This window comes from Lycorma delicatula, chromosome 1, assembly GCF_047948215.1.
Source record: "Lycorma delicatula isolate Av1 chromosome 1, ASM4794821v1, whole genome shotgun sequence".
Taxonomy (NCBI): Eukaryota; Metazoa; Arthropoda; class Insecta; order Hemiptera; family Fulgoridae; genus Lycorma; species Lycorma delicatula.
Genome location: NC_134455.1, coordinates 114,435,492 through 114,579,670, shown reverse-complemented (window position 1 = coordinate 114,579,670; position 144,179 = coordinate 114,435,492). Strand labels below are relative to the sequence as shown.

General features: G+C 31.9%; 1 protein-coding gene across 1 annotated transcript; it reads left to right on the top strand.

Moving 5' to 3' along the window:
* Positions 1-43,578: 43,578 nt before the first annotated feature.
* LOC142317603 (uncharacterized) lies at positions 43,579-137,470 on the top strand. Its single transcript, XM_075354159.1, has 15 exons — positions 43,579-43,706; positions 54,357-54,495; positions 63,483-63,868; positions 71,254-71,461; positions 72,511-72,701; positions 75,292-75,545; positions 76,540-76,798; positions 111,554-111,638; positions 113,537-113,670; positions 125,811-125,949; positions 129,333-129,718; positions 132,418-132,619; positions 134,725-134,918; positions 135,441-135,694; positions 137,068-137,470. The coding sequence occupies exons 1-15, from the start codon at positions 43,593-43,595 to the stop codon at positions 137,303-137,305; spliced, it is 3,183 nt and encodes a 1,060-aa protein (XP_075210274.1). The 5' UTR covers positions 43,579-43,592; the 3' UTR covers positions 137,306-137,470.
* Positions 137,471-144,179: the final 6,709 nt, after the last annotated feature.

Genomic DNA, 144,179 nt, shown 5'->3' with positions numbered 1-144,179 from the left:
GTTATAGTTGTTTTGTTCAATTTATGTTGTAGTTTTTAGTAGCTTCATAAAAGACATCAAAAAGACATTGTTCAGTTGCATGACAGTTATTGATTTGCAAAACAACATATTTTCTTTGATTGTTCTGTCCCTATCGTATTCGTAACTCACTTAACATAAGAACTGAGACATGTTTGCCACATCTGTTTATTCATCAAATGAAATACTAAAAAATTCTCTTGAATTCAATTACTGAATTATCAGATCTAAGGCGAAAATCGGCAGCCATGTCATCCATTCGCTTTGATACTGTGTAACTAAAAAGTGGAATATTTTCAATTTTTTTGCTTCTACCACGCCTATTAAAACATTGATCATAACAAATTGCAACAGGCAATATGAGGTTTTTTGCGATTATGCTGGGCACTTTTATCAGTATGTCTTGATTTACAAAAAGAAGGTTATTGATTCCTTAAAGCATGTAATTTCCTTTCGAAAAATTCCAAGTGTTTGCTTTTATGATCCGGATATTTAGTTTCCAAGTGTCGAATTAATTTTGATAGCTTCATGCTTTCACCGGAAAGGATTTGAAAGTAAAGAACGCACTGTGACTTTCCATCCAACTGAGGTAAAACCGTAATTTTAAATAACTGTCATTGTACAGTTTTGTCTTTTTATCAATTGATTCACTGGATGTAGATGACTCACTTCGTTTTTTTACAAATTTATCCACTTTGCATAAGAATTTAATTGAAAAAAAAACAGTTACACCGTTTGACCGTACACCTAAAAACCGAATCCTTAATTATTTTTAATGAAACTACGCTTAAAAACTACACGCTTCGCATTCCACATTCTGCAGTTTCTTTACACCTCTTTTATACTGCTGAGAGCATGATACAAACGTATCATCCGAACATGACGTTTTCACAGCGAATATTATGCAAGCAGACCAAATTACAAGGAGTACGTACAGATTAAGTTGAAACCTGTAAACTGCTCATATTTGTACAGTTCATACCCGTCGCTATCAACTTTTGGGGGTAGTGGAGCTAAAATGGTTGAGAATCGCTGCTGAAGAGCTACGCTTCAAGAAAAAATTACGGTATGTTCAGAGAGTAGATAGATTTTTGGGGTCAATTTTCTTCTCAAAATCTTGCAAAACCCCAGTTTATATTAAACTCATTACATGCTTACCATTTTTAAAAAAAAGTTTGCCCCAAAATTCACCCTTTTTATTATTTACATATTATTTAACAAAATTTTTTTATGACTTCCTAGGCATAATATAATGCAACTAATCCAATTACTTTGGGGGGCGCAATGTTAACATTTTATTAATTATAATGTGGAGGAAAGAAAAAGTTGTAAAACGTTCTTTCTCAGTACACTATATACTTCTTACCAGTCAGTAAAAACAGCATTTTTTAAATAAGATGCGTTACTTGAGACGGCTATCGGCTGTGACGGCTATGACAATATTTAGGCTCACAAACATAAAAATGTGAAAATGAAAATTTGTAACTTGTGCAAAATTTTCACGGTTCGGACGTTAGACTCGATACAAATTTAACCTAATTTCTTCAAACATAAAAAAATATTGGTATGACAGGTGAGAAACAAAAATATTAATGAAGAGAGAATTGAAGTGAAAGATTCATCGAAGACCGATTTTGTTATTAAACAAAAATTTGACAGTAAATCTGTTATACTTTCCTGGTATTGGTTATTTATTCTTATACAATAAAAAAATTATGAATACATGAAAAAAGTATAAAAAATTCTAAAAATCTATATTTTTAACTTGGATCAGCTCTTTCACACCCAATATTGCCCTTTATTTAATATTGCCCTGTATTTTTCTTTTAGGTCACTTGCACTATTACTATGCTTAATATAAAGTAAGCTTAATGTTGTTTGCAAAATTTTGAGAAAATTGATCCCAAAAAACTATCTGCCCACATCCTGGAAATAATGATCCCAATAAATTTTCCCCATACATACGAATCTCTGAGCCAAATTTCATAAAGTTGGTTTATCCAGTCAAATGTATTAAACTTCAAACACACCAAGACATAAAAACTGGCAAGAGAAGCAAAACATTTCGAAGAAGAGATGCGGTAATGTTAAGTCATATTTCGTTGCAGTTTATGACATACAGAAAGTTCTTTAATACCTAATTTAGAAGTTTCTCAGCTGTATTATAGGCGGAAGTATTCAGTTTATAATCTTAATATTTATTGTCTTCGTAAGATAAAGGATTATTATTTTATGTAGGATAACAGGAAGATCAAAGTAGCTCAAATGAAGTAGCTTCTTATGTAATGAAACCGGTACAAACTAAGGCTCTAGAAATAAAGCATGAAATATCTAATTTCGAAGAGTAATATCTTAATAGAAATGTAATTATAATGCGTATTGATCGATCTACTATTCTAAAATTAAAATTATGCACTATTTTTTTTTGAGAATAGTCTACCCTTAAAACTAAGGTGACAGCATATACAGTAATAATGAAAGGACTTTGAAAATTGTGCCTATTTGTATTCTAATTCAAAACTAGATAGATGAAAATTATTAACCGGTAAATTAATTATGTCAAACCGAGTCAACCAAACACGGTATTTATAAAGTATGATAGGAGTTTTGTGAAAATTAATACTAAAGCAAGAACAAAAGATAAATTATATTAGTAAAAACTAAGCTTGACATTTTATATAGAAACTGGTTACCTATAACTAAACCTAAATTTCATGACTTAACAATATTTATGTAATTCGAAATAATACCAACAGTGTACTGTAACTTCAGTAAGAATTTAAAGGCTGAGAAATAGGTTGTTATTGTAATTTTACATTATTTAAAAGTAATTAGATTTTTTGAGAGCTATGTTTCCTTATTTATCAAATTATTTTATTTAATTTTGTTCTCTATACAGAGTTTATAATAATAAACTTTAATAATACTTTAAACTAATAATAATACTTTTTAATGAAACAGTAATGCAGCAATATATTTATTTTTATTTGCTTTTAATATTTTATTTTTTTTTGTTTTCCTTAGAGAAGGAAAAAGCTCTGGCATACTGACGGAAGTGCTAAAAAATCTCCTCCCTCTTATGCAGGGGCCGGATCTAAACCATATGTTATTTACACAGCCCCTGCCATGTCACCTGGGCACTCCACTATTCGAATCCAGATGACCGAGGACGAATCGACGACTCCGAGGACGAAGGATTTATAGTTGAAATGATTGAAGAATTATTGAAACCATGTTCATAAATTCGGTAACTAGAATGAATTTACTAACCCGAAAAAGTTACTGTAATTGTGTAATCGGATAGTTTTAATTTGTGTAGTCCTTACTCCTAAGTAATTCACGCAATAAAGGATTAATTTAATATTTAGAATTTCACGGAGTTCGTTAGAACTTCGTCGGTAAGAGGCGACTGAGTCAACGAACTACGTTTACAGTTCTAAGAATGATCTAACCTAACAATGAGATGAAAATGGGGGAAAAAATAAATAAGCGTGAAAACATTATATTTCAGTTCAATTAGATTAATAATAAAGAATGCTTTCAGAAAATACCTCGAATTTTATTAGACAACTTTTTTCCATTTGATGAACCGCGGGACTTTAATGTGTAATTTTATTCATTTTTTAATGTACCTTTACGAATCGCACCGCTAGGTAACAGTACTTGATAAAACTAGGTAGCGTACAAAAACTTGAAATAATAAAATTTAAAAGAAAATATACTACAGCTTGTTTTAATAGTAAATGCTCTTATGTAAATGAAAGTACTGAAGATGGAACAATTTTTTAATTCCCATCATTTCTTTAAAAAAAATAATATAAGTTAGTAAGAGATTATACTAGTTTTATTAAAAAAGGAATAAATAAAACAGAAATAAATTCGATTGGTAAAAATCGTGGGTTACACTTACAAAGTGTAGATACATATCACACTTACATGAATAATACAATTCTTATGATTTTTTAACGAAAAGAGTTTTGTAACAAATTTATATTTTTATTTTATTTTTCATATAATAATATATGAAACGCTTAAACATTGTTTATTATCTATTATTGTATATCTATTAAATATATTTAACATATATTTAGTGCCTTACCATTTTTGATATCTGTGTAAGTTCTTAAAAACAGTTTTATTTATATTACAGAAATTTTTGTTTTTTGAGAGGAAGGAATGATATTTGCGAGACTTACCGTACGGTTTACCATTTCATTTTAATTTTTTTGGATATTATTTATGCAAAATATAATTATAATAATTACAAATTTATTATGACATATTTGAATTCACATTACTGCAAACTTTATTTCAATGAAGGTATATGTAGGGTGTGTATGTATTATATATATATAAACCATACTAATATTGGGAAAGTACAATTTTCCAACATTGTAAAGCATTTGAGGTATTCGCAAGTTAGAACTTTAATAATAGTACATTATGACATAGTGTCCCGTTACATTTGTAATCATATGCATTGATTCAACAGCATTACACAAGTTAGATAGTTAAGCATTACGTGTGGCACTGTCTAAATCTCTATCTACATCTCAGAACGACGGATGGAAGAAGCCGGCCAAGTAACCTTGAAAACAAAATAACCTCAGGTTAAAAAATAATAAATTTATAAAAGGAATCTCGTATAAAATTCACTTGCCCATTCTTGTTGGATAAACGTAGTTTAGTAGACTTTATGTAAAACGATAATATTTAGCTTGTTTCTTGACTGCAATTCAACCAATTCGGCATAACATTTAAATACGGCTAGTGTAATAAAGTTTACAAACAATAAAGAAAAAATTTACCTTGTTGCGTACATTATGTTTGACGTCATCTTTTTAGCTAAATTGTCTTTTGTCTATGTAAAAGAGTTTTTTTTATTATTTCCTTTCTAAAATTATCTTAAATACAGTAATTTATATTTATCATAAATATAACGATTGAAATTTAAAAAAAGATATGGTTTTATTAAAATGAACTTAGCATAAAATTTGTTCAAATGAAGATAAAACATATTATACCAATATTTAAAAACATTTATTCTGCAATTTTACATGTCCATCTACTAACTATGCTCTTTTTTTTTAATTTTCACACAAAGCATCTAAAATAATTGATCTAATTTTTATTTCGTCATGAAACGTTCCGTGTAAGAACAACCAATAAAAGAAACAGTACAAACACCGTACAAACTCAATTGGAAACACACAAGCACAAGTACGTGAAACACCGAGTCAAGCAATATTGTGAAGATACAAAATTGTTAACAACATGATAAAACGAAGATGGTTGCCCTGTGCTTTTTCTAACCGGTGATACGAAATGCCACGCCACCATAAAAGGTGTGACAGATTATATGTACTTTTGTTTGTGCCTAGATATATCTTTGAAGACGCCAAACGTAATTCTGAAGGACATAGTAATATGTTTTTTTGAGAACACGCCGGTAAATTTTACTGTGCGTTTGCTTAAAAAGAATATATACTCTTTGTATATTATTAGAACTTCACATGTTTCATATCGTAGGACGCTCGGCGACATGAGCGCCGTGCATAAAACAAATCGAATTTACCCGATGTCTTCCGGTTTGTGGAACAGTAGACGGTAAGGCTGATGTTCCTGTAAGCACTCCACGAATTTGCATATGCTATTATGTGTTTATTAATCTCACCAATAAAAAATGTATTTTATACTCATCGACCAACAAAAACTGATGTATTTAAAAACATCTTTATTACAAAATAGAATAGTTATTCTATAATGATGTAATTTTTAATTAAACACTTATGATTTAGTTATTTTCAACATACATTTTCAACATATTTTCTAAAAATGTTCTATATTTAAGACTACATCCGATTATTTACACTTCATAACATCAGTAATCTTTACGTATAATATTGATAGATAACAGAAGGTTTTTGTTTTTTTGTTTTTTTTTCTACTGGAATAGGAAATAGGAAATGCTAAATTTGTATGAAGTAAAACAGAGGAATCCACAGTAACGAAGCACAAAACTGGCATGCGCCAAAACTCTTCCTCAATGCGCTAAATTTACTTTAGGTCTACTAAATCGTTAAACTCAAAATTATCAGCAAAATAAGCTGTTACATAACGTTTTCAGAAAATACACAATAACTTAAGAGCGGATAACAATTAACATAGAGTACTGAAAAAAAAAAGTATTCATATAAGTTAATTTTATAATAATGTCGATTTCAATAGAAAAATTAATATTATTTATTACCATTTTTCGATTCTTTCCTCTTTTGACTTATTTTCTTAGCAAATCTATACGAAGTAGATGCATATTTCTAGTTAGTACTCTTTAATCTTTCTTTTTACCTCCTGGAGCACCGTTAGGTATTACTTCAAAGGATGAAATGAATGATTTGTAGCGTGTGTGAAAATGCCTTACATACACTTACACTGAAAATAATTACATACACTGAAAATGGCCTACCTAAAAGTTGTATATACAAAAATAACTTAATGTACCGAGAGCGTTTTGAATGAAACGTAGTTTGCCGATCGGGGTTAGAATGTGCTTTCAAGCGAAGATGCGCATTATATTAGATCTTTCTGATACGTGGCTACAAGAGCCTAATGTAAGGGCAGATTGACCTCGACCCAACTAATGGTGTTTTTAATCCCTTTCACTATTTTTTTATCTGGTGTGTTCTTTATCGTACTTACGTGTTAGTAGGTGGTGAGAACATATTCTGTTCTGATCCACTCACAGGAAGCAAGAGTAGCTCTTGGAAGCAAGAGTAGCGACGATTAGATGAAGAGATCTTTAGTTTGACAACCACTAAATGAGGTTGTTAAAACAGCTGGATAGTTTTAAGAATATTGTTTATAACTATTATTAATGCTCTCGTCAGTAATTACTGTTCTCGTCATTAAATTACGAACCCTGTTGTAATATATATTATTACTTGACTACAGTGACAATTTACTACAGTGACTTTGACATTTTATGAAAATCAGTGGCGGCTGCTTATAGGCACTGTGAAACTGCAGCACCCCCTGTTTTCACCTGATATTATCGATAACATTTAATATAATGAGCCCCTTTTTTCTTTATTTCTTTCTTTATACTTGGCAATGTATAATCCTTAAGCTTAATGCCAGTAGCCATCCCCAATTTATGAAAAATATACAAAACTCTGTATGGAACTGTGTGATTCACAGTTCCAGGGGCGTGGTTTTTGGCTGTTGTGTGCATGCGTACATAGAATGCTGCATGCGAGGCTGCGAAGGAAATAGAGCACTGTCATGCCCGCAGTGCCGATCCTGAACTAATTACCCCTTTTTTTCTGTGTACATAGAAATTTAAATTAACCACCGTTGGACTATAGCAGTAATTCCCAAACTGTGATACCCAAACCTCTTCACACGGACGCCGCGAAATATTGAAAAAGCTTCATAATTAATTGAACCAAGACATTTATAATTATTAATTTAATGCTAAGAAAGTAAAAAAAAAAAAAATGTAGATACACGAGTTTTATTTATTTTTATCTCTTACTTACATGTAATCATACTTTTATTCCAGCTACCCTATTTGATTTTTTTTCGGTTTTTTTTTACGGAAAACTTTAACAATGGCTTTGAAAAGGTCCAGAAAAAACTTTTCTGTAGCAGCATCCCCACTAATTTAACTACAAGTCGCCATTGATGAAAATATATTATTCTCGGATTCCATTATTTGCTTAATTGAAGTTTCTGTTGTGGAAATTTTAGGGTTGTTGAAAGAAAGATTCGATTTTCCCAATAACAATGTAAAGATCTTGACTTAATTTTTAACTATCGGCCAGTCATTTGTGAAGGTAGTTTTCATGTTCTGAAATGATTATTCATAAAAATTTTTGTTTCTCATTTGAAAGTTACAGCAACGTGGTTTTGTACTATAAGATAAACTTTATGCCATTTTTTTTCAAGTTCTAATGTTGATGGAAGAAAATAGGTTAATGAAGTTTAGAATTTAAAAGTTTTGATATGGTTTGGTTTGGTTTGGTTTATCAGTTCGATTCTTACCTCTGAAAATATAAATTGAGTTCTCCAATAAGATATCATCTGTGAATACTGCTGCATCTTCTGTTTCTCAGACATAAATTTAAGTTCCTGTTTTCACTCCATTCTTCCAGGATTCCTTTATACTATGGGGATACCAACATTTTGGCAGCGGATTTCTTTTAATGAATTTTACAATTCTTTCCAAGGAATATTTTTTGAATGTACAAATCGTCCCTAAAAACAAGGTCTCCCTTAATTTCAATAATACAACTGTCACTAAATTCTCCAGGAAGACCTAAATATTAAATATTTTATAGCATTTCACGTCGTATCAGTGCTTACGGCAGTTATCGGGTCTTAAATTCTTGTAATTATCGGAATGATTAGTGTACTTACTTTCTTTTTGTTTTCAGTCATTTGACTGGTTTTATGCAGCTTTCCAAGATTCCCTATCTAGTGTCAATCCTTCCATTCTTTTCTCAATTCTTCTCTACAGAATTCTAGTTAAAAGTTTTGATGTACGAGTAGTTAAGCTAATCGTTCTGTAATTGTTCTGCACTGCGCAGTAATTCTGCAGGTATCCCGTTTATCCTGGAAGCCTTTCAGACATTCAAATTTTTGAATGCTCTCTTAACTCAGTATTGTATCTCCCTTTTCGACCTCCTCTTCTTCCTCTATAACACCAGTTCCTAATTCATTTCCTCCGTATTCCATTCCTCCCAACCACCTATTCCACTCACCTATCGACCTTTTCTTTCGTATTATAAATCGGTGTACCATCTTTGTTTAACATATTAGATTTTAATTTATGTACCACAAAATTCTTAAGTTTCCCGAATGCTCCGTATATATTTTACCAATGGAAACGTCTAAAAGGAACTATCGAAAATTAAGAAATACTATAAACAGGAAGAGCAAATTAGCGAAAGAAGAGTGGATTAAAGAAAAGTATTCAGAAGTGGAAAGAGAAATGATCATAGGTAAAATAGACGGACCATTCAGGAAACTTAAGGAGAATTTTGTGGTACATAAATTAAAATCTAAACTTCCTGTTTATAGTATTGCTTAATTTTCGATAGTTCGTTTTACGCTCTTCATCACTAGCATTCTTATACTTTCTACGTTCATCCATCAGCTGCAATATATCCTTTGAAATCATTTTCTACAGTTCTCTTTATTCTGCCTAAGTTCGCTTCTACTGATTTAAGAATTTCCTTTTTACCATTTTCCCATTCTTCTTCTATAGTCTCTACCTTATCTTTTTTACTCAGACCTCTTGAGATGTCCTCCTCGAAATCTTTACTTCCTCAAGCTTCTCTTAATTCCACAGATTCATCTGAAACCTTTTCTTCAGGTTTTTAAACCCCAATCTACATTTCATTATCACTAAATTATGGTCGCTATTAATGTCTGCTCCAGGATAAGCTTCGCAGTCGACGAGTAGATTTCTGAATCTTTGTTTAACAATAATATAATCTATCTGATCCCTTGCAATATCACCTGGCTTTTTCCATGTATATTCTCTATTATGATTTTTAAACTGGATGTTGGCAATTAGTAAATTATACTTCGTGCTCAATAAGTCGGTCCCCTCTTTCATTCCTTTTGCCCAGCTCGTATTCAACCACAATATTTCCTTCCTTGCCTTTTCCAATGCTTGCATTCCAACTATTATTAAATTTTCATCCCCTTTTATGTGTTTAATTGTTTCGTCAATTTCTTCGTATACACACTACCTCATCATCATCATGGATACTCGTAGGCGTATAGACATTAACTTGGCTTAGGTTTTGATTTTGTCCTTATTATAATGAATCTATCGCTATGCATTTTGAAATACTCTACTCTCTTCCCTATCTTATTGTTCATTACGAAACCTACTCCTACCTGCCCTTTGAGTAGTACTTTATTTTAATGAATCTATCGCTATACATTTTGAAATACTCTACTCTATTCCCTATCTTATTGTTCATTACGAAACCTACTCCTGCCTGCCCTTGGAGTAGTACTTTATTTAAGTACTTAACCCTCGTTAAATAATGGTTATCGTGGATGGTCTTATTTCCCGACATCCAGAAGTTAATTAAGGATTCGAGTGCGAACTACTGCAAAGTTCAGATTGTTTTCTTAAACTGCCCTAATAGTTAGGAGGGGAAGAGTGACCAGTACAGGTGACCAGCCTACTTGGGGCACCGATAACAGGGCTCTGTGTTCCAAGACGACAGCGGCATCGCCAGCCAACTAATCAGGGTAATGGTCGTATTCCAGCGACTGGTCCGGTAAACTACCTTGATCTTGATGTTTGATGTTCTCTGTCAGCCTTCTCCCTCGTTTTAGAGAGAGTGAGAGAGAGGGTGTTTGAGAGAGACAGTGACTAACTAGTATAGCAGACTAACTGCTGTACCTGTGAATGCAACGACGCTACTTTCCCCCTCGCCGTAGTAATAGAATGGGAAAATAATTCGTTATATAAACTATTAAAAAAAAAACCTGTTAAAATATCCTTGAGCTGGATCGGAAGATTCCATTTCAGAGGCCTCAGACACCCTGGAATCGGAAGTGGAGGCCGTCAGGAGGATGGAAGTTTTTTTGTTTTTTCAGAACGAAAAACTCTTTCGTGTTATCATCGCCCCGACACGATGTATTTATTTTAAAAAATTATATTAAAAATTCACAATTAAAAATTGATGAACAACAAAAAAACAAAATCCATCTTAAAATGAAAAACCTTAGTGTATGCTAAAGATAATAAGATAATGAAATTACCATCTGCTTTACGGTAAATGGCTTAATAGCTGAAATACAGTAATTCATATATTTGGAAATAAATGGACGGCCCTCTGGAATAGTAGGATAACTTTGTTTAATTACCCCCAAAAAATAGTTCATATACGAACTAGTTTAAATGTTTGACGCGATGTCGCATAACAGATACAAGCCACAATAATTGGAACATTGTTAGTTGGCAGAGAATAAAAGTTGAAAAGGATGGTCTAAGGATAAACCTAGGCGATAGATGATTTTCCCCCAACGGCCAGTCTTAAGAATCTTTCTAACTAATTTCATGTAAGGAATGAGTTTTTAATAATTGAAGAACTTTAAAACCGTTTAATAGATTTGACAACATTTCTTTAAACATGGAATGTATGTTTTTAAGTAGAAATACACCCTTGTCATCTTGTATTCTGCGGTTTTAACGTCCTGTGACAAGTCTATTTCTGGATTCTGACAAGATTAGACTTCTAAGTCGCTGTTTATTTTACCAGGGAGGGAAATAGTTGGCAAATTATCCCTGTTAAATTTATAATATGTGTATATCAAACTTTTTTTTTTAACAAAACATATCTTAAATATAATTTAAAACATCTGAAGAAAAATCTGTAAACTAAAATAAAGAGAATTAAAAAAAAAATAAAATTAATTTCTTTTGTTATAAATATTCTGTATATTTATAAAGATAAAACTAGATTTTTTAAACTTACCTTATTTTACATCCAGAATTCGAAATATTAACTGATGAAAAATATAAATTAATTATACTCATCTATTCACTGGTATAAGTGAAAAGTCAATAACAGTGGATGTTGAAAATAAACTCAAGACAAATATTTTTCCAAATAACGTACTCCTGTCTTCTACTTTCGAAATTTTATAATGCATGTGGATGTTTATTTTTTAATCATAATTGTTAAATGATTGCTACGAAAAGGAATTTATTGTTACATTAATTTTTAACATTCTATACTTCAATTTTTTTTATTACATTTACTTTCAGTGTATATTTTTTTATTTGTGATCAGATGAAGTACTTAAGTATTTGTCCTTGATAATTACAGCCCTGGTTAATGATGTAGTCCAAAGTACTTTGGACTATGTCAGTAACCAATGAAGTTTTAATGTAAACACTTCAAAATGGTTAATTTTATAGAAAAAAAAAGTTTAAAATGTTGATTTGCATTATTTTATGGTTACCGTAGACTTTTTTAAATTTTACCCAGTTATCTAAACGATCTATTTTAAACATATTCACTTGTATATCTACGGCTCTAAAATTAATGAATAGCTTATTTTTTTTGTCTAAACCAGATTAAACACTGCTATATTAATTTTTACTAAAAATTTATTGAATTATGTTTAGTGTTATGCAGACTGGATTTATTTTCCCAAAAGAAGAAATAAATAAACTCCAGAAAAGTGATTAACTCATTTTAAAAGTCTTACCTTTACAGGGAGAGTATGAACTCATAAAAAAAAATAAAATGTGTTGAACGATCAGTGTAGCGGTTAATTAGCATGCTGGCTTCTAAATCATCCGGACTTAGGTTTAATTCCTGGCAAGGATCTGACCTTTTTTCACCTATCACTTCATCCACCTTATCTTTCTTGTTAAAATATATGCATTGCTTGTCTTAAACCACAATACTAAAGTAATTTAAAAAATTAAAGTGCGTTACGCTTTGCAGATTATTATTTAAATAGCCAAGGATTTTAACGTCTTTGCAGCTTTTTTCCTTTTAAATTAAAAAAAAAAGAAAAAGAAATATTATGTATTCTATAAAATACATATGATTGTCGGATAACTTTTCAGCTAGTTTTAGTTTTGTTTCTTTTAAATTCATTAAGTGTTTCTATACAATTAAAATAAACAATGCTGTTTTTGGGTTTAATAGCCATCATACCTGACTGAGCAATACGGCTTAAATTTTACAAGTGTGGGGAAGGCCTAATCTAACACAAACGTTATGGTTTATTCCATTGATTTGAATGAACAGATTTTCAGGAAACATGCATCCAAAATTTTGCAGAGCACATATTTGAGAAAATGTTTCATCAAAAGTTAAATTTTGAATTTAGATTCTCACATCATGCAATTCTAAAATTGGCATTCTATGTTAGGGTTATTGCTGTTATTTTAATAATAAAGAAATAACCCATTACACGTTTGAAATTTCTCTTCAGTGACACAATTTGGGTAAACCACTGCTTTAACATTATTACTAACAGACAAAACCAACTTTTGTAAAAAACTTGAACAGTTAAAACACGAATCCATTTAAAGTAGAAGGGTTTGGTAATTAGGTACTTAAACTTTTTAAATATTGTACAGTTTGAAGAGTAAAAATATTAGATGAGTGCATATACGGGGAGAAAACGAATTTCTCACCCCAAACAAATAGGCGAATTCAATATTGCAACCATTTACATATATCACTAAATAAAACAAGGACAGCCATCTTATAATCGCGTAACTTCTAATTCACTGTGTGTTTATTAAATAAAACTACTAAAACATACTGTTAGTAAGTAGTTAATTCAACACACAAAAAAGAAAAAATTTTAACAGAACTTATTTTGTTAAATCGCCAGTAAAATGTTCACAAAAAAATGATAACTTGAAAGAGATTTTGAATATTTTACTAGAAAATTTAAATATCTTTTTACAAAATGTAGAAAAATGAAATAAACCTTTCCAATTAATTTCTCTTTATTTTAAAAGAAAAGAAGTAAATAAAACCAAAGGTAAGTAAATTAATTTAAAATAATAGACTAGTTCAGATAAAGTGACAAATGAAGAGGTATTGCGGCAAATAGAGGAAGAAAGAAGCATTTGGAAAAATATAGTTAAAATAAGAGACAGACTTATAGGCCACATACTAAGGCATCCTGGAATAGTCGCTTTAATATTGGAAGGACAGGTAGAAGGAAAAAATTGTGTAGGCAGGCCACGTTTGGAATATGTAAAACAAATTGTTAGGGATGTAGGATGTAGGGGGTATACTGAAATGAAACGACTAGCACTAGATAGGGAATCTTGGAGAGCTGCATCAAACCGTCAAATTACTGAAGACAAAAAAAAAAGACTAGTTCAAACATGTCTTTACATGTAACTCCAAAATTATAAAAAATGAACTCAAAAAACTTGTCTAATTTATCCCCAGTAATTTTCCTTTTTCCTTAGACTCACCAAAAAAGAACTTTCTTGTAAAGTTTCAATGAAATTAGGCGGTGCTATCTGATTTAGACATCGCTTATAATACGGATTATTGTTGATCGTTCACACATTCATCCAAAATATATCGAAAGCAGTTTTATTGCATAGTTTCAGTAAGTCTTCATACAAGCAGTTCGTGCTAGGGAATGAAGGAAACGTATGAAAGTGTGCCATTAATTTTAACTGTGCAGTTACGATAACCTGTGCTGACCTTAAATTTAAAGCCTGACTTATTATAGTCTTACAGTATAGCCTCGTCCTCGTTACGAACCGACGACACGTAGTTAAATAATCACCAAAAAGTAAAAATTTTATAATAGAAATATTTTGAAAACACTATATTTCCCCGCATGACTTCTTTCATTATTATTTTACTACTTTTTTTGTTTTCCTTAGAGGGAAAATTCTATCAGGCCTGCTCTGACGGCAAGTGCGGGCTCTCACCCGTTAAAGAACCTCCCTCTCTAGTCACGCAGGGGCCGGACGTAAACCACATGGTATGCCCGCAGCCCTTCGCAATCACCCAGGTACTTATGTCACCGAATTAGAATAACCAGGGCGACGTACCCAGGGGATCATAGGCAAACGACGATTCCGAGGAGCCCCCGCCCCCATCCCCTAAGACTGGCCGCCCACAGCCATCCGGCATCGGTCGCTCCGCCTCAGGTCAATTACAGACTTCCAGCCTGCCTGCTACTCATCATAACATCGGCAGACAGCCGAGAGGGTACCTCACCCCAGTCATCCATCGCCCTTCTGCTCCTGTCCACGTTGAGTTGCAGAGAAAATCTCAATAGGCAGATATTCCCAGAAAATGTCACAATAGACGTCGTCATCCCCTTCAACATGTGATGTCTCATTACCTGCAACGTTCCCTACACTCGCTCCTGCACTACCCGTTGGTGACACTATCATTCCCTGCACTACCCGTTGGTCGCATTCGCTCCTCTTCTTGTCCATTACGTATTCCTCACGCTGCGGACATTCATTCCTCCTGCGACCTTCACCATTTATGTATTTCATTGAAAAAAGAACTAAAATCGCAAATAAATTTAGGTGCAAACTGAAACGTAAAACCTTTCAGTTAAATATATATACTGGGAGTTAGCAGTACGGAAATCATTTAAAGAATTTTAAATGATATCTTCATATTTTTAAGAATAAGATAAACGTCTTGTAGCAACGAAAAACTATTACAATTTACGATGAAAAAGAATATCCTTATGATGTGTACAATTACTGATTATTTTTATTGATTACTCCAATTTGTATCGAGATTTTATCTGTTTTACAATCTCAGTACTCTTCTCCAGTTTTACTCTCTCCCAAGACAACAATATGCTATTTTTTTATATTCAGTCCATCTATTTGACTTCATCTTTACAATGATCAACAGATTTTTGACATTACACTATTTTCTAGCATTTACACATTACATTTTATTCGTATAATATTATTCTAAATTTAGTTTCAGATTGTACAAAATTTAATATATTAAATTTCCTTAAGATTGCCAGATACGTTCCTTTCTTAAATTTTACAATTTTAAATCAACGTATGATCAATTTTTGTTGAAATTGTTATTAGAAAAGTATTAGAATGAATAGTATAAAACTGATAAACCATTAATCCGCTTTAAGGGATGGTGTCTGTTAATAATCTAATAAGTAATTTAAGAGTAACAAATCCGTTTCCAGGGAATCAAATTTTGGAATTTGGAATCTAAGAGATTTGCCTTTCTTGACAGGTTAGTATATTGATAAAAAGAAGAAAGAAATAATGCTACATGTTATGCTACATAGTTATTAAATGGTGAACGAAAATAAATTCTGGTTATGAGTAAAGAGTCAGTGTCGGTTACTTTTTATAAACAACAATTTTACACTTTTTAATAACATTTCAGTTATCAAAAACGATTTGCCGAAGGATTTTGAAATTTTTGATTTAGGACTTTTGTAATATTCAGTTGTGCATCTCCCCTTTTGACTACAATCGACTGAACCAAAAGTGTCCAAAAAAGCCAAATTCCAAAAAAAATTTGGATTTTGAACTTTTTCGTAACTGCAGTAATAAGTCCTCATTGAGAGCTTTTCAACGATATATCATAAATGGTATTTATTTTCATTGGTTCTAGAGTTAGCAAAATAAAATTTGAATTAATGAAATATTTTTATCTTACAAGGGGAAAGCACATCGGTTCGAATCAGACTTCATCTTTTTTTTTAAACTTTTTTTTAATTTAAATATATTGATTTATTAATAAATTTATTAACCGCTGATAGTAAAAAATAATTTACGATAAATAATAATCCAATAATAACAATAAAAAAAAATATGAAAAAATATCAGAAGTTATTAATGAAATACAATTTTATATACTTTTCATTTTAAAAAAATGTGTGTATATATATAATTTAATAGGCGTACAAGGAAGTCATGTGGTGTCCATATCAGATTTTTTTTAATTGGTAAGAGCAAAAATGAATACTAATACCTAGCCTTCAGTTTTATTTTAAATTTTACTGAATAGAAACTATAAATACGTTTAAATAAATATAAAAAATATTACTATTTATTTTTTCTTTTCAATAGATGCATATAACAGGAAATTGTATTCAGGAAAGAAGGCAACGAGAAACCACTCGACTCCTTGCTTTTCCACCAGCTTAATGCAATGAGTTATGCTATTTTTGTGGTGTCTAATACTAAATCTAATACAAATCTTTATTTATGGCACGTAGTATACATATCTGCTTTTTCCAGTTCTGACTCATGAATTTATAACGATTCCCAAAATGGATTGTTTTTTTATTAATAAATTTTAATGATGACAACTTACGTTTACCTGAATAAAAATCATTCTTTTATTACAAACGAAAGTGTTATGGAAACAAAAATTCAAGTCTGTAATATATATATATATATATATATTTAGGCTGAAAAGTAACTTACACTCTCCTCTAACTTTTTTTTTATAATTGAGATAATTGGATGCGGTTTCCGGAATTCTCCCTTTTACCGAGGAGCTACTTCAATGAACGTATATTTCACTCTTTTTTATTTTTGGGGTGAAAAATTTTAATTTTACCACTTTGAAAAATTTTATTAATTAATTTTTTAAATTTTTAGTTAACGTAATGACATTTGCGGTCGCCATTTTGGTTTAAATAGTCACAATTTAATATTGTTTGATACCGTTTTGCTTGTCTCGCAAAGATGTTTAAAAACGAGCATCAGATGACCATATTTCCCACTTTAAACTTTTAGCCGACCCTGCCACCGACCACCTGAAGGCCGAATACTCTAACATGTAGCACACTAAGTTAGTTTCTTTCATTGGAAAAGATCTCCAAAGAGGGATTAGGGATACTTCAAATAACAAAAAAATTAAAGGAATCATACAACCGTAGTTCTAATTATTTGAATCAAAACACTGTTGGCCGCCAACAATTAGGCGATAATTTTTGGCGGCCCTTTGGGATTAGGTGATAAAAATTTAGTTTTAATTGTATCATTTTCCTCTTCTAATCGAGTTCTTTAAAAAGATACATCAAATCATCGTTGGTTCCATTTGAGGTTTTAGAGTCGCCCCCTACCCGCTGCCAACCAAAAATCAAAAAGTGAAATATATACTTTCATTGAAGTAGCCTCTTGGTACAAGGGAGAAATCCGTAAAACACTTCCAGTTATTTCAATTATAAAAAATTTATTGGATGTTGTAAGTTACTTTTCAGCCACTTTGTGTAAGTATAACTGAATAATTTGCTAAGTAACCATTTAAATTAGCACTACATTTTAATATTAAGACAAACGATAAATAAATATTAACATAAATATATATATATATACTATCCGGTCACTTCCTGTCTAGACCGGGGGCTTCGCCCCCAAGACCACGGTTGTGTTCGTTAACCACATGGTTGTGAGAATAATACTGATAACAATTAAAGCATGAAAACCTCTCTTTCCTCCAACTTTTACCTCGTTCTTGACATAGAAGCTCCTGCTCTAGACAAATTATTCCTTCATCTCGGGAAGGAGCTCAAGGGTCTATCTTCACCCCCTTGGTCGAGCTAAAAATCGGATACATTATAAAATGCATAGTCTATTATTTTTACCTTGACAAGGGGAAATCAAAAACAGTATTAGGTCGTCGTCCAAGAGGAAAAATTCACAACTTCAGCACCAAAGGGGCTAGGGCCTCGATCATAGCTTCAAATATTCCCTGCGATAACACAATTGTACACTGAACATTTGAAAGCAAAAATGTGAAAAATCTGAAAAATTTGAAATTAATTCAAATTTTCAGGGTTAGTTCTCAATTCAAGTTTCAGGGTTGTAGGTTGGTTCTCGATGATGCTGTTGCAAACTGACAGAACTGCCACAAACTTCGTATATATATATATATATATATATATATATATATATATATATATATACGATATATATGCTCATTTAATTACAGGTCCATTCCTACAAGAAATAAATAGGAATACGTAGGCAACACTAAATGTAAGTAAAAAGAATAGTTAAATTTCTGGAATCATCGAAGGTTATTTAAAATCAAATTAAGACAGGTTATACTTCAAAATTTTGGTATGAATACGGTTTTTTCAACTCTAATTTGATACAGACGAGGATTCAATGTCGCCAGTCTCAATGTCGTGAGTAGTTATTTAATATGAAGTACATCATTTTGAAAATTGTCACTGTCACCATCACCAGCTGTTGCATTTTCTTTTTCTGTTTAGCCTCCGGAACCACCGTAAGGTATTACTTAGGAGGATATATGTATGAATGTAAATGAAGTATAGTCTTGTACAGTCTCAGGTCGACCATTCCTGGGATGTGTGGTTAATTGAAACCCAACCACCAGAGAACACCGGTATCCACAATTTAGTACTCAAATCCGTATAAAACCTTTACTAGGAGCTGCTGCACTGCTAGATTAAAAAGTGAAATCATTTTCAGATAATATACGTGGAGCGATAAGCGCTATTAGTGGAAATGTCGTGTACTTTAAAACGGATTTTTTTCTATAAATCTACTGTTCTTTCGAAACATTTTTTGCAGTTTAATAAATGAAGATAATGGTTGATAGAAACAAAAATGCTGGTTGTTTTATATTAAAAACAGGTATATCGTTACAAACAGATATATTGTACAATAAATTCTAAGATCTATAATAATTAACTATACATTTTTCTTTCCTTTTTCTGAATTATGGTTTATAAACAATTAAATTTAACTACAAATCACCTTTCAATTGTATTGTCTGAAATCTGCACTAAATGTTTTTTACTGCTAAGCTTTCTTCATTGAATCATGAGTATGTTATCTCTCTGATAATCTATTACTATTATTATTATTATTACTGTACTTATTCCATTTTTAAAAGCCATATTGTTTTCCTAAAGTTTTTTCACATGAACCCACACCACGGAAACGTCTCTATGAGATTAATTAACAGTAGTACCTTAAATCAGAAGGACCATGTCTTTACGCTCCTTTGCTTTTTCATCTACAACATACTTAAGAACTCTATTTTTGCTCTCATACCAAGTGTAAAATCTTTGTCTTTAATGGGTCATCTTCGATCTGCGTATTCTTCGTTGAGAGATATTCCTTGTTTTCGTTTTATCTCTATAGTGTTGGCATCAACTTGCAACATGATTCTTTCTTGAACACAAAAAAAGTCAAGGTTATTTCATTCTAGTCGTTTATTTTTTTATCATGTGAAGTAAAAGTATATTTCATCTTTCATTGTTTGAAAACATCTTTTAAAACTGTTTATTTTTATTTTAGATCTCTGTCTTTCTTGTTGTTTCCAATTCCTTTCTATTATTTCGATTACAGCTGTTTTAAACAAAGACTGAAATTTTTCCTTGTAACGAAAATTTAAATAAGAAAACACCTAGTAAAATTACGGCAGCAATAAATGTATACAAGAATTATTAATAGATAATATCAAGTAACATAAATACTAAAATTCAACAATAAAATAATACTATAACACTAACACTCAAAGAAAACAGAAAAAATTACACCCTTCATCTAAAGGGTATTAAAAAAATTATTGTATATCGGTGTGGAATATCTAAACTGGAAATTATTGGTCGTAATGTTGGTGTATTCGCAATAATCGAGAAATTATTTGATAAAAAAAAGAAATCGATAGTAAATAAATAAATTTCCAAAATTGTTCTCCTTTTCACTTGTTCGTTTTACGAGTGGCAAAACCCTAACGGCATATATCCGTTTAATTTGTATCGTTAACTAGAAAGGGAAGTTGGTCGATACACGAGCTCAATGACGGAAGAATGTAACAGTTGCAGATTTTACACAATGAAAAGACGGAGAATTTTATGTTAACTGGAACCCATATAGTTGAGATATAGAACCCATAGTTGAGATGGTACAAGAATGATTACATTTCTTCGAACATACATATTGGAGTATAATTTTCCTTTTTGGGTACAACTGAATAAAACCAGAAGTTTATATTAATTTTCTAAGAACACGTACTTATGATGTGCATCCTTATATATGTAATACTTATGTATGACGTGCATTCAATTCTCCCCACTCTCTTTCTTAACCAGGGACTAATTCCCTCGCACCCTCTCTTTCACTCTTTCTTTAGCTCTCCCCCTTATTCTCTGAAACTTACATATCGGGTTTTATATCGCATTTGCGCTTGCAAGCTCACAATTACATACGCTCAAACTAATAGCATTACAGGCATAATTAATTTCTGAAGACCTTAGCTTTTGTTTCGCAAAAACTGAACTGTATGAGTTTTTTACTTCCTTGTACGAAGTAAATGACGTATTGTGATCGCGAAAAATGTCGGTTTTCCGATTTCAACGGAAATATCCATTTTGACCATCCCTGAATCCATTTTGACTAGTTTCGGTGTGACGTCTTTGTGTACGTAGGTATAGCATAACTCAAAAACGATTATCCGTAGGATGTTGAAATTTTGGATTTCGGACTGTCGTAACATCTAGTCGTGCACATTCTCTTTTGATTGCAGTTGACTGAACCAAAATTATCAAAAAAGCCCAAAATCCAAACAATTTTTTATTTTGGACTTTTTCTTAACTGCTGTAATGACTCATTGAGAGCTTTTCAATGATATATCATAAATGGTATTTATTTTCATTGCTTCTAGAGTTATAACAAAATAAAATTTTAATTAATGAAATATTTGGATCTTACAAGTGGAAGGTACATCGGTTCGAATCAGACTTCATTTCTTTTTTTTTCTTTTTTTTACTTTAAATATATTGATTTATTAATAATTATGAACGTGTGATAGTAAAAAGATTTTTAATTTTCTATTTTTTTTATTATATGTAATATAATTATTATTAATATATTATTACTCGTGATAGTAATATAATTATTATTATATGTTATATGTAATTTAATAGGCGTACAAGGAAGCCATGTGGTTTTTATTTTTTATTTTTTTATCAAGAAAAACTTACAAAATGTATGTTTCGATAAATAAGAGGAAAATTATAAATATCTTTAGTGATTTTCAAAAAAAATTAAAATAATATCGAATCTGGAAGATTATATATTTACACTTGAAACGGAGATTTATAATAGGGCAACTATAAATACTAATCTTTAAAATATATACTCGTATTAATTCCTTTGGAAGTAAATGGACATATAATGAAATTGGAAATTATGTAACACCGTCAGAAATTTATACTTGTTTATAAATTTCCTTTTAGTTTTTACTAAAGAATCATGAGAGATACGAATTATAACGTGGAAATTTTACGTTCCGACCCCAAAAAAAGCTCGACTGAGTGGTCACTAGACTCAATACGTTCCTAAAGCGGGACAGACAGGATTAAGATTATAATAATAATAATTATAATAAATAGTATTAATTTTTTTTTCTGAATTTTTATGGGCATCGACTGCTAAGGTCATTAGCCCTCGTCACATTCTTTAAAAGAAATTATTATCTCCATCAGGATCGTCATATGTAAGGGTGTAAAGGGCCCTTACATTTTATTTAAAAACACAAACTTCACAATAACCATTAAGACATAAAAGACAAGGACAATCACAAACACTTACCGGGTGTAAAGGGCCCCAATATTAAAATTTGCGATAAGGTTCTCAAAAGACCATGAAATTAAAATTTCAACTTATCAATACCATTTCTTTCTTTATATATATATATGTAAGACTACCGCTTAGAGATTCTTTTATAACAGCTTTAAACTTTCATTTTATAGACTTTTAAGAAGTCCACTGGCGTGTAAAAATGCAACTATATTTTCTTCATTTCCATTATCCAGATCAGCACTAATATTATTTCTAAGACGGAACCTCTTTCTGAGGTCCTCATGTATGGTACACTCTTCTATTAGATGCTTGATTGTCAGTGTTTTATTACAAACACCGCACATTGGTCTCACTTCGCCGGTTAACATATATCAATTTGTTAATCGCGTGTGACCGATTCTAAGTCTGGTCATCGCTACTTGTTCACAGCGAGTCAACTTAAAGTCGCTTTTCCATTTATAAGGAGAAGTTTTTACTGAATTTAATTTTGTATTTAAACTTCTCCATTCAGCATTCCACTTGTTTTTTACTATGTTTGTTAGACGGTTTTTAACATCTGCCACTCTTACAGGAAAAGCATCCAAATCATCGCAGGCTGTTGCCTTTCTGGTAGCTTCGTCTGCAATTTCATTACCTGTAATACCAGCATGCCCCGGAGTCCATACAAATACGCATCGCTGTCCTCGTTGTTTTAGAACGTATAAAATGGACAGGATGTTTGCAATTAGGGCATCCTTAATGTTCTTGTTCCGAATTGCGACAAGTGCACTTAAAGAATCGGAACATATTAACACTCTCTCTTCGCAATAGTGTTCAGTGTAGCGAAGAGCTTACTGAATTGCAGTGAGTTCTGCCTTGTAGACACTGGGGCCACATCTGGCAGTTTCCAAAAGTGGGCTTCTCCATTTACATATATTGAGCAACCAACACCATGTTCGGTTTTAGAACCGTCAGTATAAATTCTGATATGTTCTTCGTAACTACTGACGGTTGCCAAAAATTCCTGTTGGATGATCACTGCTGGTTTCTTTTTTATTTCTCCTTGAGAGAGCTCCAAACTTGTATTTACCGCTGGCAAGAGCCATGGCGGTATTTCTCTAGTAGAAATTGCTGGTGTCTCTGGTATAGCAATTTCGTATTTTCTTCTTAATTCGTGGTACCTAATTCCGGCTGGTCTGGAATAGGTAGCACGATGTTCATATACTGCAGCCATAGGATGATTCGTAAACAATTTATTATTTATATGAGCAGGGAAAGCCCATACATTTGCTGCATATCTTAACAAAAGGATCTCTCTTCTATAATGTAGTGGCATTATTCCGGCTTCAGACATCAGACTAGCCGCCGGACTTGTGCGGAAAGCGCCTGTTGCATATATTATTCCGCTATTATGAACTACGTCTAACTTTCTTAAGTGCGACTTTCTAGCGGATGAATATACGATACATCCGTAGTCTAGTTTAGATTGAACCAATGCTTTATACAATCTCAATAATGTCTCTTTGTCTGAGCCCCAATTTAAGTTCGATAAACATTTTATAATGTTTAGGGCTCTTTTGCATCTATCACTCAAGTCCTGTATATGTAATCCCCATGTAAGGGATTTATCCAATACTAGTCCTAAATATCTTACGCTGTCTTTATATTGTATTGGATTATCATCAATTGTCAACGCAGGACTTTGATGAGGAATTCTCTTCCTACAAAAGTGTACACAGCACGTTTTTTCTGGTGAGAATTGGAATCCGTTATTCCTTGCAACTTCATTTAGAGCATTGATCGCTCGTTGCAATTTGTACCTCACCATAGCAGTCTTGTTGCTGGCATACATAATTGCCAGATCATCAACATAGACGCTTTTGCTGATTTCTACTGGAATGGATAATATCAATTTATTAATGGCAATGGTAAACAAGGTACCGCTCAACGGCGAACCCTGCGGTATGCCATTTTCCAAGATTCTTTCACATGAATATTCATTGTTGACGCGTACTTGGAAGATAAGGTGATTCATATAGTTGCTGAGCACTATGGGCAGATTGCCACGAATGCCCCATTCATGTATCTGGAGCATTATACCATGACGCCAGGTCATATCGAAAGCCTTCTGAAGATCAAAGAAGACTCCGACACAATGTTTCCTTTTAATGAAGCTGTTATATATAACGTCCTCTAAGCTGATCATTTGATCAGTGGTAGAATAGTATTTAGTATTGGTATTTACTGTAGTTCTTATTGTTGTTCATTTCATTCTTCTTCATTCACTACTACCAAACCATTACAACTATCTTTTATTAAAGTCTGCTAACATTAGAACTGGGAGAATATTGCAGTGCAATCACTTCAGAACAGGTTCTTAGACATGTTTTACGGTTATAGGCCACCAGGGGGCGCTGCAGTAAATCTGTTTCTCTATAACGAGTGGGCTGATTTTGATGTGGATTTTTACATTACATATGTATCACTTCAGAGCATGTTCATAGATTAGTTTTACGGTTACAAGCCGCCAGGAAGCGCTGCAGTAGATGTGTTCCTTCAAAACGGTTTCGAGAGTGTTTTAAAATTTTTAATTTTATCACTTATCACAAAAAAAATTATAAAAAATTGCAAAAAAAATTGCTTTATTAGAAATGGAAGTATAAGAAAGTTGGAATAATCAAGTTAAAAAATTAATCATAAACAATGTGTAAGACGGTCTAACATCCTGTAGTGTATCATTATTTGTTGTTTGAACATTTCTTATTTATATACCTGTGTATGTCAGGCAAGTTATTTTCTCACACCAACACTGAACAACAAAGTCCTCACTGGAGTACCATCATAACTCTTTCCGCAGGCCAAAACTGAAAATTGTATTAAATGTGTGTGTTCCCAATCCCAAATAATCAGTACTGTACATAAAATTCATATATCAATCATTTTTTTAAACCATTTTTATGTGTGTCAGATATATTGCTGCTCAGTGTGTAACCATGAAAAATTTATTTATTATTATTACAGACCATCTGGCACATAAATCTGTCAGATATTAATCAGCTGTATTCTACATACGAAATTCTAGATACTCGTATTTAGGAAGAGATTCCATTAAAAGTACACATTATTAAATCCAATCATGTTTTATTCAAACCCTAAAATAAATAAAAGTGATTGAAACTCTAAAATAAAAGTATTGAAATTCTAAAAATAAATGTTATTTAAACTGTAAAATAAAGTGATTGTTAACTTTGATTTTCAATTTTTAACAGTAAATTTATTCAATTTATCTATTACCAGTTTGATCAGAATTAAATTTTCTACAAGTTTTATTTAAAAGATTTAGTGTTTATTGTCTATTTAACAGTTATTGTATGTCAAACAAAACACAGGGTTTTTTACCCTATTTATTGGTTTTCATCCCAGATTTATCAAAAAATTACTTAAGATACAGTTCTGGGCCTTATTTTCTTCAATTTTTCAGTTCAAAAAACCATAAGAAATCACTAATTATGCTCCTTAACGTCATAAAAATTTCAGTACGACCTCATTTCATTGGGGTACCTGAAATTCGAATAAAATTTTCACTGTAAATTTCTAGCCATAATTCGCAAACAAAGCATTTTAGAGTATATATTTATATAAACTTTCTCCACTATTTTCACAAGTAGAATAGGTTATGAAAGTCCCACATACATATACACAAATGTCACATACACACATACATATATTCTGGTAGCAAGCAGGGAAGCTACTTTTTTATTGGAGCTCAGTAGGATGAGTACATACTGTGGCCTTGGAACTACCAAAATATTTCTTTTCTTATCTGGGGTTGAACAAAAAAACACACTAGCATCTAAGGTACCTATTAAGTATAGAATGATTCCTATTCCTCATGAAATCTAATTAACTGCATAGTTAATAGTTTACTACTCAAACTGATGTAAACTGATTTCAGTAAACTGATGTGTAAATGACCCGAAGGTTTCGGTAATACTTTCAATATTGAAAAACAAAGATGTTTATTAGCCTAATTTTTTGTTCTTGTATATTAGATTTCTGCTTAAGATTATAAGATATTAAATAAAATATATTCCATTGCCAAATCAATTTCTACTGTTATAGATTACCAGGATACAACTACCACCACGACTGCCATTACGCAATAGGGGTGCATAAAAATCTGCAGGAGGAAAAATGCTGCGCAGCTATGGCATCCTCACAATCAATAATGGTAAGCAAACGTTTAAATGCTGTATTATTGTGAGAAAAAATAGTTATATAATGAACAATTATAGGATTTTAATAAATGCAGTTGTTTGTTTCTCTGAGAAGCTGTCCACACTTGATGCTTCTCACATGAGCAATAGATTTCATTTCTTTTATTCATTTGCCACACCTTAAGATTTTTCCTTTTAACATGACCAATCTGAATTATTAGATAAAATACAAAGGAAAAAGTGTATTATTTTTTAATTGATACAGTATATTTATTTTACAATATAGTAGAGCTATAAATTTAATATTTTTAATCTTTAGTTGTAATATACTGTACATAAATATTATGTTTTGAGAGTAAAGTCAATGAATAAAAGAATGGAATTACAACATTTAAATTACATTCTTTATTGTAAAAGTTTTCACCATTTGGCAGGTAAATTACTTAGATTCTAGAAACATTTGAATCGTACTTTTGCTCATTTCTCTCAAAATAAGTGAGTGATTATTTTTTATAATTACACTTTTACCATCCATTTATCAATCACAATTTTAGCAATATTTTTTTCAGAAATTTAGCAATAATACTTTTCATCAGTTTTTGTGGTTGACGAGACAGTCAACGTCTTAATCAGTTATTCTCAAAGTGCTAAGTTGAGGTATGAAGTTTGATACCCGACAAGGGTCTAACTTTTTATGGTAAGATACCTTTCCAGACCACTTTGATAACAGTCAAACATTAAAAAATGAATGTACATCCTTTACATACATTCAACTGAATTACTTTATTTTCGTACATATGCCCAAGAATTCTTATTTACTTTAAATTTTTCATATTTAATTATATAAATTATTTATTTTATACCCTGTCCACCTCTTCTTCTTCCACTATACCATAAATTATATATATTTGTGTAGATGTGGGTTTTTAATCTACACTGAGTAAAATAATCTCTGAACGTGTTGTTTGTAACACGACACTCTTTGTACATTGTTCTAATTATTATTATTGCATTTTTTTATTTTGTTAATTATCCCACAACACTGTGAGAAAAGTTTATTTTTTCACATTTTATTAGTAATTCCTGAAGTATGTTTATCTTTAATTTACCCATTTCAACTTTTAACTAACTCAAAGGCTGCAACAGTTCATGTATTATCTTATCTGATGGCCTGCTGTTACACAGTCGTGTCACACTGACTCTCTTTATACCATGGGTTTTTATTCGCATTTTTCCTCCATTAATTCATCCTACAAAACTGAGCTCTTGATTTAAAATTTTATGTCTGGCATGAAATATTATATACATCTTAAGAAATAAAAAAAATATTAAAACACAAAGTTGAGACTACAATAATGCTGACAAGTTTTTAAAAAATGATTGCTAAAAATCATTTTCAGCTGTACTTTCACTTTTAAAGTAGAAAACACTTTGTAATAATCACATAATGAATAAGTAATATATCAAATGATGACATATCTTCAGTGACTACAAGGAAGTCATCAGAGGATATACAAGGAAGTCATTTTGTTTTTTGACTACCCTATCAAATATTTTATTAGATTAATGCATCAAATTAAAAAAAGAATTATAGACTTTACTTTTACTCTGTAATACTGTTAAATTAAACTACAAATATTTAGATTAATTTTTTGAATTTTTAGTTTTAATAATCTTTGTTTAATTTTTTTATTGTTTATTTTGCAGCCCTGAAATTACTGTGAAATGTACAAAAAATTGTAGATGAAAAATTAACTATAAGTTGTTTTGTAAAAATGTCAAAATAAATGGTGGAAAGTGAACATACTTATTAGAAGAATTGATGATTGATTAAAATCCTAAATGGTTTTACTTTTAAGAAATAAACCTGAAAAAAATAAAAAAATAAGAGATGATATCGAAGTCATGAAAAAAAGGAAATCAAACAATCTCATAACTATTTTCCAAATCATTGACGTTATTAAAAATTAAAATGAGTAATTTTTGCTAGTTTTTGTAACTGTTAACAAGTTAGTGATAACATGTTCAAAAAAAATTATAGTCTACTTTAAGAGTATGCTGAGATGCATTCAAGTTTTTTTTTTTAGTTGTCCTTTTAGATTCGACCACTTCTGGTACCTCCTAACAATGACTCAATCCATTTAAATAAATATAGTTATATCTTCATTTATTAACTAAAGTATATTGTTTTACTATTATTGTATTGTTTTTCATTCTTTTCATTAAACCTGTTTATTTTTAATGGGTTGATCTCAGATTCTGTTCAACGAGAAATATTTTACACCGTAGTCTTCTAAAAACCGAGTTATTAATAGACTGGTCAACCAAAAACTACCTTTTACCCGTTATGAGATCAAACACCTAGCACATTAAAATAAACTTTACTTCAAAATTTCAAATAAAAATACTAAGTTGGGAAAGGTATTTAGTAGGACACATTTTATTTGACAAGATGGAATTCTATAAAATTTCTAAATAAGTGTATTTATAAAAATACACGAGGCTAATGTAATAATATAATAAAAAATTGAAAATAATATAAAACTAAAAGTAACTGTTAAAAAATGATGGCTATATTTTAGAATCTATTAAATAAAAGGTTAAACTGAGCTAGCGAACAACGAATTGTTTACTTAATGAAACCCGAGCTTACCTAAAATAATTATGAGGAGGCATGTCATAAATCTGACGCGTTTTTGCTATTTTACTGAGGTTAAAAAAAATATTTTTTAATACAGAATAAGTGTTTGTAGCGATTACCGATTACCTACAAAGATGGCTAGCCCTAATTCTCATACAAACAAAGCATTATTACGGGTCTAGTTAACAGAAAATGAGTTCACTGAAAACTTTTCCGCGAAATCAAGAAGTAAATCTATCCATACACATGTGTAATGATAATACAATAATTTAGTGTCTAAAATAAATTATTTTCTTCCATTATCACTCATTTCATCTCTGACTCTCATTCTTAGTTAATCCATGAAAGCAAAAATTACACAACGTATGAAAGTTATACCAAAATATAAAGTTCCATTTTGTCAGCCAGTGCTTCATACATAATTATTTTCATTTTGTTTATCTCTGGTTGGAAAGGAAAGAGAAAACCAAGGAGGTTGGGGATGAGAGTTTTTTTAAACTGAATAAGTTTTTAGCCGATTGTTTAAAATATATAACAGCAGCCAGGGGACACTAGTTTTTATTTTAAAAATATTTAGGAAGCCAATTTTATAATTTATACTCACCGTTTTAAATTTTTGATTTTAAAAAATTGCTATCCATCTCATCATACCAGTAACTTTATGAGAATTTTTTGTGTAACCATATGAGTGTATGGAATTGTGGTATTCTGAGTAGATATTGCGCGTTACAAATTTAAACTTGATGTAATTTTATTAAAACGTAAAAATTAATAAATGGTACAAAAATAAGAAGAAAAATATACTTTTATAATTTACTGAAACGTTTGCGTAGATTAATAAATAATTAAGATAATGTTAAAAATTCAGATGATAACAACGTGACTTGTGAATGTTACTACTATTTTGGAATAACCAACGTAAAGAAAGGAAATCTGAGCAGTAACACGGTAACTTTCGATTCGCACGGTATTCCTGGTCATATGGTTGAATCACTGAAATCCGCAGTAATTAATTTGGATCAAGTTATTTATTTAAATAATCATTTACAACACCTATGCAAATCTGATGTAGAATGTAAAAAAATGTAATTATCAATAGCAATTATATAATAACAGTACGAAAAATTCAGCAATCTTTATAGTTACTTTATTTTAGGTTCGATATTCCCATATAATTAAAATATATATCTTTTAAGTTTTAGTTTGTTTTGGATTTATCATATTCTTATAATACTAATATTAAGTAAAGTTTATGATTGCTGTATCTGGATCAAATACGTCTAGAGATTGATATTCAGGTGTGTTTAAATGCTGTAGGTAGATTTTACTTCTAAATAAAAAATATATTTAATTATTTATATGGTGAAAAAAAAACTACTTACATTATTACATCAATCTTTTATTGATTTCTTTTTCTTTTTTCATTCCGATGAAGAAGAAGCAAGTTTACTGATTAAGTACTAATGCAGTATATATCGTATACAATTAGTGTTAGTTTAGAATCCTTTAATTTATGTTTACATGAGTTTTGGTACCTATCTATTTTAATAATATTACATTAAGTTATCCTCCACACAGCAAATAACTGAAATGTTTTTTTTTTTACTTGATAATGTCGGTATATAAGCTTGAAGCTTGTGCGTGGTATTGAAAATGGAGTTGTGTAGCATATGAAAAATGTCATGCCTGGCCGGGATTTGAACTCGGGACTTCTAGATGAAAGGCTAAGACGCTACCACTCTGTCATGGAGATCGGCGAAATGGTAACATCTTTGAGACAATTTATAGATTTGTGTGTTAATTTTATTTTGATTTTTTTTAACAATTTTTGTGTATGTGTTTGATCTAGCAGTAATACCTGTGTTTTTGATAAATTTCAAATGTTTGTAAACTATAATTGTTGAAGTGTGTTGAGATCTTGAATATTTTGTGCAGTAGGTAAACTTTGTATATCGTGATTAATAATTTTGTATATTTGCCCTTTTCCTATTTGCAAAGTTGGTGCTGTTCTTGGGTTTAGCGATCGTTATTATTATTTGTATCTGGGGTTCGACTTGCGCTCAATCAGATAGATAAAGTTTAAGCATTGTATTTAATTTATGTACTTTTGGTTATTCCGTTTGTAAATATGTGTGTGTTTTTTTTTAATATAATAGTGTTCCAAAATAAAATTTCATTAATTACATTAAATACTAAATTGAACACACTAGATCAGTATTTCTTAACCTGTGAGGCACGCCTCCCCCCCCCCTCTATGGGGGCGTGATAACAGAAAATGGGGTTCGCGAGCATATCAAAAAGAAAAGATTATTAAAAAATGTATTAATCTACTAAAAGGAAAGCAAAACGAAATACACTCTGACAAAATAAATAATAAAATACACATTTACACTAATATAATACTTATAAATAGAATCGTATCAGTACTGCACAATGTATTTAATAATTAACTTATCAATACTAAATTAAGAATAAGTTTAATAATTATTAGTGACTTCCTTGAGCCTGTATTGCAGAGTAAAGTTTTTCGAAGGAAGGTTTAATATTAGAAATAGACATTGAATTTTTTTCCTGTATTTAACTGAAATCTATATTTTGTCTTCAAAGTTGCCATCGCAGAAAATCCGATTTTGCAAAAGTAGGATGTTTAAAATGGTAATAGTATACGAAATGCTCTTGTTTTCACTGCAGAAAACTCATCATCCACCCCTGCCCAAAATTCAAAGAGATTTTCATAGACTTCACTTGCCGTGATGTCTATGAAGATTTCTTCTTCGGCAGTTGAGAGTCCTTCGGGAGTATTTTGAAATGGATCCCTAACCCAATCGTAAGTTGCTACCAAATTGTTGTCAGCAAGAAAATACTTTTGAGAATTCTTTAATAGCACGCCTAAATGATTTTCAATGTTTACAAAAACAACTTTCATATGTAGATCTTCAGCCTTGTAAGTTTTAACACATTCATCCGCATTTGCAAACATTTCTAGTTTTTTTTGCTTTAAATTTCTGCTCTACAAGGTTTCTGCTTTTTTGAGTTTAAGATTCAAGGTATAGGATGGCGCATGAAACGATCCAACATTTGTTTTGGAAATAATTGTTTAGGTTGACAAAACCTAAATCTAACCTTTTTTTTTTTTTTGTTTGTTTTACCTCCGGGTCCGCACTCAAGCAATTCATTCCGCAGAGGATGAGATGAATGTTTTGTAGCGTGTGTGAAAAATGCCATGTCTGACCGGGATTCGAACCCAGGACCTCCGGGTGAAAGGCCGAGACGCTACCACTCGCGCCACGGAGGCCGGCAACCTTAACCTAAATATAATAATAATTAACCCTAAACCTAATAATTGTTTAGGTTGGCATAATGTGTTTTAGATTGACATAACGTGTTTTATGTTGGCAAAAGTGAGAACAGTTCAGGAATATTAGTTTCTTCTCTTTCCGAGTGCGCTGTTTGTGTACTGTTTCAAGATGGTGACAAAGGAAGACTGATTGTTCTACAGCGTCTAAAGACTGTGTTGTTTTTTAATCAAACGTGTGGTGTTTACACAAAGACTGTTACGTGTACATTTGCAAACTCGGTGGTCGTCCTCATTTAAAACAATACGTAGACTTTCCGAAAAATGTAATACTGATGGTTCAGTATTTGAGAGTTAGCGCGAACGGCCTGCTAATGTTTGTACTCCACAGAATGTCGAAGCTGTCAGAGCAGCGTTGCTGAGGAGCCCGGGAAAATCAACAATCAGCAGCACAACTTGGGATTTATATGCAATCTGTCCAGCGAATTTTAAAAACTGATTTTCATTTGTATCCGTTCAAAGTAACAGTGTTGCCTAAATTAAGGTTGACAACAAACATTAAAGAATGGCCATTCGCTGAATGGACTGTGAACCAAGACGTACTGTTGAACAATGCTTGGTTTTAAATGAGGCTCATTTTCACCTAGACGGGATTTTTTATAAATAAAATGTGCTTTTTGGGCTTCCGAAAATCCACCGTACTTCATGAAAAGGTTCACCACGCTACAACAATTATGGTATGATCCGCTATCTCAAGTGATGGGGTAATAAGGCCACTCATTTTTTAACAGATAATTAACAGTAACGTTATCTAAACATGTTGCGTAATAATTTTGTTCTTCAGCTTTTTATAAAAGGTTTTCAGTTAGAAAATGGTGATTCATGCAGGGTGGAGTCAGACCAAACACAGCTAATGTTGTTTTAGACTTTTTGTAAGCAAATTTTAACGTAAATATCACTTCAAACCGATTTCCTAATCGCATGTGGACAGAACTAAACCCCGAAGAGTCCTGATTTGAATCCGTGTTATTATTTTCCTTGCGGATTTCTAAAAGAAAAGATTTTCCCTAAACATCCTCGTACAGTGCTGGAACTGCGAGTGCAGATCATTGAGGCGTGCGACGAGTTAACCGAGGATATTTGTAGTGTCGTGTTATTAACAACATAGGAGTTTGTGTTGAAAAGGTTGCTAGACGTAATGATGGTTATATTGAACATGTGATAAGCGGAACATAATCAACAGGCATATAGTAAACACATTGTATTTTACTTTTTTGTATTGCTATTCAAATAAAATATTTTTTAACAAAACCAAATGTATCACTTCGTGCACTACTCTGCATTTAATTTCTCGAATATGTCGGCCAAGTAACTCAATTCCATTACAAATAAACTATCTCGAAACATCTCCCCTTTTGATCGGTTTTCCCTTCTAGAAAAACTGCGATTTCATCTCTTAATTCATAAACATGTTGCAAAAATTCCACACGTGATAACCATTTTGCCTCACAATTTCTGTACCAATGTCTTTACAAAGTCCAGAAAAGAGTTTTGATTTTAGGAGTCTCATTTTTATATAATTTACTACGGTTACAACTGCCGTTAGCACAATATTCAGACCAGGACTAATTTCTTTGGAAGCTTCTCTCTGGATCATGCAATGTGTCCAGACACACTGTGGAGATTTTTGTTTCACAAGTGCTTTGGAATCTTCCAGATATTGAACGAGCACCATCGGTGCATTTCCGACGGAATTTTTCCACTCTATGTTTGCCTCATTTATAAAATCATTTAACATAGCATATAATGCGAGTTCTGTTGCTTTGAGTTCTATTGGTTTGCAGAAAAGTACTTTTTCTACTGCTGACATATCATCACAAAATCGAACATAGGCAATGAAATGAGCATGTTTATTGCTATCTGTTGCCTTATCAAGTTGAATTGAAAACAATTTGTCACGCAGCTTTCCAAAAACTGATGCTGTACATCTTCAGCTATATCACTTACACGGCAACAGTAACATTTGATAGACGTATGGACTGCAATTGTTTGCTAAAATTATCTCCAAACATAATTTCTACAACCTCAATTGCAGCTAAAAAAATAAGCTCTTCACCAATGGTGTAAGCCTTTTTACATCTGGTTATTTTATATGAAACTTTGTAAGAGGGAAGTAAAGCTTTATCATTCTCAAAGTTTTTCTTAAAAATGATATTTGCTCTTCATATGATTTTAATTTTAATTCGAAGGATTCTTGGGGTTTGTTAGCGTACTCATTATGAAGCGTTTCCAAATGTCGTTTAAATTTATTAGGTTTCATGCTGTCTGCTGCCAAAAGTTTTGATCAAATGACACACTGGGATCTTTCTCCTTAATTTACATCAGTACTGGTAAACCCAAAATTTAAGTATTCTTAAGAATATTTTCTTGATTTTATTTTTGGAACCGCGATCTTCTATGCACTTGTTGATGCTTCAGTATCGCCTAATGCTCGGTTACGTCTACTTAAAAATTTATCAAGGATTCTGTATAAATCTACTACCGTGAATATTTAATACCGTGGATTGCAATTAACATACACATTCACGATTTGATAGCGATAGAAGGGATCGAATCGGCTGAGACTGGCTGGAATTGAACGAGCTGCAGCATTTATACACGTTTCCGCTTCGGAACTTCTCGCGAAGCCGCAAGAATGTCCGATATGGTGGACGTAAGATAGAAAGCAATAGAGAGGCATCGATTATGGTTTTGTCAATGCAGTGGTTCGGTGTTGCCAAATATCAATAAACTCACTTTTTCTTAGTAATTTGAAAGGTTTTTAATTAAGATCGTAGTGTAGCTTTAGCGTTATTATTATTGTTTGAGAGAGTGGCGCGATGAAAATTATGATTGAAAATTGCGTCGCAAATACTGAAAGGTTGAGAAACCCTGCACTAAATGCAAACATAGACACAAATAAGGTTGTAAAAGGAATACGCGACAGCTACAAAATCGGTCTTTACAGGATACTACAAACAGGATAAAAAACTAAGAATAAAAAAAGAATGTACTTAGTTCCGAATAGTTGTATCGATAATACAATTAACTTTGTTTCACATTCCTTGCACGCATTGTAATCATTTTTTATTACTGTTTAAATAAAAAGAAAATGTATTACGAAAAAATGAAGAAATATTGATCTTCTAAAATCAGAACAAGTTTCCCTCAGGTAGTGGATATCGGGTAAAGAAGGCATTTGGCACTGAAAATCAACAAAACTTTTTTCGTCTAAATCTAGGTAAAAGAAGCTAAAATTTAAAACAATTAATAATTAACAAAACTAACATAACTTTATAAAGAAAAAAAATTATTCAAATATTATTCACACGAAACTTAAATTTCAAGATAATTGTTAAAGAAAGTAAATTAAAAAACACGAAAAAAGAATAAAATATTTTTTTTACGTCATATAACCAATTCTTAAAAGTGATCATTTTTTTATTTTATACTTTTCTTCACTTTCTCAACTTTCAGTATAATGTTAGTTAAGGAAGAATCTTTCTACAAGGGTGGCGGAAATACAATCATAAGGTTTAAATATTTTGAGACGTGAAATCATTTTAATTTTAATTTTTAGAATTCCGTTAAATAAATTTCAAGAAACCATTTTTTAATTATTTATTCTTTTCATACATTCTTTTTACATTTTTCATATAGTTACTGAAATAATTCAAATCTTTTATAAATGTTTCTAAATAGTGGTTTTTTGTAACAATATTTTTTCTGTTTTTGTTTCATAGAAGTTTCTTTATAATCTCCAGCTGTTTCCTACTCATAACATTCTGTGTAACTCGTGAATACTAGAATTCATTAGATACTATTATTAAAACCGGTTCTGATGTTTACATCGGACTTGAAGGAAACAAGGTACTTATATACTTACTAGGTCCTCATTTTGTTGCGCAGTCGAATAAAAATAACTTGATATCAATTTCTTTTTTTAATTTTAAGTAAACCTGAAAAAATTTATTTAGAGATGTTTTTAAATCGTTTTATTTATTACTTCTTTATTTAATTATTAAACGAACTTAATATAACTATGAACAGCATAATGAGTCAATAATTTATTTCTTGATTTGGGATTTAAATATAACTTTTATTTCTTTTAACAAATGTTAAAAATAATTAACGTAGTGCAAATTTCAGAATGTATTTCTTTTTCAAATAGTAACTTGTAGTTAAACCCAAAATAAAAGATGAATACTGCGGTACAATTTGTACGCAAATCTTTTATTGTAGATCGTGATGTCTTCGTAACGATTTTACGAAATTAATCTTGAAAGAATTACATTTCTTTTTCTTAAAAAAAATCTATGTGCACACCACTTCACTTCTTTGTACGCCTACATTTGTACATATACACAATTATTAAAATGAAAAGTACATAACATTTTATTTCATTAATAACTTCTGATATTTTTTCATAATGTTTTTTTATTGTTTTATTAAATTATTATTTATCGTAAAAATGTTTTACAATCAGAAGTTAATTATTAATAAATCAATATATTTAAATTAAAAAAAAAGAAGATGAAGTCTGATTTGAACCGATGTGCCTTCCCCATTAAGATCCAAGTATTTCATTAATTCAAATTTTATTTGGCTATAACTCCGGAACGAATGAAAATAAGTACCACTTATGATATATCGTTGATAAGCTCTCAATGAGGGCTTTTTACTGTAGTTAAGAAAAAGTCCAAAATCCAATTTTTTTTTTATTTTGGGCTTTTTTGAACACTTTTGGTCTAGTTGATTGCACTCAAAAAGAGAAGTGCACAATTAGATATTACAACAGTTCTAAATCCAAAATTTCAACATTCTATGGCTAATCGTTTTTGAATTAAGCGAGATACATACGTACATACGTACAGACGTCACGCCGAAATTAGTCAAAACTTTTACGTTTTATTGGGTAAAAAAGATGAAATGAAATTTTTTAATTTTGGATTGTGAAAATTACTTTAATGGTAGATATTCATTGTAATTGTACATTAGTTACTTCCTTGTACGAAGCAAAGGAAGTATTGCGATTGTGAAGAATTTCGATTTTCAGTTTTCAACGGAAATATCCATTTTGACCACCCCTGAATTCATTTTGACTAGTTTCGGAGTGACGTCTATACGTATGTATCTCGCATAACTCAAAAACGATTAAATGTTGAATGAAACGATAGAATGTTGAAATCCTGGATTTAGGACTGTTGTAGCATCTAGTTGTGCCATTATTCGTTATATAATGAATAAATATTAGTATTATTAATAAACTATCAGACTCGGCAATGCTTCGCTATTGCTAGATTTGAGTATATGTATATATATATATATATATATATATATATATGTATAGATTAAATGAACACAATTGAAAGTTTGATAAAACATTAACAAAATGAACATTACGGAACTTCACAAAATTTAACCTTTCCCATTTTCCCGTTTACTCTTTCTCCCTTTTCCTTTCCCCCATTTTCATTTTCCCCTTTTTATTTTCTCCTAATTCAATTTTTCCTTTCCCAATTTTTTCCCATTTTTCCCATACTTCCTTCCCCGTTTACCCCTCCCCCTTTTCTCATTTCAAAAGAGAGAATACTTTAAATCCTTTTATAAAAGAGGCAGGAAAAGCAGTATTCTGTATTTTAGTGAAACAATGAATTTATTATATGTTAAATATTTATTATTTATATAATGAATAAATGTTAATCTATATAAGTAAAATGTAAATGTTCGTTTGTTCAAAATCTTAAATATCTGAAAGTTCTTCACCGACTGTGTTTTATAAAATATCATATTTATAATTATGCAAAAACAAGTAATTCTTACTGTGACGCAGTTACCAAGGTCAGTATTCATGTATATTTAAGATACAACATAAGCTCAGCTTTAGAAAAATGATAAAAAAATTAGGTTTTAAAGACATTTATTTCTATTACAAAGTTACATAACATTTCCATGTATTATTGAATGAGTAATGACTTAAGGTCAGCTTTACAGTTTTTTCGATAAAAAAAGGTAATTATAACGTTCAGGTTGAAAATTAATTTTATTCTCTAAAGAAATTTGAATTTTTTTTTACTTTTGTTATATATCTTAATTATTTATTTATTTAAAGAAAAATATCAACTTTTTCATATATATATATATATATATATATATATATATATATATAAAACTTTTCACATATAACGGAAAAAGATCAACTAGAAATCTCTAGAAAAGTTTTTTTTTTATTGTAATAGCTGCTTTCAAATATTCCGAACAACTAGGAGACTGGAGATTTAATAGAACGAAACTTAATACAACGCATAATCAAATATACGCATAACTGGCTTTAAGGATTAACACATTTGAAATTTTAATCGATTAGAACCCATTATCGATACTGAGTGGTTTCTTTGTTCATTGAAGTTTATTTACCGAGATGATACGATGATGGCGTGAAATGATACTATCGGTTCAGAAATTATACGTTAATCAGTTTAAAAAATTTTACTGAAAAAGGTGGGTAAGCCGATTGAATCATACAAAACCTAAATCATATCATAGTGATATGATCCAAATATCGTTCATTTAGAGCAGACGTTCCCAAACTTATTTTTCTCATAGACCACTTTTTACTGGTTCCGTTGGACCCCCTGCAGCTACATTTCTACCATATTTCCAGTCGACGGAAAATGTGAAGATTAAATCTAACTATGAAAATTTGCGTTACGGCTGAGTTCCACGAACTAACAGCTTCCGAAAAAAAGTTAGAATTGATTGGTTAATTTTTGATTGATTGTGCTGTGAGTGGATGTCAAAAAAGTAAAGTTGGCCAATCAAAAAAAAAAAGCTTCCATCCAACTTTACATTTTTTGCATCTACTCACAGCACAAGAAAGCAATCAATTCTCTCTTATTTTATTTAGAAAACTTCCCATTCAGAATGGTAAAAAGCAAAAGAAAAATAGTATATTTTTTGTGTTGCATTTATTCAAATAAGTAATCATTACACTATTAATTATTATTGTTATCATATTGCAATGTAATATAATAAAATTGTCGTAATATAATTAAAATTAAACATTAATAACGTAATGAAACTTCTACAATGACAATCACAAAATAGTTACAATTTTAATGGGAGGGATGTACTTGATGGATTGACAGCAAATTATCAATATTTGGCTTCAGTTTTGTTAGGAATAAGCGCAAATCTCCCCGTTCTGTGATATTGAATCTGCTCATTTTTTTGATAAAAGGTTTGTAACGACACTAAAGCTTTTTTCGACAAGATATGACGAGGGAAACGCTATCAAAAGCTTTCTCGCAATTCCCCACAGTCCAGGATATTTTTCTGGTATTTCTGCCTGCCACCAAAATGTTTGATACCCTCTTTTAAATTTTACCTTCAGCTCCTCATTAGTGCTAAGCTCGAGTAGCTCCTCTTCTAATATCACATTCTCCACTTCCGTTTCATCAAATGGATTTATGATCCATGGTGGTATTTCCATCGTCAGAATATCTTCAAATCTGATTTTGAAGTCATCATGCAGGGCCATTAAATGTTGAACGTATGTCTGAATATCTCATCAAGGCATTCTACCTGTGAAAAGTTTGAAAACTGGAAAAATACGCGCCGACTAAAATTTTGCTTCATAAATTTCAATTTTCCAAGAAAAGCTGAAATTACACCCTTTGTTTTTATTAAATTGAGACTGTCCCCTTGTAATTGTAAGTTAATGTCATTAAATTTTTTGAACAAATCTGTCAAATACGCGATGTCAGCTTTCAAAGTGATCAGGTTTTCTTTTAAATCTGAATCTTTACCTTCCAGAAACTCTAAAACTGATTAAAAAAGTGAGTAAAATCTTGTTAAACATGCACCTTTCGACAACCAGCATTCTTCAGTATGTAAGAGCAATCGTTGGAAGTCTTCATCATTTTCATCGCACAATTGGGCAAATAAATGCGTATTCAATGCATTACTTCTTATCTTGTTAACAGCATTAATTACAAGTTGAAGCGATTGGTGCAATCTATCACTCAAATTTTTCGCTACTAGGTGCTGTCGGTGGATGACACAGTGAATTGCAGTTACCTCTGGTATAATTCTTTTAAGATGGCTTATAAACCCACGATATCGCCCCACCATGGCAGGAGCTACATCTGTTGCCACCGAAATGACGTTTGTGAATGGAATTAATTTTTCGTTAAAAAAATCACTCAGGACATTAAATATTGAGCTTCGATGGTTTCATAGAGTCATTGCTCAAAATTTTTCTGCACAAAAGGCATATAGGCAATCGCTTGTCTGCCTTTGATGGAAGAAATCCAAATTTTAAATAATCAACACTGTACAGTCGACATTTCTTCTTATATTCAGTCATGTTTCGTATCAGTTACCTACCGGTAAATAAAACTTTGTTTTAGTAATCTCAAGGCGGTCTTACTTAACAAGATATGACTATTTTAACAGAATAGGATTAATTAATTATTGCAATGAAATAAAGTACCCGCGGCAGACTGATTCTAATTATTAAAAGCAATAAATCGGTAAGATTCATAATAAAGTTTTATGAAAATGGCTGAACCGATTTTAATGTGATGTAAAACATTTTTCATTAATTATATTTTGATATATTTCTGTAAATTCTATAGAAAATACTTTTAAATAATCAATATTTTGATATCACAACTCTGCGATTTTAATCATTTATTTATTACTTTGGTGCACGTTACGAGTATGTAAAGACAGGTACAATTTATGAAAATATACAACGTGTTACAGAATAAGAGTTACAACCGGGAAATGGTATGTTCAGGATCAGTTTTTAAGTCGATTCCAATAGTTTTTTTTTTTTATATATCTGAAAAAAAAATTAGACCAAAAATTAATAAATCCTTAAACGGAAGAGATTTCTTTTAGGAATAAGCCTCGCCTTTTGTACCTACGTATTTTTTGTAATTTGTGCATTTTTTGTTTACTGACGTGTACAATAAATTGTCAAATAAATAAATAAACAATAAATAAAATATAAGTAACTATAACAAAAAAAGCAGGTAAGTACTTACTACTTTTTCCGACACTGGCAAACATTAACATCTATTCACTTTACTTTTCTTTTCGAAATACCGGAAACAAATGAGTAACGTTTATCCTTGGCAATCGTATTTATATTAGAGAAATCAAACAAGTTCATGCAAGATTGCTAGCACACAAGTCGTATTTCGTCCCTTTGCACGTCTGAACAAGCGTTGCGGACGGCGGCAGCGGCGGCGGCGCTTTGCAAGTCTCGACACGTTCGTTGTACTGAATATGGAATATGCAAGTTTTTACAAATAACAGTCGCTGAGCTTCTCAAAACATTATCTGCCTAGATTGATACGCAAAGTCAAGCCAACATTTTAGTTCTTCACTATCGAAACCAGATGAATTTTCGTGGACCCCATTACGAATTGTGAACCCCCATTTTTTTGTCACGCCAACGTAGACCCCCGTCGAGTCTCCCGTGAACCCCTGGAGGTCCACCTGGACCACTTTTGGAATCAATGATTTAGAATATTTATTTTTCAGTTTTATCGTAGCAAATTTTTATTTTTTTTTTAGCCTTCGGAAGTAAGTTTTTGGAGATTTATCGCACTAGTTTGAAATTTAAATAAAAAATCTGTTTTACAGTATTAGTATTTCCCTGTCCTTTTTAAAGAAATTCATTATTCGGTGAGATTAAAAATATTTGGTTGAATCATCAAAGGTGATAGAAAAAAGTTCAATAAGGGAATTATGTTCTTTTGATCGGAGACTGAATTATAGCAAGTTCGTCAAGTTAATTTATTATTATTTTTTTATTTTTAGCCTAAAAGCAATCTTTATATTGGTAATTTTAATTTTTCTGTCCTTACTATTCAATTTAGAGTCTTTTATTTAATCTGGTTTAGTAATTAAACTTAACATATTTGTCTTAGAAGACAGCAGGTACTGAATCTAGTTTTCACCTTGAAGCCAAAATTTACCGCAAAGCTAATGTTAAAACCATTATTTTTTTTATTTAAAACTTCCACCTGATTTTATCATTCATGAACCAAAAATATTACAATAAATGCTTTCTAACTGTGAATGCCAGCGTTTATACCAGTAAAAATGTTGTGAGCAGTGTTCCCCTCCATTGCAAAAATTAAAACCATCTTAAATAGTAATAAAAAACTAAAAGTAACTTATTTTAAAAGCCTACTGTTATTTTAAGGATATAAACGTATTATTTTATTTAAAAATTCGATTTCTTGGTGTGGAAATTTTTTTTCATTAATCCATTATTCTGAAGGGGAAGATTTTGATGTTCATTTACTGATCATATATATTGTTAAATATAAACTGAATGAAATAAAACTATATAGGCTATCGTTTTCTTTACACACACACATATATATATATATATTTTTAAAGACTTTATTCGTTGTTTTCTGTGGAATTTGGAACAGTTTTTTTGGTTGATCTAGTTGGTTCAGAAAATATTTTATTTATGTTATGTTAAATTGTGTATCGTGCTATTTTGATTTTCATAAAAAAAATTAATTTGACAAGTCTCCTGTTCACCATCCAAATGGCTGATGCGGAAATTTTGTGTTATGTGAAATACGCGCGCGCGCACACACACACATTAGATTTATACAAAAAAAATCATTTTCTAAAGTGTCGTCTTGGGTTTTGTCTTAACATTTAAACTTTATAGTTAAAATAGTAACTATAATGATGAAAATTAAGAGTTTATTAATAATTATTTAAGTATTTGGCACATTTCGAATATTTAAATTTATTATTAAATATTCAGTAAATAATTTTGAAAAGTACCTTATTTATATGAACCAGACGACACTTTAGAAAATGAGTTCCCGCGTGGCGGGAAAGCCCTACAACTGTGTTGTCAACTTTTTAACGTAAACAGAAGAGCAAGATATTCATAATATATATACAATTATAATGTACAATTGGTAAGTTAAAATTTTAAACTGATAATCACCATTTCATCAGAGTTTCAAGTGGCAAAGAACGAAAAAATAAGAATCTACGCTAGCAAATATATTTTGTAGTTGTCAAACGCCTATCTTCTTTTTAAAACAAAATCTTTCCAAGTTAACAAGCAGAAACATTATATCTGATCCTATTTTACATCTCAGTTTTTTTAGCGGGAGAAAAATTTTCCTTTTTTAAAAACTTATTTTGTTGTAATAGATTACAGTGAAACTAACATGAAAATGGATTCTAAAATACGGTAATTTTATTATTTATTGTTTTAGATTTTCAATTTGGTTAATAAATATGGATACACAACAAAATAATAGTACAACTGATCAACTCAAAACAAATGACTGTTCTGCTTCTGGTAATAAAAAACTTAAACAAGGCAGCAACGTTCGTTCAGCTATTTCTCAGGTAATTTATATACCTTATATTATATAAATTGAATAATTTTAAGATTTAATTTCAGAGAATACTTACATTAATATACAATTAAATTTTGAACCACAATGATTCTCTTTTCAAAAGTTTTATAATGTTATAAATAGAGGAGAATGTTTAATACCTATTTAATATAATACCAGTTTAATTCAGCGTATCAAAATTGAGCTTTCTGCAAAAGGAGCAAAAAATAAAATAAAATAAAAAAAAGGCTAAAATAGATAAATATTAAAAAAATTGTTATTATAAAGCATTTCAACTTTTCCTACTAGATGTGAGGGAAAGTATCCTCATGGATTTCTGCTAAACATCACGAACGTTCGGGCATTGTTTGCACGGTTTACGGACAATATGACTGTAAGGTACGCTTACCTATCTTTGGTTAGATTTAATAGGTTATGTCCCATTTCGAAGCCCTGACTGGATCATTAATCATCTGCCCACAATTATGTCACTGAGTGCAATCACCATCATCAAATCTCCGGCAATAGCAAATCAGATTAATGTACGTTATCGGCCAGCTTGGTAGATCATAAACTAATATCCTACTACCCACACGTTATCGCGGGCTGAGGATAAGATTAGGCGCTGCTCATCCACCATTCTAGTTATAAAACAAACTTCAATATGCCATCAGCACGCCCATTCGGAGGAAGCTTTGATCAACCTTCCTCGATTTCTGTTTGTACGACGAGATAAACATACTTATTTAACTATATTTTTGTATGAGATGAAATCAATCCGGAGAAATGAGATTCGGAAACCACCCGTTCATGGGTGTACTGTCTATTTACAGGTGAAAATATTTATCGAACTATAGCAGTTTTGCTTAAACCAACCGACCACTGGAGTCTATTGTCTACGACTTTGAGTAAGATTAAAATACAATAAAACACAAACAGTCCAGAGAATTCGTCCTATTTTTTGTCCTAAAAAATTGAAAAAAACGAGATTCAATTCCGACAAGTTTACAGTAAATATCATGGTGTAACTCTGTCCTTATATTTACATGGTGGTATGTTACAATCTGATAAGCATATTTCTAAATACGTATTATGAAGAATTGTACGATTAATCCTTCGCAGTTGTACAGTAACGATCGTTCAGTCCATCACCCATTACCTAATAAAATATTTTCTTGCTCTACAGTTATGTTGACTGTCTTAGTATCTTCCTTTTTTTTTGTAAGTAATAATTTTGTGCATTGGGGACATATGTGGAAGTTAAAGTACCTGCTCATTCCCTGAAATGTATTTAATAATTTAGATGGATAAAGTACTTTCCATAAAAAAATTGACACTATGATATGTTCGGTTTCACATCTATAGATCTAAAATAGTGTAACAAGATCGGTATAACGGATTCCTGCCAATTAAGAAGAAAGTAGTAGAAAATATAATAATAATGGGAGAATTCCAGAAAGGGGCTAAAAGGAACCCTTTTAATAAAGCTAATAGGTCCGTTTAACAATCGTTCTTTGTAATAATGTCCAACGATACACCTAAAGAGAAGTTGTTCCGTGAGAAGAATTAACGGACCAGAATAGGAATGCAAGGGAAAATGTAAGGCTCGGGCGATGTTTCTTAAGCTTCAACTTGAGTTGGGTTCTGCAGGTCAGGAGGATAGGAGTATAAATACTCCAGGAATAACGAGTTGAAATCTGTTCTATGAGAGGAGTTATGTGAGTTTGAAGCGAGAGTATCCTGCGAGGAAGTCGGCGAGTCAGTGAAGGAGCGAATCTCTAGTGCGTATAAACGTAGTGTTTGACGTAACGTCACAAGCGTTTCCAGCGTGGTCAATAGGTGATTACAAAGTTGTTTGGTGAGTTACTGACTGACAGAGAAAAGGATAAAGTGTTAGTCATTCATAAGCTATAAGGTAGTTTTATTTGTTAAAAAGGAAAGTTATTTGCAATAAAAGAACTTTAGACTAATCTTATCTTCGTAATAATACAATACCAATTTGTTATATAGTTGTAAATATTACCGGTCATTATAATGTCTTTTATCAGTGGGATTGAATTCTGGTTTTTATGTTTAACTATCTGTAAATAAATTTGGTCCTTACTTAAAATTCTATTTTGTATGTAATCATTGTTAATTATTATTATTATTATTGTTGTCATTCTTATTACGACTGATTTGTTTTATTTTATTTATGTCCTATATTATTGCAATAATAAACTGTAATTATATAAACATTTCAAATTGTTAATCTCTCAATATCCTGATCGAGCCGAGAACGCGCGACAATAGTTTACATTTCCATAGAAGTCCATCCTGCACTTTCGTAGAAAAGTTAGATGTTTTTTTTTTTGTAAACGTATTTTATTTTAAAATAAATTCTAAATGATATATATCTATTTACAAAAAACTAAATCTAGCCGCCGCTTTAAAAGATTCTAGCCGGTAGAGGGCATTAAAATTTACACAGCTTATCACCTTATTAAAAAGCTAATATTTTTCATTCATTCATTCTCTTCTTTTATTCAAGCTCACGGTAGTTAAAAATATCCATCTGGTAACTCTTTATCTTTCTTCACATTTTTTATTAATTTGATTTATCTTTATTACTATAAAATGTTTTTACCGTTCTTTTCAAAAATTTACTACGAAAAAATTTGAAGAAGAAAAGTGTCTTCCTGTTATATTATAAATATTATGATATTATTATAACATAATACATTTTTATAATAGTATGTTTATCAAATTTTGGATCATAACCTAAAATGTATAGATTTGGGATAAAAATATTTTGTAGATTTGTGGCTATGACTTTTTCTGTAAAGTGAAGAGCCACAAATTTCATGAGTTCTTTTTTAACTTCCTGGCACAGATCTTAGTTACAACATTAACCAATTGAGTAATTTTTAATGAGCTGCCATTTTCCAATACCTGCAACCGCAATATAGCTTGTTTTTCTTTTTGTTAACCTCCGGGACCACCAAAATAGTTTAAAATGAATTTTGTTAGGAATTGGTCGGTATGAGAATCGTCAAGAAAAACTGATGAACAGTTAAAAGGAAGTAAGGTAAAATTTCAAAGTATATAAATAAACACATAAGCCAATTTTAAGAGATTTTAATATGATCAGTACGTACGCTACAACAAATTTGTTACATGCTAATGGTTATTTTTGGGTTTGATCAATTTTTGATGTATTTTTTTATTCCTGATAACCTAGATATCTGAAAAACTTCAAATTAGATCAGAATAAGTAAGAAGATATTTCAGATTAGAGTTAATAGCTCTTGTCTGCTAAGATTAGAGAAATTTTCAATATATTTGAAATAATTAGCGATTCGAAATTAGGAATATCATACCGCCTAAAAAATTTTCTTAAGTCCCAATATGTCGATTCTTCTTTGATCATATTTAAAAGATGCAAGAGAAAATCACATTATTCTTCACGATTAAATCGGTATTAACAAACTAAATATCTTTAGCAAAAATTCGAGAAAGCAAAATATTTTGGGTACAAATATTACCACTATTTTTTTCTTAACATGATTTTATTACAATATACTCGTATATGTCATTTGATAAAAACTAAAAAACAGGACGCTTGCTTCTTCGTTTTGACAGGAAATTTTAGAAGGTTATTGTCAAGATTAAAGTGAGACTGAATTACTAAAGACGATGAGTTAGTATTACTCGCTACTGTTGCTTTAAAAATTAAGAAAGTCTCATATTACACTCCATTGAATTTTCTACCGGCACATTTTAATTTCATTTTTAAAAATAACTGGACAAGTTATTCTTATACTGAAAAAATGCAAACTACAGAGTTTCGCATGAAATATTTAATAAGAACTTATAAGTATTTTTGGATTACTTTTTGATCTGGACTTTATTACATTTAAGCTTAAACATAAATAGTCATCTTATTTAAAAAGGTACATAACTATGTTTTTGCAAAGATATAATAAATTAAACCACAATAATGTAATCTTCCTACTAATTAGATGTTAAAAGAATTCGACACTTTGTAATCTCTGGAACTTTTGACGTTTACCTTTTTGTTCCTTATTCATTATTTTTTAATTAACTTTATTTTACAAAAACGGTTATTTTGCAGGAGGATGTTTTGTTTTTTGTGACGACAAAACTGGCCTTTCAAACGTTTACTGTTTACATTTTCCAAACTAATTTAGAATAAACAAACTCAATATTATTATAGTTAAAGCCGATTAGAAAGTTACTTTAAAATTCCTCAGTATTAGACATTCTAAAATTTAACCCTCGGGAAATGGCAATTTCAATTAATGACGTTCATAATTAAGTTTCCTATACTCACGAATTTTTGACGTATATTTCGGTTAAAGCATTCTTACTTCCTTGTACGAAGTAAAGGAAGTATTGTGATCGCGGATAATTTCGGTTTCCAGATTTCAACGGCATAACAATTTTGACCATCCCTGAATCCATTTTGACTTAATTCGGCGTGACGTCTTTTTTTTTATATATCCTTAAATCCCCGGGCCGGACATCCAATTAAGTATACTCGGTCCAGGGGAGTGTCCATTAACTCAAAGGAGGCCTCCCCACCCACCGGCTAAAATCCGACACGGCAGGTTGGTCCCCCGGTTGGATCTTCTGTTGCCTGCCTCAAATCCCCAGCGGACGGTAACCAGGCCGACCCGCCAGAGAGCGGGTCTCGGTCATAAGCATTGCCCGCCACTAACCACGGGAAGGGGAAGAAACAGTTCCGGCTCTGCCGTTCACAGCACCCCCCCCCACCCCCCCACCAGCACAACCGGGTCACGGTCTTAACTATTTTTGGTGACGTCTGTACGTACGTATGTATCTCGTATAAAAAAGCCGATTTAATAAAAACATTATTAAACGCTTATGTAACAATTATGTAAATGCATTAGGCCAAATAAATTTTTAATTAATGAAATATTTGGATCTTAGGGGAAGGCACATCGGTTCGAATCAGACTTCATCTTCTTTTTTCATAATTTTTTTTTTTAATTTATATGTATTGATTTATTAATAATTAGTAACCTCTCATTGTTGAATAACAATGCAATAATTTAAAAAAAAAAATAAAAAATATCAGAAGAGTTTAATGAAATAAAATTTTATGGTTTTTTCATTTTAAAAAAATGTAATTTAATAGGAGTACAAGGAAGTCATGTGTTGTCCACATCAGATTTTTTAATATGTAGAAAGGTCACCTTACTCTAAGAAATATGTTTATGTGTAATAGACGATTGGAATAGCCAAATATAGTAATACAGAGTAGAGAAAAAATTAATGAAACAAATTTTCCCGTCATGCCAAGCAAACAATAGTTGAGAATTCAATGCTAATTAATAATCTTTTTGTACACAAAATCACTCATTTCATTAATGGTGAACAAATAAACAAATTAGAAGTATTGCTTATAAAATAGTAAATGACGGGTTGATGGTGATGAGGAAAACGGTAAGAAATTCACGGTAGTGTTTTTGCGTGATACTATAATACATGCGCGTATGATAAATATGTATTTAAAGTAATAAACGTGCAGGAAACACATTTAGATGGGCATTTCAATTAAATATATAAGAAATGAGGAGAATAAGGTACGTGAAATATTTATATGTATTTCTTCCAGCATAAATTGACGGGATTTTCATGGTCATATGGATGAAGATTTTCCTTTAACAAGTTTCTTAATGTTTTCTAGTCATTCGAGTTGTATGGTTAGTAAAGTGAAGGTCTGCTGTGTACAGCAAAATTAAGTTATCTATTTTTTTTAATTCCAGGGTCACTGAGTAACTTTTTGAAAAAATGAATAGATTTTTAATATTGTTAGGTAAAACGTATAGATTACATAAATGAAATTGTATAATAAACTCATCAATCTTCATATCTGCAAAATAATCAAGGAAATGGAATCTGAATCTATGTTTTAAACTGCAACATAATGCAGTAGCAGAATTGTCTTTAGTATTACATGATAGCTTGTAAAGTTCATGCAATTTAATTATATGTTTAGCGACATATGAACGGAATGTATTTATCTGCTGATTTTACACTGTTGTTACTACATTTCACAATTATACATTTTACAACTTTTATGCGCTTATTTTTTTATCCACTTTACTAAACAAAATTTACCGCAGCTTTTAGAAAAATACAATCAAAAAAGGTGACACTACATTTCTATTATCAAAATCTGTTATTAATTTAGAATTTAATAATAGATAATAAACAATGTTTAAGCGTTCCATATAATAAGCAAAAAAAAAAAAAAATATGTTACAAAACCCTTATCGGCTCGATTTCATTTATTAAACAACGAATTATCATAAGAATTGTATTATTTCTATAAATGTGATATGTATTACATGCAAATGAAATCGGGCGGATAAGAGTTGTGTAACAAATTTTTATTTTTTATTTTTTGCTTATATGGAACGCTTAAACCATTGTTTATTATTGTATATCTACCGTCTAATACATATATTTAACATATATTTTTTAAAAGAACATTCTAAATTAATAACAGATTTTGATAATAGAAATGTAGTGTTTTACCTTTTTTGATATCAGTATCGTTTTGTTAAAAACAGTTTTATTTATATTACAGAAATTTTCGTTTTTTGAGCGGAAAAAATAATATCTGCGAGACTCTTACCGTACGGTTTACAATCTCATTATAATTTTTTTTGATATCACTACGTTTTGTTAGATTATTCTTTTATTTTTATTTTTTTTTTATGAATTACTGATTGTTATCTTATGGATTTATTATTAAAATTTATTGCCTTAGAACAAACAAATTGAATTTTTTTTTGTCATTCACTTGATACCATATATTTCCTTTTTTAATAAAACTAGTATAATGACCTTTACGAATCGAAAATTCGTGATGTAATATTTCACTTATTACTTTGTAAGTTAACCCTCGATTTTTATCGTTAAATTCGATTTTACCGATCGAATTTATTTCAGCTTTATTTATTCTTTTTTTTAATAAAACTAGTATAATATCTTGCAAACTAATACTTTTATTTTTTTTAAAGAAATGATGGGAATTAAAAAAAATTGTTTCATCTTCAGTACTTTCATTTACATAAGAACATTTACTATTAAAACAAGCTGTATTTTATATTAAATTTTATTATTTCAAGTTTCTGTACGCTACCTAGTTTTATCAAGTACTGCTATCTAGCGGCGCGATGCGTAAAGCTACATTAAAAAATGAATAAAATGACATATTTATTTGAGTCCCGCGGTTCATCAAATGGAAAAAAAGTTGTCTAACAAAATTCGAGATATTTTTTGTAAGTATTATTTATTATTAAACTAATTGAACTGAAATATAATGTTTTCACGCTTATTTTTCCCCCACTTTCATTTCACTGTTAGGTTAGATCATGTTTAGAACTGTAAACGTAGTTCGTTGACTTCGTTGCCTCTTACTGACGTAATTCTAACGAATTCCGTGATACTAATATCTTTAATGACACTGAGGGTGTCAGAGGGATTAAAAGCATTTCGACATTATCATCATCATGTGGTATTCTGCCTGTTGGCAGATCCCTGACACCATTGTTGTCTCTATCTGTTTTAGTCCCGTGTTTTTCTTTTCGTCGCATCATAACCTTTACTACCCTTTTTGTCATTTATTTACCACAGCCAAGAGGTTTTTTCACCTTCATCGGAGCCTTCAAGAACTGTATTTATTATTACTTTTCTCCTAATTATATTCTCGATCCAGTTTCCCTTCCTCCTTCTGATAGTCGCCAATTTTGTTCTACCTTCATTTACTTTTCTTAATACTTCTTTCTACTTACTTATTCAGTCAACCCATTTTATTTTCTCCATCCTCCTCCAGACTTGCATCTCAAAAGTCTCGATCCTATCTTTTTCCTTTTTCCCTAGTTTTCATGTTTCACAACATGAAAACAAAAGTATACCGTACAAAAGTACACTCCAAACATAGCATTTTACTAATCTGATCCTCAGGTTCAGATCCATATTGCTGCAAGTAGGTTTTTCTTTCTAAAAAGACTCCTTTGCCAGTGCAATTCTCGTCTTAATCTCTTCTTTACTCTTACAGTCTTTAGTTAGTACTGTATCTGTATCTTTTTACTAATATCACGAAATAATAAATAAATAAATGCAAATATTTCATTCTAATTATACAATCCAGTTTGTCATTAAAAATTAATAATTTCCATCAATTCTTTTATTCAGAGATGATTTTGTCTGTTTCTAGACAAAATCATGTTTAATGTTCATAGCAGTTAAAGGTGAAAGTCTTTTCAAGTACATGATTAACGTCTCTTGGTTAATATTGTACTTAAGACTGAGTAGAGGACTACATTTTTCGTGAAGGGAATAAAATGAAGTAAGTTAGTGAGTCAGCTTTTAAAATAGTGATCATCTATGTAAATTATCCTTGATAGAAATTACGCTAATTTCTATTTCCCTATTTTGTCAAATTATTATGGGAAATAATTTATTAACAAATACATATTTAAAGCCAATTCAAACAATCAAAGCAGTAAAATATTGTCAAATATAGAATGATTCACGAAGAATATAACAACTTTCAGGACACGTTCTGTTGGTATAAATAAAGAAGGAAGTTCATAAAAACAGAGGTTTGGAAACGCTTCGATAGCGAGTATCGGCTGGCAAAAGACATAATAAATTATTTTGTTGATGTATCTAATATCATTAATTCTGTTTATATCTATTAAATCGTTTTGTCGATGTATTATTTTATTTGATTTTTCTTTTCTTTTTACTTCCTTAACTAAGAAAAGGAGATATTGTGATTGCAAAAAATTTCGGTTTCAGATTTCAACGGAAATATCCATTTTGACCACTCCTGAAGCCATTTTGACTAGTTTCAGCGTGACGTCTGTACGTACGTACAAATGTGTGTATCTATCTTTCGTAACTCAAAAACGATCAGCCGTAGGATTTTGAAATTTTGAATTTAGAACAGTTGTAACATCTAGTTGTGCTCCTCCCCTTTTGATTGCAATCGACTGAACCAAAAGTGTTAAAAAAAGCCCAAAATCCAAAAAATTGGATTTTGGGCTTTTTCTTAACTGCAGTTATATGCCCTAATTGAGAGATTTTCAACGATATATCATAAGTGGTACTTATTTTCATTGGTTCCAGAGTTATAGCCAAATAAAATTTTCATTAATGAAATATTTGGATCAAGGGGAAATGAAATATCCATTTTGACCACTCCTGAAGCCATTTTGACTAGTTTCAGCGTGACGTCTGTACGTACGTACAAATGTGTGTATCTATCTTTCGTAACTCAAAAACGATCAGCCGTAGGATTTTGAAATTTTGAATTTAGAACAGTTGTAACATCTAGTTGTGCTCCTCCCCTTTTCATTGCAATCGACTGAACCAAAAGTGTTAAAAAAAGCCCAAAATCCAAAAAATTGGATTTTGGGCTTTTTCTTAACTGCAGTTATATGCCCTAATTGAGAGATTTTCAACGATATATCATAAGTGGTACTTATTTTCATTGGTTCCAGAGTTATAGCCAAATAAAATTTTCATTAATGAAATATTTGGATCAAGGGGAAAGCACATCGGTTCAAATCCAACTTCATCTCCTTATTGTTAACTTTTTTTTTTAATTTAAATATATTGATAATTATTAACCTTCGATTATAAAAAAAAATTTACAATAAATAATAATTCAATAATAACTATGAAGAATTATCAGAATGAAATAAAATTGTATGTACTTTTCATTTTTTTTAAATGTGTAAATGTAATTGAATAGGCGTACAAGGAAGCCATGCGATGTCCACATCAGATTTTTAAAATTTTCTTGATTTATTTATCTAAAATATTTAATTCTTTTGTTTTTTAATATTGAAAATTATATTACGTCTAATACCTAGTTAAAATCTACCATATTTTGTTATGTTTTGTTTATGATAAACTTCAAAATACTTTCACTTTCTTTTTAGTTCTGTGAGCTTAATTCAAACAATTTTACTGATAATTAAATTCTCTACAGGTTTTGTTTAAAACTTTTATCAAGTTATTACCCGTTTAACAAAGTTGTTTAAAGTCAAACATAAAATAGTCTGTTTTTAGACTTTATTTTTTTTTTTTATCTCTGATTTCTCGAAAGCTACTAAAAGTAATGCTTTGGGACTTATTTTTTTAATCTTTTAGGTCAGTTTTAATAATAAATTACTCCTTAATTTGAATCTCAAGAACTATAGCCTGGCTTAATTTTATCAAAAGCGCAGAAATCAGATCGAAACCTTTCGCCAGCGTTTCCGAATCAATTTTTTATGAACTTTATTTTTTTTTCACCAAAACAGAACATGTGTTATATTCTTCGTAAATCACTCTGTATTTTAATCAGTGAAAAATATATACTTTAATGCAGTAATTCTATTATTCATAGCAATGAAAGCATTGTATATTCAATATGTATCTGTTCATAAAATGTAAAGATTGTGTATAGCAGGTGTATTTTTTACTTTCCTTCAGTATCATCAGCTAATTTATCACATAAATTATTGGTAATTTTGTGTGTATGACGTTATTATTTAGGTAAAAATATTTTCATGATTAGACTGAAACACTGTGGAGAAAATCAAATTTTGTTTATTATTCTTATATGCAGTTAACAGCAGGTGCTGGTTTCGCTATGTTGATATTTGGGAATGGTATCATATTGGTGATGCCTACAATTGTAATTGGTGGTTTGTTAAATAATAAAGAAGAACTTTTTCTACTAGATGAAGAAAGTGCATCATGGTTTGGTGAGTCAATATTTCTTATTTATATATTAATAAAAGCATAAATTAAAAAAACAAAAAAAAACAGTGAAAACAAAACTGAAAAAATTTTCATGTTACAGAAAATTTTTTACTACTGCAAAAAATTAGTAAGTAATAATAATTATAAAAGTGTATTTATTTTATCAGCAATACAAAGATAATATTATTAAAATAAAAAAAATTAAGGAACCAAGACGGGGTTGTCTGCCATACTTGAAATAAAAATTGGCCTTCATTAATCACTAACAAGGAAGCCAGCTTCAAAATTATATAAACAAAAATAATTCTCAATGTGAATACTATATTTCTGTACAAACCTTCATTGTAGATAAATTAGTAAGTATGACACAAATAGTTTCAAATCTTCTAATAAACCAGAGATAAATTTATCTTAAGTTTTATTGTTAAAAAATGCCACTCATTGGACCTGGCATTATCAACTTTGGTAATTTTCACTAGCTGGTTCAATGAATATGACTTTGTTAGCAACTGGTATTTCATCCATACATTAATTTTTCAGGGTACAGAAATGTACGAGAATATCTTAGAGAGATACATATATATATAACTTGACATCAGATACTACCCAGGTATTGGTTCAGTATGAAACGAGTAATGCAATCAAACTAAATTACTACCAAGCAACACACAGTACTGACAGTTCAATATATGCAAAATTTGTTATATTCTTGTTACTGATACTTAATGATGATATTAATTCACGAATGAAAGATTTATAATGATGCACTCAATTAAATTGTATAAGATGTTTTTAGAAAACTAATTTCAAAATGTTTTCAATCATCTTTGTAACTTTGTATCCACAATGTAACGTTGTGGATCTTTATATCCATAGTGGGAAGTTTTAACAGTGGTATCAACTGATGTTATTGCTGGTATATTTTTTTTTATTAGGCAAACACATATTAAGAATTTGGTCAAAAAGCATTTGCAATTGAATTGTGTCTGATGTTTATCATGAATGAGCAAGCATCGCTGTCGGTGGGATGGTGACTGCAATGCCGAAGACATGGATTCCCATGCAGCCATCTCGACGATAGTAATTTATGTGATAAAGTAGACGTCATGTGAGGCTCTGCAATGGAGCTGAGTGGAAGTCTTTCCTCCTTTCCCTGGTAGATGAGACCGGAGTCCGTAGTTGTATCAAATCAGGGGTTCGAACTATAAAGTTGAGTTCATTAAGGGAACTACGTAAAAATTACATTGTTGCGAACAACATTTCTTGTGGTATGTAATTTATTGAATTTGCCTCGAATATTATGAGACATTTACTCATAACAGCTCAGTCAAATGTAGAATGAGATTGGTAACACTGCGAGCGATCTGGCAACGCTGTATCTACCGGTCTGTGCTAGACCGGTTTGTTCATCCCTTCCACATGCTCAGTACGAGTTTCAACTCCGTTCAGTCAACACATTATTTTTGACAGCGCCATCAGTCAAGTTGTGTTTTTGTTGTGTTACGAAAATGGAGCATCGGAAGTTAGAGCAACGTTGTGCAATCAAGTTTTGTATTAAACTTGGGGAATCCGCGAGTGTGACCTTTGAAAAATTGAAACAGGTCTATGGGGAACATTGCTTATCAAGTGCACAAGTTTTTCGCTGACACAAATCACTTTTGGAAGGCCGAAAACATGTTGAAGATCAACCTCGCTCAGGGAGACCTTCAACTTCAAAATCTAACGAAAACGTTGAGCGTGTGAGGGTTCTTGTGAGATTAGAACGTCGTTTAACAATAAGGATTACGAGTGAACAATTAAATTAAACACTTTCACCATATATCAAATTTTGACAGACGATTTGGGCATGCGAAAGGTTTGTGCGAACCGGTGCCGAAAAACCTCACAACGTAACAGAAGGACAATCGAAGAAACGTGTGCGTTGATCTTCTTGAGAGGATTGACAATGACCAAGAATTCTTCAATCGTGCGATCACAGGTGATGAATCCTGGATATTTGAGTACAATCCTGAAACAAAGCGGCAAAGCGAAGAGTGGCACACTCCGTCATCTCCTCGACCGAAAAAATGTCGAATGGGCAAATCAAAGATCAAAACCATGCTGATTTGCTTTTTTGACAGTAGGGATATCGTGCATACAGAATTTGTTCCTCCAGGACAAACTGTCAACCAAGTGTTTTACAAAGGTGTCCTTGAAAGTCTCAGGAAAAGAGTGATTCGCGTGAGACCAGACGTTGTAGACAACTTCAACATGACAATACCCCGTGTCACACGGCCATTTCTATCAGGGAACTTTTGACCTCAAAACGCATTCCTACGGTTCCTCAATCCCCCTATTCACCTGATTTGAGTCCTTGTAACTTTTTCCTTTTCCCGAAATTGAAACATGTCTTAAAAGGACGTAATTTTGGAACTCTGGAGAACATTCAAAAGAATGTGACCGACCAGTTAAAAGCCCTACCAGTTGAAGCCTTCCAGTGCTGCTACCAGGAGTGGGAACGACTCCGCCGGTGTTTAGCTGCCCAAGGGAACTACTTTGAAGGGGATAATATTGTTGTTTGAAAAAAATAAAAACTTTGGAAAGTAAAAAGTCAGTCTCATTATTTTTTCACACACCTCGTATTAGATGGTTGGCGGATGGGTTGACTAAACTTACAGTGTAGGGCTTTTAAATATTCAATATATCTTTGTTTAAAACTGCACCCCATTTGACAGATATAGACCACTGCAATTGGAACGGTTTTTTTTATACATTTCAGGGCATTATGCTTGTTATTCGCTTGCATTGTGCATGTAATTATTTGTTTTGTTGTTTCTCTAAAACCGATATTGTATTCTGATTTAAATTTGTTGACTATTTTCTCCGAACTTTTGTAAATACATTAATATGAAATGTTTTATTTTTGTTTTTTTTTTAATTTTTATTAGATTTTTATTTATTCTGTGTAGAAGGGCGTCAATGAACGGACTTATTTATATTCATTCATTTATGAACAGTAAGTATTAATACCGTTGAGTTCTTTTATATGAAGTGACATGGTGACATAGTGTGCTGAGTAGTTTGTGGATTATACTTTTAAAAGAAAACAGTTATGGGAAGTTTCTGATAATCAGTCTATGTACTGAATAAGTTTGTGGCCAGGAGCATTTTGGTGATTTATGGCAGGTCGATTAGGAATGTTATTGGAAATATAAGCTTAGCAAAGATTTTCTCCAGAGGGGCAAAAATAAGGTAACGTTTTTTGTTAAAATATGGTTTTATTTGAACATTTGAAAACGCTAATTAGTTGCAGTAAAGTAATTAGTTGCAATGCTATTCAAACCTTTCTAAGTCTTATTTCAGCACCAGCCTACGAGAGTTCTGGCTAAATCCTGACAAAATTTCTGTCAAAATTTAATTTTAGCTTCCAGAACCCTCTTTTTATGCACATTCATCATACAAAGACCGACAAGCCGATTTTCTGTCAATGTTGACTGTAACCAAGTTTTACCCAGTGTAAGGTGCTTTCGATAGTTCACGTTGTGCAAGGATGTGCAAATGAGATAAGTAGCATCCGTTTTATGGATGGGTAGAACAAATGGGTTTCTTTACTAGTGAAGCTAGTTCTCTACTGATATGAATGATTGTATATTGATGCTGTAGGTCAACACTGCTTCTTGTTGTAAGTATATATCTAGCTGTGTGAACTAAGGTGTGTATTATAATGTATTGTATTTTACTGTATCATAGCAATTTGGAGTATGAGTGTGTGTATGAGCGATCTCCTCCTTCCTGAAGTAATACTTCTTTAGACTGTGCCAGGGAGGGTGGATAGACAGGGGTGATTTGTGATTTGTTTTTTATGTGAGGTTTAGTCGGTATTGCGCAGGAACACATACGCACTTATTAACATCTTGCGGAACCTGTTAGCGAGCCCGACACTGCCTAGGCGCCCGTAAATGGGGTTCCTCCATCTCAAAAAAAAAGTGCAGCTAGTTCTATCTCCTTCATTTCGACATTTTGCACATTTTTTCCTTTCCACTGGTTGTACCAAAGTTCAGCTTCACCGAGGAAATCTTTCAAATTGTATTACTAAAAAAACTTGTAGTTTTTTAAAAAACCCTCATACGCCATATCAAGCATTACTTGAGGGTGCAACGTAAGCAATGAGAATGCGGGCAAGTTCTCAGAAAAACGCTATTCCAGACATTAAAAATGGGTCTATGAATGGAATAATTAGTGATCTTCTCCAAAACTCGCTAAGAATCTGTGCTGGTGGATTCGCAAGATGTTTCTGCGGATTTATGATTTGCCGCATATTGAAATCTGTTCCAAGATGCTCGGCAATTGTTTTAGCCTCTACTGCAACACTTTCACTTTCAACAACAGCATTTCCACCGTGTTTTCAAATTATGTCTGTGTTTCTTTTTTATGTGATTTGCACATTGGAGTAAGTCCATACTTGTTGACTGAAGAGCATTTACCACCGGTTGCAGGAGTGCCGAATATTTTGCTATGAGACAAACATTAACAATGAATTATGATTTTGTAGCAGCGCAATGCATTTGAAAAGCAGTTTTTCTCGTTGCATTGTTACCGTCTGTTGATAGCTTTTCAAGCGCCTTAAAGATTTGCACATAATTTTTCTTGAATGTGGCGACACATTTATATTTTCGAAACCAACGGGTTTCATAGATCACTGCTATATTCAGTATGCAATTTCGACGAAGGGCCGATTCTCGGAAGAATCTTATTATTTCTTTTATTGTGGAGACCGTATTTCGTATCACTGCTATTTCGTTTAAGCCGTTTACAACTAAGTTCAGTTTGTGACTAGCACAGTGAAAGTATAACGCTCTCATATACTTTTCTCGAATAATTTTTTGGACACCACCATCCTTTTCTGCCATACTGGAACACCCATTGTATTCTTGTCCAACACACTTTTCTGGATTAAGGCCACCTACCTTTTCTGCAATGTTGTTAATTGCAGATGCTGCAGATTTTGCATACATGTCTATCAATGATACAAAACCTAGAAATTCCTCACGAACCATCATTTTTTCTTCATCAAAATATCTAACCCCCAATGGAAGTTGCTCTTCCCCTGATATGTCACTGCTCTCGTCTGCCAGGATACTATAAGCACATGCTTTTTTTACGTCAGTAATGATGTCGTCTCTAATGACGTTACCGCATAGGCCGATTATTTCATTTTGAATCAAAAACACATTAAACTAAGTTTACTCCCTCTTTTTCTGTTTAGTCTCAGGAACCACCATAAGGTATTACTTCAGAGGATGAATGAGAATGATATCTATGAATGTAAATTAAGCGTAGTCTTGTTCAGTCTCAGGTCGACCATTCCTGAGATGTGTGGTTAATTAAAACTCAACCACCAAAGAACATGGGATCCATGAATTAGTATTCAAATACATATAAAAGTAAGAAAAAACAAATACAAATAAAACTAAGATTTGAATATTAGAACTCTCGACTTAGAAATGATGGTGGGTTCACCACTAGACCAATCCGGTGGTTTAAAAAAGCTAAATCCACTGTATTACATTATATTTACTGAAAAAAATGATTAAAAAAACACTATATGCAATGTTATATTAAAATTGGTGGTAACAGTGGATAATTTTGTTAACTGTATTGTGTCCTAGCTGTACTGGAAGTAGTATTGCAGTCAGCAATAAGTAAAAGAAAACAAAATTAACTTTATGGACCTGTCAGGATGTAAGGGTTGCCTTACTCTTGGTTTTTGTATGGAATATGTATGGGATGTTAATGGCTTTGAATGTGTGTCCTGTTCTATGAGATGATTTAGTTAGTCTTTGTTTATTATCTATAACATTTTCTGAAGTTTTTAATGAATGATATCATAGAAGGTAAATGAACAGTCATTGTGTATTTTTAAATTTATTGGAATCATTAAAAGTATATATATATATTTTTTTTTTGCTTTTAAGACCATAATGGATCACTTTAGTTCATTTTTTTGGCAAGTTCTTTCTTTTCTTGCTGATTCGTTGTTTTTCAGCTTTTCTTTTTTCCCAGTAATTTCTAAGGGCATCAGATCTTCTTTCCCTTTCTTGTTCAGAGTACACTCGGCTTATTGTTTTCTTGGGTTTTGATAGGAATCTTGTTTCTTTATTTTTTAATTTCTCATAGTTTCCGGTTTTCGTTTTTAGGTTTTCACGGGTTATGTCTAATTCCTCCATGTCTTTCTGTACTTCGTATAACCAGTTCGGTCTGCTATTCTTGTTCCAGAAAATTTCGATTATCCGTCTGATAAGTCTGGTCTCTTCCATTCTGAAATATGTCCTAGAAAGGAAATTCTCTTCTTTCTAAATTTATTAGTTATCGGGATGATCGTTTTGTAAATCTCTTCGTTTGGAATAATTCTCCAAATCCCGTCTTTTTTAATGTTTTTCCCCTATGCATCGTCGTAGAATCTGTTTTTCAATCTTTTCCAGTTTGTCGGTAAACCTTGTCTGGTACGGTCCAAATACGGTTTCGCATCCGTAAAGTATTTCTGGTTGGATAACTGAGTTATAATGTCTTATTTTTGTGTTTATGGACATGCATTTTTTGTTATAGATGTTTTTTTGTTTTTATTGTGGCTTTGATGAGTTTATTTATTCTTTCATTCCAGTTTGGATTTTCTTGGAGGTTGTGTGTGATGTTTTCCCCCAAATATTTAAAGTTTTCTACTAGTTCTATGTCATTATTGTTTATTTATACTTTGCTTATGCATAGTGGGTCTCTCACCATGATTTTGGTTTTTCCGTATGAAATTCTTAGACCAATTTTTCCTGCAATCTCTTCCTGTGTTGACAGTTGGTATCTGGCCTCTTCTATATTTTGGGATAGTAGGGCTAAATCGTCTGCAAAGCGGACAGCAATTGCGGTAGGCAATTTACTGAGATACCTTTTCCCGTTTTAACGTTATCTTTATTTAATTTTTTCCAATCCCGTATTATAAATTCAAGGGCACAGTTGAATAAAAGCGGTGACAGTCCATCTCCTTGTCACAGTCCTGTTTTGATGTCAAATGGATCAGATATTTCTCCCCTGAATTTAACCTTGGATTTGTTATCCGTTAGTGTTAGTCCGATGATTTTGACTAGTTTTGGGTGAAGCCCTAAATTTCTCAGGATTTTTAGCAGGGATTCTCGATGTACACAATCATATGCTTTCTTGAAATCAATAAAAGTCACTTCCAGTTGTTTATTCGATACCCTTATAAAAGTATATTTTATATAATGAAATTATTATTTTTTATATTTGATCTTATCAATTTTTTTTTACTCTGTATTATTCAAAAGTATTAGCCTAAATATAGAAAGACTAGTGTGCCTTGTAGTTGCTCTTCCCAAACATTAGGCTAATCATTCTTGATAAGTGTCAGCAATTGACAAAAACACAAAAAACAATTGCCACTGAATAAAAAAAAAAAGCAACTATACCTTCACGTCAACTTAACCTGTACTCTGTTGAATCACAATACTGTTATTGTGTCACTTGTGTATTACTGTGTATAAGCTGTCACAAAAGGTAATGCCAACAATTTAAATCACTCATTCTATGATAGGCATTTTATTAACATGACAAAAATGTATTCCTCCCCAGCTCCACATAACAAAAAGATCAAGAAATAAGAAAATAAAAATAATTATTTATTTAAGAAGATAATACACTTACATGCAAATGATAAAGAAATTCACTGTACTGCTTTGTCTAAAATTAGTTTCATTATTTTTAACGATTAGTAGAACAATTTGTTCTTGATTGTTCATGTACTTAACTAATATCAAATTAAAAATTATTTAAATAATCCACTGTTAGTCAAAAGGGATTTCCCACAAGGTATGGTATTATCTGCAAATTTTTTCATCATTTTTATAAGTTACAGCTTCTGCTGTTCTCTTTTTGCACTGTAATGTTATTTGAATGGAGATGTGTTACAGATAAAACTCTAACCGCATGGTGGTAATTGTAACTGAAACTAAGTTTGCATACTTTGGTCTTCAGGGCAACACTCATTTGAAATTCATTTGAAATTAATATTTCTGAAAATGCAGTGACCACATCACAGTATCCTCAATGCCTGCCTGTTGAACAAGTTGATAATTTCAAATATTAGGTTTTAACAGCAAATAAAAAATAATTGAAAAAAATGCATAGAGGAATTGCAAAAAAAATCTTAAGGAGCTTAACAACATTTTATTTTTAAGGAACTTGAATAACACTTATTTATATGCTGTTTGTATTACTCTCTTATTCACTTATTCACTTAAAATTACAATATGGCATTTAAATTTGGGGAAGGACTTATAAAACATACACCAAATGATTACAGCTACACAAAATCATTTTTTTACAAATAATTTTTTTCAAAAAAAATTTGAATTATTCTTTCCATTATATTTAGAAATAAAAAAAAATATGATTGCAATGCCTTTTTCTGTTTGAAGTTTCAAAACTATTTCACAAAAGAAGTAATAGTAGTTGTGAAAGTTGTAATAATAAATAAAATAAAATAGTTTAAAAGTTATAGAAAGTGTATGTAATGGTGGGAGTTCTAGTACTGATAGAAAAATAATAGTTGAAACTGAGGTAATTAGTTAAACTTATGAGAGCAAATGAACAGTCTAGTATTTAACTGCAAATAACTGAAAATAGTTGTTTGATGATCAACTCGCAATGAAAAACTATTAAGAAAATGCACATGCTACAAGAAGATGGCCAGTTTATTTAACATTAACAAAATGTATTAAATATACAGTATTAATAAGTTTACTCTATTTGTATTTTATATTTATAATTTTATTTCTATCTTTCTTTACATAAATAACCATCAATATTGGAAAAGACAGCTAGCAATTCCTTGTAATAATGCTATTTGTTATACTTTAACATTCGATGGAATAAAGAAATAATATTATATTATTATTTTGTTGTTATTGTTATTCACAGCCGTAAAATACTACTTTTTTTTTAGGCAGCATTATATTTATCAGCCAGCCTTTAGGAAGTGTGGTATCAGGTTTCCTTCAAGATATGTTTGGAAGAAAACGTTGTATGATGATGGTAAATATACCACAACTGATCGCTTGGATTATTATGTATTATTCGACAAATGTCATCTATCTTTACACAGCAGCAATTTTATTAGGACTTAGTCTTGGTTTTATGGAAGCTCCTGTACTGTCATACGTAGGTGAAATTACAGAACCACATTTACGCGGTATGTTATCTTCCTTGACTGGATCATTTGCTGGTATCGGCATATTACTTGAATGTTTAATCGGCGCATTAACAGATTGGCGTAGCACTTGTGCTGTTTGTGCTACTGTGCCTGTGTTAGCTTTTATAACAATTTCAATGGTAAGTAAACACTACTGTTTTTGTATATAACACTACCAAAGTGTACTTTTAAAATTATTATTATTTTACAGTTAGTAGGTAATTAAAAGTTATAAAAATATCAACCAATGTAAAAAAAAATTAAAATTTAATTTAAAAAATAAAAAATTAAAATTAATTTAAAAATTAATTAGACATTTATACCATTTTTAAGACCATGTATAGAAAAGTATGAAATGTTTAAAATATTAAATTGGATTTTATTTTTTTTATAATTATATCATACAATAATTTGTGATAGAAAAAAAAATTGATGTTTTTCTTTGGATTTTCAAAGACTTAAAATTTAGTCAACACTCTTTATGTATTTATAATATTAAAACATTTGAAAATAAATATGTCAAAACAGAAACTTTAGAAACTAGTTGATTTCTGATGAGATTCAAAATTTTTATCTTCTTTGGTCAAACAGCTGTTATTTGTTTGTGAAGGATATCTCAGACAGCTGCTCCGGATAACAACTGTGAAATGGTGTGTGTGTGAACTTCACCAACTACTAGGAAACGTGTTTCTGTGGGTTATTCCTCAAGGAATCCCAGGAAAGTTACCCGATGTGAACTGATTGGCGATAACATCACTGACAACATGAGTAGAATATCAGGGAGTGAAACTGGATCTGAGTCGGACGTTGTGGACTGTGGCGCCTGAGTGGCAAACGATTCCTGTTTTCAGCACAAAAAAAATTTTTTGAGATGATTTAAGCGACAACTTACCTCTTACTAAACATTATGGGCATGTACTGATTGAAGATTCTTCTGCGATGGTTGAACAGACAGAACATATTAAACCTCCTCCTATCATGCTGCAGAATTACTAACATCACAAAATTATATGAATTGTTGGAATCTGTAGTGACAAAAGCTGATTAATATGTGCATATAGTAAACAGCTTTGGCTTTTCTCTACGACATAGAAAGCTATAAAAAGATAATTCAGGTCATACAAAAAATCAGTCTTATAGGTCACACATTCACAAGGCGAGATGAAACCCTCACCATTCTATTCCTTTGACTGTAATAAAAGGACATTGAGAATAAAGGTCTTAAAGTTAGAAGTATTGTCAATCCCCGTCATAGAACTACTAGAGAAGCACTACCCACATTCTTTGTGAATTTAGAACCTCAAAGCAACAACAAAGATGTATTTGAAATATAATACTTAGCTAATTGTTGAGTAAAATAAGAAATGCCCAGAAGAACTTCTGGTACCATATAATGTAGACAGTACCAACAGTATGGTCATTCTAAAACCTACTGTATGCAAACATACCCATTGGTTAAATGCGCAGGTGGTCATCACTCTTGATTGCCAAATAATTGAGGTGGACTCTTGATTGCCAAAATAAAGACAGGAGCATCTCAGCACCTGTTACAGTGGCGATGCCATGAAATACTTAAACTCAAAAATTCAGGATGCTGCTTGACCGCTTCATGGCTAGCGGGAAATGTGCTGATTTGGCAGGCATGTATTACTCAAGGAAGTGTTGGACCTGTATTCTGACAAGAGAAGGATTAGAATGAGATATGTATCAGACACATATAAGATATGTGTGTAAGGAGGGGGGGCAAAGAAGCTACAGGAAGCCGGATGACAGGACAGACCTAAAAAGGACTGCTCAGATGTTAAGGAGATTGCTGAGGAAGATCAAGAATGAATCATTCAAGGACATAGTTGAAAATGTGTCCTCTCTCAAGAGAGACAATAACTCATTATGGATAATTGCAAAGAAATTTGTGCAGCCTTATTTACTTCTTTAAGGACTCCTGATGAATGGGTTAGTGACGATATCAAAAAGGCCGTTTGCTAGAAATTTTGGCATGGTGTTCCGACCACATGATGAGCAAGCAGCAGATGAGAGAGAAATATTTGACTTTTCGAATAGCCCCCTCTACTAATCAGACAATTCTCTTTGCAAGAAATATAATGAATTCAAGGGGATAAAAAAAATAAGAAAAACTCCTGGGTGGGTTTGAATTTATGCTGCTGTTTTCAGCCATATTACACATAAGAAACTTGTTTAACGGGATTCTTTGAACGACACACTTTTCTATGAAAAGGAAAGTCTCTCAGGTGACAATGATATTAAAGCCAGGTAAACCCTCACAAGTTTCTTCTTACAGGCCGATTAGCCTACAGCCGATGTTACCTAAGATCTTCGAGAGGCTTTTTCTTAGAAGGCTATGGATTATTTTGCAGTGTGAAGATGTAATACCCGACCATCAATTTGTTCTTGGAAGTGAACACTCAATTATAAAGCAAATCCATAGAATATATAATATCCATATATGTTATTATTGGCGTCCCAAGACATCCAGTAGTAACTGCTCTGAGCTGTTTATAGACATACAACAGGTCTTAAACGAGGTTTGGTTACCTGGCCTACTCTACAAATTAAAAATTTACCTTCTTCAACCTTATTATTTGATTCTTCAAAGTTATTTAAATAGTCGCTTCTGGCAGGTTAGGTATAATCAAAACCTATCTAACTTCTTTCAAAATGACTCAGGAGTGCCGCAGATTAGGTATTGAACCAGTTTTATACTGCTGACCTTCATTGTCCAAGATCTGTTTCAATTGTTTCGTTTGCAGATTATACAGCGATCTTAGCAGTTGACAATGACTGGATTGCCTCGGAGAAGCTTCAGTCGGCAGTGGATGTAATCAATACCTGTCTGGACAAATGGACGATTAAAGTCAATCCGACAAAATCTATCCACACTACGTTTATGACTAGAAGAGGAGACTGCCCTCCAGTCTACTTGAATAACATTAAAATTCGTCATAAAACTAATATGAGATTCAATGGCTTACAACCCCTGGATCAACGTATGACGTGGAGAGGGCATACAGATGATACTGGAGAAGAAGAAACAGATTGACCAGAAATTCAAGCACATATATATTGGGTAATGGGTAGGGGTTCTTCTCAGTTGTCTGTCTCTCTAACAAATACCTTCTATAACCAATTTTACTTCTTGAAACCAATATGAACTGCATGGGATTCAGCTTTCAGTGATGACTAATAACAGCAATATTAAAGTGATCCAAAGGTTACAGAACAAGACATTGAGTAAAGTGATCCAACTGCCTTCGTTAGAAATTCTGAAATACCTGGGGATTTGGTATGTTCGGGATGAGATTGACAGTTTCAGTTCTAAATACATGGTTAGGGTAAACAGACATGTAAATCCTCTTACTTTGAACCTGGTAGACAATAGTGATGAGATTAGATGATTGAAAAGGACTCATGTCCTGGACCTTAGTGATCGTCGTTAAAGATATTCTATTTTATATTTTTTCCAGTACTTTTTCCCTTGTACATTTATATCTGTTTCTGTTATAATTTGTTTTTTTTTTCCATTGTGCTACCATCTGCTACCTATTTACTGTAGTTGTTTTAATGCTATTACTGTTTGTCGTATTCTTGCTTTGCATTTACCTATATTTTGTTAATCTTTTATTTATGTCTGTATTTAATCTGTTTATTCATTCTATCTGTTCTTCTATGTGCTTCATTCTATGTGCTTAACGATTTTCTATTTGATAAAAAAACCATTGCCTGTGAACTGATGTGCTGGACACATGTTGTTCATAGACTGGACGAGTTATAGAGCCCAGTGATGACATAAGTGTATTACATTTTCTTATTGTAATCATTAACTGTTTGTTATAGAGGCGGGGGGGATCATTGGATATCTCATTTGATATTTTAACATATTATTTACTTGTGGTTTCATCAAGAGACCAACTGTAATTTCTTTTCCACAGGGAAAAAAATATCTTCTTTAAAAAGAATTAATGACTTTATATTTTTAATATTTCCAAGTTCAACATCCAATTTCATAAAATTTAAAATACTCAATGAATAAAATCAAGATCAGTTATTTTCACTACAATATTATTTTATCTCTATAGGATATATCACATTTATGAATTACAAAATTAAAACATTTGAAATGAAAAAATAAATAAGAAGAGACACAAAGTGTCTTTGCATATAACTAAATGAAAGTAATATTAACTTGTTACTTTATAAATTCATTTAAGTATTTTGATACTGAATATATATAGTTTGAAATTTTTTTTTTTTTTAATTTTAGACTATCTATGTAATAAGATTTAATATGCCAATTGAGCAATTTTGGAGGTGACAAGAATATTAAAACAACAGGAAAGAACATACAAAAAGATAGCTACGACAAATAACTCTTTTTTGAATTAAGTTGCCCATAGCCAGTTAGTAATGGAGGTCTAATTCTTGCCTAAAGGAAAGAGAAAGCAAGTTCACATGGAAGAGTTGAACCCAGAGCCAGATGCAGGTCTGGAACACATTCTTATGCCTCTTCCTGGAAAAAGAACAAGAATATGAATTTTAATGAATGATCCCCTCATCACAAAAGAGTTATTTACCTTGATAAGATAACAGAGAAAAATATTCTAGAACTGACCACCTCATGTACAGCAGTATTTTATTTTCTTAATTATATCATTGCACAATACCTTTTATGTCTCTGCCATTTTGAATCTAAACAGAAAGCACAGTACCACAAATAAAACTTCAAATGTATATTGTTGTTCTTGCTATTAACTACAATGAATTGTGATTTTAATTATTAGAATCAGTGCAGCTGTAACTACAACAGTGAGCATTTATTTTGTGCTCTGTAGTGCATATTTTTAAAATTTTTACAATGTATATGAACTTTGCAGTTTTGAAAGTGTTCCGAATTTAATTAAAAAATACACATTAAATAAGTAGCAGTAAGATTTATTATACCAGGTTTAGAAAAAGGAATAGTTATAACATTACTTGGATGTAATGTACAATGTTGATTTAATGTTAGAATCAAAGAGCAAAAAGACAGTTTTTGTTGCACATGGATGTATATTGATTCCGTATATTTTCAATTGAAGCACCACTAGCAAAGATGTGACTCCTGAAAAAAAGCCTTCTGTATTTTTCCGAGAAATACAAAATGTAAATCTGTTGTTACAATTCAACGTTCATTCCGTTAAAAGATTATTTGTGATCCTCTAAGCGACAATAACATTTGTCAATCTGTCTGTTTGTTAATGACATAACACTGAAGTCATTTGAAGGAGAAGAAAAGAAGTATAATTCTATTGATTCAGTATTGCAAGTAGATAATGCAGTGTAGATATTCCTATAGAGTTCCTCAACACTCTCAACCTCTTGCACTTCCACCACACAGGATTTTCTCAAATTTAGAGCTCCTGTAATGCTATTAAAAAATCTCCAACTACCTAAATTATCCAATGATACCAGGCTTAAAGTGAAGTTCCTCAAAATAGCATCATATTAACAATGTGATTACTGGCTGCGACCAAAGAGAGTCAGGGTTCATAGCAAGTATACCAATCATCAGATTGTCCTTTCAAGTTCAGAGGGTTCCAATTTCTTCTTAAGATTTGTTTTGCAATGACAATGACGAAGTCTCAAGGACTTAAATGTAGTAGGAATTGATCTAAGGAAAGACTGTTTGGCCAATTTTATGTAGCCTACGCTAGCTCATCCAGTAGTTTATTCATTTTGGCTCCAGAAGGAAAGCCCTTCTGGATGGAAGTGAAGCCCTTCTGGAAAGCCCAGTGAAAATGTATTTTACAAAGAAGTACAAAAATCTAATTAGAATAAACCCTAAACTCAAACAGCACTCACATCATGATCGCCTTTTTCATTGCATGCAGGTCGCATATGCTGACACACCATACACCTATTACTTACTTTTTTCTTTTTTTTTTTTTTTTTGTTATTGTTGAGGCATGAGAATACTAGTTAGATACACCCGAAAAGGGGCAGTGTCGGACTCGCAGCAGGTTCCGCAAGGTGTTAACTAAAGTGTGTATGTATTCCTGACACACTTGAAAGCACACTTAAACTAAATCTGTGCATATCAAAATGTTCGCAGATGCTTAATTAAAATTTTAAATTATAAAAACTTGTTCCCAGTGTCACTGATCAGTATGTAGTTTTGAGTGCATATTGAAGCCTGTATACAGATTGCTCTTTACTTATACTGCTTAACCTTGTTACTATCCTATTTTACTGTCATTGTGGTGAAATAAAATAATTCTTACTCTAACAGTCCATATTGTACAGGGGTTTTGATGACATATGTTAAATGATCAGGGTTCCATAAAACATGCAATTCTTATAATAATTTAAAAGTTGTATAGGTAGCTGTTCTCCGAAATTATGGGAAATTATTTTTACACTTTCTCTAATGATTACTTGCAATTTTTTGTACGATAAAAGTTGAAATTTATGAAACAAAAAGTTAAATTATCCACAGTCAACTTCACTAAAAACTAGTAAAAACGATAGGCGCACAAACATAAATGAGCATGATTCCTTATTACCAGATGCATAATTTGTGGTTGTTTCGAATGCAAAGAAACAATGTATTATCCAATCTATTGCTGAATATAAACGGGTATCAATTTAAACATTCGTATATATTTTCAAAATCACTATACCAACCAAAGTACACAAATTTTCAAAGATTGTGGAAGGATGCTAGAACTCGTACATTTTGAGTATTCAGAAAACAATCAGATCGAACCATCTGAGGTGGTATTACGCAAATACTTTACCAAAGGCAGGCAGAATGACATTCATTGTTTTTATTTATATGACTCAGTCTTAGAGCAAAATACCCAAATATTTGATAGAAGAAAATTGTAATTTTTTAGTCCAAATTCAACCAGATTAATTGAATTTACAGTTATCCACAGAAATAATGTCAATCAATAAATGCGTTTTGAAGAATTAAAAATATATATGCAAATGTTAGAATAAATTTTGATATGGTTTTTTAGTAATCAATGTTGATAGTGAAACAGATAGATGTAGAAAGTAAAACAAGGTAGAATTCAATATATTTGTTAAATTTCGGTGATGTGACCTATTTAAAACCTTCAGTCAAATATGAACTTAAAACATTTAACAGAAATTAACGTCAAACATCTAACAAAAATGACAAACTTTCAATCATATACACTTTTTGCCCCAGCCCAGTCATAAAGAGAAGTAACATCAACATATTATTGTAAAAGGCTATGTTATACAATATATTTTTATTTCTATGCTTTTTTGTACTAATTATATTGATTTTTATCTCCAACAGCTTATGTTTATCTTGGCTGATTCTGACTCATTTTTTATTTTGTATCGGATAGTCAATTAAATTATTTTTTGCATTCATAATATATTAATTTTTTTGTTGTACATATTTGCTTGTTCATGACAATAATAGAATGACAATAATTATGTTCTGGCAAGATACTCAAGAAATTACATGCAAACTTATTAATGACATTATTTTCAGATTCCTGAATCACCAATTTGGTTAATAACTCAGGGACGTATATCAGAAGCAGAACAAGCTTTATGCTGGTTACGTGGCTGGGTTCATCCAGTATATGTAAGAGAAGAATTTTTAGCATTGTTAGAATATACCAAGTCAGCCAGTACAAAGGAAATGGTTAATGTTCCAGCTAATATCATAAACAAAGAACCTATTGAAAGTTTCCAAGGTATATTTTTAATGGTATGAATTGACTAGTACAAAAGATTTAGGTCAACATGAACTGTAAAATTCAGATCTACACTAGCAAATAAACTTTAAAAACTTTTAATTTTTACTATTTCACTTGCCTGAAATAACAATTATGTCTTAAATCTCACACACATTCATAACTAAATATATATTTCTGTATACCAGAAATAGGAAGAAACTGAACCTAATGATTAATATGACTGCTTTGGAATTAAGTTGAGTTGAAGAAAATATTTAAATTTTTAGTTTAAAAGCAGAAAATCTACCAAAAATATTCCTTCTTACTCAGGTTCTAAAAACTCCAGTTCAAACAACCTAATAAGGTGTTTATATACTAACACTAATTTAATTTATTAAAAACATAAAATCCCCAAAAAATAATTTGTATTATTCTATTGTAACAATTAAAAATTTATTTTTAAAATTACCCTATTTTACTCATGCACCCATAAATTACTCTAGGGTATATTCACATACATGAGAAAAATGAATTCAGCAATGCTGGAGAAGGTCTGATGATGGTTCTAGTTGTAATTATGCAAGTGTAATTTAATTTCCCTTGTGTTTCTTGATGAAAATAACAATATGCTAATGGGAGAGTGGCAAAAAGTAACAATATCACCCATATTTGATTGAAAGAGTGCAAAAGATTATGGAACAATTATTGAAAATAAAAATTAGAAAAGATTTTTTTATTAAACCCCCTGTAAGGATGAATAAAGTTTAATAACTTTGTCATCGAAAGACCATTGAATCTAAATTTAGTAAGAATTAAGACCCTGAAAATAGCTTATGTTTATTAGATAAATAAGCGACCAGATTAAGGTAAAGTGTGGAAAGTTAATGAGATTATAGCTGATTAATATGTGAAAATAGATAATAAATGATTTAAAAAAATAGAATTTTGAGTTCAATACTATTTATGATACCTATTCCAAAAGTAATAAAGAAGACATAATTTATTTTTGTTTTGTAGTTTTATAATTTTCTGATGTAGAAACTGAAGCTTGTTTTTTTCTTTTTTAGAAAGTAAGTCAATTAACATTGGAATAGGAAGTACATTTATACTTTTACTACAACCTAAGTTTCATAGGCCATTACGACTGGTATTAATATATTTTTTTATATCACACAATATATCATTAGTGGGAATTAAACCATTTCTTGTTCATATATTCAAGTTAATCGGAATGCCTATGGATCCACGCTGGGTGTTGGTGAGTTACCTTATCTATAATTTATAAGTTACAATTAATAATTTATAGATAAATTTTTGTTATATATTTTATTTTTTACCCATTTCATTTACTTGATAAATAAGAATGAAATCATCAGTGGAATCTCAATCATTTTTGCTAAAAATTTCTTTATTTGTCATCCTCAGTTTAATTATTTATGTAGAAAAAATGTTTTAACAAGTTTTTGAGAATGTCAACCTTAAATATTGTCTAATTAAGTTTTATTTATAAATATTTATTTTACATTTTATTACTTAAAGGGAGTGATGAATTTACAGAAAAAGAAGTCATTAGTCTTAGATAGCTATCCTAGTTTTAGACAGTCAAAGATGTTTATTTATTTTGTTTTTTTAAGGTAAACAACAAGAAAGATATCACACTCAATAAAAACACAAGCAACACAATGCTCCACTACTTCAAACAAATTAAAGTTTTAATGAAAGCTTTACAGCTTTTCTGGAAAAGCTGTAAGAAAACATAAATAACAAAATAGATTTTTAAAGTACAATTAACAAAAAATGAATGTTTTGTCCTTCTGGGAGGGGGTTTATTGCAATATTTATCCCTAGGTAAGAATCTTGGCTTAGCACATTAATATGCTAAGCAACTACTGATTGCTACTGATTGTTACTGATTTCTTTAATACCATTTCAAGAAAGTAACATCATATAAAAGTCTGCATATTCTACAAGAGGAGAAGAAATGACATAAACTGGGAAGATTAAGTATAATTATACAAGATATTTAACTTTAATAATATGACCATCTGATATATAGCCCTTACATGAAAATAAGCCCATTTTCATTCAGTATGCACATTTTATTAATAAAATTCCATGTGTAAATTTAAATAGATGACTTGCTTGACTAGAAGAAAATAAAATTAAGGAAGATATAAAGAGGATCAAAAATACTCTTATGCACTGGATAATAGTATTTTTGGTGGTGTATTCCATAAAACCTAGAACAAGTTTTTTTAACTGTGCATAATAAATTTGCTACAACGTGATTGTTGATAATAAATCAATGTGTTATTTCTGGTACAAATACTTCTGGACAAATCCTCTTGTAATCTATCCCACCAGTGAATAAACAACTCACAGTAAGCAAACTTTTTCTTGATCATATGATGCAACCAGCACCCATAATGTAGAATGTAAGTGGGCTAACGACAAAAATCATAAGAGATAATGAGGCAAATGCCAACAAATGTTTAGTTTCTACCTTATAGAATGGTCAATTTATCTGTCAAAAGTGACCCAATAACTTTTATTTTTTCATAAATTGAGATAAAACAAATTTAAAAAGGTAGATTAATTAGTAACTAACTGATATTTGCATTGTGAACTTCAATATGATGAATAATTCTAAGAATATCAATTTTTAAGTGTGTTAATATTTTCAGTATAATATGGAGTAGCCTATTAAAAGAAAAAATCTGCAGCTGAAATCAATAGAAAGGAAAATATATTTGAAAAAATCGTATTTTTTCAATGGAATTGAAAATATTTAAAAAATATTTATTTTTTTAAATATTTATTTTTAAAATATTTACTTAGTATTTTATGAAATAGTTTCAAACTTCAACAGTTAATCTGCTTCTATAATCTAAAAATATATAAGAATGATTTGTGAAGCTTTTTGTCCATGACATACTATTAAAACCTATCTAAACTATCAACTTTCTAAAGAAAAAGATTAAATTAAATTTAGAAAATATCAGTGGCCATCTTCAGTGGGTGATGCTGGCTGCTGTTGTTTCTTGATACCAAATGAAGCTACTGCTGGCAGATTTTTTGAGTTAGGCAAATATATTTAGAATATGATTAAAAAGTTTATTGAGTTTAAATTGTGTCTGTTCCTTCAACATATCACTGTAATGTGTTGTTTTTTTTGCGTTTATTTATTCCATTACATTCAAATATGTTAACATGTGATCTTTTTTTGTTTATGTGTATAGTATCAATGTTGTTAATTTTTATAGATTTGTGATTGCATCTATGAAATGGTTGATGAAGGTTGATTGTATGGTTTATAGAGGGCTTTTTAAGTGTTAACTAAATATTTTTTTGAAGCTGCATCCCATTTTACCAATGTAGAACACTGCATAGCTAGAAGAAATAAGTTATGACATATTTCAGATATGTTGCTTTGTCTGGTGATTGTTCTATGTGAAATGATTTGTTCTGAAGATTGTTCTTTGATTGTTGTGATGGAAAAATAAAAAAAAAATGTATTTGTTCATTGTGTTTGCAATCAGCGGTAATTTGTTTAATTTAATCAGTAATTTTTGTAATTTATATAATTAATTAGTGTAATTGTAATTAGTGTAATTCGTTTAGCTTATATAAAGAATATGAACCACAAATTAATAAGCACAATGACAATCACAAAAAAACATAATCATATGCTCAGAAAAATAGTTAAAATGTTTAAAAAATTTGGATTCAAAACCTTCAGAATCAACAAAAAACAAAGCAAACCAATAATTTCACATAGAACACAATCAGGTTATCTTGTGACTAAATAGATACAAATTTTGCAATACGAAACAAAACTTTAATTTCAGGTGGTGTCAGTAGGACTGCAAAGCATTGGTTCTCTGATTGGAATGATATTTATGAAATTATTAGGAAAGAGAAAAGTCAACTTTATATCATTATTGACATGTATTATTTGTTGCTATATGTTAGCTGTCAGTATAAAGCTAGGTGATGTTATCCCATGGATACCATTTGGACTATTTTGTACGTTATTTTTTGCTGCTGGATTTGGTGTTTTACCACTACCTTGGATATTATTGAGTGAAGTGTTTCCTTTGGAGTAAGTTAGCTTTAATTTTATAATTAATTAGTTAATAGATTATATATTTTATTAACCTAATTTTAAGATTTTAATTAGGGATACAGAGAATTTTTAATTTGAACTTTATATGAACCTTTACATGAAACAGAGTTTATATTTCTATCCATTGCTGCAGCAAAGAAACTTGTCAAAGCAGTTTCAAATTTTACATATGAAAGAGAGAACCGCTTGTCTCTTAAATGGTTTGGTAATTTACTTAAGTCACAATGGAAACATAACAAGTTCCTTTATCATAAGTCAAAATATTGTGTTCAATTACATGAAAATAGTTCTCTTGTCTGGTTTGACAGTTATAGATATATTATTTTTTTTTAAATAAGTGACTGTATTTTTAGCAAAGATTGCGCATTCATAAATATAAACACATGAATAAGTCAACTTTTTTAATTTATTAAATATTGATCTACATGATTCATATTTATGGGTGCTAAACAGTGATCTGATAGTATTTTTTGTTACTTTACGCTGGAGCATTAACAGATGATATTAGATGTCGGACAGGAATATATATATATATATATATATATAGGTTTAATAAATATTTAATATAAAAACAAGCTTAGTATTTTATTAAGAAGCTTCAAAGCAAAAGTACTGTTTGATTTTATAGAAAGTAATTTCAATCTGATCATTTCAAAAAAATGTATCATTTAATAAAAGGTCTAGAAATTTCACACTTTAAGCAACAGAATCTATCATTTGCATTAATGGAAATTTTATCCAAGTAATTAAAAATATTATGCCTACCTGAGAAGTATAATGCAATGTTTTTATCCATATTTAAAATGATTAAAATGATGATTAAAATCCATCCTAAACAGTTTTAAACTGCTAGAATAGCTTGTATAAATAATCACCTTTGGATAATCTTTTTAAAAAGAGGTATCATGTGAAGGGAATGAAAAGAATGACAATGAATGGTTCATATTTTTACATATTTTTATTTCTTTAGGGGTCGAGGAATAGCCAGTGGGGTAGCAGCTGCTGGAAATTATTTTCAAGGTTTTATAGTAACGAAGACATATATAAATTTCTCAAACTGGTTAGGTTTACATGGCACACTGTGTATGTATGGAACAATTGGCATATTTGGGTTGTTTTATTTGTATTACTGTCTACCAGAAACTGAAGGCAAAACCTTGGAGGAAATTGAAGAATACTTTAGAGTCAGAAAAGTAAAACAAAATTCACAACTATCCACGGAAGTTATGGCATAAAACTATATCAGTAATGTAGACAAATTTACATTATTTAATACTTAAATGTATTTGGAGTGTGATTTTAAACACATATTTACAATGGGATTAATACGTATCACAAATCCTAGTGTGGATACATTAATATTATGAGCATACCAATACTAGTGGATTTTGTAAAATATTTCAAGCACTTTAAATTCATTATTTTCATTTTTTATGTCATATGAATGTTATTAATACTCAAATATATGTGCAGAAAAAGTAATATAAATGTGATTTTATTCTTTTATTCACCAAAATATATTTACATATAATCTAAGTTTTAAAATTATTAAGCTTTAATTAACATATTTTATGATTTATAAGTAGCAAAAGCTATTTTTGATTTCAATTGATGACCTACTTGGGTAGTGATTAGAATTATATCTACTCTATGGGAATCCTTGACCCAATTCCTACTATTATTGAGAATAAGAAAAAATTTGACTCTCTTGCTTTGTTTACCAGTTAACCGGACGAATTTCATACTCTAGGCAAAACCAAAGAAAAAATATAATTTGAAGTTCAGATTGTAGGCAACATTCATATTTTTCCAAAACGATCAGGATAAACAGAACATAAATCTAAATTACATTTAATAACCTGTAAATCTTCATTATTATTAAGAGATTCAATGTTCAAATTTTAAGAAAAATTGGTAAGTTATTGCAATAGTAGCTATTTTGCTTTCTAGGTATTACTTAGTTACCCACCGGGTTGGTATAGTGGTGAACTGTGTCTTCCCAAATCAGCTGATTTGGAAGTCGAGCGTTCCAGCGTTCAAGTCCTAGTAAAGTCAGTTATTTTTACACAGATTTGAATACTAGATTGTGGATACCGGTATTCTTTGGTGGTTGGGTTTCCATTCACCACACGTCTCAGGAATGGTCGCACTGAGACTGTACAAGATTATACTTCATTTACACTAATACATATCATCCTCATTCATCCTCTGAAGTATTATCTGAAAGGTAATTACCAAAGGCTAAACAGGAAAAAGTAAGGTGTTGCATAGTTAGAAAATATTGATATTAAATTAATTCATCATATACATATATCATACATCACAATATGATGATTGTACATTACATAGATTACATAAGAACTACATCAGCTGTTAACTTGAAACATCTAAGTGAGAAAAAAATTAACTGTTTTATCAATGCTCTAAGTTAGATAACTAGGGTGATTCAAAGAAACGGGAAATTTCAAAAATTAAATGACGTTAATGAAAATTTTTTTTTAGAAAATGTATTTTATTTCATGTAATTGTACAAATGTTGCCATTTTTCGATACATACATTTTAGTTTATTTTTTTAAAGATGACATCTTGCAGGTGACCTCCTCTTATACGTAAACACTCACGAAGTCTCTTCGTTAAATTGTTCATGGTTTGATGTAACATCTCAACTGGAATTTCCGCAATTGCTTCTCGGATGCTACAACGGAATAATTGAAGGCCTTCAGTTCTTCCGTTGTAGCAGGTCTAATGTGGAACACTTTGCTTTTAAGGTAACAAAAAGTAATCGCAAGCTGAGAGATCAGGCGATCTGGGAGGCCATTGTCACCATTTCGTGAAATGTCACGTTGTCCAAACAATCGGCGTACAGCTGTCATCGATATTCGTCCAGTATGTGAACGTTGCTCCGTCTTGTTGAAACCAGGCTGTGAATCTCTCTTGTTGTTCCACAACAAATGTTTCAAGCATGGCTACGTAACGAGCCGACGTCACTATAATCGCAAGACCGTTGTCATCCTCAAAAAAATAAGGGCCTATAACACCGTAAGATGACATAGCACACCACACGGTCACTTTCTGGCTGTGCAACGGATGCTGGTGTAGCTGCGTAGGATTTTCTTGCGCCCAGTATCTGAAATTTTGCTTGTTAACAAATCCACTGAGGTGGAAATGCGCTTCGTCTGACATCCACAGTTCGTGAACAAACTCTTCGTTATCGTTTATCTTCTGAAGCACTACATTACAGAATTGTGCTCGCTCAACTGCATCGTTCGGTTTCAGATCTGCAACTTGTATGGTTGGAATTGCAAGTCCTTCACTAACATTCTTCGAACACTTGAACTACGCAATTGTAAAGATGCTGAGAGACGACGGATTGACCGATGTGGACTTCGTGTGACAGCATCTTGTAAAGCTTGAACATTCTGTGGAGTACGGACGATTCGCTCACGGCCTGGAGGTTTCTTTTTCATTGCCGAACCAGTTTCCTCAAAATTAGATATCCATGTTTTAATTGCATGTGCTGATGGAACACGCTCGTGCTGTCCCAGAATAAAATGACGGCGAAATTCTCTACGCACTCCCTCCACACTGTCATTGTTTTTGTAAAACACTTTTTAGCAAATGCACGTTGCGCACCACTCCAAAGATCCATGACAACTAAATGGCAGGTTAGGTTAGAGAGGCTGACGCCACTTATCAAGTGGTACCAATCGCCCACGGCTACCAATACAACTTTCAAAATTTCCCGTTTCTTTGAATCACCTGTACTAGCGAGTTATGGATTGAAAATTCACAACTCATTAAATAATTTTTTTTAACTGCAAGTACCACTCAACAGCGAGCCTTGAGCCATTGGCTTCAAGCCTTGGGCAAGAGAGGAAACAGGTTCCCCTTGTGTGGTTTTAGGTGGTCTGTGTGGTTTTTGTTATGAGCCCACCTCAAAAGAATATGGCTTTAAAGCCTCCCTAGGGGGTTCCGAAAACTTAAGAAATTCGTCTATTAGACTATGTAGCTGATCGTTAACCTGATTTTTTTTCTTTTTTGTTCTGTTCCATATGCTTTTATTTTTACTTGATACATTAACTGGAGATTTTACGTTGCCTGGCGGTCTCGTAACGTTTTTTTTTAGAGAGGATTTAATTTTACTGTCGATTATTTTTTCTATCATTACAGCTAACGTTGACGTAAGGCTACTGAGGAGTTGATCTGCATCGACACTTGCGGTAAAAATAGTAGCTGCTGCCTGAGCATATTTTGTTGTTGCTGTAGGCTTACATCTATTTATAATTTTTTAGTTCCAAACATAGCTGACTTTCTATAAACTTTTAACTTCCTGAACAGCTATTTCATCAATGTAAACAGGACAATTTCTTAATCGGCATGAATGCTGTCTTTGACGCAGACAGGAGGATCCTTGCATGGTTCCCCTTCATGGGTCTCTTCACTACACACGCATATTTGCGGTCTTTCACATTGAACCGCGATGTGGCCAAATCTCTGGCATCTGAAGTATCTGATGGGATGCGGTACGAAAGCTACCTGGGATGCGTTACATCCAGACGATGTTTATCAACGCGTACTTTCTCCGCCAGGATCAGTCTATTAAAAGTGAGTATATGAGAGGCAGAAGGTAGAACTTCGTCATTCCTTCTCATGTTCAGCCTTCGGCATTCTATTACTCCCTGCGTGGACAATTCCTCGACTATTTTTTTGCTCTGAACAATTTAATTAGTCACGACAAACACAACATCCTTTGACATATTGATATTGCTGTGAGGATTAACGCATACAACATACTTACTTGTTTTGTTTGAAACAAGAACCTTATGCGACTGGATGTCGTTGGTCGTCTATACCTAAAGATCGTTGAACGTTTTTCGTTTGTCCTTTATTGGGCCTCCAGCGCAATTTCTCATTTCACGAATAATAGGTAAAGGGCTACTCTCACAAAATTACCATCGTCCTTCCTGATCGCAAGGTACTTAGGTTGGCTGAACGGTTCTTGAAAACAGTTTTTTCAGACTCCTCACCTCATATCAAATTCTCCTGTCTCAGTATTCTTCTTTCGTTTCGCTTCCAGCGATACAGCTTGTTCTAAAGAAGGATGTTTAAATGAAACTTCTACCACGACAGATAGTCTAACTGACATGAAATTTGTATCCTTTCTGTAGCATGGCTACCCGCCAAGGTACAACCCAACTCCAAAGCTGTTAATCCTGGAGGTCCAGTCCGGTTCTCCATGGAGCCGGCATATGCACTGTCAGAGAGCGGATGCGCAATTTCTGCACTGACTTCAGTCCCTTAATCACCGAAACTTTTAGGACTCCCACGCACTGACATACTCGGGCAACTTAATATATGCTTTCCATCGCAGGGGTATATGGACAACGAAAGGGTCTCGTCTCTGTAACACCTGCAATCATACTGACCCTGGCTGCCACATTGACATCTCTAAAGATGGTGTAAATCGTATCCAAAATCGTTTTCAAATGTGGATGATGAGCAGGTGTCCGTAAAGTCCAGTTCTTATAGTTACCTATTGATGGAAATCAGATCAAAAGAAAATTAACATTCCGAAAAAAATTCTCTGAGCCCCGTTAACCAGTTATCGACCACTATAGCCATTAGCCCTTAAGATAATATTATTATTTATATATTTTTTTTTTTTTATGTATTTTTACGGGCATCGACTACAAAGCTTTCGTCACATTCTTTAAAAGAAATAAGTATTACCATCAGGATCGTCATATGTAAGGGTGTAGAGGGCCCTTACATTTTATTTAAAAGCACAATCTACACAGAAACATTAATCACAACAACAAGACAAAAACAACACATATGTAAAGGGCCCCGTTATTAAAATTTGAGATAAGGTTCTCAAAAGACCATAAAATTAAAATACAAGATATCAATACCATTTCTTTCTTCTACGTGTCTCGTTTATAGTTTGTTTAAGCACCCTCGGGGCGACCAGAACCGCCGTTGAGCAGTATATCAGTCGCGCCAGGGTGCCGTGGCAGTTGACTCCTTATAAATAGACTACAGGCATGCGCCACGCCCACCCATAGCCTCGCGCCCTCAGTCCACCCTTGAGGTTCCCCCATGCCATCATCGGACACACCCCGACTCACTGCTCTTGAATGCAGACGAGCCAGGGTGGCCTAGGCAAGAGGGCTACCTCCCGTCACTATACGTGCCACGCTTCGAGACTCCCATATATAAATGAAACTACCTCTCAGAGACTCTTTATCACAGCTTTAAATTTCTCACTTTTACAGACTTCTAAGAAGTCCACTGGCGTGTAAATAAGCAACTATCTTTTCTTCTTTTCCATTATCCAGATCAGCAGTAATGTCATTTCATAGACGGATCCTCTTTCTGAGGTCCTTATATATATTGTACACTCTTCTATTAGATGCTTGATTGTCAGTGTTTTATTACAAACACCGCACATTGGTCTCTCTTCGCCGGTTAACAAATATGAATTTGTTAATCGCGTGTGACCGATTCTAAGTCTGGTCACAGCTACTTGTTGACGGCGAGTCAACTTTACGTCGCTTTTCCATTTATATGAAGAAGTTTTTACTGAGTTTAATTTTGTATTTAAACTCCTCCAATCAGTACTCCATTTACTTCTTACTATATTAGTTAGACGGTTTTTAACATCTGCCACTCTTACAGGAAATGCATCCAAATCATCGCAGACTGTTGCTTTTCTGGCAGCTTCGTCTGCGATTTCATTACCTGTAATACCAGCATGCCCTGGAGTCCATACAAATACGCAAAATACGCATCGCTGTCCTCGTTGATTTAGAACGTATAAAATGGACAGGATGTTTGGAATTAGGACATCCTTAATGTTCTTGTTCCGAATTGCAACAATCGGAACATATTAGCACTCTCTCTTCGCAATAGTGTTCAGTGTAGCGAAGAGCTTGCTGAATTGCAATAAGTTCTACCGTGTAGACACTGGCCATATCTGGCAGTTTCCAAAAGTGGGCTTCTCCATTTACATATATGGAGCATCCAACACCATGTTCGGTTTGAGAACCGTCAGTATAAATTCTAATATGTTCTTCGTAGCTACTGACGGTTGCCAAAAATTCCTGTTGGATGATCACTGCTGGTTTCTTTTTTATTTCTTTCTGAGATCCAACCTTGTATTTATAGCTGGGAAGAGCCATGGCGGTATTTCTCTCGTAGAAATTGCTAATGTGTCTGGAATAGCAATTTCATATATCCTTCTCAATTCGTGGTACCTAATTCCGGCTGGTCTGGAATAGGTAGCATGACGTTCGTATAATGCAGCCATAGGATGGCTGTTGAAAAGTTTGTTATTTATATGGGCAGGAAAAGCCCATATATTTGCTGCATATCTTAGCAAAAGGATCTCTCTTCTATAATGTAGTGGCATTATTCCGGCTTTGGACATAAGGCTAGTTGCCGGACTTGTGCGGAAAGCGCCTGTCGCATATCTTATTCCGCTATTATGAATTACGTCTAATTTTCTTAAATGCGACTTCCTAGCGGATGAATATACAATACATCCGTAGTCTAGTTTTGATTGAATCAATGCCTTATACAATTTCAATAATATCTCTTTATCTGAGCCCCAATTATTGTTCGATAAACATTTATAATGTTTAGGGCTTTTTTGCATCTAACACCCAAGTCCTGTATATGTAATCCCCACGTAAGGGATTTATCCAATACTAGTCCTAGAAATCTCACGTTATCTTTATATTGTATTGGATTATCGCCAATTGTCAACGTAGGACTTTGATGAGGAATTCTCTTCCTACAGAAGTGTACACAGCACGTTTTTTCTGGTGAGAATTGGAATCCATTATTCCTTGCAACTTCATTTAGAGCGTTAATCGCTCGTTGCAATTTGTATTTCACCATAGCAGTCTTGTTGCTGGCATACACAATTGCCAAATCATCAATATAGGCGCTTTTGCTGATTTCTACTGGAATGGTTAATATCAATTTTTTAATGGCGATGGTAAACAAGGTACCGCTCAACGGTGAACCTTGTGGTATGCTATTGTATAATATTGTGGTATGCTATATTTATAATATATAAATTCTTTCAGATGAATATTAAATGTTGTCACGTACTTGGAAGGTACGGTCATTCATATAGTTGCTGAGTAATACTGGCAGATTGCCACGAATGCCCCAATCATGTATCTGGAGCATTATACCATGTCGCCAGGTCATATCGAAAGCCTTTTGTAGATCGAAGAAGACTCCGACACAATGTTTCCTTGTAATAAAGCTGTTACATATAATGTTCTCTATGTTGATCATTTGATCAGTGGTAGAATGGTATTGCCGAAAACCTGCTTGATATGGTGATATCAGGTTTTCTTTCCCAAAACCCAGATGAGTCGATTATTAATAATTTTTTCGAGTATTTTTCCCATAGCGCACGTCAAAGAAATAGGACGGTAGCTATTGGGATCTGTTAAATTTTTTATTTTCTTCAGTACTGGAACAACATGTGCTTTTTTTTAATCTTTAAAACAATTGTTTAAAATACTAATTCGTTAGATTTCACTATAAATTTTTCGTAAACGCAATTCTTAGCTAGATTTAAAATGTTTGATTCCATAAAAGTAATTAAAATAAGAATAAAATTATTTAAAGAGGAATGCAATCTTGATAAATATTTTATTATTAAAACTGAAATGTACTGCATTTTTCAAATTTTAATTTCAGTCGTGATTAAAAAATGAAAGTTTTAGTAAGTCAAAGTTTTTTTAGAATAAATTTTGCTATTAATATGTTGCGAGCAAAGGATAAACCAAAATATAAAACGTGAAGATAAAATTAGGATTTTCTGCAAGAAGATTAAGGAATTTGCTACTTGGATGACCGGAGACATCAATCTTTAGATACCATAAAGTTATTTACTCTCTCCCATAATTGCAAACTTTGAAAAGGAATTTATTGAATATCACGGTAATTCGATTTCAAAAGATGAACAAAAAATGAATTATTTCATTTTTTGAAATGAAATAATTCATGTGCTTGCTCGCTGAAAGCCAGAAGTACCTGTCCACCATATTATAGCGCTTGGAGCTATATTTGGCTGGTGGCCAGCTATTTCTCGAGGGTAGCTTCCTACAGCAATTCGGTAGGAGTCTTTTATCTTAAACTACTGATGTCGATTGAACAACGCAACCGCATCAAGGAACTTTCACACGGTCCGACAATGCGGCTCTCACCACATTGAATCGACGCTTGTGAGTGGCCAATTTTCCCCTTGACTTCTAAGTTCCAGAGTGCCCCAAGTTTTGCCCCCCCCCCCACCCAAGAGTGGGACAGTCGAACATTATGTGTTTGTTCGATTGGACCTCCCCTCAGACGTATAGCTCATCAGTTGCCAGGCGGAACCGAAACAAATATTGGTTCAAATTGACATGATTATAGAGTACTTGGGCTCCTGTTGACCTTAAAAAGAAACTAGAAGCGTACCATCCTCCCAAGTCCTGTATAAATCTATACAAGGACCTTCCCTTAGTCGTGGCGTGCCATTCTTGCTGCCATGCTTCCATCGCGAGGCCCTAAAGCCTCCTCCGTAGGCAGGAGATGGGCAGCCGTTCAAAATTTAGATCCGGTGTATTGAGATCACTGTTTCGCTCCGGTACAGGCTTAGCTCGAAACCGCATCCCAAATACTTCGGCCTCCCTGCCTCTTCGCAATCTTCACATGGCCGCCCGAACTTTCAGCCTTTTGCAATACGGTGGTACCCTCGTAGGAGGTTGTTTTAAAAATACCAGTACATATAATTAAGGCTCTGCGCTGGGCACTTCTTAAATATTAAGTAGGTGCTCTATTTCTGTCCAACCTATGCGCTCAAACGGAAGCCGCGTAAGAGTTCATACTTTTGAGGACACTTCGGTACACCAGAGTTTGGTGGTATAGAGGGCTATGTTTGTTCTTCCTGGCCTACAAGGTTCTTTTCGTGCTAGAAGCCCAAGGATGAAGCGGTCTCAATTCTTTTCGATGCACTGTCTTTGTTCTCTACTTGTCTTTGAAGGTAAACACACTTTGATAAGAAAAGTTTGAAAAAAACTTAATTAAACTTACAAAACTTAAGAAAAAGTTTTGTTTTCATTGTGGTGGCTAAGCGAGTTAAAGAGGGTGAGAGCAACGGAGACTAAATATGCCCCATTGAGTTTCTTGCTGAAGATAGCCTATTTTTCACTATACTAATGCAACCAGCCTGTTTCAATAAGAATACAGAAATATTTACCTTTTTTTTTAATTTTCATGTAAATAGGGGATTTTCAGCGTGCAGAAATGTCTAACTCAATAACAATTAAATTTTTAATGGCTTTTAGAAATAGACATAAGTTTTAAAAATAGATTGGATATAACAAAATTTCTTTAAATCTAAAGTGATCGAGCATACAGTAAAATGCTATTAACATTTTTACTTCTCCTGAACGTGAACATGCTTTGAATATGAAATATGGTATTTTGTTTTACTAAAACTTTTAGTGGGGCAGCAGACGATCTAGTGTGCGTATAGGTACAAGGGAGTCTGAATTATTTTACTGATACTTAGAAGCAGAACACAAATAAAAAGTAATTGCTTGAATAATTCCATATTTCAATTTTTTGACTTAGGAGTGTAGGGTGGTGGGTTTGTTGGCTTGTAATATAGAGGGGGGGATCTGAATTTCTACAATATTATTGTTTTTATCCAGTCCTGAAGGATGAAAAAATTAAGTGCTAACATCATTTTTTAACTTTTATTCAAATTAAAAACTGATGTTTTAAGGAGGGTTTACCGGAGTATGCACTCTTAAAATTGATGTTGATTCCTTTCTTTGTCTTGAAGAATTAGATCCCAAACCTTGGTAAAAATATGATTATTGGTTTTCTTGCAATCACATTTTATTCTTAATTTAATCATCTTATTTTGAAGTATCTTGGAGGAGAAGAATATGTGGGATGACGTAATTCTTAAATATTCTGTAGCACTGAGGAAGAATGTGGTTTTAATTCGTGAAAAAATTTTTCAGATTGTTCTAATAGTCCGTAAAAATAAACTGAAAGCAAAAACAAACTCTTAGTAGTGTAAATAGTGATAATAACAGATAAATAAATAAGTCCTTAAGTAGTAGAATGATTTTTAATATACAATTAGATAAGTAATTTAAAATTAAAAGACCCTTATCTTTTTTATTATTTTATAAATGCTTAAGTGGCTTATAATAAGTAGTTTCTATATTTCATTATCATAAATATCCTCTATTTATGGTGAAATATAATTTTCGTTTAAATTTTACTAGTAACACAAGGCTTTGCGTTCTTAGAAATCACACAACCTACATTAACTACACAAAATGATAAACTAATGATGCCGGCATTTCTTGGCATCACCACCAATTTAATTCTTTCCTGATAAGAAGTAAGAACTCGTAAATTCATATTTTACACAAATGTGATTTCTTTAATTTATTACGAAAATAACAATTTTTTTCAGTTTTTAACTTTTTTCGCATATGAAATATGATTGAGAGTTCATGGTAAAGAATAGTTAAAAAATTTTTTCACTTTGAAGTGAAAGTATAATTACTATTTTCATTAATAACTGCTGTCTGAATTCCACTAACTTCACTTGTCGAACCAACTTGGAGATATTTGCTCTTGTATTTGCTAACTTTACTCACTGGGAAATTTTAGAAATTTATTTTTAATTCGCTAAATTTTATAAAATATAGATTTTTCAAATAAAAGCAGCAGATTTCATGAAAGTAACACTGAGTAGTAAGCTCGTATTAATTAAAGGTGTTATTAACAGAGACTGTTTATTACAGTTCAAACCTCAAAAATGTCACTACTGTGTAAATCATAAAAAAAAAAAAAAAAACATATAAATCTAAACTTCTAAAACTTCTGAACAATATAAAACTTCTTTTACTGAATTTAATGTTGCTGTATATATCGAGAGATATCGTCTTTATCGACTGTTATTATCTATATCGATCGTTGTCTATGTCAACATTGACTTCCTCAGACAGTTTGTGATTAAATATTGTTATTAAATTATTATATCGTTAAATATTACGGAATTAATAACAAGTAATTAAATTTCCGTGTCAAATATAATAAATTTTGAAATTTTCAGCGAAAATGGTTAAGTAGTGTTTGAATTATTAGGACGTACACAAAACAAAGATTGTTTTTTTAATTTTTGTTCAGACCACTACGGATCACATTTACATATTAGGACTTCTTTTTCTTTTCCCAAAAGGTTTTCATTCTTTTGCTCTGTTGTTGTCACCTTTCTTCCATCCATCTATTCAACTTTATACCCTGATTATTTTTTTATTTATTTAAATTTATTTATTTATTTTTACTTTTTGATTGATGGAATTATACAGAACTTTGAGCTAGAAAATGGGTTTTTTAGCGTATGAAAAATTTCATGCCTAATCGGGATTAAACTTAAACCAGTTGTGTTTAAATTTTTATTAAGAATCTATAAAATAGTGAGAAATCTATATTTTTAGTAAACGAAATTTATTATAACCTTCATCGCATTTTTACGAAATAAAATACGGATTTTGAAGGTCTTTGGTTGTGAAATTAGGAAGCAAATTATTTAAATTTATTTTTTTATCTTCTCTTGGCATAATCGAGTAATATAACATTATTTTAATAATTGTTTACCGTAAGAATGTTTTAATAGTTGTTCACAAAGCTTTAACTAATATTATTTCAACTATATTTATATAGTGTTTATACAAAAATGCATCCGTGGCTGACTAGTAGCGCCTCTACCTTTTGTACAGAGGATTCTTGGTTTGAATCCCGATCAAACACGCTATTCTCCAAAAGCCGTGTAAGTGTATCTCTTATCATTAATACTATAATCGGGGGAAGACGTATCGTTATTTATCTAATAATTGTCCTAAATAACATTACTTTAACCTTACTTTCATAACTAATAATCAGGGTATATCTATTTAAATTGTAACAATACGCACTAAAAAGATATTATGTAAAATATCTCTTAAAAAAAAAAAAAAAAAAAATACTAAAAAATACTTCAGATCTAATATGCATACCTACACTTCTGTATTACGATAAAAATCCAAAACAGAAACCGTAACAAACAAAAACAGATTTAGGTGTTTAGTTTCAAAACACTTACTCCAATTAGTAAAAGCAAACAATACATCAAAAAACATTTATTTTATAATACGTTATAATACCCTATAATAAGCCACTTAACCGACAAAAAACATGGTAATAATGGTAATGCAAATACACAAATGCTTGTGTAAATAAGTAACAAGGTTTAAATAAATAAAAACACGAAAAAAATCTTTGTATTTATATTTCAAAACAAGCATCAAGTTCAACAAGAACCATCAACAATAAACGCGTAATGTTTCTGTTACATGACTTTTACACGATTATAAGCTCTGATGATAGCAGAAGCCACTACAAAAAAAAAAAATTAATTTAAAACAGAAACGTTTTCCTTTGTTTAAGAAAATCTTTTTTCTTTGGGTTTATCAAGGAAAAAGTATTTCTAGTCGGTAGAACTAGGTTCAGTTATTTCAGTCTTTCATAAAGTTTTACTTTTCCAACTGCATATAACGGGCATATAAGTGGTGGACAATCCTAGATAGAAATTTTAGCGATTCAGACTGCTTTTGAAGTAACTGTACGCTTTTTACTTGGATTGTCCGAAACATTACTTCATATTTTGCTAATATATATTTTTATTTCGATGTATTTTATTAACACTCACTTTATAGTGTTTCGTAAATATGGTTTATTTAGTTTTTCTGTTTCTATATTTTATAAATTTTCTTCATTGTCACTCTTTTTTAAGCAATAAATTGTGCTTTACTAATTTCTCACTGTTGATGATTACTGAAATGTTACTTGTAAACTACTGTAAATGGTTTTCTAATTTTCGAATTTATCCCAAAAACTATTTTTCATGCCCCTTTGCATTTTTCAAAGAAAGAAACTATCCATTAAAATACTAATAAATGAGCTTGAAAGTTAAAACCCAATTATTACTAGAAAACTGATAAAATCTTCAACTCGTAAAATCTCATCTACAGATTTTTATGACTATCAATAAATGCGTGATTATATTCTTATGAAAAATTAAATCTTCATTTTACTTATTTTGTATTTACTCCTCATTAAATTTATTAAGTTTTTTCTTACTCATTAACTAATTATGTTTAAGTACTTTTAGACGAGGATTTTTTTTGCTAATAGACTGATTCTACCTTTTTCTATAAAAAGTATTCAGACATTTTTTTTTTGTAAACAGTGCAGTATTTTTTTATTATAAAGTTTTATTCTAAAGAATAATCCAACTCTGATTAAATCCACATGTTACATCGTACATCGGAATGTCGCTGTATAACAAAATAATTTTGAGTTTTCTAAGAAATTCATCTCATATCATTTTAGCTAAATTAGAATTTTGTATTCAAAACACTTGAAATGAGTAATATATTAATGTAACATAGATAAAACACTAAAAAAAGGGTTTTCACTAAGCAAATCAAATGATATATTATGTGTAATTTATTGTCCATAAAAAATAAAAATTAATTAGAGATTAACTGCACTCTAGAAATATGCAATTTTGATTTAATTTAATTAATTAGTAATTACGGTGTGTATATTGATGTAACACATTATTTGTGATTTTTCTAATGGCACTCACACATGCCATGACGTGTCTAGTAGTGTAGAAAATTATTTGTAAAATAAAAGAAAGTTCATTTTATTTTCTTCAGGTAGACCAGATATCAAACATTTTAAATGAACCAAAATAGATTTTTTTGTCAGATACGAGTTTAACAATGATATTCATGAAAGTATATTATTTTCCAAGATTTCGCCAGCTCGTTTGTCAGAAAAGCTAATCTTAAACTTTTTCTTTAAGTATTGCAAGATCATGAAATTGATCGGGGAAAACGAGTAGGTTTTTCGGTTGGACCTCGCAATCTTACCATTAGCAAAGTGACGTTATAGTTAAAATCAGAGAATTGGCTTCCCATGTTAACCGAATTCACGTTTTCATTCACAAAAAAGTTTTTGCGGCAAAATCTAGGATTTAAATTTAAAGCCGTGTTAGAAAGCAGATTTAAAATTATAAATGAAATTTATTAAGACAAAGTTTTATAATAGAAGATTATTTTCTCTAAAACGATGACATGAGTAGCGAGTACAAACAGCTTTTAGGTAGATTCGTAAGAAAGCTATCTATTGTAATGGGTACCATGATTCTACTTCCGGAAAATTTCGACATATCTTCGAGTTTCACATTCCCCAGACCCTGAAACCACTGTCAGCTCAAAGGTTTATATATATATATTTCACTTTCTTGTGGACACGATAACTGAAATAATTTTGCGCCAATCACTTTCAAATTATTCCTTAAAAATAATTCGTCCCAAAATCTCAGTCGAGTTCATGAACGGTCAAAATCGGACCATGGAGGTGAAAATGGGGAGCTTTTTCGAAAAAAAACAAAATATCGCTATAACTCTTATAAGTTAAATATCGAATTCCTTTAAAGTTCCTACTATTTTTTGAATAAGGGCCTAAAACTTATTAACCCTTAACTTCCCGCTTTATTTCGCGCGCGAATCGAGATTTCAGTAACCGTTTGTTTATCTCGCTATTACTGAATTGTTTTTCATCCAAAAAATCTGAAAAAATTAGGGTGTTAACAATGCGTTATTAATTTATACTGTTCTACAAAAATTAATTTTTGTTAATATTTTATTATGTTTCGCGCGCACAAATATTGTATAAAAAAAAATTACAATTTTTGTTTTTTTAGTTTTTGATTTTTTTTTTAATGATCAATGACCTATGTTTTTTTTTATATTTATATAAACTATAGACTTTTCTGGTTAATTTGACGTAAAATTTATTATATCCGATAAAAACTGATTATATAAATAAAAAAAAAAAAAAAAAACACTACATTTCACAAAAATGTAACTCTAAAAAAAATTGAGATTTCGGTAAAGGTAAAGGAGTATACATGCGTACGTTTGTGTCATTGAACCAGTATAAAATCTAACTTTGATATATATATATGTTTTGCTTTTGCTACATGTATAAAAATATTTTGAATAAAGAACAAGTATGGCTTAAAAAAAAAATAATTTAAAATGATTGCTTCCTTTCATTAAAGTCACGTTCACTCGTTATTCTGTTGAATTTACGTTTTCATAGCAATTATTTAAATGATAAAAAAACCGCTAATGTATATAAGAATCAAATAAACAAAAAAAATACCAAAATACTAGACTTAAACCACGACGTCAGTGAAAAAAAGTACTGTGTGTTTGATCCCTTGTGAAATATCTACACCATAGACAGCTGTTATGGTTATTGCATTTTCTCATAAGTCAAAGCGTTGTGATTAAATCCATATAAAAATATTTTTTCTGTGTTAAATGGTTCATGAGAAATTTGAATTTGAAAAATTGATTACCAGTGGTCAATATAGTGACCAGCGGGAGACAAGGGGTTAAGAAAAGTTTTTTTATATCACCAACCATTGGCTCAGGGGGTGGAAAAAATTGGGTTTTGAAGAAAAAAAAATCAGACCTCCCTTAATAAGCACAGTATCGAATCGGTTTAAAGTGGTCGTTAGTCCTCTAAACATTACCTAAAACCTTTGTCTGAAACAATTTTTGATAGACGCACCCTTACGGCAAGGGATGACCAAAATTTTGCTGGAATTGTAAGAATATGGGGTTTGTCGTATGCTAAACGTGAAAAACTTTTTTCACATGCAACATTGTCGTAATGAGTAAATTTGAAGTTTTTCTTAACGTTAAGGTGGAAATCTTTTTTATCTCCTACTTTTTTTTTCCCCTACTCCCCCGGGCCGGTTATCCAATTAAGTATACGCAGCCCGAGGGAGTGTCCTTTTTATTCTAAGGGGGCCTTCCCACCCACCGGCTGTATATCCGGCACGGCAGTTTGGCCCCCCCCCCCGATCAGATCTTTTCTTTTATTATTGCCTGCCTCAAATTCCTAAGACCAGGACCGAGTCCGGCTATGCCGTCCCCAGCCCCAGCTCCAGGAACTGGGTCTCGGTCTTGTGCTTTGCCTGCCTCTAACCCCGCGGAACACCGGCAAGGCCCGACTATGTCGTTCCCTGCCGCCCCCCGCAGGGCCGGGACTCGGTCTTGAATTTTATTACCCCATTATTAATGTTAAAATCCTCTCCTTCTTCCCTCATCATCCTTTATCCTTATTACTTGAGTTACGAAAGATTCAAATTTGTGCCAGTTGTTCTTATTGGCTGTCAGGAACGATAGCATGTCTAAAGCAGTCAAAACCTGTATCCCATAGCGCCATCTCAGGGGTAACCATCTGGGGCATGTGAATAAGGTATGTTCCGCTGTGTCCTCCTCAACACAAAACATGCATGTTGAGGAGTCTCGACGTCCGAATCGATGTAGGTAATATTCGAAGTTTCCATGTCCTGTCATGGCCTGTGTGGTATAAAAACTCATTTCACCATGTTTTCTTTTAATCCATCTACGGATGTCAGGAACCATTTTTCTTGTCCAAGAGGCAGTCACGCATCTGTCCCATCTCTCCTGCCACTTATCATATATGATTTCATTGGCCTCTCTCTTGTCCATGCCGTGAAAACGTAGCCATCGCTCAAGGACCAAGAGTTCTATAGGTGAGACCGATGCCAACACGCATGCTGCCTCATATGAGATGGTGCGAAATGCTCTTATAACCCCAATCAGCATCCTCCTGTGCACACTCTGAATGCATCTGACATTTTTATTGATGTTCATAGCTCTATGCCAAATCGGGGCGGCGTATAACAAGGTAGAAGTCAATGCCGAAACAATAATCTTTCGTTTGGAAGCTTTCGGTGCAGCTGTTCTTGACATAAGACCCAGCAAAGATTTCAGTAGCCCCTCAGATTCACCACATTTATTGGCTATGTGGGAACTGAAGATCAGCGACTTGTTGATAATTACTCGTAGATATTTAGTGTGTTGTACTCTCCGTATATTATATCCGCCTATTTTGAGGTCTAGGTTGCGTATGTTTCTTCTGCCTGCTAATATGTTATACTCACATTTTTCAAGGGACAGGGTCAGACCGACACTTGTCAGCCACTCATGAATGGCACCCAGAGCAATGTTCGCAATAAATTCTAAGTCATCTACAGCTCTGGCCCCGTCAAGAACGGCCAGATCGTCAGCATACGCCACTAATTCAGCGCCTACAGGCATTTATAATCTCAGTATATTGTCAAACGCTATGGTAAATAATGGGCCAAGAACCTACCCCTGGGGAACACCGCCCAATATCTGGTGCCTGATAGTTCCGTCGAGTGTTTCAACCACAGTCCACCTTTCGTTTAGATAGTCTGCCACTTGTCTCTGGAGGTATGGGCTGACCTGTTTTCTGTGCAGCGCCTCCAATACTGCACCCCACCTGACTGTGCCAAAAGCGTTTTTAATGTCTAGCGTGATAAACAGAGGAATTCTCCTGGTTCGCCAGGTCCCGGCTCTAGTATCATGTGCCCAGGATACTATTTTATTAATGGCATGAACTGCCGACTTTCCCTTTCTGAAACCATATTGGTTATCATGTAATCCATTGTCTTCTAATTCCTGGGATAACTTGTCGGCAATTAGCCTCTCTGCCACCTTGCCCATGTGATTAATTAAACTAAGGAGTCTGTATGCTGTCAAATTTGCATCTGTAGTTCTTTTAGGTAAAAATACGGTTCGGGAAGCCTTCCAGCAGTCAGGGAAAATTTTGTGCAAGACACCAAAATTGGCGATGTCGGACATCTCCCAAGGGACTTTTCTCATTAGTCCCTTGAGGATAGCGGCTTGAATGCCGTCAGGTCCGGACGTTTTATATCTCTAAGGCGGCCTATTGCTTCTTTGACCTCTTCTTGCGTGAATCTATATCTTTCACAGTCCGGCCATTCAAATCGGCAAGCATCTCTGACCGGGAACAAATCTGTTAGTTGTGCTGCTGCATTCTCCGACGTGAAGACGGGCAGACGTCGTCCGAACCTCTTCATAACTATTTGGTAAGCCCGCCCCCAGGGGTCGGAATCAATCCAATTCGGAGCATAATTCCCTCCATCGGTCCCTTTTAGCACGCTTGATCATGTAGTTAAGCTCTCGCCTTGCCGCCGCAAATTTATTAAGTGCGGCTTCAAAAGGAGGGCCGCCTCCTGCTCGTAATCTATATTTCTTCCTTCTCCAGTACTGTAACCTGTTCCACTGTAGGGCTATTTCTGGTGACCACCAGTAAACTGGATGCTTCCTATTAACCGATTGGTGGATCCTAGTCGTTTCCTCTGTAATTATATTCTGCAGGACTAATGGTGTGAGCTCATTACTATTTGCCAGTTTAGCAGCAGTCCTATTGACAACCGTATCAATTTGCCATCCGTTTAAACGCGGCGGTTTAGAAGAGGCATGGGCGGGAGCGTGAGAGTTGTCCATGACCAACAGGGTGGCACGATGGTCGCTGCCTGTGTCCAATTTGAGCACACACCAGTGGAAGGTGTGTGCGTCCCATCTACTATCGACCAAGGAGAGATCAAGAACCGATCTGTGTCCTCTTGCCTCGAAGGTATACGTGCCGTCGTTAAGACAAATAAGGCCAGTAGCCATCATCATATCCGCGAAAATCTGACCTCTGTTGTTTGTGTATTGACTACCAGCTATAATGGCTTTGCAGTTAAAGTCACCCATTTTATCTCCTACTAAGCACCGGTGAAGTCTACCTCCGCCTTCCGGCGTGCCGAAAGGAATTTTTTAATTTTAAAGTAACCTGGCTCTTATATGGTAAATGTTTACAACTCTCTTTGAATTAAGACAGAAAGTCCTATTACTTGCAAACGAAGTTAACAGTAAGAGTACATCATTTATTCTGTTGACGTTTGGGCTAAGTGTATCGGCATATTTTTCAGACATATTTTTCAGAACTAAATCTTTCTCTTCAAGGTAATTCTTTGACAGTTTCCAATCTTCAAAACAAAATGAAGGAGGTTTGAAAGAAAATAAGGTTTCGAACAGTTGTGTAAAACAGAGAAATGTTTTGATCCATTGAGTAGTTTTAAACAGAAAATGATCTCAGTATCGAAAAACAATTATCGAATTACATACGAGTATGTATATGGATATGGGAGGCGCACCATAGTGCTGGAAATATACTTTGTGTCTCAGCGCTACAGGACCATTAGCATAGCAGCTGTGGCAAATTTTCTTGAAGGAAGTGCAAGGAACCTCAGCGTTTAAGGGGTCAGGTAATATGAACGGTCCAAACAGCTGATTGTGAAGAAGCCCGCACCATACATTGACGCTAAATCAGTGTTGAAAATTGCCTTTCACCATTTCATGAAGATTTACTTTTGTCCATTTATACTTATTGTAAGTTGTTGACGCCATCTCAAGTAAAATTTGCTCGTCAGTAAACAAATCATTCTTGAACGGTTGTCGATTTTTATTCCACCAGTTGCAGAACTCCATGCTAACCGGACCGTCACCAGGGTGAAGATGTTGAAATGAAACCCACCGGGTTGGTCTAGTGGTGAACGCGTCTTCCCAAATCAGCTGATTTGGAAGTCGAGAGTTCCAGCGTTAAGTCCTAGTAAAACCAGTTATTTTTACACGGATTTGAATACTAGATCGTGGATACCGGTGTTCTTTGGTGGTTGGGTTTCAATTAACCACACATCTCAGGAATGATCGAACTGAGACAGCACAAGACTAAACTTCATTTACACTCATACATATCATCCTCATTCATTCCTGAAGTATTATCTGAACGGTAGTTACCGGAGGCTAAACAGAAAAAAGAAAGAAAGATGTTGAAGTGGCTGTTTATGATAAGGATTAACCTTGTTTCTTTTAAGTGCCCTCCAAAATATCAAATGTGAAACTCCGATCCGCATAGAAAGACGTCGTGTACTGATTCCTGGATTGCGCTGAACTGCATCGATTATAATTTCATCAATAATAGAGTCGTAATGGACAGATCGTTCGTACCTGGTACAAATACTAGGTAGTAAACCTGTTTCCCGAAGATTGCGAAAAGTCGCGCTAATTGTTTTAGGATCTGGAATCCTACGATTCAGAAAACGTATTTCATATTCTACTGTAACATTATCATTACACACACCCAAAGGAATACATATCAGCGTACTTTTCTGTTGTAAATAATTACGGCATTTCTTCAGAGACAAACAGAGTCGTTCAAATTAAAACTCACAGAAAACCTTCGCTAAGACAGCGCAGTTCACAGTACCCGGTATACAGTACCTTACAGAATGATTTAAACACTAATACAGTGTTGCGCATTGTTGATCAGCTGTTGTTATTTTATTACCAACTTTGAAATAATAATGTTTCAAATAATTTATTTTATTTCAGTCATTAATAAAAAAATTATCTAAGTAATTTTCTTTTTATTTATTTTTATTTTACAATTGTGAAATTTCGTCTTTTTTTTAATTTTTTAACAGTAAAATTTGTTTTCACAAATTTTAGTTTTCATTAAATAATTACGTTTCTGGGAAATATAGTAATGTACTGTTTCTATATAAACTTCGGTTTCTCCAATTCTTCTTTGTTTTATTCAACTTATATTGCACCATTTTGTTCATAATTAAATGCTCTATAAGGGAAAATATAATTGATTTTCTATAAGTTAAATTCTCTATACCTTTATTACCTATTTAACAAAGTTTAACGTATAATAACTTTGACGACATAAAAAACAGGGGTTTTTTATGCCAATTTATTGGTTTCTACTCCAATTTTTTTTAAACCTACTGCAGACATGGTTATGGGATCTACTTTATTTGATTTTTCGGTTCAAAGACCATAAGAAATCACTAATTCTGTTCCTTACTTAATGTCCTAAAATTTTCAGTAGGACCTCATTTCACGGGGTAGCTGAAATCCGAGCGAAATATTTCACTAGCCGTAACTCACAAACGAAGCATTTTAGGAATTAAATTGATATGAACTTTTTCCATTATTTTTACGAGTAGAGTAGATTGTGAAAGCTCACCGGCATACTTCCAAATATTGAAATATCATGTAAAAGTCATGGTTCAATATTTGGAAGTATCATAATTTTAAATACTACATAAAATCGTATCTCATTAATGTAAGGAGTAAGTACAATTTTTTAATTTTCTTAGTTAAAGAGGTAAATATGAAACAAATTTTATTCTGAAAAATAAATCATCTAAAAAACCATATTATTAAAAAATATTCTTGATAGTCATCAATTATTAAATAAATGAAAGATAGTATGTATTTTCTTCTAGCTAATAATTCTAATATTAATTTTCCTTAAGGGGAATTTTTGTGATGCAATTTTAAAAATATAAGTACACCGATAATAATAGTAACGCAAAACGTTTTAAAAAATAAAATTGCTTTCGAAGAGGGCAGATGTAGGGTAATCCGCAAAATTTTTTAAGTGATGAAAGTTGTCCCCACTTGAAAATAGTTTTAAAAAGAAATGATGGGTTAGTCGACTGTTGTCAGTAATAAAACAAATAAAGTTAAACAATGATAAAATATTTTTCCTGCATTACCACTTCTTCTAACAGTAGTAAGCAACCTATTCAAAAAGCAGTTTGAGTAAATTGAAACGACAGAAGAAAATATAAACATTTTTGTAAAACTTAATTTTCATCGTTAAAAAATCTTATGTGGACACCACATAACTGTGGTGTACGCCTATTAAATTACATACACACATTTTTTTTTTTTTTTAAATATTTTAAAATTTTATTTACATAAAATTCTATTCTTTAAAATTATTATTATTATTATTATTATTATTATTATTATTTTTTTTTTTTTTTTTTTTTTTTTTTTTTTTTTTTTGAGGATTTTAGGGGCATCGACTACTTTGGTCATTAGCCCCGTCCCACTTCAAAAAAAATAAAAAAAAAGGTTCAAAATTTCACAAAATGATCAAAATTTTGCTTTTCCTTATAATTTCTGGTCCAATTATATCACTTTCTAGGCTTTCCTTTCGGCCAACCCTTTTTACACCGCTTTTCCATTCTGCGAACGGCCTCAACTTCCGACGACAGAGTGTCTGAGGCTTCGGACATGGCATCGTCTTCTCTTTCTGACGCCAATGACGTTCGCCGGCTTACATCAGGTGATGAAAGCTTCAATGGTGCTGTGAGCATCGTTGCAATTGAGTCTAAACTTGCAACCGATGCACTTTCGGCGGCTGATGAACTCGATTCTATGTCTAAGGCTGTGCTTGGACCGGCTGATACAGATGCTCTCGCCACAGTTGTTCTCTGAGCTTTTGGGGCCTCTGTAGGTACAGTTTTAATATCGTCTGTGTCCGGTGCTTTTTGGATAGTTACTTGCACCTCCATTTTGGTTGACGCAGATTTTTCCTGTACTCTTGTCACAGTATCCTTAGCTATATGACTCGTCGTCGGGATGATCTTTAGATCTTTGTCGGGTAAATCAAGATTTTTCTTCATTACGTCTATTGCTGGAGTTATAATCGAAGATTTTGCCGGTTTTTTAAACTGAGCTGGTACGGGTCTTCTGTCGGCGACGTCAGTCCGGGATTGAGCCTTCTCATGTTTACTTTGTTGTATCTGATGAGTCGACTCGATCTTGGAATCAATGATTCTTTCTATTATTGTCGCGAGACTTGGCGCCATCGTATTAAGCAACTGCTCCACGTTGATTTTAGGTGTGGGGGGAGCAGCAGCTGCTTCTGCGTATGAAGTCGATGGTCTAGGTGTACGTAGGTTTACAATCTTCCTCGCTTCAGGGTAGCTGACTTTTTGAAGCGTTTTAACCTCCTGAATGGCTGTTTCTGATTTGTATACCGGGCAGTTCCTGGATCGACAGTTATGGTGCCCTTTACAATTAATGCAGACTGGAGGGTCTTTACATGGATCACCCTCATGTACCTTCATTCCGCATATACAAATTTCCTGCGCTTCACACCTAGCGGCAGTGTGTCCGAAACGTTGACATCTAAAACATCTCATCGGCTGCGGAATAAATGCCCGTACATCAAGCCGATGGATGCCAGCTCGTACCTTTTCAGGAAGACTTGGCCTATTGAATGTCAAAACATGAGAGGCCGAAGGAAGAATCTCACCATTTCGTCTCATAGAAAGTCTGCGACAATGTGTCACTCCCTGACTAGACATTTCCTGCACTATTTCTTCTTCAGTACAGTTAAGAAGATCACGGCAAACAACAACTCCTCTAGATGAATTAAGTGTACTATGCGGTTGGACAGTAACCGCAAATTCACCGATCTTCTTCAACGCCTGGACTTTCTGGCTTTGCATGTCGTTTATAGTTTCGACATGTAATCCGTTAAACGTCTTACGGATTTCCTTGACAGGACCACCAGCACAATTCGTAATCTCTCTAGCAATTAAGAATGGACTTACCTTTTGGAAGTTACCATTCTCTTTTGTAATGATCAAAAATCTTGGTTTGGGAACATTATTACCAAACAAAGCTTTTCTCAAATCTTTACTGATTTTATCAGCATCTTTTCTAATCTTATCACTCTCCTTACTTTTTTTCCGCTTCGCTTGTGGCGAATCGGCGGTTTCTAAACGAGGGTGTTTACGTGCACCCTCTGCCACGTTAGTTTGTTCAGAAAAATTCATAAACAGTGGATCCCTTCTGTAGCAAGGCTAGCCGCCGGGGTACACCCCCACTCCAGGGCTACTAACCTTGGAGGTCCTATCCGGTACTCCGGTGGAACCGGCATATGTCCTGGCAGAGAGCGGATGCGCAGTCTCTGCACTGACTCCAGGCCCCTACACACCGAAGCTTTCAGGGCTCCCATGCTCCGAACATGGGCACCTTAACTACATGCTTGCCATCGCAGGGGGCATGTGGACAACGGAAGGGTCTCCGTTACACCTGCAATAACATTGACCCTGGCCGCCACATCGCCAGCTCTAAGAATGGTATAAATCCATTTCCAAAATCATATGTTACTCCATTTCCTGCAGGTAGCCAAAAATCCAGTCCGTTTAGTGACCTGAAGTTGGAACCAGGTCAAACTCAACAATGCATAACCGAGGAATTTACTCGGAACCCCGTTAGCCAGCTATATGTGATGTACAAAGGTACAGCTGTTGCCGCCCTGGACGTGGAACATAGATGTTGTGTTCCGGACGTGGGGATTATCTACCTCAGGGCATTATTATTATTATTATTATTATTATTATTATTATTATTATTATTATTATTATTATTATTATTATTATTATTATTATTATTATTATTATTATTATTATTATTATTATTATTATTATTATTATTATTATTATTATTATTATTATTATTATTATTATTATTATTATTATTATTATTATTATTATTATTATTATTATTATTATTATTATTATTATTATTATTATTATTATTATTATTATTATTATTATTATTATTATTATTATTATTATTATTATTATTATTATTATTATTATTATTATTATTATTATTATTATTATTATTATTATTATTATTATTATTATTATTATTATTATTATTATTATTATTATTATTATTATTATTATTATTATTATTATTATTATTATTATTATTATTATTATTATTATTATTATTATTATTATTATTATTATTATTATTATTATTATTATTATTATTATTATTATTATTATTATTATTATTATTATTATTATTATTATTATTATTATTATTATTATTATTATTATTATTATTATTATTATTATTATTATTATTATTATTATTATTATTATTATTATTATTATTATTATTATTATTATTATTATTATTATTATTATTATTATTATTATTATTATTATTATTATTATTATTATTATTATTATTATTATTATTATTATTATTATTATTATTATTATTATTATTATTATTATTATTATTATTATTATTATTATTATTATTATTATTATTATTATTATTATTATTATTATTATTATTATTATTATTATTATTATTATTATTATTATTATTATTATTATTATTATTATTATTATTATTATTATTATTATTATTATTATTATTATTATTATTATTATTATTATTATTATTATTATTATTATTATTATTATTATTATTATTATTATTATTATTATTATTATTATTATTATTATTATTATTATTATTATTATTATTATTATTATTATTATTATTATTATTATTATTATTATTATTATTATTATTATTATTATTATTATTATTATTATTATTATTATTATTATTATTATTATTATTATTATTATTATTATTATTATTATTATTATTATTATTATTATTATTATTATTATTATTATTATTATTATTATTATTATTATTATTATTATTATTATTATTATTATTATTATTATTATTATTATTATTATTGAACTGTTATTTATCGTAAAATGTTTTACAATCAGTGGTTAATAATTATTAATAAATCAATACAGTTAAATTAAAAAAAGTTAAAAAAAAAAAGGAGATGTAGTTTGATTCGAACCGATGTGCCTTCCCTAAGATCCAAATATTTCATTAATTGAAATTTTATTTGGCTATAATTCTGGAACCAATGAAAATAAGTACCACTTATGATATATCGCTGAAACGCTCTCAATGAGGGCTTATTACTGCATTTAAAAAACAGTCCAAAATCCAAATTCTTTGGATTTTGAGCTTTTTTGTAAAATTTCCAGTCGATAGCAATCAAAATCCTGATGCACAACTAGGTATTACAACAATCCTAAATCCAAAATTTCAACATCCTACAGCTAATTGTTTATGAGTTATCCGAGATACATACGTACGTACATACGTCACGCAGAAACTAGTCAAAATGGATTCAGGGATGGTCAAAGTGGATATTTCCGTTGAAATCTGAAAACCGAAGTTTTTCGCGATCACAATACTTCCTTTACTTCGTACAAGGAAGTAAATGGTCAAAAAAGTGCGTGAATTATGCAAGTAAATACGGTAATTAAATAAATAAAGGCCTGTACATTATGTATTAATTAATGAAGTAATGTAAAAAATAAAATTAATGGAACCAACCACACATATAAACTGAAATAGTGGTGTTAGTTTATTGTGAAAAGAAGTTGAAACGAAATTCGATTACAGAACGGTTTGGAACATAAAAATGCTGTAACGTACATTCACAAAAAAAAGAATGTCATCCATCGTATTTTTAAGTGATGAACATGAGAAAAGTACTCTGTGTTTATTCTATTAAGAAATTGTTTCTTATTTTTTCTGTAGAAAACAAGCGTTTAACCAATTAATAACTACTTTCTAATATACATTCTAAATTATTCTGTACTTTGATTAAATTTTAAAAACCTAAATAGTATTATAATTATTAAAATCTTGTTAAAAAAAATTTAATTTCAAGGAAATATATAGCCTACAAAGATCATTGACATAATTATTCAAAATTAATAATAGAGATTATATTAGTTCGTTGAGAAACTGATAACATAAAATGAGGTCGAAACTGATAAAAAGTTAAAGCAGATAAATTTATCTACGTCAAAGACAAGATGTACTGGATCATGTCAGATATGGTTTTACATGTTTACATGTAGCGCGCGCACACACACACTTACAGAGAGAGAGGGAGCTTTTATTTATAAACATTAACAATAACGTTACAAAATCCAATTGTGACTTGTTTTTCACATGACATTTTAAAAAATGTTTCTACAAACTAGGGGCAAAAACCCAATTGAAATCAAAAGAAAGTTCCTGTTAATACTACTAAAAAATTTATGTGCTTTGTTTTATTTAAATTTATAGAGTATGAAAAAAAGTTTTTAAAAATTATTGCACAGTTCTGTGTAAAAAGACCAAATTTTTATTTTATTTCGTATAATTGTTTTACGCAAGAAATAAAAAAAAACATAATTTAAATGGGAGAACTAACTGAGGTATATTTTTTTCTTCTTTAATATTAAAATATATTTTCTGTTTATAAGAAAATTAAATTATTATAACTGTAATTTGATGAAATAGTCAAAAATAACGAGTAGACGCTTCAGCATCAAGTTTAAAGCTCACTCACCACTGACTCACTGCATAAGGAGCGTATGAAAAATACACCAATACAAAATAAATAAATATATTCTCAAATTGAGGTTATGTTGTCTGTTGTAGACCTTAAATTGGGCCTAACTTGAGCAAGGTTTAACCAATCTTCATAAAATTTTCACAAGCATAACTTCAAATAAAATAATACAGCATATCTAAATTTCAATGAAATTGAGTCGGTAGTTTTGGAGATTTTCGAGCCACAAATTTTATATATATATATATAAGGAAATTACATTTAAAATCAGTGGTATTTTCGTACTCCTCATACCTCAAAACGTAAAGAAAACTCAATTTCACAACGCCAATCTCATCATGCGACCAAAAGTAATACCGTACTGTCTTCGAAAAGTCGATAAAAAACACTAGTAAAACAATTAAATAGGGTGTAAAAACAAGTTACTTTTGTTTTCCCGTTTTTCTTTAATTAGATAGTTCATCATAGCTTCTCTATACTTAGTATTAGAATAATATGTAGCTTTTTAACTCTTAGAACGTTAGCGATAAAAATTATTTAATTTTATTAACAATTATTATTTTGTAAATAAATCTTTTGTTTTGATAAAAAATCTGATGTGGACACCACATGACTTCCATGTACGCCTATTAAATTACATATACACAATTTTTGCTGTACTTCATTTAAACTTATTTCATTTGAAAGTGAGATACGATCCTTCAATTCTTTAATAAAGTGGACAGTTGCACAATTGCTGAAATATTCGTTTTTATTAGCATCAAATATAAATACAATATTAATTCAACAATCTTACATGAAATATTAGGATAGAGTAAAAGTCCCTTTATTATTCGTATTAGTAGTTCATTATCTCGGTTTCCAATATTTCAGTACTATTATTGATATGGTGCAGATTCAGTTTTTAAAATACTAGTATTTTCTACTTTACGTATTGTATAAATTTGCTTATGTCGTATTTAAAAAAAAACTTTGTTCAACAGTCTATCCATTCAGCGCTATATGGCATATATTGAACGAACACTGTCACGATCTGTTTAGACAATGGTAATTTTATATAAATAGACCTATGAATGTCAGTTTTACTTCCTTATACGAAGTAAAAGAAATATTGTGATCGCGAAAAATTTCTGTTTTCAGATTTCAACGGAAATAACCATTTTGATCATCCCTGAAGCCAATTTGACTAGTTTCGGGTGACGTCTGTACGTATGTACGTAAATACGTATGTATCTCAAAACAATTTGGATTTTGGACTTTTTCTTAAATTCAGTAATAAGCCCTAATTGAGAGCTTTTCAACGATATATCAGTAGTGGTACTTATTTTAATTGTTTTCAGAGTTATAAAAAAAATAAAATTTTAATTAATGAAATATTTGTTCTTACAATGGGAAGGCACATCAGTTCAAATCCGACTACATTAACTTTTTTTTAATTTAAACACATTGATTTATTGATGATAATTATTAACCTTTGTAAAAAATGTTTACGGTAAATAATAATTCAATAATAACGATAAAAAAAATATGAAAAAATATTAGAGGTTATTAATGAAATAAAATTTCATGTACGTTTCATTTTAAAAAAAATGTGTGTTTTAATGAGTAATTTAATAGGCGTACAAGGAAGTCATGTGGTGTCCACATCAGATTTTTTAGTTATTGAAAAGAAATTATAAATTTACGTCAGTAATACTGAATATCGTCAATGTATCATTTCGGCTAGCAATTACAAATATGAAGGAAACATGGAAACTAAGAAAGAAAAAGCTCGTTGTGAATTATTGTTCATGGAATTAAGCTTGTTGCTAGGTGTTTAATAGTAGTCATATTGTAATTATTCATATGTTGGTTACAAGGCTCGCCTACCATGAATGCAGCATTTTATTTAACGAATCAGCGAACATACTTCAGCAAACACTACTCGACATAATTTTACTTGGAACGTTATACATGCGACGTTGAATGAAAAAAGCCTTGCTTAATAATAATGGAAAAAACTCGAGGGAGGTATTACTTTATTCTCCAACCATCACTTTATTGTTTAATAATGAAATTCTATTTCTTTCCTGAAATATTTTAAAACGAAAAACTTTTTAGAGAGCCTTTTCTGATTACTTTTTAATATAACTCGTCTTTAAACCTTATGAAACCTCCAAAACTATTTCCTATTGTCATATTTTTGATTTTAATTACGAATATTATTTTGAAATCGGAATCACTGAAAAACGTTTACTGTTACAGAAACAAAGCTCTGGAGCTTTAATAATTTTATTGCGCCGTGTAATATATCAATAATTACGTAACTAAATGTACACTGTAACTACAGAATGATTAAATGTATGTATTTACGTTGAATGTTACCTAAGAAAAAGAAAATTCAAATTAAAATATTTAAGGATCTTACATTTTTACCTTTTGCAATATGATGTGAAATAGAAATTTTGCATTTATTGAAAAATCATAAAATATTTATAATAAATGTAAAATTTTCCCTATTTTATTCATAATTTTCTCGTGTATGTATTTTTTATCACAATTCATTTTTCAATAAAAACAACCTCCCGATTGCTAATTGAACAAGGAAGATGGCAGGTAGCAGGCCAAAATTTTATGTAATTAAATTTGAGTTTTAAATATTTAGGAATTTCAAAACTTTTTTTAACCGTATTAATATTTTTCCCATAAACTAAATTTTAATCATTTAGCAGATGGTACCTCAAAAACTCAAGAAATTTGTTAGATCACAGTTTTAATTTGCGAATTATATACTAAGTAAATAAATGTAATAGTAAGAAATTATTTTCCAAAGTCTTTATTTAAAAATTTAAATAGTATATTTTCCTATTCTTTTTTTCTTTTGAGGCCACATTAGACCACTTAGTCAATCAACACAGCCTTAACCTTCCGGTTCTGCCAGTACTTTTTAAGACGATCTGGTTCATCCCTTGAAAAGGGGTGAAAAATGGCATTATTGCAATTTCCGGCGAAAGTTGACATCAAAAAATTTGTGGTTATTTAAGATACAGAAAGGCATACTTTCACCAAGTTTCCTCAAAACTAAATTATTTTTGCGGAAAACAAAAAACAAAAAAAGAAGATTTCTCGCATTTTTCTCGGAAATTTTGAGGTTATGTTAGAAAGTGGCCTCTACAAAAGTTGTAGATTTTTGCATGATCTACAACTTTTATATTGGAAAATTTTTTCTTCAACCACCCCAAATCGCCTCACCACCACCTCTGCTCACGTATTTATTTTTTTTACGTTTATTATAAGCCCCTTTACCATTTCCACTTATAAAAGTCCAAGTAACAATATTTTTTCTCTAGGTGTAATTTGGTTGGACTTCGAAGAATAGTTTCACAGGCTTAATTAGCTCACAGTGGTTAATTTTGGCTTGTTTGTAAAGGTGAATTTTGGAGTGTATTGAAAGGCAATTTTTATTGTAGGTCTGCCAGGTTAAACCTTATGCTTTTCTAATTTTGGAATTCTGTTTTGCCAAGCGGATCTTTCTTTCAATTTTCAGTCCCTAAATGATTTCCCTTTCAATGATTTCCCCTAAATATTTAATTTGCTTATCTAGTCTAATTTCATTCCTATTAATTCTTACTTTATTTGTCCAGAAAGGTCAATGGTTGTAATTTTTATTTTTTTATAAGAGATAAAATCCAACTTTTTGGATTATATTTTCAAGACTAGAAATTTGTGAGCGAAATTAGTTCATTTTTTTTATTACTGAAGTTAAATATAGAAAAACTTAGAAATTATGAACCATTTTAAAGAATCTTTTATTTTTCTTATTCATGACTTAGTAAATTTTCTTCAATTCAAGCATGTAGAACTATTATATTCAAAGCTGGGAATAATCCATTCAGTGATTGGAGGAATAATTTGACAGGTATGCATATGTCACGGTGTGCCCTGTTCCGTATCATACGCCTGATGATTTATACCGTCTTTGTGCACTGGACACAGATAGGCCTTTATTATCAAACAAATTTTATTGATCTTGAATAGATCATCCTAAACATTTAAGTGTAATTTCGTAATGCGTTTGATAACTTATGTAAAATACCCATTTTTACCAATTCAGCAACTGAATTTTTAACTACTTATTTCAACAATAAGTAAAGGCTCTTTAGGCTTTTTTTAGAAAAGCCTAAAAAAGAGGATTAAAAGGTTTGACTATGACACTGATTGAATACTACTTAATTCTCCATATACGTAAACAACGTATCAATCTTAAAACCACAGACCAAACTGATCTCTCCAGTATAATGTTTTCAGATCTCAGTTCATTCTAGTCGATTTTAGGATATCTTTATTATTTTATATCAACTGATATTAGTTCTGGCAACTTAGTTAGGAAGTTACACGTTCGGTTCAGTGCATTAAATTTATATTTAGTCATTAAGTAAGTAGTTGTTATTGCTGTGTATCTAATAATGAACATATAAATGGTTATTGATTTCTGATTTGCAACGAAAAGACATGGTTAACAAACATTAATTTTATGTTAGTTTGGAGGACATTTAAGTGTTTTATTATATTTTCGTAGTTGTAATATTTATTGAGTATAGAAGAACATTATGTAGTTGAAGTGGTTATACAATATCAGATTATATTATACCGACGATCGTGTTTTAAGTGTAATGATCTTTTCCTTTACTTAATTCTGAAGGGCATGTATGAAGGTGATTTTTTAATCGTTCAACTATTTTTTTCTGTTACTGTGGTGTACACTAGAATAACTAACTAGCTAAAAAATCGGTTTTATCGTGTTAAGAACTTCTTAGCGATCTTCAGGTGATATCAGTATGTTGACTAATCCACAGATGATATTTGTATAAGGGGTTAATTTACAAGAAATTGAGAGATTTGAAATGAGATTTTTTTCGGTTTTCTGTATATTTCGATTTGTGCTTTAGTTGTCGCTTTTTTATTTATGGGTATAAAGGAATTGTATATACAATTGCTTCATATTCTTATATACATTCTTAAAAAACTATAAAGCGATCAAAATTTTGCACTTGAATCGCACAATGGGGCAAAAAACAATTTTATATGAAAGATCCAACGTGAAATATTAAAATTGGTCGATTAATTGAAAACTTTTAGCATATAAAAATGTTAGTTTCGGAGAATAATTATTTGATCTAATTTTATAAAGTATTGTTAAATTCCTAGTACATCATGGGCCGAAGTTTAAAAAACTTATTGAAACAAAACCAAAATAAATATTATATTTTAAAAAAAAAATTAAAAAACAAAAGGTAAAAAAAAGAAATCGCACAGATAGACAGATGTTAAAAATAAAATAAAAAAGAAATTACAAGTCTTTAATGTGGTAGGAAAAGTCACCCGGTTAAAACTTTTTTATCAACTTTTCAAAAAAAAGTACGGTATTCGGTAGGACGGTTGCATGGTGGGAGTAGGTAATAAAAATGAATTCTCTTTACGATTTGAGGTATGAGGAGTACGAAAATACTATTCACTTAAAATTGTGATATATTTATTTATTTATAGGCCTGTATAAAATGTTGTGGCTATAAAATCTCCAAAAGTACTAAATCAATTTCATTGCCATTTAGATATACTCTAGCAGAGTATATTTGAATTTGTGCATCTAAAACTTTGATGAAAATTAGTCAAGTCGTTCTTGAATTACGCTCAATTTAAAATTGAAAAAGATTGAGCAGGGCAAGTTAGAAGTGTGGTTATGATGCTGCATGTTGGAACGTTGACGTTTCTTTATCTGCGGTATATATTGTTAGCAGTATTAAAACAAATTAAAAAAAAATATTAAAACCAAATTAAATTAACGAAAATTCGGTCTTCTTACGCAGAACTGCGCAAGATTATTTTTAATTTTCTGCAAAATTGTTTCAAATTTATTTCATTTAATTTTTTCACTAGAAATTTTGAATTTAGTGAGAAAGTCGTAAAAAACTGGTTTGTTAAATAGTTTTTGATAAAATTTATTTTGGCAGTTGTTAATAATTATTTTACTTCTTTCTATTTTTCAAATATTCGCTCGACATTCGGTGTGGAAAATCTTTAGTCCATAATAATTGATAAGCACAAGAGACATTCGAACTCAGAACGCACTGGGCAAAAGACACAGACGCAATTATTTCTCTGTTCTACAGAAATAATATTGTATACGAAAAGAAGTGTTTTGACATCAGTAACCGAAGTCAAAAACGTATGATCACGGAATAAATATTAAGCGATGTTTGGGCAACTATTTCTATTTATATGGTTAAAAGGTATGACTTTCTCTGATTATATGCCTGGTTTTTAGATACTTCCTTTACGGGAGTAATATTAATCCGTTTAACTGTAGTTAGTTTTTTGTTTCTCTAATATGTAGTACGTATTACTTACTTCTATGAGACAGCATTTATGACCACAATAATAACTTGAATTTTGAAATATTGAATTGCAATTTCGTATCCTTTTTTTCTACTTTATATTAAACAAACTGCCACTGTTGAAAAGAAATTAATTAATTTCTTTTTGATGAGATAATTTGTTTAACCACTCCAAAAACTTTCTTCAATAAAATAGTGATACATTTAATGGAATAGTCACAGTATGATCAAACATTAAAAAAATTTTATAAAATAATAACAATTAAAAATATTTTCATATAAACCGGCTGATACGAATTTAGAAAAGTAGGTCACAACTTTTATTTCTTGCACAGAAAATTAAAATTATTAACATTGATCCTCATTTTGAAAGGTTTCTGCAAGAAATTAACGATCAGTCAGTGGTAAATGATTTTTATTACATTATACATCAATAATTCCAGCCCTATCACGAAACTTCCGTCATTTATTTTTGCAGTAATCAGAAATGAAGTAAGTAATCTGCGCCCTCAGTCAAAAAACCTACGTGAAAAAACTGTTGAACTCCATCAACAAGATCACCACTTACTGTACACTATTGAAGAAGGAGCCAAATAAACCTTAAATGATTCTCTGGTAGTACCAGTACCTTACATACCATATATATATATATGTGTGTACATATATATACACACACAGTGTAAGAAGGTAGTTTCATTAACATCTGTTTTTTTTTTCTAAAACGATTAGCCGCATTTCGTTATTCATATCTGAATAATTTTATCTTAATAATAATAAATTATTTTTGCAAACATGTACGTTTAAGAAGAGCGTAGTAGTATGTGGTGCATTTTTTACTAGCTGAAACGATAGAAGATTAACGTTCTTACTAAAAAGGTTACTCGCTTTGAGAAATTATATTTAAATACATTCAAAGTTACCGGTTCAATATATTTATACTTCACGATTTCGGATAATGATAGTTTATAGAAAGATAGTGATGATGAAGTGGTTTTTGTATCTAATATTAGTTTTTTCTACTTAATATTACAAATTAAATAATTAGAGTGTTTTGATAAAATAATTTACTATTTATTCTATTGATTAGAGTTTCATTAGTGCAGTCAAATATACGAGTTTGTTTAGTTACCTGTAACTTACAATAAATTTATACTCAAATATTTATTTTTCTGTTAATTTTTCTTTAAGCGTAAGTAGAATATTTTAAGGTAATTTTCGTTTGTTAAATTTAATTATAGATAAATCATTTTAAAATGTAGTTTAACTTTTAGAAATAATATTTAATATTAATAAAGTTTAAAAATATAAATTTTTAAATTACGAAATTTCATTTCAATATATAAAAGAATTTTTTTATAATTTACCGTGATTTAAATGTTTTAATTACATTTATTATTAACAATTATTTACAATTAAATCCTTAATGCTCAATTAAAACAGCATGCACACAGCTTGATAATTACTCTTTACAGCATAACAACAAGCCTTGTTGGGATTATAATTTCTTTTCTCAAATTAATCTAGAAAGTTTATCAGATTTTATGTTTGTTTTAATGTGTAATTACTGTAGCAGGTAGAACTATATATATGTATGTCTGTGCGCGCGCGCATGTACTTTTGTATTTATAACTTGAGCATATATATATATATTTATATATATAAGTTACGTTTGGAATTAACATACAATACTAAATTTATTGTACTGATAAAAATTCATAGATTTTGCAAAACTGGAAGTATGGGAATTGGGCTCACTTCTGAATAGATTATCTGCATTAATAAGACTGTGATCTATCGCTTGGCCCAATTATATAAAAATTCAAAAATATATAAGAGTCACTCTTCAGCTTCTAACTGAGTGTAAGTTCTATTGAGTGTACGACATAATTTTTTTCACTTTTGACGAGAATGTTTTTTTATTTATAACTGAAAATTAGACGTTATTTTTGTTTTGCAAAAATATTATTAGAATATATTTCATTTTCATCAAAATTTTAGAAAAACTTTATTAAAAAGTTGATATTTTTTCAGTAATTAATATTCTTCTCACTTACTGCAGAAAGTTAAGCTTTCAGAGATCTGATTAACATTGTAAGCTTATATACAGAGTGAATCACAAAGTTCTTCCGGAACTTTCATAACCTATTCTACTCGTGAAAATAATGAAAAAGTTCATATAAACATGTTCTAAAATGCTTCGTTTGCAAGTGAAATATTTCTTAAGGATTTCAACTATCCCGATGAAATGAGGTCGTTGTGAAATTTTTAGGACGTTAATTAAGGAACAGGATTAGTGATTTCTTATGATTTTTAACTTGATAGATCGAATAAAATAGATCCCATATTCGTATCTGAAGTAGTTTTTGAAAAATCTGGGGTCAAAACCAATAAATTGGGGTAAAAAGCCCTGTTTTTTTATGTTTGACGGACAATAACTTTGTTTAATGGATAATAAACACATAAAACTTTTAAACAAAACTTGTAGAGAATTTTATTCTGAAAAAAATATAGATAAGTTAAATAAAACAAAGATAAATAAGAAAAATTCCAATTTAGATTATACATACCATTTTTATAATAAATTATGTTTTTGTTCATCCACCATATAGTCCAAGCCATTCTAACTTTACAAAATATGAAATTACAAAAGTATTGAAGTACAAAAATTGAAGATTTTTGGTGGGAACCGCTGTGAAAGTGACGACAAAATCAAGGCAGCTGTACGTGAGTGACTTAATGAACTGGCGGCAGACGACATACAAAAACTTGCGCCACGATTTGAAAAATGCTTGAACTTAGGGGATGATTGTGTGGAAAAACAGTTAAAAAAATGTAAATTATGATGAATATAATAAAGTTAAAATAAATACAACAGATTTGTTATAAAAAACAGTTTTTACTTTCTGGACGACCCTCGTAATAAACCTTTGAAGGCTTGAAGTAAAAAATACTTTATTGAATAATTTTTAATAACTTTTATGTGGCAGTGGTATAGTGTCATGATTATGTATGACATCAAATAATCTTAGAAATAAGGTAAATTTTGAAATCTTATTGTTTTTCTTGTATCCTTGACAAACAATACGGTACTTGGTGCTAAAATTTAAATTAAAACGTTTTAGTAATTTGGAAACATAACAAACCTTTAAATATTTTAAAATTCCTGTACTTTCGTTTTATCTGTATTATCTTTTTTTTTTTTTGAGTACATATTTTCATCTTCTCTTCATGTGGATATTTTTACTTCACGTTAATATTATGCAATAAATTATTTATTAATTTCATAATGTTATTTATCAAAGACCCCTTTTTTAAAAAAACACATTTATATATTATATATATATATATTTAGTTCATATGAAAAATTGTCAATGTAAAATTTAAAGAATAAAACATTTTATATAGATTTCTATTAAATCAATGATTAAAAAGCAATTTTTGGCGTTTTTTTCCAGATTTTTCTTGTCATACTGGAATGGATACTCAACTAAACGATAGAAACGGAGTATCCACAAAAGGTGATTTACCTAATCCTGGTCATAAAAATTGCAATGGAAGTCGAGGCACACTGCGATCAACATTAGCACAAGTGAGTTTTGGATAAATTATTCTATAGTTTGACCTTATAATTTCATTGTTACAGCACTGAATTTAAGATACAAAAAAAAACTTAATTGGACATTCATTCATCATCAATCTCCCATAAAATTTTGTTAACATTTTTACCAATATTAATTACCAGTGATCTGATTTTGGTAATTAAACATATCGATTGATTTCGTAAAACATTATCAATTAGATCTTAGATATCTAATGAGGTTGTCTGATATGAAGACTGTTATATCCTGAATAAGCTTTTTATGTTTTGTTTAAACGAGCAAAATAACGTTGAATCTTTAAAACTGAAAGAAGTTCAACATAGTGAATTATTTAATCATACTCTGATTTCATCATTTGGATCATTTTTAAGTGATGAGTTTCTTTCAAAGTCTATTCTCGGATAATACCTGAAAATAATATAGATAGAGAGCCGAACTACAACGTGTACTGTGAAGTAAACACAGTTCCGCTGACTCGGTTGACTGAGATCTCTGTGATCATTTTTTCACTTCAATTTTTCCCGTGTGTTTTTTTTTTTATTATTCATGTGCCCTATGATATATTTCAAAGGTAGATTGAATTTCAATGAAAATTTACGGGATGATTCATTAGATATTATTACTGAATTAGGTGCTTTCTTTTGAAAAGAAAACTGGTTGAATATACATGCCCCGTTCCTATACTTGTCATTAATTATCTATTTTGGTGTCAACAACAAGCTGTCGCTCAATTATAGCCACCCTATTTTTTTTTTTTTTTTTTTTAATAATAAATTTGCAAGTTTATTTACATGCAGGAGTTTTAAATTATTGAGTACATTACTTAACATCTAAGTCACCATTTATTTCTTTGGTTATTTTTTTATTTTTTATCTGGAATTTTACGGGCATCGACTGCTAAGGTCGATGCCCGTAAAATTCTTCTTCATTAGCCCTCGTCACAATCTTTAAAAGAAATTACTATCACCATTAGCCCTCGTCACAATCTTTAAAAGAAATTACTATCACCATCTGGATCGTCATATGTAAGGGTGTAAAGGGCCCTTACATTTTATTTAAAAGCACAAACTACAAAATACATTTAAGACATAAAAGACAAGGACAATCACAAACACTTACGGGATGTAAAGGGCCCCGATATTAAAATTTGAGATAAGGATCTCAAAAGACCATGAAATTAAAATTAAACTTATCAATACCATTTCTTTCTTTATATATATATATATATAAACTACCGCTTAGAGTATCTTTTATCACAGCTTTAAACTTTCATTTTATAGACTTTTAAGAAGTCCACTGGCGTGTAGAAATGCAACTATATTTTCTTCATTTCCATTATCCAGATCAGCACTAATATTATTTGTAAGACGGAACCTCTTTCTGAGGTCCTCATGTATAGTACACTCTTCTATTAGATGCTTGATTGTCAGTGTTTTATTACAAACACCGCACATTGGTCTTATTTCGCCGGTTAACAAATATGAATTTGTTAATCGCGTGTGACCGATTCTAAGTCTGGTCACCGCTACTTGTTCACGGCGAGTCAACTTAAAGTCGCTTTTCCATTTTTAAGGAGAAGTTTTTACTGAGTTTAATTTTATATTTTAACTCCTCCATTCAGCGTTCCACTTGTTTCTTACTATGTTTGATAGACGGTTTTTAACATCTGCCACTCTTACAGGAAATGTATCCAAATCATCACAGACTGTTGCCTTTCTGGCAGCTTCGTCTGCGATTTCATTACCTGTAATACCAGCATGCCCCGGAGTCCATACAAATACGCATCGCTGTCCTCGTTGTTTTAGGACGTATAAAATGGACAGGATGTTTGGAATTAGGACATCCTTAATGTACTTGTTCCGAATTGCGACAAGTGCACTTAATGAATCGGAACATATTAGCACTCTCTCTTCGCAATAGTGTTCAGTGTAGCGAAGAGCTTGCTGAATTGCAGTGAGTTCTGCCGTGTAGACACTGGCCACATCTGGCAGTTTCCAAAAGCGGGCTTCTTCATTTACATATATTGAGCATCCAACACCATGTTCGGTTTTAGAACCGCCAGTATAAATTCTAATATGTTCTTCGTAGCTACTGACGGTTGCTAAAAATTCCTGCTGGATGATCCCTGCTGGTTTCTTTTTTATTTCTCCATCAGAGAGATCCAAACTTGTATTTACCGCTGGCAAGAGCTATGGCGGTATTTCTCTAGTAGAAATTGCCAATGTATCTGGAATGGCAATTTCATATTTATTTCTTAATTTGTGGTACCTAATTTCGGCTGGTCTGGAATAGGTAGCACGACGTTCGTATAATGCAGCCATGGGATGATTCGTAAACAATTTATTATTTATATGAGCAGGGAAAGCCCGTACATTTGCTGCATATCATAACAAGAGGATCTCTCCTCTATAATGTAGTGGCATTATTCCGGCTTCAGACATCAGACTAGCCGCCGGACTTGTGCGGAAAGCGCCTGTTGCATATCTTATTCCGCTATTATGAACTACGTCTAACTTTTTTAAATGCGACTTTCTAGCGGATGAATATACGATACATCCGTAGTCTACTTTAGATTGAACCAATGCTTTATACAATCTCAATAATGTCTCTTTGTCAGAGCCCCAATTTAAGTTCGATAAACATTTTATAATGTTTAGGGCTCTTTTGCATCTATCGCTCAAGTCCTGTATATGTAATCCCCATGTAAGGGATTTATCCAATACTAATCCTAAATATCTTACATTGTCTTTGTATTGTATTGGATTATCATCAATTGTCAACGCAGGACTTTGATGAAGAATTCTCTTCCTACAAAAGTGTACACAGCACGTTTTTTCTGGTGAGAATTGGAATCCGTTATTCTTTGCAACTTCATTTAGTGCATTGATCGCTCGTTGCAATTTGTACCTCACCATAGCAGTCTTGTTGCTGGCATATACAATTGCCAGATCATCAACATAGACGCTTTTGCTGATTTCTGCTGGAATGGCTAATATCAATTTATTGATGGCAATGGTAACCAAGGTACCGCTCAACGGCGAACCTTGTGGTATGCCATTTTCCAAATTTCTTACAGATGAATATTCGCTACTGACTCGTACTTGGAAAGTACGGTCATTCATATAGTTGCTCAGTAAGACTGGCAGGTTGCCACGAATGCCCCATTCATGTATCTGGATCATTATACTATGACGCCAGGTCATATCGAAAGCCTTCTGAAGATCAAAGAAGACTCCGACACAATGTTTCCTTTTAATGAAGCTGTTATATATAACGTCCTCTAAGCTGATCATTTGATCAGTGGTAGAATGGTATTGCCGAAAACCTGCTTGGTACGGTGATATCAGGTTTTCTTTTTCCAAAACCCAGACGAGTCGATTATTAATCATTTTTTCCAGTATTTTTCCCATAGCACACGTCAAAGAAATAGGACGATAGCTATTGGGGTCTGTTAAATTTTTATTTTTATTTGGTACTGGAACAACATGAGCTTTTTTCCACTGCTGCGGGTACGTTCCATCCCGCCATATTTTATTATAAAGTTCTAATAATCTACGCTTTGCAGTGGTATTCAGCTGCCTGATCATATTATAGTGGATTTCATCCGGACCAGCAGCTGTGTTACCTGATTTTTCCAACGCTTTCGCGAATTCTTCCATTTTAAAAGGTACAGTGTATGAGTAATTATACTCAGTTCTGAAGTTTAGTAGACCTTCAAGTTGTTCTTTTTTAGTACGAAAATCTTCTTCGTAGTTGGCCGTTCTGCTGGCCTTTTCGAAGTGATTGTATAACAGCTCTGCAATTTCATATGGAGTGTCTTTTATTTCATCTTCATCTTAAAGGCTAGTTATGGGAGCAAAATCATTACGCCCACAAATCGCCTTCACTTTCCTCCAAACATCTGATGCAGTAGTAGTTTTGTCAATGGATGACACGTATTGCTGCCAGGATCGTTTTTTCGAGTCTATCATAAGACGTTTTGCATACGCCCTGTATTTCTTAAAGGCAACAAGAATTTCTACACTAGGACGCTTCTTAAAGGCGTTATAAGCCCTTTTCTTTCTTTTTATAGCTTCACTTATTTCATCGTTCCACCATGGAACGGGTTTCTTCGTAAGTTTCCCAGATGTTTTGGGAATATATCTCGATGCCGACTCAATTACTGCATTTGTTATGGCGTCGACATCATCTCCGATAACTCCAGTTGTTTCTGGGAGTATCGTTCTAGCTGTGAAGCTCGTCCAGTCTGCCTTTTCAAATAACCATCTTTTAGGGATGGGATATATTGTTCTTGTAACATCAGTTACAATTTGCACCGGGAAATGATCGCTTCCATGCAGATCGTCTATGACATGGAAGCTGTACCTCGGTGCTATCGATCCGCTTATAAGTGCAAGATCTATACAGGACGTCGATCCATCTCTGGCATTGAAAAAGGTTCCTGATCCGTCGTTTAAAATAATAAGTTCTGAATTCATCAGGAACCCTTCCAGTTCTCTTCCGCGGGGATCTACTCGATCCGATCCCCAAAGAGAATTATGAGCGTTAAAGTCACCCACCAGTAAAGCAAGTGGGGGAAGCTCGGAAATTAGTCTTGCTATGTCATCCTTATTCCAATCAAAATTCGGCAAGTATATGCTGCAAACAGTGATCTGAAGCGGACGCTTCATTCTAACGGCGACCGCTTGTAGGTTTGTGTTTAGAACAACCGCTTCGGTGGTAGCTCTAGTCGATGTTAATATAGCTACTCCACCTCTAACTCTTACATTTGGCGGTTGATCTCGCCGAAATATATCGAATCCTTTTAATTGAAAATTTTCATTTCGGCGGAACTGCGTTTCTTGCAGACATATACAAATCGGGTCTACATCATGTACCAAGCGTTGGAGCTCATGGATGTTTGAAAAACATCCATTGATGTTCCACTGTACTATCGACTCGCTAATTATTAATTAAATTATTGTCTGGGTTTTCCTTTCGGCCATCCTTTTTTCCTCTTCTTCTCCATCCTACGAACAGCATCGTGTTCGCGTAGAAGGTCGTCGCCTGTAAGGCTTCCGGTCTCCGTATCGGAGACCACCGAAGCCGCCGACGACGACGGGCATGGATCGGCACCGGTTACAGACGCCGATTGTGGGGCGGCAACTTGGTCGACCCCAGGCACGGGGGTCGCACCGGTCACCGCCTGCGAAGGGGGGGACATTCGTCCCCCCTGTGAAATTTGTTGTGGTCTGAGGCTTAGAGGCCACCTCAGTTACAGGAGGCTTGGGAGCCTCCATAACAGTCTCTGTAGGAATCACTTTTTCCTTGTCATCAAGAATCTCACTGAGTCGGACTTGGCATTCTGCTTTGGCGTCCGTTTTCTTCAGAACAGGAGCAGCTTTCGGTGTTTTATCTTCGGGAGGAGGCTGTACTAATATTTTTGGCTTTATAGGCTCTTTACTATTGAAAGGTTTCATTTTATTGTCTATAATTCTTTCAATCATATTAGCCAAGGTCGGAGCAAGTTTACTGATGAGTTGACCCTCATCGACAGCAACTGGAGCAGGGACAGGAGCGGCAACCGCAGCCTGAGCGTAAGTTGTTGTTGCTCTAGGCTTACGGGCGTTAACTATCTTCTTTGCATCGAAGTAGCTGACCTTTTGCAGGGTTTTTACTTCCTGCACAGCTACTTCATCTTTGTAGACAGGACAATTCCTTGATCTACAAGAATGCGCTCCTTTGCAATTGATACATGTAGGAGGCTCTTTACACGGCTCTCCCTCATGCACCTCTTCACCGCACACGCATATTTGCGGTCTTTCGCATCTAAGAGCGGTGTGGCCAAAGCGTTGGCACTTGAAGCACCTCATTGGCTGTGGGACAAATGCCCGCACATCCAAACGGTGAATCCCTGCTCTTATCTTTTCCGGCAAAGTAGGCCGGTTGAAAGTGAGGACATGAGAAGCTGAGGGTATTACCTCACCGTTCCTTCTCATGTTCAATCGACGGCACTCTATTACTCCTTGTGCTGCCAGTTCCTCTACAATCTCTTGCTCCGAACAATTTAAAAGATCCCGACAGACCACAACACCCCTTGAGGCGTTGAGCGTGCCGTGGGGATCAACACGTACAGCTAGTTCTCCAATTTTCTTCAGGTCTAGAATCTTCTGAGACTGTATATCATTAACAGTCTCTACATGAAGTCCCGTGAAAGTTTTTCTTATTTCTTTAACAGGGCCTCCAGCACATTTGTTTATTTCTCGAGCGATGAGGAAAGGACTCACCTTCGAGAAATTACCTTCTTCCTTCGTGATAACCAAATACTTAGGTTTTGGAATGCTGCTCTTGAAAAAAGCTTTCTGCAAGCTTTTTCTAGCCTCAATCTCAATCCATCTGGTTTCTGCACTCTTTCGGCGTTTCGCCTCAGGCGAAACGGCCGGTTCTAAACGAGGTGGGGGTACACCCCCACTCCAGGGCTACCAACCCTGGAGGTCCGTTCCGGTACTCCGGTGGAACCGGCATATGTCCTGGCAGAGAGCGGATGCGCAGTCTCTGCACTGACTCCAGGCCCCTACACATCGAAGCTTTCAGGGCTCCCATGCTCCGAACATGGCCACCTTAACTACATGCTTGCCATCGCGGGGGGCATGTGGACGACGAAAGGTCTCCGTTACACCTGCAAATAACTTTCACCGTGGCCGCCACATCGCCAGCTCTAAAGGCGGTATTAATCCATTTCCGTAATCGTTAAGAATGTCGTATCTGCAGGTGGCCGCAAAGTCCAGTCCTGTAATTCGGCCTATAGATGTAAATCGGCCGAAAAAAGCATATCCAAGAAACAACACTCGGAACCCCGTTAGCCAGCTATATGTAATGTACTTGAGTACAGCTGTTGCCGCCCTGGACGTGGAACGTAGATGTTGTGTTCCGGACGTGGGGAATATCTACCTCAGGGCGTGGGGAATATCTACCTCTTTGGTTATTTCATTTTAATTTTTATCATAAATGAAACTCTCGGTTAAAACAGAAAAAAATATTTCTCAGAAAAATCGTCTCAAATTTGATTTATAATTAAATATTAAAATAAATTACATACTTTATGTTATTTAAAATTTTTGACCGAAAATTTTTATAACAATATCAAAAATAGCTGTAAACAAAAGGTAAAAATATTTAATCAATAATAAATGCATTTTTGCATAATTTAAACTTTATAATAATAACTTTAGTAAATTAAATATCCTGAATTAAACTATTAAATATATAAATATATATATATATATATATTTTTTTTTTTTTTGTCTTCAGTCATTTGGCTGGTTTGTTGCAGCTCTCCAAGATTCCCTATCTAGTGCTAGTCGTTTCATTTCGGTATACCCCTACATCCCTAACAATTTGTATTACATACTCCAAACGTTGCCTGCCTGCACAATTTTTTCCTTCTGCCTGTCCCTCCAATATTAAAGGACCTATTCCAGGATGCCTTAATATGTGGCTAATAAGTATTATATATATATATATATATATATATATATATATATATATGCGTGTGTGCTAATTTTATTAATCGTGGCTAGTTTGTATTGATATATAATTTATTTATATAATATTTTCCACTTACCAACGATCTTTAATAGTATGTTCGAGCGCTTTCGGATTAATAACCCATCCTCAGAAACATTGATATGTTATAATTATAATTATTTACTTCACATACCATTAATTATACTAACTTTAATTTTAAAAACAAAAATTATAAATACAACAATTGATCGTTAAAAGGTAAAATAATGTCAACGTTATCCGTAATGTCATATAACAACTGAGACCTTCATACTGACATGATATATCAATATCCATCCACTATCAGCATATTACGTCCAATTTAATCTTTCACTTTTTCTATAGCCGTCAAATATTAGGAGTAGATACTGAAAATTAGTTCACCTATGAATAATAAATTACGCCGATTAACTCATTTAATAGTCTAAAATTACATTGGATTTTCCCTTTCCGAGTTCAATTTTTTTTCGTTTCTTATTAAAAGCCCACTTTTAAACAATCGTTTACATGCTGAATGATATGCTCGCTCTTTCCGAAATAATGCTTTATGTGAGATATTAGGAGGTACAAAGTTCAAAATTAATGAAAATTACACTTATAATTAATTTAATTATTCTTTATCCTTCACATACCTCTGTTTTTAATAATTCTATTCCAACTGTGTTTTAATAATAATAAATAAATATTTGTTATTGTGTTATTAGTAAAGTCTTAAGTTTTATACTAAATTGTTTAGACGATTATTATCTTTTTCTTTTTTTTTTATTTAGCGCGCGCAGTGATGGAACTACGTCAGTCCCCGGCGGTCATACCGAACGGGAGGAGCAAAGATGTTGGACTCGCTCCTCGGAGCCATGCAGGTCCAGAAGGGCCGAAGCACGACGCCCCCCGGATATGTGGGAGTTAAACCCACTAAAAAAAAATTGCGCCCTATCCCCAGTCTATGAACCGGATTCATCAAAAGACATGCGCAGCTCCCAGACAGGAATGAAGCCTTAGCGGGGATGCATCGGACAGTGTGATCCTCCAGTCCGGTCCGCTTCAATGCTACCAAAAGGTGACGGTTCCACGGAGGGGTGTCGCGCATGGGTTATCTGGTGTCCCGGGAGCGTCATTACAGCCATCCACCCACGCTTGTGCGGACAGACGACAGCTCTGCTGTCAGGCTGACCTCTTCCCTTGCGATTAAATAATTCCCTATTTTGCATTTATTTAACACCATCCAGCTTTCCATATCTCCACCAGAAATTTAATTCCCAATTTTTTTTACAAAATTGGGTTTACATTTTTTCGATAGCCATTTTTTCGGTAGCCTTTCTTATTCGATAAGAATAAGGATATAATTAATTTAAATGGGTCTGTATGTATAACAAAATTAATTTAATGTACTCGTAATTCGCGATGCTGCTTCTCCTCACTCACAATTTAAAAAAAAAATGTATTCCTGAAAACTCCTACACAGGGAATTTGTAATTAAAGAACTAAATTTAGGTCAAAGTTGTTGTTATTACAACCTCAAAAATTTTATGTAGTATTTTTAATGATGGTAGAAATAAATCTGCTAGATCTGACTTGATTGTCTTCTACGACGATTACGTACGAAAAAAGGTTGCCCGTGCAATATCACATATGGATAACCATCCATGAATATAATGCACAGACTGAAATCTATTGAAAAAATGTAAATGAATGTAAGTTATAGTAAATAGAATTATCATGCGCTGTTTATCTTGATACAAAAAGTCAAATAAATAATTTACAATAAGTAGTATTTTTATCTTTTACTACTATTCTTATATATTATGTAACACCATATATATTTTACTCTCAAAAGTATTTGCTTTAATAGTATTTTAATTTTAGCATATGTTATATCTTTTATTTTAATGAAGTGACTATTTACTACATACATAATTTAATCGTTTATATCATTTCTACAAACAAGAAAACGATGCTGATTTCAGCATCTCGTACTTCAGGTTTTTTGTTTCAGTACAAAAATATTTATAACTAATTCAATAGCTGCAAGTTCTCCTTGCAGAAAGAAATTGGTTTATTCTGATGTTACAGAATTTCATTAAAAGTACCAGATCAGTCTGTAACTTATATTTAATCTAACACGACTTTTAAAGTTTTACAAACGACCACTATAGTAATTTCAAATGAAAGTTTTCGATGGTTGATTTTTTACAATTTTAGTAAGTGCCTAAGACAACAATAATGCCTCGAATCACTTCGTTCAACTTTTGGTAACGAATCACCATCAGAAAGGAATATTTACAATTAGTTTGCAGAATATTGTCATGGTCATGTTTTCGTCAGAGATGAATTTCGTGAAGGTTGACCAAAAACGGTTGTTGTCCCAAAAAAACATTGATGCTGTTGGCAACACGATTATAGAGGATCGGCATATGACTTACCATTAGATAGATAGGCATCCTTAGGAGTACTGAAGACTACAGTATATTCGATTTTGTAAAATTTAGTTGTGAAAAAGATCTGTTCTCGATGGATTACGCATAATTCGACCGAAGCTCAAAAACAGGCTCGTGTCAATTTGTGTGAGGAAATGCTCAAAAACTTCGACCAAGGAAATCCAAAATCTGTATACAACATCGCAACAGGAGACAAAACTTGGATATATTTGTACGAACCGAAACTAACCAACAATCAACAGTTTGGGTGTTCCAAGATGAACCGAATCCAACAAAAGTGGTTCGTTCGCGAAGCACTTCCAAGAAAATGATTACTTGTTTCTTCGGATATACTGGACGTGTAGCAACCACTGCTTTAGAGAAATGAAGAATAGTTAATGCTGAATGGTATACAAAAATTTGGTTGCCAGAAGTCGTCAATGAAATCGGGAAAAACAACCGAAAACGTCGCACCATTCTTCATCTTGACAATACCAGCTCGTAAATACACAGCACATCAAACAATTACTTGACAGAAAAAGATTGAATTAATACCTCATTGCCCGTATTCACCTGATTTATTGCCTAACGGCTTCTTTTTGTTCCCAAATGTCAAACAAAAAATGCATGGTCAGCGATTTTCATCACCTCAAAAAGCTGTTGAAGCTTCCAAAACCATGTTTTTGAGATACAACTTCGGAGTGGAAAAAATGTTTCGAGAATTGGTTCAAACGCATGTCAAAGTATATAAATCTTAAAGGCGAATATTTTGAGAAACAATAAAACGATTAGTACGAAAAAATGTTTTTTTCTTTTATTGTTTTTGTAAAAATATAAAAGGTGGCCCTCGTAGTAATCAAATTTTATTTTTAGTATTTTTGATTTTGTTTTTTTTATGTGATTTTAGCTCTTTGTTTAATATAAAACTTAAAAAAATCATAGAATTTTTTTTTTAATTCTGCAGAGAAAAACAAAATGTAGACCAGTGCAAAAATATTTAAAAAAGTTGCTTCAAAGGTTATTAAGTGATTTTGTAGAAGATATATCTAGGCAGAAAGAAACTTCATTGCTCTGGTACAACAAAGAAATTTTCTCAACATCCTTGTACTACACCAGCCTACAAGTCATATTTTCCATAAATTTATCAAGTATCTATCTTTGTGGATATTATCATATCCATAAAAAATTTGTCAAGTATCTATTTGTAATTTTCAAAGCTTAAATACACAAATTTCAATAGGCTCACTCTATCATTTTGAAAAAGCACAGAGTTAAAAATGTAAGACTTTTTTTATGTAGACAAGTGAGATTTTTCATTTCTAGGGTCTGTGTCTGCCTGGAAAGAGTAGGTAGAAAATGAACTAATGTATAAAACAAATATGAAACTCAATTATTTGTTTTAGATGCATAATTCATGAAATGTAAGGTCTGTCACTCACGTTTTTGAAACAAGTCACTGAAATATGAAACTAAAAAATTTATTAATTTAAAATATAACCTACAAATATTTATGTACAATTGTAAATTTTAATTATAATATAAGATTTGTCAACTTCTATCAGTATGGTACTGCCTCTTTTATATGCCTTAGTCTGATTTGCTACTAATTTTATTTTCCTATTCTGTAATCTATTGTTTACTTTGAAAGCAAAGTATCTCTTCCACACACTTGATGGAAGTGGTACTTGGGATATTTTAATAATAATTAATTAATCAGTGCACTGTTTTTTGCCAATTAAATTTTTTTTATGTTAATAAAAATTTATATTGCTAAGGAAAAATAAATTTTAGAAGTTCTGATATGAAAAAACTGGATTTACCTGATTTCATATCTAATTTTACACAAAAGAAGCTAATGTTGTTAGTACCAAGATCAACCATATTTAATTTCACCATCAGGAAGGTTAAAGCTGTGTTTAATAGAAAGTCACTTATTAAATCTAAATTTTTACCAATTGGAATTAGATATGAATTGTTAATCCTTACATTTGAAAGGCAAAGCTTTATTACCGAGTAATCTTGAATTATCTTTCTGATTTATACTAGTAAGAAATAAATATACCTAAATCTATTACATTAGTAACTACATGACTTATTTACTAAGCAATCATTATAATTATTAAAAAAACTCTTAAATTAAATTTTCAATTAATGAAGAACTTTTATTGTAGATAGTTGCAATGACTGGCTTTGGAGTTTTTATACTTGCAGTTGGACAAGTTGCTACTGTGCCTACCATTATTATTGGTGCTTTGTTGAACAATAATAAAGAAGATTTTTTACTTGACGATAATGATGCTTCTTGGTTTGGTTAGTTTTCATTATTTGTTATTAATGCTGATTTTCTGCCTATTATACTTTTAATATCTTAAATTATTCTACAACAGCAGAATTTTATGCACCATTAGGTTGTTGCATATATGAATATCACAACAGCCTTGTAAAAACATTAATTTTTCTTACTGTTATTTAAACTCTATAAGCAAATAAGTAATATTATATTGTTTAATAAATTACTATCTGTATAAAAATTTTGTTATTTATGATATTTATTCAATATTCTTCATTGCCCAAGCAATTCATAGAGTGAGTTCATTTGTCTTGGCTGAAATCCAGTTTGCTAATTTAATACAATAGGTATTACATGCAGAAAGACATTTTCATATTGAAGCCACCTTCATCACAAACACAATTTAAGAATACTTACATAAATATATATTTATGTATTTATATACATATATATATATAATATATTTATTTATTTTAATAACTTTTTGAAAATTCAAATAACTCATTAACATATTGACCACTGTGTTAATGTAATTTAATATTAAATGAAATATGAAATATAAATCACCGAAATACAGTAAATAGATAAGTTAAACTTGCCATATTAATTCCAAGAATTAATTTTGATGGAATGGAATGGAATGCAAAGTTGGCAGGAGTCTATTACTCCCTACTTTATCGCAGAACCTGGACAGAGTCCCTTGCTGCTGGATCTTTCTAATCGGACTTGTTTTTAAAAGGGTTATTTTTTTAATCTCGGATCTAATTTTTCAAGTTTTGTCTATTATTATTTTAGTGAATTTAAGACGGATTTAATTGCATTCCAATCCGTTGTTAAACCAGCGTTATCGAACCCATTTCATGGGCCGACCGCGGAAGGCTAGGCTTATAAAGCCTGTCCTCCCGACGTAATTCCCCTTCAGACCGTCCACTGAAGTCCTTTCGGTGCTAACTCTTTAATAGGCTAGCAGGAATACGCCACAACGGGGCACTAGCTATAAGGAGGGAGCAATGCGTCCCCTTTTCCGGAGGAGTCGCAATTGCTGGGTTATTTTATCTTACTGTAAGTTTAACTTACAGATGGTGATACCTATTCACGATCGCGGTTTTGGGGCGGCGATTTTCTGGAAAGAAGTAAACAGTAATTATTCTCTCCACGTAATTATTAACCTTCAGACACGCGTGTGTCTGAGAAGGGGTTGGGGGGACCGCGTGGCCGCAGTGAAGAAACCATTTGTTTTTGTGGTTAATTTTGATAGGATCCGCACCTTCAATTGTTATTAAATTCTAAAAATAATCAAAATATATTTAATTTTTTAATTTGTCTAATTTAAAAAATTTTTAATTTAATATGAATGAATATGCAGATTTAGTGGCCTAGTACTGGAATCTAATAACTGAAGATGCAGGATCCCGTGAAAATTGATTCTTTTGGAATTAATATGGTAAGTTTAACTTATCTATTTACTGTGTTTGGTGGTTTATATTTCATTTAATATTAAATTAAATTTATTTTAATATAAGAAGTTAAATTTTTATAATTACTTGTAGAAATTTTTTATACAGTAATCTGTTACCACAAAGAAAATTTTGTTACCTACCCAAAGAGACCTATTTACTCTTTAAGATGAATAAATATTAAATGATTCACTAAAGTAATGGAACTTTTTTCCAATATGAAGGGTTGTCTCCACATAAAATTTGTTGTTATCATTAAGAAACATAATGAAACTATATTTAGTGATCCTCTGTAATAAAAAGTTCCAATATTTATAAAATGTTTCATCTAATATTTACTCGTATGTTTACGCCAATGCGTAAAGCAGTTATAAGTTAATTCAACTGGTTTGGTATTTGACTTATTTTCATCTAAAATTTAACAGTATTTCGACGTAATGAATATTTCAATTATAAATAAGAAATTTTTCATACACTGAAATTTATGCATTCCATTCAATGTATATATAAACATATGCTCAGCTAATTTTTATTTATGCTTTTTGTATTGATTATTTATTAAGATTTAACTCTGTATTATTTCATGTTTATAATGTTTAAAAAAAAAACGGTAAACATGTTCCGTGAACTCGGCTCCTGGTGGTTCACTCGGCTCCTAATGATTCACTCGGCTCCTGGTGGTTCACTTGGCTCCATCTACACTATATAAGCCGGCTCCCCTCTAGAGTCTGGCAGTCTTTCTCAGTCTCTCTCAGTCTGTGTGTGTCTCTCTCTGTGTGTGTGTATCTCTCAGTCTCTCTCTGACCATCATTCGAAGAATCATTAGTGCATCTTACAACTCTAATATTGTTTAGTCAAAATTTACACCTCATGCAGTTAACAAGTAAATTACACATATTATTCAACAATGAATCTTTTTTTGCATATTAAAAATCCTTTAAACATTATGATTGTGTTTTTTCTTCTCTATAATTGTATGATAAAATATTAAACTTAAAGGAATTTATGTAGACATATACAAAATCCACGATTGTGAGATTATATTTTGTGAAAGTGAATATCAAGATACCAATGTTTCTCATTCTACAGTAATCGTCTGTTAAACTTTCTATTATGATAGTCCAGATTACATTCTGTGCCAGTGAGTATCAAGATATTGTTTTTCATTAACAAAAAACAGTAATCGTCTACTAAATATTAAGGTAATCCTCTGTTAAATAATAAGATATTATTATTATACTCTGTATTGTTATTATATAATGTGTATATGTAAAAGAAATATTTAAGGTATTAAGTTTACTTATACTTTACTTAAGGATTGTTGTACATAAATATCGCACAAGGAGATTTTGTGCAAAGCATTTGTCTTAACAAAACAATAATATGTAATAATGTATTTATGCTTTTTTTTGTTTTTATGAATATGGTTATATAATTCTGATTTTCATTCTGTTAAAAATAAAGTCCAATTTTTTTTAGCAAAAACGAGCTATGTGTAATTTTATTTTTTGTAACTTTCCCCAACAATTTATCTACTTTAAAGTGTTGTAAAGTTCACAATCTACTAAGCCTAGGTTGTCTTGTATCGCTTCATGTTGGCCTCTGACTTTTATCTTTGGGCCAGACCTTGGTTACATTCGAACAGTGCAATGTAATGAATGACAAAAGTAGGATAACTGAAGGTCATGGTTAGTCAGTTGATGCAATCAGGATGAGATGACTGGCATATGTTGTGATGAAATCCCATGGGGATACTTAATGTTTATTATTTCTTTTGTGTGTAGTATTATACAATGGAAAGTAAGTATGGATAGACATTCTTTTTATTGGTACTGAGCATGAGCATTGTTTCTAATATGATTATTTTTAAAAAAAGTTAATCAATAATAAATACACTAAGTGATTAAACAATTCAATATTTATAATTATTTTGGTTTTTTTTACAGGAAGTATAGTATTTATTACTCAGCCTGTAGGGGCTCTTTCATCTGGCTTCTGTCAAGACATTATTGGAAGGAAACGCACAATGCTTGCAGTGAACATACCTATTCTTATTGGTTGGATTCTCTTATATTACTCCTCTAGTGTACTACACCTTAATTGGGCAGCATCTTTATTAGGAGTAAGTCTTGGTTTCATAGAAGCGCCTGCACTCTCATATATTGGCGAAGTGTCAGAACCTCACCTACGAGGAGTGATGTCTTTATTTGTAGGAGTATTTGCCAGTGTTGGAATGTTACTAGAAAGTTTTATTGGTGCATTAACAGATTGGCGCACTAGTTGTGCTATAGGTGCCGTGTTTCCAGTGATAGCAATCATATCTCTATCAATGGTTTGTTATTATTACTGTTATTTCTTTTATTAAAGTTATTATTCATAAATATGAAAAATATCCATATTTATATTGATGAATCTTTAACATGAATAATTACTTTAGACAGGTGCATTATCACTTTTTCAGATTTAAGTTCAGTCTACAAGTAATAAAATACAGAAATTGTATATTTCTAGGTAACCACTCAAAAGTAAAAAATTCATAAATAAAAGAAACAACTATGATACCTTACTTAGAAAAAAACAGATAACACTGGAGAACAAAAAAAAATTTATTTGCTCAGGAAGAAAAATATATGGTTCTGATAGTATTTTTCTCCTGAATTCAAATATGATGTTGGTTTATCCCCCATCACGCAAAGTTTCCGAGAGACAGGCATTTATAATTTCAAACATTTTAATACGTTTTGCATTCTTAACTATACAATATTCAAACATTTGACCCACCTCAAAAGTAAGAAATTATAATTTTCTGCTATATTTTGTCTGCAGAGCATCCTTCTTGATGGTCCAACAACAATCGGTCAGCATATTACGATTTCATTTGCATTGATACCTTGATACCTCTTTTCCATAACAGAAATCTCCTGATGAAAGTGTTCCCTGTACTCATCACTCACTGCGCCAAGATTTTCCAGGAAGAAATCTAGGTATGAATGCAGAAAGTGTACTTTTAAGGACATATTACAACCCAAATTTTTATAAGATGTTATGTGTTCGTTGACATATCACGGTAATTTTCAGCCTTTCGATTTCCCAAAAAACTCTGAGTAACATTTTTGAATGCTTGCCAAGCTGCTTTCTCCAGTGGATTCAATAGTTCCTCAAACTTTTCATCATCCAATAGTGGTCATATTTTTTGGACCCACAAATATCCCTTCTTTAATTTTTGCATCACTAATTTTAGGAAACTACTGTTTTAAGTAAATCAAACCAGGAGTATTGTCCATGGCCTTGACAAAATTCTTCATTAATCCTAGTTCGATATGTAGCTGAGGTAGATACACGTTTTTAGGATTACACAATGGGTCATGTTTCACATTTTTCTGTTCAGGAATGAGTGACTTGCGTTTGGACCATTCTTTTTTAATGACTTTTTTTTCTGTCCCTAGTATCCCATTCACATAAAAAACAACAGTACTTTGTGTAACCAAGCTACAGACCAAGAATAAGTGCAATTATCTTCAAATCACCACAAATATTCCATTCATACACTGCATATGGAAGCTTTTCTAATATAAATTTAAAGTTTTCATAAGTTTCTTTCGTACTAGCAGAATGAGCCCATAAGTACTGATGAGAATTTACTGCCATTATGCAAAAGCACAGATTTTAAACTAACTTTAGGAGAATCAATGAACAAGCGCCATTCTGTTTGGTTATGTTCATTACAAAGTGTCTCCGTAAGAGAAGAAATGTCATTACAAAACACTAAGCCATTTTCTTCAGAAGAATAGTCCTTAAATTCAGAATGATGATTACAATAAGTACATGTCTTTGTATTCTTTTGAAGAAGATTCCAACCTTTTAGCCAGGAAGCAACAATTTCAGACTGTTTTTTTGGATAATTTTAAATCTTGTATGAAATCATTAAAATTTTCTTGAGTCAGTAGATGAGGCTCAGATGAACTGCTTTGTTCAAAAGTAGTATCACCAGAATCTGTTTCTTTTTCTTCCTTACTTCTATTAGACTCTGAGTTCTCTTTACCTAATGACACATGTTCTGGAGGCTTTGGTATGGGCAATTCCTCACAGTGTGGAATTGGTCTCATTGCAGATTGCAAGTTAGGGTACACCACTATATGTTTTGATTTTAAAGTAATCCCTTTAATGTTTGTTAAGCAGAAATAACAGTCAGAAGAATGATCTTTGGGTTCCCTCCAAATCATAGATGTAGCAAATGGCATGTGGCGTGTGGCACTTTTTTCCATGCAGTAAGAAGCCTGCTACATGATAAACAACAGATACATTGGGCTCAGGCCTTTGTTTGGTCCCTGACTTTATACCCAAAATAAAGTTCATAACACCTTTTTACTAATGGAGTAAGGTATCACCTTTGGGACTTGAGCGTCACTTCACCACATACATAACAAAAATTGTTAGGATGAGTTAAACAAACTCCAAGCATTTTGTAACTAATGACTAATTAAAAGAAATAAAGTTGTAAATATGTAATACACAATAATTCAGACACAATGCACTCGCAATGACGTGTTTACTGGTTCACTACTATCTCACAACTGGCATCGTTCTGATGAATATGTGCTACACTAGATCACATTTGTACATGTCTATACATGTTTCTGAACCTGCACAACCTGTGCAACCCTTTGAGTTAGCTCATTTGTTTCCATCACATTTACAATGCTCTAGAAGCTCTTACTTGATAAGGGACAAAAAACATTTTAATATTTAAAAAAATTAAAATAACAAAAAAAACAGTGGATGTTGGAGAAATTCCAAATACACATTGGAAAACAGACTAAAAAATTACATTAAGTACACCTTTTGGTATTCGTGAGACAAAAATTATGTTGACCAGTATAATTAATAAGTCTTTATTTTTTCTCTTATTTTATGTTTAAATTGCAGGATTATAAATTATATAACAGAAGTTTCTTTTATAGATAAAAATGTTAAAACGCAAAATTTATTATTTATTTGGTAATGTTAATTATTGTGTTTGATTATTTTTAGATTCCAGAGTCACCATCATGGTTAGTAACACAAAATCGTATTTCTGATGCAGAAAAAGCATTATGCTGGTTACGAGGTTGGGTTCATCCTATCAAAGTAAGAGAAGAATTTTTATTGTTACTAGAATATATAAAATCACCTGAATCAAAAGAAATGGAAAGCATTACAGAATCAAAGAAAAACAACAACACTACTGATAATGGTATAGTTACGCATTTAACAAAACTAATTTATCTGTTTTATTACTTGATACCATCATAGGTATCAATCAGTTTCAAATAATGGAGATGTAAGTAAGAAGGAGTTGTTGGTAATTTATTAAAGAACAAAGACACAATAATCAGATAAACAAATGAAGTTGCAACAGGAACTAAATAAAAGTTAATTTTGCTATTTTTTTAATTTGAATGTCTTAAAAATAAATACCCTCATTTGAATTTATGGATTTCTCAACATTCACCTATAATTGTAATTTAGAAAGGAAAAAGCTGCACTTTATTGGAAATATGCTTTATGTTTTAAAGGTAAAAAGTGTATTTAGCAAACAATAATTTATGCATACATATTTTTTAAATAGCATACAATCTAATTATTATTAAAAAAATGTATTCCTGGATAATGATATTTTCCACTGCCTGGTGGTATGACTTCACAGTTATAGATTTTAGATGTAGTTGTGAACAAGCCTTTCAAAGATAATCTTAAAAAAAAATTATAATTGTTGGATGCAAAGTAACAGTCATCCATTAACTCCTACTGGAAGAATAAAAAAGACCTTCTGTGAGCTTATGTGACTGGACTATTAAGTCATGGAACTCAATAACACCAGATAGCATTTGACAAGGATTTAAAAATATTTCATTAGCAATACATAAGATGCAACTGAAGATGATATTCTATAGGAAGAAGAATCAGATAATGAATATATTTTATTTTCAGATGCAGTAGTGATGATGATAGTGTCAATTCAAGTCTTCATGTGTTGTGAATGAATTTTTGTGAAATAGTGAATTTTTTAATGCAATTTTCTTTTTCATGAAAATATAGAAAACCAATTTAAATAAAGATTTAAAAATTGTAATCATTATTATTTCTTTTAAAATATTTGTTCCTAAAAATCTTGCACACAGTTTTATTTTTTATTTTTTTGGTTTTTTATTTTGGTGGTATTTAGATGCAAATTTTAATTAAACAAATATGTATAATATTATAAAATAATAGTATAATAAAAAGTATCTGTAATATTATAATTATATGAATTTTGAAATTAATTTCTTATTGGTGGTAAAATTCTATTTGGTAAAAAAATAATCTTTTACAAACATTTTACTGAAAATTAAATTCAAAAATGGGGGGGATTGTCCTATATTCGAGGTTGACATATATTGAGCAAATATGGTACTTACAAGGATTTTTTCATAATTAGATTTTTCATAAATTTTTTTAGAAATTGTTTTTATTGGTAATTTAACAAGGTTAATTTATTGCAAATCTAAAAGAGACTTTATTTGAAAATTTGTTGGGCTTAACAAATATTTTCTTGAAAACTATAAGAGATAAATTTCTGGGATCTATTTTATCCAATTTTTCAGGTCAAAAATAAATAACCTGATACATATCCTGATTGGGTAACTCTCATTGGTAAACATTTATTGATTTGATGATTTTCTACTTTAATTTTTTTCATTTTTGGCATTATTGGATAATTAAGGCATAATGATATATAGCCAAATGTCATTTTAATTATCAGATTTTTTCACATGAAGATTCAAAAAAGTAGGTAATTTTTTAACACAAATAAATTTCTACAATTTCCTAGGTAAAACAGGTAAATGTGGTAGTGTTTTTATAACTGATTTGATGGAAAAAAAAAAGCCCAACAGGCATTAACTCCTCTATATTCTGTTTATTATGACTGGTACGCTGAAGCTGCTGACAGGTGATAAATGATTTTTTTTTGTAATATGTGCTGAACCTCCAAATGAAAGGCAGAGATCCTATGACTCCACCACAGAAATCCGCTAAAGATTTTAGTTATACAAATGATACACTTTACACAAACTTCACAACCTACATTCTTTACAAATAAGTAAAAGAAATAAGATGATTTTACTTTCTTAGCTTTTAAAGTTGCACCAGTTTTACATTTTAAATTGTTAACTTCTTGATAAGTGTGTCCCAGAACAAGTTAGTGCTAGCAGTTTTTTCTTTCATAGTGTTTTTGTCTTAAGTTATCTAGAAATATTATAGTTAATATTTAATTATAGATATGAAACTGTTACAAAGCAAAATCAATTTTTTTTTCAGAAACTAAAAAAAATAAAAAAGGTGGAATAATCAGTAAGTTAAGAGTTTTAACAAAACCAAGTGTATACAGACCGCTATGGATGATATTGATTTATTTTTTTATTTCTAATAGTGTATCATTAAGTGGTATTAGACCATTTCTTGTTTATATATTTAAATTAATCGGAATGCCAATGGATCCAAATTGGGTACTGGTATGTATTAATTTACTTTTATTACAAGTTACAATTTTATTAAGTTTTTACTTATAAAAAAAATTATTATGAAACAAACTAAATGATAAATAAGGAGAATGAATTTTATTTTTGCTTGCTTAGTACAATAATAGTATACCATCTGACAGTAAATATTTATATTACTAGATTAGATAAATATGTGTGTAAATCTGTATGGTAGTTATAATTATTGAACATCCAATGAAACATGTTATTCACTAAACTAAAAGTACATTCAAATTATGAGGGATTTTATCATTTAAAGTATGCTTAAGATCGTACTGTTCCTAAACCACCAAAGGAACTGTTTAACTCTGAAATATTCTGTGCAACATATTTTGAACAGTTTTTAAATAATTTGAAAGTGACTAATTTATTTATTTTTTTTTGTTGTAATTTTTATTGAATTATTTATCAACAAATATAGGTATTAGGAAATAATTAAGTTAATGAATTTAGTACACATATCAAACACAAAATAAAAATTGATTCTGTTTTCAGGTAATAACAGCAGGTTTGCAAATAATTGGTAGCTTTGTTGGAATGTTTTCTCTGAGATTATTTGGAAAGAGAAATGTTAATTTCATAACTCTCTTTATATGCACAATATGTTGCTATATAATAGGAATCAGTCTAATTGTTAAAAATGTTACTCCATGGGTACCATTTATTTTCTTAAATCTTTTGTTCTTTGCTGCTGGATGTGGAGTGTTGCCATTACCATGGATTTTAATTGCTGAAGTATTTCCGTTAGAGTAAGTAACCTTTTACTGAGAACAGTAAAAAATCTAAGGTACATTTTTTTTGTTTATATAATTTGATGTGTAATGTATTTTTTGTGATCATGTATTTTTATCTTTATTTTATTTGTGTTTTACTAATATTCTGTTTACACATTTTATTGTGTAACTATTAATATTTCCAGTCCACCTTATAGTCTTAAATTTAGTTTTTGACTAACAAGAATATCTGTACCATGCAGTAGTATGAATATTGTTTCAAGGTACTGCTTTTTTGTTGGGTTGTATTCACAATTTTTAATTGATTATAATTTTATCTGTTTAAAAAATTTGCTTCCTGACTTGAAGTTATGTAAAATATTAGAAAGTGAAAATATGTTTGGGGTTTTTGCCAATATCAATTTTAAAGAAAAAATTTTTTAAAATTGCTATTTCAGAACTCAATTTCTCTCTTATTTTTTACTCTCTAGTTTTTATATTTTTTGTCTAGTCAACCTTTAAAACCCTTGCAAATTAATTATATTAATAGATTATCTCAGATCCGGCTCACTGAAGCGGGATTATTTTATTTGTATTAAAATTGAAAACGTTTTGAATTTGTATTAAAACTGATAGTTTGGTCAATGAACAGTTGTCTTGCCATTGCATACTGTCAACCAATTGGTTATGCTGTCACCTTTAAAATTGTAAACATCATCCACTTTAATAAATACTGTGGAAAGTGTATAATAACAGAGGAATGTGTCACCACAAAATTACTTGAAAGTATGATTTCACACAAAAGTAACTTTTATGATGTTTGGTAGCATTTTCTGATTATCATCATGATTTTTCTTATTATGATTTAGTCCAGTAATTTATAATTTCTGCTATATTGTTAGACGAAGAACAATACAAAAGTAAACAGTCACTGCATTCCACTATAGATTTAGTAGAATGTTTTTATTTATTAATTTAGTGATACTGCATTATTAAGTTAATTATTTATTATTATATAAAAGAAAAAGTACGTGATTTAAATCCATTTTTTAATAGATTATGATATATGAACATTTTATTCATGTTTTTATTTAATTTTAAGTTCTCTTTTTGTCATGACATTATCATGTCTGTTTCATTAAACACTTGGTCACAAATTTTAAAACTTTAATAAGTACATGAACATACCGAATTGTAGTGTAATGTATTCTGAATGTGCACTGGTGCACAAGCCAATGTAAGAGAATGCACAATCTATTGAAAACTACAAACAGTAAGTTCATGGAAAGCAGCTAACCAGCTGAAGTATAAATATATTTCAGCAATTTCAAACCCAAATATATTGCAATAGAAAGTACACTTTTTGTTGTGGAATTCTTTATTTAACTGGATTATATTTTTGTTTATAGGGGAAAAGGTATTGCAAGTGGACTAGCAGGAGCACTTAGTTACGTAATGATTTTCATAATTACTAAAACATATGTAAATCTTTCAGCTTGGTTTGATCTACATGGTACTATATTTATATATGGAACAATTGGTCTCTTTGGATTACTATATACATACTTTTATCTACCAGAAACTGAAGGCAAAACTTTACAAGAAATTGAAGAATTTTTTAAAGATAAAAAATCAAATAAGAAATAATAAATGGTATGATGTAAAAAGGATTGTTGAATGTGAAAAAATTATTTGTTGGATGCAAAAATTATATTACAAAATTAATAATTTGTACGAGACCATAGTTTTTATGTTTTTTATAATTTTACAAATGTTATATGTTTTGTTTCGAATTACAAAAAATGTTTATAACGGTTTAAAAATTGAAAACCTTAAAATTCAAAAGTTTTTCCTAATATGAGGTATTACAGCAGTATGGGATGAATAACAGTGAAAATTGTGTTTTAGTTTGTTACCATTAATCTATTTATCACTTTATTCTCCTTAATCTGATGTAAATTTCGATTACTTGAGTGAAAAATTTCATCTCCTCTGATGTTATGTTATTTCTTTCAAAATTGATGAGAAGATTCTGTTTGATTTATATAAAAATAATTTCATGAAACGATTAAGAAATGAAATTTGTAACTTTACAATTTAAAAGTAAAAAAAAAAATATTACCTTCACCAAGAATTATGTAACAATAATGTGATGTTTTGTGTCAAGGAACTTCAAAGAAGAACTGAACTGAGCGGGTTAGTAATTCGTAATTAGTAGTATTTAATTCAGTTCTTCATTACATTTGTATAAAAATGGATACGTATTTCAAACTGATAAACAATCGTGGCAGCGGTCAATTCGCGTACCCCTTCGCTTATGTAGTTGCCCGACACAAAAATCTAGTCATTAGATGACTAAGCCAAAGTGATAGGCAGGTCTTCATATCGGCCAGTACTACACACTTACAAATCGTGCAGAGAATGCATACTTTAATAAGGCTAGGAATTTGTAGAACGTAATTACTTCTAGTATTGCACCTACTTAGAAGTTTGTATTAGCTTTCAAAGAACAGACTAATTGTAAATTGCAACAAAGAGCAGCGTAAATGTACGAGTGATACTGTCTGGGAAAAAATAGATCTGAGCCCTACTCTTCTTTCTTTTCTACACTGATTTATTATCGTTACCCATTATTTATAAGCATACCTCTCAGATTCTGCTAATAGCAACTACTGATAAGAGAAATATAGAGAGAGGAATAGATTATGTATCTGGAAAAAGAATTTACCTGTGCCAAAACTGGAGAATCTAATAAAATAAATTTTGGTGTACACAAGTGATTTTTATTTCCCCTTTTAAAACATCACGTCATTGCGTCCAACATTAAAATCCTATTTTATAAGATTTCCCTACAGATTTTGTTATTAAAAATAAACAAAACTAGTTTTATAAAATATATTTTTTCTTTTTATGTAAAGCATTTTCGTATCACAATCCAATCTTTTAATAACACATTTCATAAAAATTGTCAATATATGTAAATTAATGAGGGTCCGTTTAACAATCGTTCTATGTAATACTGCCCATGGTACACCCCCAACATATGTTGTTCAATGAGAATGGTTACCAGACCAGAGTAGGAATTGGAACCCAGAGTAAAAATTTAAGGGCGCGGACGATAATTCTCACGCTTAAACAGTTAAGGAATTTGGGTCTGGTTCTGCAGGTCAAGAGGATACGAGTATAAATACTCCACGACCGGCGAGTTAAAGATAGTATTAAGCGAGTAGTAAGAAGTTAGGAAGAAGCGAGTACAAGATGCACATTGTGTTCGGCGTGATTGTGAAACGGCGTGCAGTAACAACGTGTAAAGTGACAACAAAAATATTCCAGTGTGTGCAGTGGGTGAATGCAGGAAGTTGTTTGGTGAGTTACGGATGGATAATTAGTGAAAGAAATAAAATATTAAACTCATTCGTAAATTATTACAGCAATTCTATTTTAAACAGGAAATGTATTTGCAGTAAATGGACTTCAGATTTGTCTTATCTGGTTGTTAATATAATACTAGTTGTTAAATAATATAATACTAGGTGTTATGTTAGTGGAATTGTAACGCCTTAAGTCAATTGAACTGAATTCCGGTTTTTATGATAAATAAATCCTGTCCTTACTTGAAATTCTAAATAATTTATGGATTATTATATTTTTTTTTTTTTTTTTGTGTGTTTTTACGGGCAACGACTGCTAAGGTCATTAGCCCTCGTCACATTCTTAAAAAGAGGTTAGTATCACCATCAGGGTCGTCATATGTAAGGATGTAAAGGGCCTTCACATTTTTATTTAAAAGTACAAATTACACAAAAATATTAAACCACAACAATAAACAAATAACACTTATGGGGTGTAAAGGGCCCCGATCTTAAAATTTGAGATAATATCCCAAAGAACAAAAATAGAAAAAATATAAGTCTTTACAATACCATTATCCCTTTTTACCTGTGTCATTTATTGATTTATTTAAGCACCCTCGGGGCGACCAGAACTGCCATTAAGCAGCATATCAGTTGCCTCAGGATGCCGTAGCAGTTGACTCCCTCCTATAAACAGTCCCGAAGGACGTAACCCATCGGGGTCCTCCTAGCGTCATAAGAGCAATCTGACCACCTGTTCAAGACGGCCAAAAAGGCCCTCGAGGGGAGGCTACCCTTCCCGGTCATGACCTATTTGGTTACAGGCATGCATTACACTTACCCATAGTCTCGCGCCCTCAGTCCACCCTTGAGGGTCCCCAGCCATCATTGGACACACCCCGACTCACTGCTCTTGCATGCAGGCGAGTCAGGGTGGCCTACGCAAGAGGGCTACTACCCGTCACTACTTCCCGTTTGCAAATTGAAAGTATTCAATTTGGAAACTAAATGAAAATTACTTTAGTATTTTATGTTGAAAGAATCCTTTGAGAATTATTGTAATATTCCTCTTTGTTATTATTTTGCCAATACGTGCGTGACCAATGCGTGCCACGCTTCGAGACTCCCTTATATATATATAAGCCTCTTAGTTATATACCTCTTAGAGTATGTTTAACACAGCTTTAAATTGTTCACTTTTACAGACTTCTAAGCAGTCTATTGGCGTAAAAATAAGCAACTATCTTTTCTTCATTTCCATTATCCAAATCAGCAGCAATATCATTTCTTAGCCGGAACCTCTTTCTGAGGTCCTCATATATGGTACGCCCTTCCATTAGATGCTTAATTGTAAGTGTTTTATTACAAACACCGCACATTGGTCTCTCTTCGCCGGTTAACAAATATGAATTCATTATTCGCGTGTGACCGATTCTAAGTCTGGTCACAGCCACTTGTTCTCGGAGAGTCAACTTCACGTCACTTTTCCATTTATATGGAGAAATTTTGATTGAGTTTAATTTTGTATTTAAACTCCTCCAATCAGTATTCCACTTGTTTCTTATTATGTTAGTTAGACAGTTTTTAAAATTTGCCACCCTTACAGGAATTGCGTCCAAAACATCGCAGACTGTTTCCTTTCTGGCAGCTTCGTCTGCGTTTTCATTACCTGCAATACCACTATGCCCTGGAGTCCATACAAATACGCATCGCTGTCCTCGTTGATTTAGAACGTACAAAATGGACAGAATGTTTGCAGTTAGGAAATCCTTAATGTTCTTGTTCCGAATTGCAACACGTGTACTTAGAGAATCGGAACATATCAGCACTCTCTCTTCGCAATAGTGTTCTGTGTACCGAAGAGCTTGGTGTATGGCAGAAAGTTCTGCCGTATAGACACTGGCCATATCTGGCAGTTTCCAAAAGTGGGCTTCTCCATTTACATATATGGAGCATCCAACACCATGTTCGGTTTTAGAACCGTCAGTATAAATTCTAATATGTTCTTCGTAGCTACTGACGGTTGCTAAAAATTCCTGTTGGATGATCACTGCTGGCTTCTTTTTTATTTCTTCCTGAGAGAGATCCAACCGCTGAGAGAGATTTACCGCTGGCAAGAGCCATGGCGGTATTTCTCTCGTAGAAATTGCTAATGTATCTGGAATAGCAATTTTATATATCCTTCTCAATTCGTGGTACCTAATTCCGGTTGGTCTGGAATAGGTAGCACGATGTTCGTATAATACAGCCAAAGGATGATTGTTAAAAAGTTTGTTATTTATATGGGCAGAAAAAGCCCATATATTTGCTGCATATCTTAGCAAAAGGATCTCTTTTCTATAATGTAGTGGCATTATTCCAGGTTCGGACATTAGACTAGTCGCCGGACTTGTGCGCAAAGCGCCTCTCGCACATCTTATTCCGCTATTATGAATTACGTCTAACTTTCTTAAATGCGACTTCCTAGCGGATGAATATACAATACATCCGTAGTCTAGTTTTGATTGAACCAATGCCTTATACAATCTCAATAATATCTCTTTATCTGAGCCCCAATTAATGTTCGATAAACATTTTATAATGTTTACGGCTTTTTTGCATCTAACACTCAAGTCCTGTATATGTAATCCCCACATAAGGGATTTATCCCATACCAGTCCTAAAAATCTCACATTGTCTTTATGTTGTATTGGATTGTTAAAATAGGACTTTGATGAGGAATTCTCTTCCTACAGAAGTGTACAAAGCACGTTTATTCTGGTGAAAATTGGAATCCATTATTCCTTGCAACTTCATTTAGAGCGTTAATCGCTCGTTGTAATTTGTATTTCACCATAGCCGTCTTGTTGCTGGCATACACAATTGCCAAATCAACATAGGCACTTTTGCTGATTTCTACTGGAATGGCTAATATCAATTTATTAATGGCGATCGTAAACAGGGTACCGCTCAACGGCGAACCTTGTGGTATGCCATTTTCCAAGCTTCTTTCAGATGAATATTCATTGTTGACGCGTACTTGGAAAGTACAGTCATTCATATAGTTGCTGAGTAAAACTGGCAGATTGCCACGAATGCCCCATTCATGTATCTGGAGCATTATTCCATGTCGCCAGGTCATATCGAATGCCTTCTGAAGATCAAAGAAAACTCCGACACAATGTTTCCTTGTAATAAAGCTGTTGTATATAATGTTCTTTAAGTTGATCATTTGATCAGTGGTAGAATGGTATTTTTGAATGCCTGCTTGATATGTTGATATTAGGTTTTCTTTTTCTAAAAGCCAAACGAGTCGATTATTAATAATTTTTTCAAGTATTTTTCCCATAGCGCACGTCAAAGAAATAGGACGGTAGCTATTGGGATCTGTTAAATTTTTTTTTTTCTTTGGTACTGGAACAACATGCGCTTTTTTCTACTGCTGCGGGTAGATTCCATCCCGCCATATTTGATTATATAGTTCTAGTAATATGCGTTTTGCGGTGGTATTCAGCTACCTGATCATGTTATAATGAATTTCATCCGGACCGGCAGCTGTGTCACCTGCTTTCTCCAACGCTTTCACGAATTCTTCCATTTTAAAGAGTACATTGTATGAGTAATTATACTCAGTTCTGAAATTTAGTAGACCTTCCAGTTCCGCTTTTTTTGTCCGAAAATCTTCATCGTAGTTAGCCGTTTTGTTGGCCTTCTCTAAGTGATTGGATAATAACTCTGCAGTTTCTTTTGGAGTGTCCTTAATTTCATCTTCATCTTGAAGGCTAATTATATTGTATTGAAGGCTAATTAAGCACGTATTGCTGCCAGGATTGTTTCTTTGAATCTATCATGAGTCGTTTTGCACACGCCCTGTATTTTTTAAAGGCAATAAGATTATCTATCGTAGGACGTTTCCTAAAGGCGTTATACGCTCTTTTCTTCCTTTTTATAGCTTCACTTCTTTCATCGTCCCACCATGGAACTGGTCGCTTCGTAAGTTTCCCAGATGTTTTGGGAATATATCTCGATGTCGACTCAAGTATCACATTTGTTATAGCGTCGACATCGTCTCCGATAACTCCAGTTGTTTCGGGGTGTATCGTCTTAGCTGTGAAGCTCGTTCCAATCTGCCTTATCAAACAACTATCTTTTAGAGATCGGGTATGTTTTTCTTGTAACATCAGTTAAAATTTGCACCGGGAAATGATGCAAATCATCTAAAACATGGAAGGTGTACCTCGGTGCTATCGATCCGCTTATGAGAGCAAGATCTATACAGGACGTCGATCCATCTCTGGTATTGAAAAAAGTTCCTGACCCATCGTTTAAAAGAATAAGATCAGAATTAATCAGGAACATTTCCAATTCTCTTCCGCGGGGATCTACTCGATGCGATCCTCAAAGAGAATTATGAGCATTAAAATCACCCACCAGTAATACGGATGGGGGAAGCTCAGAAATTAATCTTGAGATGTCATTCTCATTTCAATCAAAATTCGGCAAGTATATGACAGTGACAGTGACCTGAAGCGGACGCTTTATTCTAATGGCGACCGCTAGTAGGTTTGTATTTAGATCAACAGCTTCGGCGGTAGCTCTAGTCGATGTTAATATGGCTACTCCACCTCTAACTCTTACATTTGGCAGTTGATCTCACCAAAATGCATCATATCCTCTTAATTGAAAATTTTCATTTCGGCAGAAATGTGTTTTTTGCAGACGTATACAAATCGAGTCTACATTATGTACCAAGCGTTGGAGCTCATGGATGTTTGAAAAACATCTATTAATGTTCCATTGTACAATCGACTCGCTAATTTTAAAATAAATTATGGCCTAGGTTTACCTTTCGGCCATCCTTTTTTCTTTATTTTCTCTATATTGCTCTATATTCTTTATTTATTTCTCTATATTCTCCGCGAACATGAAGCTGTTCGCGGAGAACATCGTCGCCCGTATAGCTTCCGGCCTCCGAATCGGAGACCACCGAAGCCGCAGACGACGACGGATATCGATCGGCGCCGATTTCAGGCGGCGATTGAGACGCGGAAACCTGGCCGACCCCCGAAACGGGGATCACACCAGTCACTGCCCCTGGAAGGGAGGACACTTGCACCCTGTGTGGTTTTTTGTGGCCACTGTGGTTTAAAGGCCGCCTCAGTTGCAGGAGGCTTGGGAGCCTCCATAAC

Bases quoted from the DNA above. Each gene is read 5' to 3' on its own strand.
- LOC142317603 (XM_075354159.1), top strand. From the start codon at position 43,593: ATGGATACACAACAAAATAATAGTACAACTGATCAACTCAAAACAAAT. The intron at 125,950-129,332 runs GTTAGTTTTCAT...TTTTTTTTACAG, and splicing joins TAATGATGCTTCTTGGTTTG to GAAGTATAGTATTTATTACT. The intron at 132,620-134,724 runs GTATAGTTACGC...TTTTTTTTTCAG, and splicing joins CAACAACACTACTGATAATG to AAACTAAAAAAAATAAAAAA.